This window comes from Panthera pardus, unplaced genomic scaffold, assembly GCF_024362965.1.
Source record: "Panthera pardus isolate Hobbes unplaced genomic scaffold, ASM2436296v1 HiC_scaffold_13, whole genome shotgun sequence".
Classification (NCBI taxonomy): Eukaryota; Metazoa; Chordata; class Mammalia; order Carnivora; family Felidae; genus Panthera; species Panthera pardus.
In genome coordinates this window covers 40,711,836-40,828,168 of record NW_026526688.1, presented here as the reverse complement: position 1 = coordinate 40,828,168, position 116,333 = coordinate 40,711,836, and the positions used below count along the sequence as shown (strand labels likewise).

At 42.8% G+C, this 116,333-nt stretch overlaps 1 protein-coding gene, 1 long non-coding RNA gene and 1 pseudogene across 5 annotated transcripts; 1 reads left to right on the top strand and 2 right to left on the bottom strand.

Annotated features, from left to right (window-relative positions):
* The first annotated feature begins 34,013 nt into the window (after positions 1-34,013).
* On the top strand, positions 34,014-108,671 carry IKBKB (inhibitor of nuclear factor kappa B kinase subunit beta). Of its 4 annotated transcripts, none has more exons than XM_019440680.2 (22): positions 34,014-34,170; positions 34,854-34,976; positions 54,670-54,764; positions 56,161-56,278; positions 58,865-58,934; positions 84,099-84,187; positions 85,244-85,333; positions 87,411-87,535; positions 91,605-91,712; positions 92,876-93,005; positions 93,371-93,565; positions 94,664-94,778; positions 96,130-96,253; positions 96,808-96,959; positions 97,127-97,188; positions 98,251-98,360; positions 99,784-99,833; positions 99,941-100,040; positions 100,249-100,396; positions 103,387-103,514; positions 106,152-106,242; positions 107,290-108,671. In XM_019440680.2, exons 2-22 carry the CDS (start codon positions 34,872-34,874, stop codon positions 107,353-107,355), a joined length of 2,271 nt encoding a protein of 756 aa, XP_019296225.1. In that variant the 5' UTR covers positions 34,014-34,170; positions 34,854-34,871; the 3' UTR covers positions 107,356-108,671. The 4 variants fall into 4 exon arrangements, with proteins under 4 accessions (XP_019296225.1, XP_019296224.1, XP_019296226.2 ...); XM_019440679.2 differs by having other exon boundaries at positions 98,239-98,360; XM_019440681.2 differs by lacking the exon at positions 34,014-34,170 and adding an exon at positions 53,367-53,520 and having other exon boundaries at positions 34,864-34,976; positions 98,239-98,360.
* LOC109262265 (uncharacterized) lies at positions 61,655-64,595 on the bottom strand. The gene is made up of 2 exons (XR_002077690.2): positions 64,415-64,595; positions 61,655-63,115 (listed from the first exon to the last, which is right to left on the bottom strand). It is a non-coding gene; the product is annotated as an uncharacterized LOC109262265 (long non-coding RNA).
* LOC128776695 (SIN3-HDAC complex-associated factor-like) lies at positions 71,451-78,262 on the bottom strand (annotated as a pseudogene).
* Positions 108,672-116,333: the final 7,662 nt, after the last annotated feature.

Sequence of the window (116,333 nt, the reverse complement as noted above, 5' to 3'; positions counted from 1 at the left end):
GTGTCTGAGCCCTGGTAGGGACGCAGCTCCAAAGGCTCTTCAGCTCCTGAGGTCATGAAGTGAGAGGGATTCCAGAGATTCCTGCTGAGGCATCATCTCTGGCTAGTCTCCTGCTCCTGCCGTTTACTTGGTTGCTTAGTTGCTGAACATTTTGGTTCTTTGATTCCACCCTCTGAAAGTTAGGGTAATTCAGCAGAACAGATCCCTTTTTCCCTACGATACATGCCAAGCAACAAAATAAATATTTGTATTTCATTTCTACAAATGTCTTTTATTTAATTTTTCACGCTTGCTCCACACCAAGACCTTCTGAAGCCATTTTGCAGAGGGTTGTCCTTTATGGAAGTCTGGCTTCTTGCTACCCCAAGAAGCATGGACACCAGCTGGGAGGGTCCCAGGCCCCTCCCCAGACCTACTAAATCAGAATCTTTAGTCTAATGAGATCCCCAGGTTGTTCATATGTGTAGTTGAGTTTAAGAAACAACAGTACTTGATTTTGCCACTGTACCTAAAAATGGTCTCTCACCCATACTTTGACCTCAAAAGCAATATTCTTTGTATATTCGGAATCCAGCTATGGTCTGAGTCCTCTGAGTCCAGAAGACATATTAACCCCCACAAATTTGTCCCCCTTCATGATTTTTTCCCTTGTATGTATCTGCCCCCTCCCTGCTTCTGGTGGCAGTGATAAGTGGCTAGGTAAGAAGGAAGTGAGAGTAGAAAAATTTTTAAGTGACACATTTGAGGGGCAGAGCCAAATACCACACCTCTGAAATTCCCATCTTACATAGCTACGGATATCCTGTGTTCTGTTTCTTCATTCCTTTGCCAAGCCTTTAAAGGTTTAGAGTGAAAAGTGAGGTGACTTTTCCAATGTCACACAGCTAATAAAGTGACAAAGGCTGGACAGGAGGAAGAGAATCCTCTAGTCACAGCACTGTCCCTGGAAAGACAGCAGAAATCCTATGGCCCTTGGGCCTCTACTCAGCTGGCGGGCTTCTATGCACAAAATGTGGGGTCTCTTCATGGCCATTGCCTGGGGTAGGGGAAAGAATATCAATCTCAAAGTCAACACGCTTGTTTCAAACTTAGTTTCACAATTTGCCAGTAGTGCAGCCTTTGGTGAGATACATGCTCTCTGAGCTTGTTCCTCATTTGTAAAACAGGGACGATGTTCACTTTACAGAATAGCTGTGAGGCTCAGAGAAAGAACATGCACCCGGCCTGCAGAGAGCCTGGCACATGTAGGATACCCCAAATTGTTGTTATCATTTCCTCAGACAGTAGTTCCCACTCATCTCCCAATGATGCCTTCTTCAGATTGTCACCATGCTCCAGAACATTCACTGTCTCCCTGCTACCTATGGAATAATGTGCAAACTCTTTACAACTCAAGCCCCCCACTCCCCCTGCCTGCTCCCCACCTCACCTTTCTAGCCTTCTATTCTTCTACTTCTCCTTTAAAGTTTTGTGGGTTTTTTAAATGTTTATTTATTTACTTTGAGAATGAGAGAGCATGATCAGGGGAGGGGCAGAGAGAGAGGGAGAGAGAGAATCCCAAGCAGGCTCTGTGTCCCCATGTGGGGTTCAAACCCACAAATTTGAAGATAATCACCTGAGCTGAAATCAAGAGTCAGACACTCAACCAACTGAGCCCCCCACACGTCTCTATCCCACTCCTTTAAATGAAGGTTGCTTAAAAATCCAATTTTCTTATTTTTAACTTATATAAGTATTATTTCTTCTTTAAAAAATTTTTTTAAGTTTATTTCTTTATTTTGAGAGAGACAGAGAGAACACAAGCAGGGGAGGGGCAGAGAGAAGGGGGGACAGAGAGAGGATCCCAAGAAAGCTCTGTGCTGACAGCAGAGAGCTGGATGCAGGGATCAAACCCATGAACCATGAGTTCACGGCCTGAGCTGAAGTCAAATGCTTAACTGCCTGAGCCACCCAGGCACCCCTAGTATTATTTCTTCTACAAATGTGTCCAGTAGTTTGTTAAAGAGGGCTGGTTGATTATCAGAATTAAGCCACTTCATCGATGCCTGCTATTAGCTCTACCAGGAGTTTGGGGCAGTTTTATTTATTTAAAAATAATATTTCCTATTTCAAAAGACCTATACCTTCTTTTTCTATCAATTTAGACTTGAGGTTATTATTGCTGAAAGTGCATTTAAAGTTTAACCTGAATACCATTTTGGACAGTTGACTATCTCCAGGCAGAGTTGGCCTCTCCCCCTTACTAATAACCCCTCTCACTATATTGCGACATAGATGACTTCACTGTATTAATTGTTAATGAGTTGTTCATTTAGTTACGGGATTTCAAACCGGTGAGATTTGGGGTGTATGGTTCTGGTTAATGTTTTATGCCGAAGATGTAAGTTTTAGCTTTTGCTAACTTTCACAATCCTTTTGCTTATCATTTTCTTACAGCTCTTTCTTAAAATCCTTGATTTTTTTCATTTGTATAAGCAAACATGAATGTTCGAGGAAGTGTTAAGCACACTTTAATTCGACTTAGGAGAGTACTAGGGTGAGTTCAGAGTAATTAGGGGTCCCCTAGATAAATAAGGTTTTTGGATTGAGCTCACAATTGGATTCATTTAAAGGTACTTTTCAGTCTGCTTACCATTCTCTGACTCAACTCCTCTCCAAGTCCCAATCAAATACATGATATTATAAATTATACATTTTTCATTGAGGACAGAGTGAAGTGGTGTGTGAGTGCTTTATACAGTTTTTATTAATTATTATATCCTCCTTTGGGCTGTTTAACCATGGAGACTTTCATAAGTACTGTGCTCTAGAGAATGTAGTTTATTTATTCTTTTTTTAGTTTTTAATATTGGAGAGAGAGAGAGAGAGCACCAGTGGAGGAGAGGGGCAGAGGGAAAGAGAGAGAATCTTAAGCAGGCTCCACATTCAGTGCACAGCCTGATGTGGGGCTCGATCCCATGACCCCGGAGTTAATGACCTGAGCTGAAATCAAGAGTCGATGCTTACCCAACTGATCCACTCAGGTGCCGCAGTAGCATTTGATTTTTAAAGAACACATTAATTTTATAGTTGACCTCCTTCCCAAAAAACTGAGGGGACTTAACCCAAATGCTGCACCTTTTCCTGCTGGTTTTATGACTCTGCGTAAGTACAGCCTGCTTACTCTTCTACTGAACAAAGGCTTTGCTGATATAGGGGTAAGAAAAGCTGAGGTGAAGGACACTATGAGTTACAGAACAGGCTCTCAGAGACCTATAAGAAGCACACATTATTTGAGTTTTAAACCATTACTAGCAGTTCTTTAGCAAAAAATGCTTTGTGTTAGTTTAGGATAAAGCATGGTAAAGTATCTAATTCTAATCAGGGCCTTGGCTTATGTATTCTCTAATACTAAAGTCATTTTCTTAAATCACCAATTTATACCCCCAAATGTAATAATTTATTCAGTCAATGATCATCAATAGACTCTGAAACCATTAGGTGGAAGATTATTAATGAACAGAATACTTTCATCATCCCAAAATCCCATCCCCAGAATAGTTATGAATTGCAAAGAGAAAATTTAGCTTTATTATGGAGAGATCTGGTGGTCACCACTTTGTTTTTCTTAAAAGATTTTATTTTCTTTAAGTAATCTCTACACCCAATGTGGGGTGTGAACTTACAACCCCAAGATCAAGAACCACGTGCTCTACAGACTGAGTCAGCCAGGCGCCCCTGGTGATTACCATTTTATTCTTTTTTTTTATCTTATTATTTTTTTAATGTTTATTTATTTTTGAGAAAGAGAGAGACAGAGTGAGAGTGGGGGAGGGGCGGAGAGAGAGGGAGACACGGAATCTGAAGCAGGCTCCAGGCCTGATGTGGGGCTTGAACTCAAGAACCACAAGATCATGACCTGAGCCAAAGTTGGAAACTTAACTGACCCAGGCATCCCTGGTGACCACCACTTTAATCAAGTGATCAAAATCAGCCTCACAAATTGTGTGACAACCTGGGTATGTGTCTCCTAACATAATGCAAAAAGCACACAAAATCAACACAAAGTATTGCCTAGAATATTCATGCTGAGTCTAATCAAGGCTGTGAGCCTAACTTCCAGTTCACAGGAAGTACAGGGGAGGGGGAAAGGTTAAAAAACATCCAGAAGTCAATTAGACAAATCCAGGCAAATCCTGACTATGGAACATTCCACAAGACAATTGTCCTGGACTCATCAAAAGGTCAAGGCCGCTGAGGCAAAAAAAAAAAGGGGTGGGAGAGCTGCTGGGTTGAAAGAGATCAAAGAACACGTGACAAGTAAGTACAAGGCAACAAAAGCTATAAAAATATTCTTGGGACAATTTGGAAATTTGAATATGGATTGTATAGAGATGCCATTATGGAATGATTTCTAGTTTTTCAGGTGTGATAAAAGTACTTGTAGTTATTTAGGAGATTGTCTTTATTCTTAGAAGACTCATCTTGGAATATTTAGGGTTGACCTGTCATCCTGCCATAATGTCTACGACTTTCTTTCAAATGACATAGCAAAATATAAACATACGTTATGTAACTGTACATCTATCTATCGATGTACTGATCAATCTACCTATCTGTCTTTGGATCTATCAGTTGATCTACCCCTCTATCTAGAGAGGCAGAGGCAGAGATTGAGAGAGAAACAGAGGTCACACAAATGTGGCAGGCAAAATGCTAGCAGTTGTTTGATCTGGGTGGAAGGGATGAGGATTTTCACTGCACCGCGCTTTCAACTTCTCTGAGTGTTTGAAATCCACCCCCTTCTCCCCTAAAAAAAGGGAGAAAATGAAGTATCTTCTTTTATATTTTAGCTGGAACTATCCACAGTAGTTCAATTTTAACTTCACTTTTAAATCTTAGACACGCTTTACACAAGGAAGTATCGGTTTAGTTTAATTACAGGAACCCAATTGCTAGCATAAAATCGATCATTTTTTTTTTAATGTTTATCTATTCTTGAGAGAGAGAGAGACAGAGCGTGAGCAGGGGAGGGGCAGAGAGAGAGAGGGAGACAGAATCTGAAGCAGGCTCCAGGCTCTGCGCTGTCCGCACAAAGCCGGATGTAGGGCTTGAACTCACAGACTGTGAGATCATGACCTGAGCTCAAGTTGGATGCTTAACCGACCGAACGCCCCATAAAATTGGTCATTTTAATGACAGCTTAGTCAAACTCTCATTTACTGTTTGTTTTCTTTTTAAAACTCACTGCTGGTTCCCTGGGGACATGGTCAAGCACGGTGTGGTGAGCTGCCTTATGGTGTTCTGGGCGCTACGGCCTCTCAGTGACCAGTGAACTAGATGCGCTTCGCATTGGCGTGCTGGTGTTTGCACGCGCAGTCCTAATGGTGAACAACTGACAATGAAGCCAGGCCTGCCCTCTATGTTTATGAGCCTATGAAAGCCCATCTGTGCATTTCCCTTGCCCAGCTTTAATATAAGCTAAATTAACTCAGGGGGCTTTTGCCTTCCGTGTCCACAGTGAAGCATAAAATCAAGGTGATTTACATAAATGTCAAAACAATGTTTTAATTTTCTACTTACTTCTGTTTTTTTGAGAGAGAGAGAGAGAGAGAGAGAGAGAGAGAGCATGAGAGTAGGAGAAAGGGGCAGAGGGAGAGAGAGAAACTTAAGAGGCTCCACTCTCAGCATGGAGCCCTATGCAGGGGCCAAATCCCATGACCCTGGGGACATGACCTGAGCTGAAATCAAGAGTCAGACACTCAACTGACTGAGTCATGCAGGTGCCCCATTTTTTTTAAATGCAGAATCTGAGGTTTCACCCCAATATTGAGATTCTGCATTTTTTAAATATTTATTTATTTTTGAGAGGGGCAGAGAGAAAGGGGGACAGAGGATCCCAAGCAGGCTCTGCACTGACAGCAGAGAGCCCAATGTGGGGCTTGAACTCACAAACCGTGAGCTCATGACCTGAGCTGAAGTCGGATGCTTAACTGACTGAGCCACTCAGGTGCCCCAATTTTATACTTGGGTATACCTGGGTGCCTCAATTTTATACTTACTTCTAAGTATAAACTATTTCTAGTTTATATTTAACTAACTCATATGCATTTATGCCCATGGGCATATCTTCATTACACATTAATTTTCACAAAATAAGGATTTATTTTATTTTACTTCCACAAGCATTCAGTAAATAGCATTTATAGATTACATGTTGTAAGTTCTTAGATTCTATTTAGGTTTTTATGAACATAGCTGGATTATAACATCTCCCTCATTTAATAAGATCCCACGTGATCTGAGTGATGTCAAGCTATCCTCTTATAATTTATGTGCTTTTCTATATGTGTATTAAGGTTAGCTTAAAACAAAATAAAACAAAAGATGCAAACACTGTTATGTGTGACTATGAACCAATTAGTCATGAATTCATTGTCATGATGTTTTATTTAAGAGGAATTAAGGGCAGTTTTAAGTTGTACGATCTTGAAAAAAAGCTATGCATACCTCAGCTTAGAAACTGCTTTGAAGGGCTCCCTGCTGGTTCAGTCAGTAGGTAGAGCATGTGACTCTTGATTATGGGGTTGTGAGTTCAAGCCCCATGTTGGGTAGAGAGCTAACTTTAAAAAAGGAAATTAATTGGATTTGATATAATTAAAGAAAAAAGTCTATGGTGTTGAAAGGTGCCTGGCTAGCTCAGTCGCTGGAGCATGCAACTCTTGATCTTGGGGTTACGAGTTGGAGCCCCACGTTGGGTGTAGAGATTACTAGAAGAAGAGGAAGAAGAAGAAGAAGAAGAAGAAGAAGAAGAAGAAGAAGAAGAAGAAGAAGAAGAAGAGGAAGAAGAAGGAGGAGGAGGAGGAGGAGGAGGAGGAGGAGGAGGAGGAGAAAGGGGGGAAGGGGGAGGAGGGAGAAGGAAGAAACTGCTCTGAACAATGGGCCAGGACCAAGAAGAAAGATCTTCTCCAACAGGGTTGCTGGTTTTTTTTGTTTTTTTGTTTTTGTTTTTGTTTTTTATGAGTTTACTGATTACAGAAAGAATGTAGAGATGATATGCATGGTGATAGTATGAGATAGGACACATCAAAAGAGTAATCATACTTTGCCTTTAAAAAAAAGCTAATGCAGGGGTGCCTGGGTGGCTCAGTAGGTTAAGCATCCAACTTTGGCTCAGGTCATGATCTCACAGTTCTTGAGCTATGATCTCACGGTTCGTGAGTTTGACCCCCTACATCGGGCTCTCTGCTATCAGCACAGAGCCCACTTCAGATTCTCTGTCCCCTCTCTCTCTGCCTCTACCTCTCCACCAAAATAAATAAGCATTAAAAAATATATAATTAAAAAATAATTAAAAATGCTAATGCAACAAATATGGCAAAATGTTAACATTTGTGTTTAAATTAGTAGTGGATATACAGCTGTCATATTATTTTCTCTACTTTCTGAAGGTTAATATATTTTACAATTTATCGTTTAAAAATTATACTAGAAAAAGCATTCCACTAAAGTGAGGTACTAAAGATGTGCAATAAAGAGGCAGGATGAGATCAGGCTTCCTGTCTTACAAACGTCTTGTTAATCATTAAAAGCTGTGATTAATAAAGCTCAGGTACATGAATAAAATTGCTTTAACATAAGCATTGTTTAGATGTAAAAGATTTTTAAGTACTTTGCTTAATTCCAGTTGGTATTATTATTACTTCTAGCAGGTAGAAAGTTGAAATAGGAACAATTTAAGAAAAATGTTTTAAAAATAGACTTTACTTTTAGGTTCAGAGCAAAATTTAAAGGAAGATATAGAAAGGTCCCATACCCCCCCTGCTCCCCCAGCTAGTACAGTCTCCCTCTACCATCAACATCCCCTACCAGAGTGGTACTTTTGTTACAATTGACAAAAGCACATTGACATGCCATTATTGCCCAAAGTCTATTGTTTTCATTAGGGTTCACTCTTGACGTTATACATTCTATGGATTTGGACAAATGTATCCAACATTATTCACATACAAAATAGTTTCACTTCTCTAAAAATCCTATGTGCTCCACCTTTTCATCCCTCCCTGCCCCCTAACTCCTGGCAACCACTGATCTTTTTATTGTCTCCATAGTTTTGCCTTTTCCAGAATTTCATGTAGTTGGAATCATATAGTCTATAGCATTTTCAGGTTGCCTTCTTTCATTTAGTAATATGCATTTTAATTTTCTCCATGTCTTATCATGGCTTGATAGCTCATATCTTTTTAGTGCTGATGTTAGGGAAGGTCATCAAAAAGGCATGACTGCCAGTTGACCTATGAGCTGCAGGTGGTTATCAGAGTTTCCTTACCCCCTTCCCTGTCCTAGAAATGTGAGTTCCTCTCGCCTTTATTGATCTCAGAGCCTGCTCCAAGGACAGAGCGTTGAGATAGTGATGTGGTGTTGAAAATACCCGCACAGTGTACATGGCTGAACCCAGTTATAAAAAGATATGAAGTTTTAAGATTCAGCGGGGGGGGGGGGGGGGGGGGGGGTGGGGGGGGGGTAGGGGGGAGTGGTACAGGGATCCTTCTGTCTTGCTGCCACCCAAGCCTTGTATGTAAGTTCCCTCTCTTATTAAAACTCCCACCTCCCAACCTGGAGAGGCCTGCCTCTTTCCTCATTCTCTCCCTGCTCTCTGGCTAGAGGGGCCAGTCTCAGGTTGTACCCAGAAAGCTCCCAGGAGGGCTGCAAACCAACAGCTGAATACACTTCCATTGTTTGGATGTACCACAGGTTATTTGTCCCTTCATCTACTGAAGGACATCTTGGTTGCTTCCAAGTTCTGGCAATTATAAATAAAGCTGCTATAAACATCCAGGTGTGGATTTTTGCGTAGACATATGTTTTCAGCTCATCTGGGTAAATACCAAGGAGCAGGATTGTGGGATCATATGTAGAGTATGTTTCATTTTGTAATAGATGAAATAAATAAACTGTCTTCTAAAATGGCTGTGCCTTTGCATTCCCACTAGCAGTGAATGAGAGATTTCTTGTTGCCCCACATCTTTGCCAACATTTGATATGGTCGGTATTTTGGATTTTGGCCATTCTAATAGGTGTGTAGTGGTACCACGTTGTTTTGATTTGTAATTCCTTAATGACATATGATGAAGAGCACCTTTTCATATGCTTATTTACCATCTGTATATCTTCTTTCTAAGTAGGTTTGATTAATTCCAGTTGGCATCATTGTTACTCCTAATAGGTCAAAAGTTGAAAAAGGAACTATTTTTAAAATACAGTTTTTTAATAGATTGCTGTAAGTAGTATTGTCTGGGCTCATAAACAGAGGATTATGGTTTAAGTGTTTTGTTTTGATTTGTTTCCTTTTGTTTTACTTTCCCTAGGGGATATTAGATTCAGATAGTGTAAATAAACCCTGTTCCTACTTTTTTCCGGGAATGAGGTAAGGTTAAGAGTGGAGAATTCTACAGTAGAAGGCAGTCACGACCAGAGGCCATTCTGGGGTGATTTCTTAGGTGCTTCAAGTAATCCTGAAATGGGTCCCCAAATAGTGTTGATTCTAAAAATTAGCTAGGGGCGTCTGGGTGGCTCATTCGGTCAAGGGTCCGATTTTGGCTCAGGTCATGGTCTCGAGGTCTGTGAGTGTCAGGCTGTGTGCTGGCAGTTTGGAGCTTGGAGCTCAGAGCCTAAAGCCTGCTTTGGATTCTGTCTTCTGCTCTCTCTGCCCCTCCCCCACTCATGATGTGTCTGTCTCTCTCTCAAAAAATAAACTTTAAAAAAAAATTAGCTAAAAGCTTATGAAGTAGAGTTAGTTATAAATTTTTCAAAACATTCAAAGCTGACTTCTTCAACATAGTTACAGAGAACTTCTTGGAGGAAATGCTGTGTTTGCATCTGTTTGACCATAATCATTAACCAATTAATAACATGACATAATTTCTATGCCTTCTTAGACCATAAAAAGTCTGATAATATTGTTAAGAACAATTATATATAGTGATTGTAAATAAGGGTAAATGTTTAAAGTAATTGATTAATACTTAAATAAGTATGTACTAATTTTTGAAAATTTCAGAATTGACCATGTTATTAAAGGGGAAGGAATAAAGGTTACTGAAATAGAATTAAACTTAACACTTATGATTAGCTTAAATACTTGGATTATTGATTGATACAGGTTTGAAATAGAAGTCATCTGTTCTGCATTACTAAATGTAAGACCAGGGACAAGACTGGTTATAAAGGCATGGGGGAATATATATTTAAAGGTAATGTGAATATTAATATAACTTATTCAAATGTGTGGATAATGTAGAAAAAGCAGTCATCAGGTTATTGCAATTAAAATGGTAAATATAATAATACTTTTTAATTTGGAGTAGCACCTAAAATAAAAAAATAACTACCATTATCTAAAATCTGAAGGACCCCCCCCCAACCCCGCCACGGTTATACAAGTAAAAGGAATTGGAAATTCTTAAAAATCTTTCTTAGAAGTAATAAACTTCTCTTAGTGAATCATAATCCAAGGTTTAATTTATTTAAAAAAAATTTTTTTTTAATGTTTATTTATTTTTGAGACAGAGAGAGACAGAGCATGAACGGGGGAGGGTCAGAGAGAGGGAGACACAGAACCTGAAATAGGCTCCAGGCTCTGAGCTGTCAGCACAGAGCCCGACACGGGGCTTGAACTCATGGACTGCGAGATCACGACCTGAGCCGAAGTCGGATGCTCAACCGACTGAGCCACCCAGGTGCCCCTCCAAGGTTTAATTTAAATTGTATTTGTAGTACTTGAACCCGAGAATAGTTTTAGGATTAAGTTACAGGAGTACAAGAGAGATTACATGTAAATTTATGTATGTTTATATATAAAAGATGGGTTAGTACAATTAAAATGGTATATAGATGTGCTACATTCTATTTTAATGACGATGTACAATTGTAAAGAGTTCTAATAACTAAATTTGGACCTATCAGTAAAGCAGTAATGTTTAGTTTAAAAAAAAAAAAAAAAAGAAGAAGCATTAGTTACAAATTTGCTCCAGTTAGATTAACAGGAGGAAAAAAGCTAGCTTGTTAATTCAGCTGATTGTAATGTTCATAGTCCTCAAATAAATACATAGTACTCCAATGAGTTTTCTCATGATTTCAATTACCAAATAAGTAATATAGAAGTTCAACCATGAGAGAGTATAAGAGTTTTTGAGCCTATAAACTTTCATATGCTTGAATTAGTGCTGCAGCTAGTATTACTGATGAAAAAGCCATTTGTGATTTTAAATCTTGTTATAAATACATCCCTTACAGGAAATAGTAAAAATGGGTAAGTTCTTCTGCTTCGGGGAAGATGGTGTAGATATGCTCTTCTATATTCCTCCTAAGTATTACTAGAAACCGTGGACATTACATATAAAATAAACTTAAGATGGTGCCTGGGTGGCTAACTTGGTTAAGTGGTCAACTCGGGTCGTGATCTCATGGTTCGTGAGATTGAGCCCTGTGTTGGTCTCTGTGCTGGCAGCATGAAGCCTGCTTGGGATTCTCTGTCTCCTAGCTCTCTGTTTCCCCCCCACTCACGAAGTCTCGGTCTCTCTCAAAATAAATAAACTGAAAAAAACCTTAAGACTCTGAAAGGTGGAGAGAAGACAGATTGTTAAGGGCAGTAAGACCCAAGAAACAACATGATGGTATTTTTCCTGGGCTTTCTTTGTGCCTCACATATCCCACACGTGGAGCTGAAGAAGTGAGCCACTTAGAAATGCCAGTGGGGTGCAGACACACACACAAAGTCCTTAAGAAAAGCCTGCTTTCTGTAGCCAAAGGATCAAGGAAGGGGCAGCCTAGCAGAACAGAAAACTTGTAGACGATAGCTCTACCCTCTCCAAACATTGCAGAAAAACTGGACCACACTCACCCACACCAGAGAGACTGAGCAGGGAGCCTAGACCATCACTCTCTCCCAGCTGGAATGAAGTGTTCCTGCCATCCGTCCTCCTTGGAGCCTAGTGAAGAACAAGGACTTTCTCCACCACTAGCAGTAACAAGGTTCCCCCACACACACTGGGTGTCAGTGGAGACAAGATGGGGGGCTGGAACTCCTACAGGGCTCTGCAGTAAAGAGGAGCCCCCACCCCATATCAACATTGGCTCAGTGGGAAAAAATTATAACTACGTGTGAGGATGAATGTTAACTAGATTTGACCCTTGAACAACACTAGGTTAGGGACACTGACCCCCACACAGCCAAAAATCCATGTATAACTTTTGACCCCCCCCCCAAATTTAACTACTAATAGCCTACTGTTGGACAGAAGACTTACCAATAACATAGTCACTTAACACATATTTTGTATGTCATACATATTGCATACTGTATTCTTAAGGTAAAGCTAGAAAAGCTAGTAAGCTACAAAGTAAGCTAGAAAAAAGAAAATGTGATTTAGAAAATCATAAGAAGACAACACATTTACAGTACTGGAGTGAATTTATTTTTAAAAATCCACATGTAGCCAGCATTACCTTGATTCCAAAACCAGAAAAAGACCCCACTAAAAAGGAGAACTACAGACCAATTTCCCTGATGAACATGGATGCAAAAATTCTCAACAAGATATAGCCAACCAGATCCAACAGTACATTAAAAGAATTATTTGCCATGATAAGTGGGATTTATACCTGGAATGCACAGCTGGTTCAATATCTGCAATCAATCAATGTGATACATTGTATTAACAAAAGAAAGAATAAGAACCACGTGATCCTCTCAATAGATGCAGAGAAAGAATTTGACAAAATAAAGCATCCTTTCTTCATAAAAACCCTCAATAGGGGGGCACCTGAGTGACTTAGTTGGTTGAATGTCCAACTTTGGCTCAGGTCATGATCTCGTGGTTCATGAGTTCTAGCCCCACATCAGGCTCTGCGCTGACATCGCAGAGCCTGGAGCCTGTTTCAGATTCTGTGTCTCCCTCTCTCTCTCTGTGCCCCTCCCTTGCTTGCTCTCTGTCTCTCTCTCTCTCTCAAAAATAAATAAACATTTTTTAAAAACCCTCAATAAAGTAGGGATGGAAGGATCATACCTCAAGATCATAAAAGCCATATACTAAAGACCCACTGCAAATATCATCCTCAATGGGGAAAAATTAAGAGCTTTCCCCCTAAGGTCAGGAACACAACAAGGAACACGCTTACCACTGTTATTCAACATAGTGTTAGAAGTCTTAGATTCAGCAACCAGACAACACAAAGAAATAAAAGGCATCCAAAGTAGCAAGGAGAAATTCAAACTTTCACTCTTCGCAGATGACATTATACTCTATGTGGAAAACCCAAAGATTCCACCAAAAAACTGCCAGAACTGAGCCATGAATTCAACAAAGTCACAGGATATAAAATCAATGCACAGAAATCGGTTACATTCCTATACACCAACAGTGAAGCACCAGAAAGAGAAATCAAGAAATCAATCCCTTGGGGCGCCTGGGTGGCTCAGTCGGTTAAGCATCTGACTTCCGCTCAGGTCACGATCTCGCGGTCCGTGAGTTTGAGCCCCGCGTCGGGCTCTGTGCTGACAGCTCAGAGCCTGGAGCCTGCTTCGGATTCTGTGTTTCCCTCTCTCTCTGGCCTTCCCCTGTTCATGCTCTATCTCTCTCTGTCTCAAAAATAAATAAAAACGTTAAAAAAAATAGAAAAGAAGAAGAAATCAATCCCATTTACAATTGCACCAAAAACCATAAAATATCTAGGAATGAACCTAACCAAAGAGGTGAAAAATCTATATACTGCAAAGTATAGAAAGCTTATGAAAGAAATTGAAGAAGACACACACACACAAAAAGGAAAAATATTCCACACTCATGGATTGGAAGAACAAATATTGTTAAAATGTCGATACTACCCAAAGCAATCTATATATTCAATGCAATCCCTTTCAAAATAACACCAGCATTCTTTACAGAGCTAAAACAAACAATCCTAAAATTTGTATGGAACAACAAAAGAAGTCAAATAGCCAAAGCAATCCTGAAAAAGAAAACCAAAGCTATAGGCATCACAATTCCAGACTTCATGTATTATAAAGCTGTAATCATCAAGACAGTATGGTATTGGCACAAAAACAGACACTCAGATCAATGGAACAGAATAGAGAACCCAGAAATGGGTCCACAAATGTATGGCCAACTAATCTTTGACAAAGCAGGAAAGAATATCCAATGGAATAGACAGTAAGACAGTCTTTTTGGGGGGGGGGGTGCAAAAAAGGTGGTTTTAATTAATTAATTAATTAATTTATAAATTTACATCCAAGTTAGTTAGTATATAGTGCAACAATGATTTCAGGAGTAAATTCCTTAATGCCCCTTACCCATTTAGCCCATCCCCCCACCCACAACCCCACTAGCAACCCTCTGTTTGTTCTCCATATTTAAGTCTTTTATGTTTTGTCCCCCTTTCTGTTTTTATATTATTTTTGCTTCCATTCCCTTATGTTCATCTGTTTTGTATCTTAAATTCCACATATGAGTGAAGTCACATGATATTTGTCTTTCTCCGACTAACTAATTTCACTCACCATAATACACTCTAGTTCCATCCACATAGTTGGAAATGGCAAGATTTCATTCTTTTTTGTATATATATATGTATATATATACCATGTCTTCTTTATCCATTCATTCATTGATGGACATTTGGGTTCTTTCCATACTCTGGCTATTGTCGATAGCACTGCTATAAACATTGGGGCACATGTACCCCTTCGAAATAGCATACCTGTATCCCTTGGATAAATACCTAGTAGTGCAATTGCTGGGTCATAGGGTAGTTCTATTTTTAATTTTTTGAAGAACCTCCATACTGTTTTCCAGAGTGGCTGCACCAGTTTGCATTCCCACCAGCAATGCAAAATCCTCTTTTCCACATCCTTGCCAACATCTGTTGTTGCCTGAGTTGTTAATTTTAGCCATTCTGACAGGCGTGAGGTGGTGTCTCATCGTGGTTTTGATTTGTATTTCCCTAATGATGAGTGATGATGAGCATATTTTCATGTGTCTGTTGGCCATCTGGATGTCTTCTTTAGAGAAGTGTCTATTCATGTCTTTTGCCCATGTCTTCACCGGATTATTTGTTTTTTGGGTGTTGAGTTTGATAAGTTCTTTATAGAGTTTGGATACTAACCCTTTATCTGATATGTCATTTGCAAATATCTTCTCCCTTTCTGTCGGTTGCCTTTTAGTTTTGCTGATTGTTTCCTTTGCCGTGCAGAAGTTTTTATATTGATGAGGTCCCAATAGTTCATTTTTGCTTTTGTTCTGCTTGCCTCCAGAGATGTGTTGAGTAAGAAGTTGCTGTGGCCGAAGTCAAAGAGGTTTTTGCCTGCTTTCTCCTTGAGAATTTTGATGGTTTCCTGTCTTACATTTAGAGTTTTGAGTTTATTTTTGTGTACGGTGCAAGAAAGTGGTCCAGGTTCATTCTTCTGCATGTTGTTGTCCAGTTTTCCCAGCACCACTTGCTGAAGAGACTGTCTTTATTCCATTGGATATTCTTTCCTGCTTTGTCAAAGATTAGTTGACCATTAGTTTGTGAGTCCATTTCTGGGTTCTCTATTCTGTTCTATTGATCTGAGTGTCTGTTTTTGTGCCAAAAACAGTCTTTTCAGCAAATGGTGCTGGGAAAACTGGACAGTGACATGCAAAAAAATGAACCTGAACCACTTTCTTACACCACACACAAAAATAAACTCAAAATGCATGAAAGACCTAAATGTCTTTCATGAGAGAGCGGGGAGGGGCAGAGACAGAATTCTAAGTAGGCTCCATGCCGCCAGTGTAGAGCCCAACATGGGACTTGAACTCCCAAACTGTGAGATCATGACCTCAGCCGAAGTTGGACGTTTAACTGACTGAGCCACCCAGGCATCCCAATTTTTCATTTTTTAAAAAGGTATATTTATTTTTGACAGAGTGCAGGCATGGGAGGGGCAGAGAGAAGGCGGGGACAGAGGATCTGAAGCAGGCTCTGTGCTGACAGCAGCAAACCTGATGTGGAGCTCAAACTCATGAACCACAAAATCATGTCCTGAGCCCAAGTTGGACACTCAACAGACTGAGCCATCCAGGTGACCCTCTTTTATTTTATTTTTATTTTTATTTTTTAAGATTTTATTTTTAAGGAGTGCCTGGGTGGCTCAGTAGGTTGAGCATCTGACTTCAGCTCAGGTCATATGCCACATTTTGGGAATTCAAGCCCTCTGCTGTCAGAGTCTCCTTCGGATTTTCTGTTCCCCCCTCTCTCTCTGACCTTCCCCTGCTCATGTTCTCTCTCTCCTTTCAAACTGAAAAAAAAAAAAAAAGATTTTATTTTATAATTTTAAAAGTTTTTATTTATTTGAGAGAGACAGTGTGAGTGGGGGAGGGGCAGAGAGAGAGGGAAAGAGAGAAGCCCAAGCAGGCTCCTTGCTAGCAGCAGAGCCCCATGTGGGGCTCAAACTCATGAAACCAAGAGGTCATGACCTGAGCTAAAACCAAGAGTCAGACACTTAACCGACTGAACCACCCGGGTGCCCCCCTTTTGCTTCTTTTAATCCTCTTTACTGTACTACGGTGTTGGAATAACAATTATTCAAAAAGGAATTTATAATTAAGTATATGTATTAAATTGTCACCTATGAATGGATTATCCAGCCACACAGTGCTGCTCTCTGTAACTGGGTCAGGGACTGGAAGGCAGTATCCAGACTGAGGAAGTGCAGTGAGGATTATTTCCTAAACTGTACCAGGCTGGACTGCGCACCAGGTCTATCCCTGTATTCTATTTTATACCCTGTTGAGGGAGGTCTTTTGTTGCATGATCTGACATGCAACAGAGACTGATCCGAGCATGTGTTGTTGCCAAAATGATTTATTTTCAGCGTTCCTCAATAATAATAATTTATATTTATTAACTGATTTAAAGCCGAGTTTGTGTGTGTTCTTCATTTCATCCTCATGCCAACCTAGTGGGACAGTTACTATCACCCCACCTTAGCAGGTTAAAGAGGTTGACCACAGGTCAGAACCAGGCTGGCCCCAGGTCAGCCATGCACAGGGCTCCGCTGGAAGGCAGCATCCTCAACCTCCAGGTGAAGGTGGTGAAGACAGGGAGCCCGCTGCTGACTGACCAGGCCCATGCTGCAAACACAAGATGACTTTGTGGTTCGTTTTGCTTTTATTCTTTTTAAAGATTTTTTATTTTTAAGTAATCTCTACGCCCAACACGGGGCTCAAACTCACCACCCCAAGGTCGAGAGTCGTGTGCTCCACTGACTGAGCCAGCCAGGCGTCCCTTGTGGTTCACTTTGATTTTCAAAGTCCCAGCTGTTACTCGGTCCCGTGCAGAGAAGTGTGTATAAGAAAGCTGTCTGTATAGGGGCACCTGGGTGGCTCAGTCGGTGAAGCGTCCAACTTCAGCTCAGGCCATGATCTCACCATTCGTGAGCTCAAGGCCTGTGTCCCACTCTGTACTGACAGCTCAGAGCCTGAAGCCTGCTTCAGATTCTCTGTCTCCTCTCTCTGCCCCTTCCTTGCTTGTGTTATCTTTCTCTCTCTCTCTCAAAAATAAATAAACATTTTTTAAAAAAAATTAAGGGGCGCCTGGGTGGCTCAGTCGGTTAAGCGGCCGACTTCGGCTCAGGTCATGATCTCGCGGTCCGTGAGTTCGAGCCCCACATCAGACTCTGTGCTGACAGCTCAGAGCCTGGAGCCTGCTTCAGATTCTGTGTCTCCCTCTCTCTGACTCTCCCCCGTTCATGCTCTGTCTCTGTCTCAAAAATAAATAAACGTTAAAAAAAAAAAATTAAAAAAAAAAGCAAGAAAAAAGAAAGCTGTCTGTATTCCCCAAGCTGGTCACTTGGTTGTAAGACAGTGGTTCTCCTAACAGTGGGCTAAGTAATCTTCTGAATTTGCCTCATGGCAGATTCCTGGGCCCCTCTTCCTGGAGTCTGATTCCATAGGCTGGGGGTGAGGCCCAGGAACCTGAACTCTTAAGAAACGAATGGTCTGCTGGGCACACTTTTGAGAAACAACATAGGCTCTACATTGGAGGAGAACTAGCATGGACTTTGAAAAAAATGTTTAATTGTGGTAAAATACACATAACACTAAATTTGCCATCTCAGCCGTTTTTGAAGTGTACGTTCAGTGGGATTAAATATATTCACAATGCTGGGCAACTGTCACCAACACACATCTCCAGGACTCTTTTCAACATGCAAAACAAAAACCCTGCATTCATTAAACAATAACTTCCCACTTCCCCTTTCCTTAGCCCCTTGGCAACCACCATTCTACTCTGTTTGTATGACTTTAGCTACTCTAGGTACCTCATATAAGTGGAATCATGCAGTCTTTGTCTTTTTGTGACTGGCTTATCTCACTTAGCATAATGTTCTCAAGGTTTGTCCATGTTGTAGCAAGTGTCAGACTTTCCCTCCTTTTTAAGGGTGAGTAATATTCCATTGCGTTCATGTAGCACTTTTACTCATCCGTTCATTTGTCAATGGACACTTGGGTTGCTTCGATCTTTTGCATTATTGCAAATAATGCTGCTATGAACATAGATGTACAAATACTCTTCAAGTCTCTGCTTTCAGTTACTGGGGTATGTATCCAGAAGCTGGATTGCTGGATCATATGATAATTCTATTTTTAATTTTTTGAGGAACTGCCATACTGTTTTCCACATATACTTCACTGTTTTACATTCTCACCAGTGGTGTACAAAGGTTCTGATTTCTCCACATCCTCACCAACACTTGTTATTTCCTGGTGTTTTTCTGTAGGTTTTTTTTTTTTATATATATAGTAACCATCCTAATAAATGTAAGGTGGGATCTCATTGTGGTTTTGATTTGCATTTCCCTAATGATTAGTGATGCTGAGCACCTTTTCATGTACCTATTGATCATTTGAGTGTTTTCTTTGGAAAAATCTCAGCTCAGGTCCTTTGCCCATTTTAAAATTTGATTATTTGGGATTTTTTTGCTATTGAGTTGTATATGATCCACCTTCAGTTAATTTTTATATGTGGTACAAGGTAAGGGCCCAATTTCATTCTTTTATGTGTGGGTATCCAATTTTTCCAAGACCATTTGTTGAAAAGACTGCCCATTCCCTAGTATAGGCTTTTGAATCAGTAAGACCTGGGTTCAGATACTGATTGCTCAGATACTGTCCACTCCAACAATACATAGGAAGTCCTCCAGAAAATCTCCTACAAACGAACTTGCCCTCTAAATGGAAGTCAGTCGGATACACAGGCAGGTGTCTGTCTGTTTTCCTAAACCAGCCCTACTAAGGTCTGTGAGCCTTTTCCCGGAGGGCACATCTGCAATTTAGGGGATGATTAAAGGACATCAGGAAAGCCCTGGCCTAAAGGGTCTCTTAAGCGTTTGTTTAGAAATCACACTTTTTACAATTCTCTGCACATGAGAAATAGCTCTCCATTTTCATCTCCTCCCCCCAAAGAAGTGAGAGCATTGTGATTGGATGTCACCAGAGGTCTGCAGCTTCTGATCTCAGGAGAGCAGTAAAACAGGTCAAGAAACCTCATCCCCTCAGAACCTCCAACTGACTGGGTGCACAAAGGCTCAGCAGCAGGTCGGGTCGTTGGCCACCTGTCAGCAGTGCCCAGGGGCCACCTGGCTCTGGGGCGGAGAAGCTGTTGGGTGGTTGACAATCACACAGGCAGGCAGAGAGCAGTGTGGGCTTTATCTGCACACCACTTGCTAAGAGTCTGACAGAAAATAAAGAGTGATACACTGTCTCCAGGATCCTGTAGTTTCATCTTACTGTGATCACAAGAGAATCAAAGACTCAGGCTGAAAGGGGAAAGACATCCCTTAGTTTACCAGACACAAGAGCCCTCCCACAGAAAATGCCTGAAAGCGTAAACATTTTAGAAAGCAATTTGGCAATAACTATTACAACATTTGTGTCTGCATACTTCTTGAACTCACAATTCCACTTCTAGGGATTTTATGAAACTCTTGACATGTGTGCAAAGATACACACACAGAGATGTTTACTGCAGTGTGTATAATGGCAGATATTTAGAACAGCCATTAGTGGGGAAATGGTTAAGAAGTGATACGTCCATCCTATAGGATATTAAGCTGCTATTAAAAAGGACAAGAATGGACAGAGATATATTTTCAAGACATGGTATTATGTAGAAAAAGATTGCAAGGGAGTATCTCTGTGCGTGGTCCTGTGGGCGTTTTCACTTTCTGTACTATACATTGCTGTATTGTTCTGATTTCCCCCCCTGAAATATATTGTAATACATTTAAAAATGCATTTAAATGGGGAAAATGTATGTAATGAAAAGTATGTATAAGGATCCAATTTATAAAAGTATAGATTTATATAAAGCCCCTAGCACAGATCAGCCATGGAGTGATGCTCACTAAATCCAAGCTCTGCAATATTAGTAAACATCTCTGTGCAATAGACACTTTTTTGATCTTGTTGCAGAAAACCACAGCATCTCAGTGAGGAGAGCCAGTGGAAAACAGTTTCTCCAGAAGTTTTTCTGCCCTTTGGCTGTCCCTATAACAGCAATTGCAAGTTTCCTAAGGAAGATAAACTGGTTCTTTAGACCACTGATACCATCATTTGTCCCACTGGCCATTTTTGCCAGACAAGTGTTCAGTGACTAACAGGTGCTGGTGAAATAGAGAGGATGCTCCCCAGAAACTCTGATCTATACCTTATTGCTTCTTTCACAGATGTCTTTGGTCTTACTGCACACTGGCCATAATGTGATTGGACTCTAATGGGGCAGGTATGCCTCTTTTTAAGAGACCCAGATATCCTATCCAAATATGAATCACAAAACAGATAAGTGTAGAGGCCACTTTTAGGCAACCAACTTGAACAACGGAAATCTGAGTTAAGATAGAAGGGCCCACAGTGACCTCATACCCCCTGGCTGAGTACAGTCAGGCCCATGAGGTGACCCACTTCAAAATATCCATAAGCCCTAGCTGACCCATGGGTTACTTACACCCGGACACAGGTACCAAGAAAGGAAAATGCCTTATGTTCCCATACCTCCTCACCATCCCCCTCCAACTATAGACCCCCATCACTGCCTCATGACAGACAGTCTCTCCCACACTGTCCTGCCCGCCACTTCTTGCAATGTATTCAGTAAACTTCTATCTCCTTTGTTCTGCTTTGGGTCAATCCTTTCACTGTCCATGCCACCAGCCTCCACCCAATCGGGTCACCCCACATTTGGTAACCCCTATCCGATTGGAAGACCCCTGCCCCGGCCCATGAAGGAGCAAATTTTAGAATTGCAAAAAGACTCTGCCCTAAGAGAAGATCTTTAAAGAGTTCTCTTCAACAGAGACTCTTTCTGGTTCCTATGAAAAAGGATTCACTTTATAAAAATTGGTTAACACAACCTTTCATAAACATCTGTTACATAGAGTGAGGAATATCTCCATTAACTGGGACTAAGATTAACTGCAAGACTTTTACTGTTGGGGGGGACAGTCAGGGTGCAGGGAGCAGCTCTGACAACTCCTCTGAAATCCTAGTGAGACATCAGAACCTACTAGGCCCTGCTGTTAGGCAGTGCATTCCAAACAAGTCCTGAAGAGGAAAGGAGAGGTTGGTGTGGGGAGAATGCAGGCATTCTCCTACTTCTCTGTAGTCTGGGGTGAGCTGCTTCATCCCTGTTCCATTTCCTCATTAGCAATGACGGGAGAAATATTTTCATGTATTATCTTCCACGTATTATCTTTTCCACTTATTATCTTTCATATATTATCTTTCCATGTATTAAAACATATTATGAAGCTACAATAATTGCAATAGTTTTTTTCCCCCTGGAGAATAAGAGAGAACTGAACTAAACAAAATAGTGTTCAGAAATAGACTCAAAACAAATGAAAATAATAAAGGTAGCATTTCAGGGCAGTGAGAAATAAGATGGATTTTTAAATAAATGGCTGGAACAATAAGCTAGCTCCTTGGGGGAGAAAAATAGTGCGGAAACCCTTCTTCATACCAAAAGAACTTCTAAATGGATTCTTAACCCCAAGGGCCCCTGGGTGGCTCAGTAAGTTGAGCGTCTGACTCAGGTCATGATCTCACAGCTTGTGAGTTTGAGCCCTGCGTCAGGCTCCACGCTTGACAGTGAAGAGCCTGCCTGGAAGTCTTGCTCTCTTCTTTTCTCTCCGCTCTTCCCCTTGTCTCTCTTTCAAAATAAATAAATAAACTTTAAAAAATGGATTGTTAACCCTAAAAAAGAAAGAAAGAAAGAAACTACAAAATACAAACAAAAAATTTGATTTATTTATAATTTTGTAGTAGGAAGGTGTTGTCTAATCAGAACATAAAGCCCAGAAACCACAGAACATCAGGAAATTGGCTATAGCAAATGTTTAAAAGTTTTTCACAACAAAAAATCATACTAAGTAGTTTCAGAAAAGAAGTTGAGAAAAATTTTGTCAAAAGGCTAATTTTCTCAGTTTGTAGGGAAGACATATATATCAATAAGAATAAAGAAAATATATACTTATGAGAAAAAATGTGACCAGGCGGTATGAAATACATATAACCTATAAACCAATGGAAGACATTCAACATCACTTGAAACATAAGAAACCAAAGTCAAATTGACAAAATTTAAAAATTTTGATAGTATTCACAGTTAGTAAGATTTGGATTAATGGACATTCCCATACCCCCTTGTTGGGAATATATGTGAAACAGTATAACTTTATAATATTTTTAAGTAAAAATTGGAAACATATCATATTTTTGAGTGTATAAACTTGATCCAGCACTTCACTGCTAGAAATTTGCTCTACAGGGGTGCCTGGGTGGCTCAGTCAGTTAAGCCTCTGACTTCGGGTCAGGTCATGATCTCACGGTTCATGGGTTCGAGCCCCTTGTTGGGGTCTGTGCTGACAGCTCAGAGCCTGGAACCTGCTTCAGATTCTGTGTCTCCCTCTCTTGCTGTCCCTCCCCCATTCACACTCTGTCTCTCTCTCTCTCTCTCTCTCTCTCTCTCTCAAAAATAAATAAACATTGGGGCGCCTGGGTGGCTCAGTAGGTTAAACATCCAACTTCAGCCCAGGTCATGATATCACAGTTCGTGAGTTCAAGCTGCGTGTCGGACTCTGTGCTGAAAGCTCAGAGCCTGGAGCCTGCTTTGGATTCTGTAGCTCTCTCTCTCTCTCTGCCCCTCCCCTACTGGCACTCTATCTCTCTCTCAAAAATAAACACTAAACAAATGAATAAACATTAAAAAAAAAAAAAGAAATTTGCTCTACAGACATATTCCCAAATGTAAGCCAAGATATATGTGCAAGAATATTCACAGCAGCAAACAACTGGTAGCACTCCAAACGTCCATTGAAGGTGACTAGTTATATAAATCATGTTACATACATACCATAGAATAATACCCAGCTGATAAATCAATTAGGTGAAAATGTATGAGCTGCTAGCTGCCTGCTTTTGGTTTCCAAACATCATTCTCCACTAAAAGGAGCCAGGACTCCTGGGAGAAAAGGCTGATTCCAGGGCTGTCGCATAGAAAGTGTAAGATGACCCTAAAACATCCTGTTGCACCAGAATGTAAGGAAGAGCTCAAAGAATGATGGGGACGTACCAAAAGGACCTTTAAATTTCAAGTGGCTTTCACTGACCAGCTGGGACAATGTGATTCTCAAAATAAGTAAAAATAATGGCATTGGATTATAACTCATTGAATCACATAAGAATTTATGAGTTTACACTAATATAAACAAACACATAAATAAATAAATGGCAGAGAAAGGAAACCTCTTTTTTTTTATAGTACAATGCCAGCTAAAAAAATCAGCTTCTTTACTGTAGAATTCCAACTATAAGAATGATGGTAGAAAACCATCCATGGATGCTGAATTGAATGGACGAAAGTTTGATGAAAAATTGGACATTTCCACAAATCACCTTAATTACAAAGGGAAAATAGTAACTTTACAAGGGTAAAAATCTGGCAGACCTCGCCTTAACCAAATGATCAAAGTCAAGGGCACCAGAAATGGGTGCGATGCAATGACATCGTGTGCCCCCTGAGATGCTACTCTGAGAAAGACCCAGCATCATGTCAGAGGAACCCATATTCTACAAAATAACTGTCATGTGCTCCTTAAAAAATGCTAAAATGAAGGAATACAAAGAATAAAGACAAAGAATACAAAGAATAAAGGACAGTAAAGGATAGGAAATCAAATGCAGTATTTGATCCTGGACTGGATCCTGGACTGAGGGAAAACAGTTAAAAAGACTATTACTGGAACAACTGACAGAATTTAAGTACGCACTACGAATCAGTTTTGTATCAGTGTTAAGTCTCCTAATTGTAATAATTGAACTGTGGTTATGTAAAAGAAAAATCCTGTTCTTAGCAAATACACACTGAGGAAATTATGGGGTAGGGGTACAATGTCTCCAACATACTTGAAAATGGTTCAGGAAAAATAATATGTAGATAGATAGATAGATAGATAGATAGATACAGAGAAAAAGATTCAGTAAAAGGAGTGAAGTATAAATAATTGGTGAATCTGTGTCATGAATTCTTTCTATTATTCTTGCAGGTTTTCTTTAAGTTTAAAATTATATCAAAGTTAATATATATGCTGGCATGGAAAACACTCCAAGATGAATTATATGGCGATAAAAGGAAGGTGCAAAGCCAAGTCTATATTATGTTGCTTTTTTAAAAAAAAATTTTTTTTAACACTTATTTATTTTTGAGACAGAGAGAGACAGAGCATGAACAGGGGAGGGTCAGAGAGAGGGAGACACAGAATCTGAAACAGGCTCCAGGCTCTGAGCTATCAGCACAGAGCCTGACGCGGGGCTCGAATTCACGGACCGTGAGATCATGACCTGAGCCGAAGTCGGCCGCTCAACCGACTGAGCCACCCAGGCGCCCCTATGTTATGTTGCTTTTAAACAATCTCCCCCCTTCCCCCCCTGCAAAGGACAGACAATAAATGTTTGACAACGTCAGCTCTTGGGGAACAGTCTAGGAATCAAGACTTGGAGAGAGAAGTTTTTACTTTTCATTTTGCATCTTTCTTATTGTTTGAATTTTTCCTGCTTCTGGTAAAAGATGTTCAATACATATGAATTTACTTCCTTCTTTTTCTTCTTCCAACTAAAAATCAAATGCTCCAACAAAGGGCCCCACTCATAGAAAAGGGCCTGAACTTGGAGACAGGCCCAGAGGAGAAAGGAGCTGGATGCACTGAGATAGAGCCCCCAACACCAGAGCTGGGAAGGGGTGGTGACCAGTGGCCCGAGACACAGTTTACCTATTTGGGGATTTGGCAGCCCTGAGTGGCCCGCAGCCTCCCTCAGAAAGGAGAAGTTGGGACTGGCAGGTAGGTGGGACAGAGCCCTGACAAGGGGAAGTGCTGAGGGCAGCCTGAGCGCTGGATGGATTTGGGTCTGACTGTTGAATTGCAACACAGCCCTTGGCCTGTAATTAAAGTTCCCATCTCGGCTGGCTGTGTGGCCTTCTTCCCCACCCAGACTGTGCACTGTCTTTTCCCTTTCCTCTCTGTTCCTCATTCTTGGCATAAACATGGCAGCCTCGGTGATTAGCAGTCCTTCCCGCCTAGGCTAGCTCAGCCTTGCGTTATTCTGAAACCCTTCCCTGCTGGGTCAGTTGTTTGGTCATCTTTGGCCTCTGACTCTTCGGCATAAGAAATCTAGCCCAACCCAGTAGTCTGGCCACAGCTTAGCAGTTCCCTAGAAATGGTTACTAAAAAGTTAAATTAAAATGGAACAAACTGTAAAACTACAGTGACTGTATCAGTGGTTGCCAGGGGCTGGGGGAGGGGGTTTATGGTGAGGGAGTATGGAGTGATAGATATGTTCCATAGGGTGTTTCTTATGATAGTTACTAGGCTACATACAATTGTAAAGTAACCCATTAAGTTGTACACTTAAAATTGGTAAATTTCATTATATGTAAATTACATCTTTATAAACCTGATTTTTTTAAAAGGACCAAAATGAAGTAAAGAAATTGTCCATGTATTTAAATTATATGACATCCTCTGATAATAAAATGAGTAGGAGTCTATAGTTCTTTCTCCCCAAGGAATCGTCCTTGGGAGTCATGCCATTTTTGCCCACTTTGCAACCTGCCCAGTGGACCAGTGTGAATTGATTCAGTTTGGCGTTTCTGTCTTCTAAGGGCAGGCATGATTCCTAGGAAGTCACTACAGATCCCATTTTTCTTTTTTGTTTTTAATTGTTTTTTTAAATGTTTATTTATTTTTCAGACAGAGAGAAACAGAGCATGAATGGGGGGAGGGTCAGAGAGAGGGAGACACAGAATCCAAAACAGGCTCCAGGTGGTCAGCACAGAGCCTGACGCGGGGCTCGAACTCGCGACCACAAGATCATGACCTGAGCCGAAGTCGGACGCCTAACCAACTGAGCCACCAAGGCGCCCAGATCCCTTTTTTCTTACAGAAAGTAGTGCTGGGCAGGGACACAGAAAGAAATTAGACATAGCATAGATGACCTGTTGAGCTCAGAACTTGCTCATGCCAAGGGGAGGCTTTCAAGGGGTGGCAGAGGGTCCAGAATGAGTCATGTCAGCCTAAGAAGCTGCAGCTTGTGAGCTGGTGGATGTGGCATCAGCAGGAACTCCGGGCAGGCTTTGGGCTGCAGCCAGAGGCAGTGGGAACCATAATGGAAGGCAGAGGCTGTGCTGGGCATCTCACAGCCCCTGGTTGCAAGCTTCTATTCAGGACCTCGCTGAGGTTGGGGGTTGTGGCTGAGGAGAACTGCTTGCTCTTCGTGAAAAACCAGGAGGGATCTGTTCTTTGTTCAAGAGCAGAAGGTCCGGGAAGCTGGGGGTGGGGAGAATTGGCAGGGGCTAAAATCCAGGTGGTGGAAATGGGAACTTCTAAAGAGAAATTGTCTGATGTTTAATTTCAAATTGTTGTGGCACTGTGATGTACATCTTTCCATCTTGCCAGACCTTTGGTGAAATCTGTGAAATACCAAGTCCTTCTGTGAATGATCATTGAGACGAATTTGAAGAAAAGGGTTGACTTCCATGCCTGGGCAAAGAACAGGATCCACAAGCCCAGGATGGCAAAATGATCCAGAAACTGATGACATTCTTTTTATTTTTTATTTTTTTAACGTTTATTTATTTTTGAGACAGAGAGAGACAGAGCATGAACGGGGGAGGGGCAGAGAGAGAGGGAATCGGAAGCAGGCTCTGGGCTCCGAGCTGTCAGCACAGAGGCTGACATGGGGCTCGAACTCACGGACCACGAGATCATGACCTGAGCGGAAGTTGGATGCTTAACCGACTGAGCCACCCAGGCACCCCTGATGACATTCTTCCAATACAGAAAGAATTATAGAGCACCCACCACACAGTCATAAATGTTTGCTATTAAGATGATGATGATGTTGTTGTTGTTATTGTAGCCCCTAGTAGGTGATGTGGGGGACAGAATAGGCAGGCAGGAAGCTGCCACCAGGAGGTGGGCAGTAAACAGTAAACTAATATTGTGTTAAGTATTTCTGTAGTTGTGCTAACGTGCTCAGTCCTTCCAAGGAAGGCTGAGTTGGAGTAGGCCCTTACTTCACATGGCAACTAACTAGCACCATGGCAGGCACGCGCTAGCCTGGCACTCACTGGCACCATGGCCTCAATCAGAGTTCGCCTCTGTCTACTCAGCCCTTGAAGGGGATCGGAATATGTAACCCCAAAGTATGCCACTTTGGCTTGTGGATTATTTGCAGCTGAAGGCCATCAAGACCCAGCAGACTCAAGAAAAACTTTTACCTCCTTCTTAACCACCTAAAAGAATTCAGATGGGAAGTATGGCTCAGAGAGAGTGCTAGTACCAGAGACAATTTTATCTGAATGACCTATCTGGATGGCAGGGTAAACCTCTTATTACCAAATACTTGCTCTTCTTATTGTCCTGTGACTCATCCTGGCCAATGTCAATATTGGGAACTTGAGCTGCAATGTAGCAGCCGGTGCCCTGTCCCAGCAGGAGGTCCAACCCCCTCCAAGGCTGCTGCCTCAGCACAGAAGAGACTGGATGCAAAGAAAGAAGCAAGGAAGGGTCCAATGATGACTTTGGTCTTTACAATTAGATCTCTTTTGTAACATGTTCCATCTAAAGCTGAACTCTCTAGGGGCTCCTGGGTGGCTCAGTCGGTTAAAAGTACGACTTTGGTTCAGGTCATGATCTCACAGTTAGTGGGTTCGAGTCCCGCATCGGGCTGTGTGCTGACGGCTCAGAGCCTGGAGCCTGCTTCAGATTCTGTGTCTCCCTCTCTCTCTGACCCTCCCCTGCTCATGCTCTGTCTGTTTCTCTCTCTCAAAAATAAACATTAAAAAAAAGCTGAACTCTCTAAAAAAGATTGGTAGTGCTCTGAAGGACTAGACTAGAGGTGTAGGGATGAAATAGGGAGTTACGGTAGAGAGAAGGACTTATTTTATTTTTATTTATTTATTTATTTATTAAAAATTTTTTTTTTAATGTTTATTTATTTTTGAGAGAGAGACACACAGTGCAAGTGGGAGAGGGGCAGAGAGAGAAGGAGACAGAATCTGAAGCAGGCTCCAGCCTCTGAGCTATCCGCACAAAGCCCAACACTCGGCTGGAAACCAGGAACCACAAGATCATGACCTGAACCAAAGTCGGATGCTTAACTGACTGAGCCACCCAGGTTAAAGTTTATTTATTTTGAGAGCTGGGGAAGGAGTGGAGAGAGAATCCAAAGCAAGCTCCACACTGTCCTTGCAGAGCCTAATGCGGGGCTTGAATTCACTAACCATGAGATCATGACCTGAGCCAAAGTCAGACACTTAACTGACTGAGCCACCCAGGCGTCCTGACGACCTATTTTAAAAGGGTGATTAAGAATTTTGCAAAAGTAGGAGCTCAGAATCTGAGGTTAACTAAGAAACATGCCACCCACCTCACCCACCATCACACACCACCACCTCTTATACCAAATTTATGGAGAGATGAGAAAGGTGCAAGGACTGGAAAGCTTTCACTGTAAGGGGCAGAGGGGGGTTTGAAACCCTTTCATTTTGAACCACAGAACACAGGGACCTCAGCTGACTTTGGGATTATTGCATTTAAAAATAATAGCATTAATAACTACTACTCAGAGGGCTTAATAAGCACCAAGCTCTATATTAGACACTTTGTATAATCTCATTTATACCTTAGAACCATGGGGAGTAAATTTTATCAGCCCCCATTTTACAGATGAGAAAACGGAGGTGCAGTGAGGTTTAATAAACTGCCTGAGTCTTCAAAGCCAAGAAAATGCAGAGCTACCATTAGAACCTATGTCTCTCAGGGGCACCTAGGTGGCTCAGTCGGTTAAGTGTCTTGACTTCGGCTCAGGTCACGATCTCACAGTTCATGAGTTAGAGCCTCATATCGGGCTCTCCGCTGTCATTGTGGAGCCCGCTTTGGATCCTCTGTCTTCTTCTTTCTGCCCCTCCTCCATCTCACACGTGCTCTCTCTCTCTCAAAAATAAACATTAAAAACAAAAAAAAGAACCTGTGTCTCTCAGACTCCAGATGCCATGTATAACCAAGTACTAAAGTATACAGTATCTTTACATTGGCTGATTCTTTCAGTCAGCCAGCCAGTAAATTTACATTAAATCACATCTCTACCATGTACAGGAGTTGGGAATGTAGCAGTGAACAAAATCTCTGCTTCCATGGAGTAAAAGCTCAGAACAAAAGTGAAAGAAGAAACATATCTGCCAGGAAACACATACACCCAGACCATATTCACGGTCTCCCTGCCATCATTGCCAAGGGGGTGGGCAGCTGTCCTTTAGTTACTCCTTCCTCTTTAGTTTGATTTACTGGAATAAAAATATGTGTGTAAAAATGAGGGGAACATGCAAAGTGTTTTCCTCCCTCAAGCTATCTTTCTCCAGAAAGGGTGACTCAGTGCCCTAAATCCTCAGCTTTCAGTGCTTCATGCAAGATTTGAGGCACAGTGGCCCCGCAGGGTCTGCTTCTCTAAAGTTTCACTATTGGCCCAGATCTCATTCACAGAGATGGAAGTTAGCCACGTTTTCTTTTTTCTTCTTCTGCAGCTAGCTCAGCGCTGATCCCTGAGGGGTCCTGGCTGATGCTCCTGTTCACCCTCAGTCTCCATCAGCCCATCCCCATCTCCCAACTCCCTTGGAAGAAAAGCCGTTCCTTCATGTCTTCCAACTAACGAGTTTTCCAACTTTTCTGGCAGAATTTTTGTTTGTTGAAGGAGCAAGTCCTGACTTGCAGAGTCTTCTCTCTGCAGGGCTGGGGTAAAACAAACTTGGAAAGATAATGAGAGTTGCTGAAATCACTGAACCACAGCTGACTCTCTGGGGTGCGAGGGAAATCCTTCTTATTCCGAGTGGTCTGTTTTGTTACCTTCCTATCTGTTAAGCTGGCTTCTCTTATTATGACTCAGCTTCCAGATTGTTCAGAGAACAATTCTTTCCTCATTCAAAAGAGCTCAGTACTGCTTTGCCTGGCTGCTATCAGGTGAGAGAGCAGAGTTTTCTCATCTGATGACACAAAAAGACTGCGTAAGAAGATAGTTATCTCTGACTTACCCTCGGAAGAAGAATTTATTTTAAAATAAACCCCTTAGAAAATTTATCCTTATCACTAGTACTGTGTACTGCCTCCACAGCAGAACAAATTAGCACAGATTTTTTTTATTGCCTGGTCCTAATTACTCATCACTTGATGGGTCTCCGTGGGTCTTATGTCCTTAATAAGATTCTGGGTGCCTCTGATGAGAGTTACGTTGCTTATATCCCCTGTGTTGGTGGTGCCCGGGGACTGTGTGAAGCACTCAGGCTGCTCAGTGTTTCCTGATTACCCTATAGTCACTGCTAAAAGAGCATTAAGCCCCAAAGCAGGAAGAAAAAGGAGTATTTTTTTTGCTGCATCTGAAAATATTTTTTTAAACAGTTTGCTCACGTCTCTCTAGAGCAGGATAGAGAACAGACATAGGCAGTGGACATGTCTTATCTGGAGGGAAAATGGGGCTTAAGATGATAAATATCGTGGGATATGATAAAATCTGGAGGCCCCTTTCTGGGCCATCAACAAATTTTTAAAAATCTAAATATATGTGATCTTACCAGAGAGATATATGTTCAGTTGAAAACCAAGTTATTTTGAGCTTAGCAACTGAGAACTCTTTTTTTTTTTTTTTTAAGGATTTTGTTATTATGTAATCTCTATACCCAATGTGGGGCCCAAACTCACAGCCCTGAGATCAAGAGTCACATGCTCCACTGACTGAGCCAGCCAGGGACCCCTAGAACTCTTAAATTATAATGATGCAGAATAAATTTTTGCAGATCTGTGGATCTGCAAAGTTTCTCATAGACAGTGATTTGCAGAAGTGACAGGACAGAAGAGAAATTATTTTATGATGTCATATAGGAAATAGACTTTACATAGAGCCAGCATATATAGGTGTTCAATAAATGTTTTATGTATTAAATAAAAACTTATATTGCACTTAGAATGCTTTACAGCTATTTACTTATGTCTATTTCTCTTCTTGCTTTGAAACTGAATGTGCCAATTAGCAGTGAGGATAGGGTAAATTGAGAAATACCAGGTGGCCCTGGGTACCAATGACCCATCTCATCTGTTTGGGTTGATGTATGTGCAGACACGAGTGTCCTCTGTGTCAGGCATAAATATGGCCATGAACTCCTCTGTCTACAATAACCCTGCTGATTCCTTTCTCTGACTTGTGTGCCCTCCTGTCCTCCAGTGACTCTTAGGCTGAACTGGATGAAACCACTTATGTTTGTTGCTGTTTCAACTGTTTTTGTTTTTTGTTTGGTTGTTTGTTTGAATTGTTTATGTTTATTTTTGAGAGAGAAAGACAGAACATGAGTGGGGGAGGGGCAGAGAGAGGGAGCGAGACAGAGAATCCAAAGTAGGGTCCAGGCTCGGAGCTGTCAGCACAGAGCCCAATGCAGTGCTCGAACTCACAGACTGGACTGTGAGATCACTACCTGAGCCGAAGTCAGACACTAAACCGACTGAGCCACCCAGGCGCCCCTGCTTGTTTGTTTGTTTTAAAGTTTATTTATTTTGCGGCCCCTGGGTGGCTCAGTCGGTTAAGCGTCCGACTTCAGCTCAGGTCATGATCTCGCGGCTTGTGAGTTCCGGCCCTAGGTCGGCTCTGTGCTGACAGCTCAGAGCCTAGAGCCTGCTTTGGAGTCTGTGTCTTCCTCTCTCTCTGCCCCCCCTCCCCGCCCCCACTTGTGCTCTGTCTCTCTCTCAAAAATAAATTTTAAAAAATGTATAGTTTATTTTGAGGGGGGCATGGGTGGCTCAGTCAGTTGAGTGTCCGACTTCCCCTCAGGTCATAATCTCATGGTGAGTTTGAGCCCTGCATGCTCTGTGCTGACAGCTTGGAGCCTGGAGCCTGCTTCGGATTCTGTGTCTCCCTCTCTCTGTGTCCCTCCCTTGTTTGCACTCTGTCTCTCTCTCTCTCAAAAATAAATAAACATTAAAAAATTAAAAAACATAAAGTTATTTTGAGAGAGACAAAGAGTTGGAGAGGGGCAGAGAGAAAGGGAGAGAGAGAATCCCAAGCAGCCATGGAGCCCGACACCACGCTCTAACTCACAAACCCCAAGATCAGGACCTGAGCTGAAACCAGTCAGGCGCTTAACCAACTGAGCAATCCAGGCGCCCCACAACTGTTTTTGTTTCATTAAAGAAAACGACAATTTCATGTGATTCAACCTAATGTTGTCCACGTTTTAAAGAAGAGTGGTTACCACCCCATGTTTGGCCCTAAAACCTCAAAATAATTGGCCCTAAAACCTCAAAGTAGTCAATAACAGCATATTAGGATTCAAAATCCAGTTTACCTCCTTTTGAATTTCTTAGTATGCCCCTTTTAACCAAATAGTAAAAGCTTGGGCCCAAGAACTAGCTGCTTGGGTTGGAATATCAGTTCATCCACTTACTGGCCTGTGACTTTGACATACTTTCCTCTCCCTGCATCAGTTTTCTCTTCCATGTAATGGGGTTAACAATAATGCAGTTACTGTCCAATTTGTAGGATTGCCTTGAGGACTGAACGACGAATTCTAGGTACAGTTTAGACAGTGCCTGGCCCTTGGTAAGCACTCTATAAATGTGAGCTATTATCTTCATGTTTCCTTTAATAATTTTTTTCCTGCTTGAGTAAACCAACACACACACACCTTTGTGTGATAATATAATTCCACAGAACCAAGAAACTCAATAGCAAAGACCTTATTTTATGTCAAGTAGGTAGGAGTTGAACCATAAACCTCAGCGCTGCGAGTTTCTCTCACAATTTCCCTACATCACTGCGGCTGAAACTGCAGTTTCGTGTGAACACTACTAGATTTTTTCCCCTTTTTCTTTATTTTTTTCTTAAGCGGGTGGGGGTGGGGGGGCTGTCATTTCCAGGGAGTACAGCTGCGATTTATCATTCTTGACACTGAGCCAAAAATCCTCCAGATAAGGGGGATGCAGCCTGAGGAGAGGAGGCCCGCGGCAATTCTTGTAAACACTCTCTAAATCAATCCTGGCGGGGGCGCGGGAAATTCCACCTAGTTAGAAGTCTAGGAAGCGTGTCAAGTTCACCCCAGGAGGGCTCCAGGGAGGAAATCCCCATCTCCCCAGTCCCAGAAACCGCTTCAGGTTAAAGTCACTGTCTAAAGAGGGCGCGGGCGTATTCGGGTTCATCTCAGGGCCGCTCTTTCATCTCAAGGAGCAATGCCTGTCTAAGTCCGACCGGGGCCGTCTAGAAGCCATATGCTGCCCCCCTTGAATCACCTGGGTCAGGGCCCCGTGGTCCTGCCGGGTGGCGTGGCCTAGGACCGCGGGCAAGGGGCGTGGCCTAGGCTGGCGCCCCCCGCGGCGCCTTTAAGGGCGGGCCGCGGCCCACGTGCTCTGTGACGTCAGAGCAGGAAGTGTTTGAGGAAGTCGCGCTGGGCTGGGAGGTTTAAGATTCCCGCATTTTAATGTCTTTGGGGAGGTGCCATAGCCCCCGGTTTTTTCACCTCAGCCCCGCCTCCCCCGCCCCGGGGAGCGGCTCCCCTGCCCTGCGTCCCTGACGACAGGTGAGTCCCTTGGGCGGCCGCGGGGACCCCCTGGTGCCACCTGCAGACCCTGCGTCTCCTCTGCAACGGCGAGCTGGCACCTCCCTCTTCACTTGAGGCTGCTGAAGAAACTTCTGTCGAGTTTAAAAGTCGGGGTTTTCCGGTCGTAGAAGCCTTTCTCTTGTGCGGGTTGGACTTGGGAGGTCCAGAGCAGCCCTGGGCGGGGTGGGTACAGGTGGCCGCTTCGAGGTGGGTGGCTTTGGGAGAGAGCCGTGATTCATTTGGACTGAGTGAAGACAACACGTGACCATGACCATGGGGAAACTCAGCAACAGATTCTGTCCCAGCCACCCTAAACAGAATGCGCGCGGGGCAGGGCGCCCCTTGCTGGAGTCCAGGCTGGGATGCCCTTTCGAGGTGGGGGTGGGGGTGGGGGGGCGGAGTATTCTCTCTTTCCAGTGACTTTCCTGCCTGCCTCCTTCTACAACAGCCCAGGTGGGGGGAGGGGGAAAGGTGAGAAAAACAAGTTTGCCACCAAAACCCCGAAATAAGCTAGACAACATGGTTTATTTATAAATGAAAACCAGCTCGTTTTTTTCTTCTCTCTTATTGAAGGGCAAGGGTATCTCTTACCTTCTCCCTCTCTTTGAGTTCCATTTTTTCTTAACCTTAATCTTTTATCCCCCACACCAAATTGCTTACAGAGTTAGCACGTCCTCAGTATGAGCTGGTCACCTTCGCTGCCAACCCAGACATGTGGGGCCTGGGAGATGAAAGAACGACTTGGGACAGGGGGATTTGGAAACGTCATTCGATGGCACAATCAGGTAGGGGCTCTGGAGCTGGGAAGAACCAAGGGCGACCAGGGGTAGGAGCTGGGGAAGACAGGCTCCCCTCAAATTGCCTCTCCCCAACACTGTGCTGGGTGGGAGAATGGGGCTCACCTTTGGTTATAGACTTGTTGAGTGAGAAAGGGGAACTGGGAAGGGGCTTCAGGGCTGCTGAGCTGACTCTAAGTGGTCTCCAAGCTTTACTGGTTATGCCCCCCAAATAAATAGTAAACATTTTAAGTTTTCACCTCCAATTATATATATTTTATTTATTATTGTTTTTTTTAATATTTGTTTTTGAGAGAGAGAGAGAGAGAGAGAGAGAGAGACAGCACCAGTGGGGGAGGGGCAGAGAGAGAGACACAGAATTCCAAGCAGGCTCTGGGCTCTGAGCTGTCAGCACAGAGCTGGAGGTGAGGCTGGAACCCCTGAAGTGGGATGCTTAACCAACTGAGCCACCCAGGCGCCCCTCAATTATATATATTTTAAATTAGGATCTGTGTTGCCATTATACTGTCATGTGCTGATATGTTGTATACTAATATATTACATGTTCTAAAACATACAAAAATAGAAAAAAATAGAAAAATTTAAAGGATGAGCATAGTGAAATATACTTAAGTGTTTAAAAAATTAATTAAAAAATTTTTTTTAATGTTTTTATTTTATTTTTGAGACAGAGGGAGACAGAGCATGAGTGGGGGAGGGGCAGAGAGAGAGGAAGACACAGAATCTGAAACAGGCTCCGGGCTCTGAGCTGTCAGCACAGAGCCCTACGCAGGGCTCGAACCCACAAACCGTGAGATCATGACCTGAGCCGAAGTCTGACGCTTAACTGACTGAGCCACCCAGGCGCCCCTAAAAAATTAATTTAAAAACATTTTAAATACGTATCAATTATGACATCTTCCCAGTATTTGCAGTACTGCACAGCACACAGTATACAGATCCATATGAAAGAATTACCATTAGAGATAGTGGAGGAAAATCCATAATTCAAACAATTTTTATAATTTTGAATTATTTGGACTAATTTCTTAAAAAAATTTTTTTAAATGTTGTATTTATTTTTGAGACAGAGAGAGACAGAGCATGAGCAGGGGAGGGGCAGAGAGGGAGACACAGAATCCAAAGCAGGCTCCAGGCTCTGAGCTGTCAGCACAGAGCCTGACGCGGGGCTCAAACTCATGAACTGTGAGATCATGACCTGAGTCGAAGTCGGACACCTAACCAACTGAGCCACCCAGGCGCCCCTGGACTAATTTCTTTTTAGATCTGATTCGATCCTTATTGTTTTTACTCCTTATGTGTCTGAAATTAGTTTCTCATAGAAGTGTTAGTTCTTCCATATTCCTGTTTGTTTATGCTGATGTTACATGTACTAAATAAAGTTCACTACAGGAATTTCTTTAGCCATTTGTCCATTTTATGAGAGTCATTTTATTGAAATTGGATATTATAATCCATAATCGACCTAAGCGGGGCACTTGGAACCTGCAGCATGCCTCCATAGGCCCCTGTCTGTACCATGCGTGATATGTGCGTGACCTGAAAAATTATTTGAGAGTGCTATAAAGTTAATATCAGAAAAGCTTAACAAAAGCTTAACCAAGTAGCTAAAATTAGCTTCCTGACCCCAAAATCAGACCCCTGAAGTCCTTGAAGGAGGGCACCAGCTTTTTGATCAGGGGCTGCAGAGCACTTTTTTGGACCAAAGGAATGGCAAATTGTGCACCACTTCCCAGGAGCCTGCTGTGGCAGCCAGTGCCGGGGGGTGGGGGTGGGGGTCCTCAAGGCTACTGGCCAGCCATGTCAGAGCATCATTCCAGACAGCCACCCTCCTTTATCAGTAGTTGGAAGACATTCTAAACCCTGCCTGAGTCCTATCAGCTGAGTGGATGAAATGACCCGTGGAGGAATGTGGGGGGTCGGAGCTGGAGGGCAGAGTACAGTTCTGTAGGTGGTAATTTCCACATTCAACTAGGAAACCAGAATTCCAGCAAACCCTCTGGCTGAGGGGGCCTTAGAAACACAACTGGCTTGGGGCGCCTGCATGGCTCAGTCTGGTTAAGCATCCAGCTTCAGCTCAGGTCATGATCTCATGGTTCACAAGTTTGAGCCCTGCGTTGAGCTCTGTGCTGACAGCTCAGAGCCTGGGGCCTGCTTTGGATTCTGTGTCTCCCTCTCCCTCTCTGCCCCTCCCCCGCTTGTACTCTGTCTTTCTCTCTCAAAAATAAATTTAAAAAAAGAATAAAAAAAAAAGAATCACAACTGGCTCAAATATATTCTGGTCTGAGTATAGCTACGGACTTAACATTACAACAGAAGACTCAGACTGTTCTGTGGCCCATAGATACCTGGGCTGGGCTGGGCTGCTCTAGACAGGCCAAGGCTTTTGGATTCTTGACTACAGCAAGTATCTTGCAGCAGCTGAACTAGAGATGTTTGGTTTCCCTCGAAAGGAGTTGTGTCCAGATGTGCCATGTGTCTGTCATCTCTAGCTCAAAATGGCCTCCATCTGCTCCATGAGTTTGGAAAGCTATTGTCAGTTGGAATTTGTTCCTGGCTTTATAGATATGGGCCTGAAAATGTGTAAATGTGTGTGTATGTGTATGGATTAGTCTTCTAAAATTACTACTTTCAAGTTCCTTCCCCTGTTCAAAAAATTAATTTGTTTTTCATTTTTACTTAATGTTTAATTGAAGTATAGTTGGCATACATTGTTATAATAGTTTTAGGTGTACAACATAGTGATTTGGTGATTCTGTACATTATACAGTGCTCACCATGATAGATATAGTTACCATCTGTCACCAAACAATGTTATCACAGTATTATTGACTATGTGTATATATATATACAATGCTGTACTTTTCATCCCCAAGATTTATTGTACAACTGAAAGTTTGTATCTCTTACTCCCCTTCACCTATTTCGCCCATCCCCCAACTCCTTCCCCTCTGGCAACCACCAGTTTTCTGTGTTTATGAGTCTGTTTCTCCTTTTTTTGCTTATTCGTTTTGTTTAGATTCCACATGAAGTGAAATCGTATGACCTTTCTTTCTTCTAACTTATTTCACTTAGCGTAATACCCTTTACATCCATCCACGTTGTCATGAATGGCAAGATTTCATTCTTTTTATGGCTGAATAATATTCTTTATCCATTCCTCTATTGATGGAAACTTGGGTTGCTTCACTGTGTTGGCTGTTGTAAATAATTCTGCAGTAAACACAGGGGTGCATTTTTAGTGTTTTCAAATTAGTGTTTTGTTTCCTTTGATTAAACACATAGCAGTAAAATTACCGGATCATAATAGTATTCTATTTTTAAGTTTTTGAGGAACCTTCCTACTGTTTTCCACTGTGGCTGTACCAATTTACATTCCTACCAACAGTGCATGAGGGTTCCCTTTTTCCACATCTTTGTCAGCACCTGTTATTTATTGTCTTTTTGATGGTAGCCATTCTGACAGGTGTAAGATGCTATCTCATTGTGGTTTTGATTTGCATTTCCCTGATGATGAGTGATGTTGAACATCTTCTCATGCTTCTGCGGGTCATCTGTATGTCTTCTTCGGAAAAATGTTTTCACCTGTCTTCTGCCCATTTTTTAACGGGATTATCACGCTTTTTGATGTTGAGTTGTGTAAGTTCTTTTTACATTTTGGATATTCGCCCCTTATTGAATATATCATTGGCAAATATCTTCTCCCTAGGTTGCCTTTTCATTTTGTTTATGGTTGTTCTTTTTTAATTTATTTTTATTGTTCTCTGTTTTATAAAAGCCAAAGCCAAACTCCCCAGTCTGCTGTTTGAGGCCTCTTCACAGTCTGGCCTTACCCTGTCTTTGTAGCATCACCTCCTCTTATTGGCTCCCAACAAGATGGTTGGCTGAGCCCTCTCTGGAATAGGCCTCTGTCTCCTGGACAGCTGTACATAATTCTGGCCATTCCTCCAGGATCAGCTCCAGACCACCTCCTCCATAAACTTGCCGCATATTTATTCATGCAGTGGAAATTAGTTCTTCCATTGAATGCCTTCAGCTCCACTTGGCATGCTTCATACACTGCCTCTTCATCTGTGTGTAGGAATGTGTCTTGTCAAGGCTCTAAGTTCCTGGTCAGCCAGGGCCCTGTCTGGCTGTGGCTTTCTTTCAGTTCCCCCATAGCAATTTCTTTACATTATACATGTTTGGGGTGCATAAAATAATTCACTTTCTGTAAAGATCTTTTTGGAAAAGGGAAAGAGCCATTAATCAATAATTATAAATGTAAACTCCCGACTCTCATAGGTGTGACACGGGAGAGGGGCCCAGAGCAGTGATACCTTATACCAGAGGGTGGAATCCGTCAGGAGGTTGGGGTAGGCTTCTTCAAGGAAGTGGCGTTTAAGCAGAGACCTGAGTTATTGGTAGAAGTTAGCTGGGCTGAGAAAGTGGGAGGAGGGACCCAGGCAGAGGGAGCAGCCTATTCAGAACCCCTGTGAAGGGGGCAGATCTAGGCTAGCCGGTGGGACTGAAAGACCAGCATGACCAGAAGGGAGGACAAGGGGAGCCAGGTGCAAGGGAGGCTGGGGTGTAGATGGTGACAGTGAGATGTGCTTTTGTTTTTATCTGAAGGGCACCAGGAAGCTGTTGGAGGGGGCTCCACTCTGACTGGAAGGGGCCCAGGCAGTGGTGTGCTGGGACATCGGCTCTCTGAGAACAACGTCCCAATTCGTAGTGTTTACCAGTTTCCACAGGGTAACTACCCCCGCTGTGACTTGTTTCAAGCCACTGACAACTTAATAAGCAGGTCTCACTGAATTCCTTAATATTTAACAATCCGCCCTCAGAAGAGCTGGTCCTAGGACACTACCGGCACTACCCTGTCACGTGGGGACACCAGTTAGGGGGCTTTTGGAGGAGTCCAGGTGAGAGATTGGACTGGGCTGATGATGGTGGAGATGGAGAGAAGTGGGCAGATCTGAGAGCTGTGTGATGGGTAAAGTCGGCAGGACTTATCGGTGGAATAGCAAGCGAGGGCTGAGAGGGTAGGAGGAGTCCACTCTCACAAATACGTAGTGAGCCTGGCTCCATCCTGGAAGCTCTCCATCATCCTCCTGCGTGGATCCTCGGGTGGTGAAATCCTTAAGGCTGCTGTGGGCGCTCAGGAGACTCTTTAGTTGATGACCATGAATAGTGTGTTCTCTGGTGGCTGCCCCTGTGTTCAGAGCCTCTCGAAGAAAGCCTCTGGGTAGGGTGGTTTTGATATTTAACTCCAGTCTGGTATCGTGATTACACTTTGCAGCCATGTACGTTTCTGCATACTCTGTATACTTTATCTTGTGTATAAAAGAGAGACTTTTTAGTTTATCACAAGAGAAATTGCATAAAAGAGTCTGTTGGTGTCCCTAGTCACATATGTGATGCCTAATACTCAGACCCATCATTTATCGAGAACTTACCCTGTGGCAGCATTGGGCTAGGTATTTTACATGCTTTATCTCCTGTCCACACAATAGCCCTAAAGGTAGAACTGTTGCTTTTTTTTCCTAAAGTTTATTTATTTAAGTAATCTCTACACACAACATGGGGCTTGAATTCATGACCCCGAGATCATGTTCGTGGGGCTCCTGTGACTGAGCCAGCACGTGCCCCAAGAACTGTTGTCTTTATTCCTGTTTATTACTGAGAAAATTGAAGCACAAAGAGGTTAGGTCATTCACCTACAGAGCCTAAGCTAGTAAGTGAAGGAGCTGAATCTGAACCTACATCTATTCAGTTCCCAGCCTCCTGCCTTCTCCGCTGTGGCTTGTGGCTTTGCCATGGTGGGTGATCCAAGCCTAGGGACATTGTCAGTTCTCTACAATCAGTCTAAACCATTTTGAAATACTACAGGAAAAAACCCTCCTTTGGAGGACAACATGAATAAAACTTTCTTGTTTAACAGAGAACTCTAAGATGAATTATTTCTTAGTGAGGCAGGGCAGTATATCAAATATTCCTACCCTTGTTTCCCTGAGTTTTTGGATTTTGTCACCAAGCATGGGCGTTGGCAGTCCTTGCTGTGTCTATACTCCTTGAGCCTCAGTTTGAGGGTCAGCACAAACCATTTATCAGTAGTCTAGAGAGGCTGATATTTTCAATAAGACCTTTGTTAAATACAGAGGAAGAAGAAAAAGAGATGACTGGAATGACCTGAGCCTGTAGCACTTCTGGGACTAAAGGGGAAAAGCCACATGACTCCCAGTCACACATACCTGGGTTCCAGTCCTGGCTCTGTTACTTGCTGGCTTCATGACTTTGGGCCACAACTTCCTCCCATGGATTTTTGAGGATGCTAAGATATTGAGCTCCTTGGCTCTCAGTGTGTCTGGGCATGAAATAGGGCAGCTGCTCTCTGGAAGCATCTGGGAATGTCCCAGGGTGCCTTGTAAATAAATATATTATCTGTGCACATTGCTGGGAAAGAGACTGGGAAGTGCTACCTGGGGTCCCAAAGGATGCCTGTGAAGATGACATGAGGTAATGTATGCACTGGCTGTTATAAAGATATAAAAGGTAAGGTGTTTTTACCACGTTTATGAAGTAGTACTGCCTTTTACTTGTCTCCTCACTGGACAAGATTAAACTCACTTCAGCTTATGTGTGTGTTTTTGTTTTTTTTAAGTTTATTTTTGAGAGAGAGACAGAGCGTGGTGGAGGGGCACAGAGAGAGGGGGACAGAGGATTGGAAGTGGGCTCCGCACTGACAGTAGGCAGCCCAACTCAGGGCTCAAACCCACAAACAGCGAGATCATGACCCGAGCCGAAGTTGGATGCTCAACCACCTGAGCCACCCAGGTGCCCCTATGTGTGTGTATTGAAGTCTTAAAGACTTCAGTGAGTTCACTAAGAATTTATGTAGCAGTGACCTAAGCTCCATCAGGGGAAAAAAGAAATGACCTTGTCTTCAGTGTGCTTATGCTCTTATGGAAGAGGTAAAGTGAATACTTAGCTATATACTAAGAGAGTCTAAATATAAGCACCAAGTTGTGTAGAAAAAGTGGCTGCTATTTATTGAGAGTGTCCTGTGCCAGCTGTGCTAGATGCTTTATCCATATTATCTCTTGAATGCTCAGGGAAGAGGGAAGGCTTCTTGAGGAAATGGAACTTGAGCAGAATCTTGAAGGAGATAGACTGGAATAGTCTGAAAAGAAGACAAATCAAATAGGTAGAGTAACATCTACATGGGACCAGAGAAAGGAAATCATGCTACTTAATTGACTTAAGGCTCAGTCTGTATCAGACACTCCATCTTGTTTTGACTGAGGGATAGAGTCCTCTTCTTATGGATAAAGACCTAGAAGCTTAACTAATGGACTCAATGTCACACATTTACCAGGTGAAGGATGAGGGAATTACACCTTGACTTGTCTCACCCCTCAAGCCCCTGTGGGTGAGTTTGGAGGCCACTATGTCCGTTGGGTGTTTACACCAAAGGGAATGGGTTGAACTCAGAACCTTCTCAGCATAGATGGGTCAGCATGGTTGAGTCAGGGCTGAAGCTGCAGCCAGACCTTTTAACTCTCAGGCCTGGGTTCTGTCCCTAGGATCTCTCTAGGCCTAGCTTTGTACTTTCTTTCTGAAGCATTCATCTTGGAGGGCAGGGCCTGAGAAGGAATGAGTTGGTTATTACTGATTACCCCCTTTTACCACAAAGGCCTGTTGGATGGTTGCCATGGTAACAAGAGGCACCTTTCTGAGCTAAGGGTTAGAATGTACGCTTTGGCTTCCTGTGAGTTCCCCTAGTCATGAGAAGAAGGCTAACTTTGGGAAGCTGGGCCAGCTCCTGTATAGACTGGCCTTCAGCTCACTTGTACTGTCACACCTTTTGGTAGCTCTCAGCCATCTGAGGAAGTGCTTTCCTCCCCTTCACTTCATCCTACACCCCATTCTGCCACGTTTTATGTTTCCATGTGCACAAGATTCACAGACTTGAGGGACCTTCATAATAAACTGCATTCAACATGGGTAACACTGTTGACACCTTTCTCCATTTTCTCAAAATACGAATCAATTTTAAATTTTGCCCTGAGGAATCCATTTACCAGAAGGTGGATGCTGACATGGTTTGGGCCAAGTCTAGTTTTCCACAGGACTGAGCTAAGACTCTAGAAAGCTCCAACCCAAATAAAGATAGTCATCCACTGCTCTTTGAGTTCCATTGCTAGTGAAGAACAAGCTTCCCAGGGTTTCAAAAATAGTATTTTTAGTCTGTTTCTAAACTGTTGAGTTGAATTTTGCTTTCTAGAACAGGTATGTTCTTAGCAACAGAAAGTCAGTCTGTTTTTTTGTCTCAAATGAAGTATAACACATAGAAAACTGGAATGTTTTAGAATACTGCTTAGAGAGCCACTGTGTAAGAAAGTTTAAGTGTGTCTGTGTCTGTATGGGACATTCCCAAGCCTAGGAATTTAGGATTTCCCCTGCCACCATAGGACTAAACTGAGCTGTCCACAAATAGAAACTGCATTCTGCTCTCTATGCCCAATTATTCCACAATGTGTTCAGTATTCATATTGCTAAGTTCACTGTCTAGTTTGAATTAGGATGTTGAGGCCAATGTCAAATCAAATCTTCAATCTTTAATATCAGTCTTCAATATCAAAATCTATTTCTGGACTCTGGGTCGGGCCAGGTGACAGTTGTGTGTTAGTTCCAATGTTTGTGTTTGAAGACTGCAGTTATGTACAATTATCCAATGTATAGATAGGTTACCTGAAATGTTTTCTAAATCACTTAATAAATCTGCCTTTGGGGTTTGATGTATTTATCAGTTTTATGAAGGAAGCATACTGTTTGTGGTAGGCAGAATAACTCCTCCCGAAGATGTCTGTATCCTAATCCCCTGGACCTGTGAATATGGTAAGTTACCATGGCAAAGGGGAATTAAGGTTGTTGATGGGCTGACGTGATATGGGAAAATTATCCTGGATTATCTAGGTCATCCCAGTGTAATCACAGGGGGCTTAAAAGTGGAGGAGAGAGGCAGGAGAGTCGGTGGCAAAGTGATGCAATGTGACAGAGTCAACTGGTCCTTGCTGGCTTTGAGGATGGAGGGAGGGGCCAGGAGCCAAGGAATGCAGGCAACTTCTAGAAGCTAGAAAGGTCAAGGAAATTTATTCTCCCCTAAAGCTTCCAGAAAAGAGCACAACCCTGATGACATCTTGATTTCAGCCCAGTGAGATGTGTGCCAGACTTGTGACCTCCAGAAGTGTAAGGAAATAAATCTATGTTGTTTTTTTTTTTTTTTTTTTAATTTTTTTTTTTTCAACATTTTTTATTTATTTTTGGGACAGAGAGAGACAGAGCATGAACGGGGGAGGGGCAGAGAGAGAGGGAGACACAGAATCGGAAACAGGCTCCAGGCTCCGAGCCATCAGCCCAGAGCCTGACGCGGGGCTCGAACTCACGGACCGCGAGATCGTGACCTGGCTGAAGTCGGACGCTTAACCGACTGCGCCACCCAGGCGCCCCAAAATCTATGTTGTTTTAAGCTGCTAAGTCCATGGCATTTTGTTGATAGTAGCAGTAAAAAAACTAAGTTCGTGGCAATTTGTTAATAGTAGCGCCTGGGTGGCTCAGTCAGTTAAGTGTCCAACTTCGGCTCAGGTCATGATCTCACAGTTTGTGAGTTTGAGCCCTGCATCGGGCTCTGTGTGTCGGATTCTGTGTCTCCCTCTCTCTCTGCCCCTCCCCCACTCACACTATGTCTCTTGTCTCTCAAAAATAAATAAACGTTAAATTTTTTTTTTTTTTTTAACTAACATGTTGCTCTGTATGTTGAAGTTAATATAGGTGCAGATCTTTAAATATCTTGAATTATTTATTATTTATTTTTAATATAATTTATTATCAAATTGGCTAATATACAGTATGTAAAGTGTGTTCTTAGTTTTTGGGGTAGATTGCCATGGTTCATTGCTTACATACAACACCCAGTGCTCATCCCAACAAGTGCCCTCCTCAATGCCCATCACTCATTTTCCCTCCCCACCCCCGCCATCCATTCTCAGTTTGTTCTCTGTATTTAAGAGTCTCTTATGGTTTGCCTTCCCTCTGTTTGTAACTATTTTTTCCCCTTCCCTTCCCCCATGGTCTTCTGTTAGTATCTCAAGATCCACATATGAGTGAAAACATGTGATATCTGCCCTTCTCTAACTGACTTATTTCACTCAGCATAATATCTTCCATTTCCATCCATGTTGCTGCAAATGGCATGATTTCATTCTTTCTCATTGCCACGTAGTATTCCACTGTATACATAAACCACATCTTCTTTATCCATTCATCAGTTGATGGACACTTAGGCTCTTTCCATAATTTGGCTATTGTTGAAAGCGCTGCTGTAAACATTGGGGTACATGTATCCTTATGAATCAGCACTCCTGTTTGGGTGAATTGCTAGCAGTGTTATTGCTGGGTCATAGGGTAGATATATTTTTAATTTTTTGAGGAACCTCCACACTGTCTTCCAGAGTGGTTGCACAAGTTTGCATTCCCACCAACAGTGCAAGAGGGTTCCCATTTTTCCACACCCTCACCAGCATCTGTTGTTTCCTGAGTTGTTCATTTTAGCCACTCTGACTGGTGTGAGGTGGTATCTCAGCGTGGTTTTGATTTGTATTTTCCTGATGATGAGTGACATTGAGCATCTCTTCATGTGTCTGTTGGCCATCTGGATGTCTTCTTTGGAGAAGTGTCTATTCATGTCTTCTGCCCATTTCTTCACTGGATTGTTTGTTTTTTGTGTGTTGAGTTTGATAAGTTCTTTGTAGATTTTGGGTACTAACCCTTTATCTGATATGTCATTTGCAAATAAATGTCTTTTCCCATTCCGTCGGTTGCCTTTTAGTTTTGCTGATTGTTCCCTTTGCAGTGCAGAAACTTTTTATATTGATGAGGTCCCAATAGTTCATTTTTGCTTTTAATTCTCTTGCCTTTGGAGATGTGTTGAGCAAGAAATTCCTGTGACTGAGGTCAAAGAGGTTGTTGCCTGATTTCTCCTCTAGGGTTTTGATGGTTTCCTGTCTCACATTTAGGTTTTTCACCCATTTTGAGTTTATTTTTGTGTATGGTGTAAGAAACTGGTCTAGTTTCATTCTTCTGCATGTTGCTGTCCAGTTCTCCCAGCACCATTTGCTAAAGAGACTGTCTTTTTTCCATTGGATACTCTTTCCTGCTTTGTCAAAAATTAGTTGGCGATACATTTGTAGGTTCAATTCTGGGTTCTCTATTCTATTCCATTGGTCTATGTGTCTGTTTTTGTGCCAGTACCATACTGTCTTAATGATTACAGCTTTGTTGTAGAGGCTAAAGTCTGGGATTGTGATGCCTACAGCTTTGGTTTTCTTCAATATTACTTTAGCTATTCGGGGTCTTTTGTGGTTCCATAGAAATTTTAGGTTTGTTCTAGCTTCGAGAAGAATGCTGGTGCAATTTTGATTGGGATTGCATTGAATGTGTAGATTGCTTTGAGTAGTATTGACATTTTAACAATATTTATTCTTCCAATCCATGAGCATGGAATGTTTTTCCATTTCTTTGTGTCTTCTTCAATTTCCTTCATAAATTTTCCATTGTTTTCAGCATACAGATTTTTTACATATTTGGTTAGGTTTATTCCTAGGTATTTTATGGTTCCTTGGTGCAGTTGTAAATGGGATCAGTTTATTTCTCTTTCTGTTGCTTCATTATTGGTGTATAAAAATGCAACCGACTTCTGTACATTGATTTTGTACCCTGTGACTTTGCTGAATTGGTATATCAGTTCTAGTGGTCTTTTGGTGGAGTCTTTTGGGTTTTTCATGTAGAGTATCATGTCGTCTGCGAAAAGTGAAAGTTTGATTTCTTTGCCAATTTTGATGTCGTTTATTTCATTTGTTGTCTGACTGCTGAGTCTCGGACTTCCAACACTATGTTAAACAACAGTGGTGAAACTGGACATCCCTGTCGTGTTCCTGATCTCAGGGGGAAAGCTCTCAGTTTTTCCCCATTGAGGATGATATTAGCTGTGAGCTTTTCATATATGGGTTTTATGATATTTAAGTATGTTCCTTCTATCCTGACTTTCTTGAGGGTTTTTATTAAAAAAGGATGTTGTATTTTGTCAAATGTGTTTTCTTCATCTATTGACAGGATCATATGGTTCTTATTCTTTCTTGTATTAATGTGATGTATCACATTGATTGATTTGTGAATATTGCCCTGCAGCCCAGAAATGGATCCCACTTGATCATGGTGAATAATTCTTTTTATATGCTGTTGAATTTTATTTGCTAATATCTTGTTGAGAACTTTTACATCCATATTCATCAGGGATATTGGCCTATAGTTCTCCTTTTTTGTGGGGTCTCTGGTTTGGGAATCAAGGTAATGCTGGCTTCATATAATGAGTCTGGAAGTTTTCTTTCCATTTCTACTTTTTGGAACAGCTTGAGAAAGACAGGTATTAACTCTGCTTTAAATGTCTGGTAGAATTCCCCTGGGAAGCCATCTGACCCAGAACTCTTATTTGTTGGGAGATTTTTGATAACTGATTCCATTTCTTCACTAGTTATGGGTCTGTTCAAATTTTCTATTTCTTCCTGTTTGACTTTTGGTAGTGTGTGGGTGTCTGGGAATTTGTCCATTTCTTTCAGGTTGTCCAGTTTGTTGGCATATAACTTTTCATAGTATTCTCTGATAATTGCTTGTATTTCTGAGGGATTGGTTGTAATAAATCCATTTTCATTCATGATTTTATGTGTTTGGGTCCTCTCTTCTTTTTGAGAAGTCTGGCTAGGGGTTTATCAATTTTGTTTATTTTTTCAAAAAACCAACTCTTAGTTTCATTAATCTGTTCTATTGGGTTTGGGTTTTTTGGTTTTTTTGGTTTTTTTTGTATTTTATATTGTTTATTTCTGCTCTGATCTTTATTATTTATCTTCTTCTGCTGGCTTTGGGGTTTCTTTGTTGTTCTGCTTCTTAGTTCCTTTAGGTGTGCTATTAGATTTTGTATTTGGGATTTTTTGTTTGTTTCTTGAGATAGTCCTGGATAGGCCTGGATTGCAATATATTTTCCTCTTAGGACTGCCTTTGTTGCATCCCAAAGGGTTTGGACTGTTGTATTTTCATTTTCATTTGTTTCCATATATTTTTTAATTTCTTCTTTGTCTGGTTGACCCATTTGTTCTTTAGTAAGATGTTCTTTACCCTCCATGCACTGGGAGGTTTTTCCAAACTTTTTCCTTTGGTTGATTTCAGGTTTCATAGCATTGTGATCTGAAAGTGTGCATGGTATGATCTCAATTCTTTTATATTTATTGAGGGCTGTTTTGTGACCCAGTATGTAGGTGATCTATCTTGGAGAATGTTCCATGTGCACTCGAGAAGAATGTGTATTCTGCTGCTTTGAGATGCAAAGTTCTTAATATATCTATCAAGTCCATCTGGTCCAGTGTATCATTCAGGGCCATTGTTTCTTTATTTACTTTCTGTCTAGATGATCTGTCTATTGTTGTACATGGAGTATTAAATTTTCCTGCAATTACCACATTCTTACCAATAAGATTGCTTATGTTTGTGGTTGTTTTATATATTTTGGTGCTTCCAAATATGGTGTATAAACATTTATAATTGTTAGCTTTTCTTGATGGATAGACCCTGTAATTATGATATAATGTCCTTCTTCATCTCTTGTTTAAAATCTTTAGTTTAAAATCTAGTTTGTCTGATATAAGTATGGCTATTCCACCTTTCTTTTGACTTCCAGTAGCATGATAGTTGGTTCTCCATCCCCTCACTTTCAATCTGAAGGTGTCCTCAGGTCTAAAATGGGTCTCTTGTAGACAGCAAATAGATGGGTCTTGTTTTTTGTTTTTTGGTTTTTTTAATCTATTCTGATTCCCTCTGTCTTTTGATTAGAGCATTTAGTCCATTTACATTCAGTGTTATTATTGAAAGATATGGATTAAGAGTCATTGTGTTATCTGTAGGTTTTATGCTTGTAGTGATGTCCCTGGTCCTTTGTGATCTTTGCAACGTTCCATTCATAGAGTCCCCCTTAGGATCTCTTGTAGGGCTGATTTAGTGGTGATGAATTCCTTCAATTTTTGTTTGTCTGGGAAACCTTCATCCTTCCTTCTATTCTGAATGACAGGCTTGCTGGATAAAGGATTCTTGGCTGCATGTTTTTCCTATTCAGCACATTGAAAATTTCCTGCCTCTCCTGGCCTGTCAATTTTCAGTAGATAGGTCTGCTACTCCCCTTATGTGTCTACCCTTGTAGGTTAAGGTCTGTTTATCCCTAGCTACTTTCAGAATTCTCTCTTTCTCTTTGTATTTTGTCAGTTTCACTATGATATGTCATGTAGAAGATCAATTCAGTTATGTCTGAAGAGAGTTCTCTGTGCCTCCTGGATATCAATGTCTGTTTCCTTCCCCAAATTGGGGGAGTTCTCATCTATGATTTGTTCAAGTACACCTTCGTCCCTTTTCTCTCACTTCTTCTGGCACTCCCATGATATGGATATTGTTCCATTTCATTGAATCACTCAGTTCTCTAATTCTCTCCTGTGGTCCAGAATTTTTTATCCCTCTTTTTCTCAGCTTCATCTTTTTACATAATTTTATCTTCTATTACACTTAATCTCCCCTCTGCCTCTTCAGTCCTCACTGTCACCACCTCTAGTTTATTTTGCACCTCATTTGTAGCATTTTCAAATTCATCATGACTATTTTTTAGTTCCTCGATCTCTGCAGCAATAGATTTTTGCTGTCTTCTATGCTTTTTTCAAGCCCAGCGATTAATCTTATGACTATGTTCTAAATTCTTGTTCAATTGTATTGTTTATATCTGTTTTGATCAGTTCTTTAGCTGTCATTTCTTCCTGGAATTTCTTTTGAGGAGAATTCTTCCATTTCGTCATTTTGACTAGTTTTCTGTCCCTTATAAGTTTTAAAAGCTTGTTATGTGTCCTGCACCTGTGAGCACTACTTTATTAAAGACAGGTCATACACTGTCCAGGGCCTGGCCCTTCAGGGGGTGTTTTTTGGAAAGTGTTACTTGCCCTCTGTTGTTGTGACTTTGGTTACTTTATCACCCTACTCGTAGTGATGTTTTGGACCCTCCACCAGGTGTGCTTTGATTTGTTCATTGAAGTAGCCCTGGAAAGGAAAACAAATAAACAAAAACAGAACAAAAACAAGCAAACACACAAACAAACAAAAACACAGAAACACCAGCTACAAGTAAACAGCAGGGTGGAGGTGTTGTTGATGAAAGAGGTCTTATTCTATACAAAGAGAGAAGTGACAGGGGCAGGGGAAAAATAAAATAAAATAAAAATTGACCAGACAGAAACTATACGGCTTAATCCAGAGTGAGAGAAAGGAAAATAAAGAAGGAGGTGTAGAACATGTATCAAGAGAATGGATTAAGTATGTCTGCTTAAACAAACCAACAACCAAAGTAACCAGACTAGAGGAGGGAAGACATAAGAAGGAGAAAAGGAAAGAAGAATATATCTATATAATAAGAATTGTGCAAGAATTAAACTAGGCAATGCAACAGCGCTGGCCTGGAGGAAGGGTCCATCTGGTTCCACAGCATCTATCTCCAGTAGATACGCAGTTACCCATCGTGGAGGGGTGTGGTTTGGTGTAGGCGAATCCTGCCTCCACTGCCGTCCTGCTGTCCAATCCCTGAAGCCCTGCCTTGGTGGTGGTGGAGAGAAAAATGGCGATACCCCAATGTCTCCTACCCGGACTTGGTATCCCAAAGCACTCTGTTCGAGCCGTCCTCACTGTGCCAGGGGTGCAAACGAGGCAGTTTGTCCTGCTCCACCGACCTCCATGACTCCCTGGCTCCCAGCTGGGACTTAAACCCCAATGTCTTTAAGGTTCCCATTCCGTCCACCCCAGTTTTGGGGAAGTGCTGCTCCTTTGAGCGGATATATACTTCCCACAGCACTCTAGGGAGGGGATTGCTTTCTCCCACTGCGGACTGCACTCTGAACTAGTTACCAAGCCTGGGGCTGGCTCCCCTCCTCCCCAGGCGCATGAACAGGGCAGCCCATCCCATCCAGCGAAAGCCCTGCAGTTAGGGCTCTCTCTGTCCCGGTCCATGGTTTTCTCTTGTCCAGATATAGTCCTATGCTTCCCCAGCCTCTCTTTCTTTTCCCTTTGTCTCTCTGCAGGAGGAGATCCCTCTCCTCTGTTCATTTTATCTCTCCCAGTTCACAATCACGCACGTATGGCCCGGTAGGTTGTCCCGGTGGGTCCCTGGAAGCGTCTCTGTCACTTCACCACCCGGACTCTTGAAGTTCAAAGTCCTTTGGCCTCAACACTGCTTTTTTTGACAGACAAGGGAACTCCAGATCCCCCTACTTCTCCACCATGTTGGCCCCTTCCCTTAAATATCTTGATTTAAACTCTGAGTCATTCTGTGGTAACAAACCATGAATTGCAAATCTTCTACTAAACTGTTACTTATCAGACTGTCCATCAAAACATTACATGCTAAATGGACTCCCTCAGCATTATTCCCTTGTTTTACATTTGGCCCATCATTTGTAGAACTGGGGTGCATTCCACTCTCAGTTTCCATGGGGATCCCACATCACCAGAATCAAGCATCTCTAATGGCATGTCAGCACTTCTGTTGATGAAGTTACTGTAGAACTGGGCAAAAATGTTTGAGTCTCCATGCTAAGGGGAAGTGACACTTGAAAATAAATTGAAATCAGTTTGAGAACAGACAGAGAAACCAGGAAGTTCATGATGTAGAGAGTATAACATTTTGTGAGATATAATACAGTCTGTACATTGATTGAAGAAATGGAATTTCACATGTTCCCTAATGAAAAGTATTAGATGGATTTCTACCCAAGTGCACTTGTACAACTGTACTAATTTGTTCAGTAACAATAGGATTTACGAGTTTTCAAAGAGGTGAGCTCTTCTTCAGAGTACCTCGGGATCTAGACCAAAGATCAGGGTCTAATAGCTACGTGTGAATAATGCAGCAGAATCTGGTTATCCATGTCTGCTACCATAGGCGGCACCAAGGAGTGTTTGTTGTTGCAAAGTGAAAGAAGCCATCACAAAAGACCACGTATTGTGTGATACCATTTATATGAAATGTTCAGAGCAAGCAAATCTATAGAGATAAAAGGTAGATTCGTGGTTGTACTTGCTCAAAGGGCTGGGGGAAAATGGAGAGTGACTGCTCATGGGTATAAGATTTCCTTGGGGGATGAAATTGATTGTGGTTTTAGTTGTACTACTATGACCATACCCCAAACTGTTACACTGCATACTTTAAATGGATGAATTGTGTGGTATGTCAATTATATTTCAATAGCGCTGTTAAAAAACAAACAAACAAACAAACAAAAAAAAAAACTAGGCAGGTGAGGTAACTGCACAACACACAGCTTAACCACAGCAGTAGTGGCATTTGACAGAAGCAACTTCAGAGAGTATTGTGGAGGTGTTGTAGTCAGAAGACGCTTCAACCTTATTTCTGAATCCCTTTTAGGGATTAATCTAATGATCAGTGATACAGTGGTTTGGTTAAACAATTTCTGCTCATGTTTGGAGACTTCCATTTTTCGTTTTCTTACTGGGTGGGCCTGTGTTCCCACCAGGGTCATTGCCAGTTTGGTAAATGTGTGGCCGCGATGCAGTTCTGCTGCCCTAAGGACAGCCACGTGCACACCAGGAGATCTTGCTACAGTTTTCCATGTGTCTTAAGTCCCATTCAGCGTCATATGAATCGCTGCACTTACAAGAATTATGGTTCTTTTCAATATGCATTTTCATAAAATGGCAAAACTGACAAAATGGACTGTCAGGGCCTCTAGAATATCCTTCAGTTGGGCAAATAGTAGAATTTTGCTACCGTTCTAAAATCTTTCTTGTTGAGGGATTTCCTGTAGCCATCATGCAGGCTGTGGCTCTCCCCCAGTACTTAAGGCTGTTGGGGAGGTTCTCCCTGCAGGTACACAGAACACACAGGATACTGGTGTAAGTCAGCTTGCTCACTGACATCGGGACCAGCTTTCAGGCTGGTGCCACCAAAGGCATAGCCAGAGGCACCTGCTGTCCCTCAGCTATCCTGGAGGCCTCCATATCAGCCTGAGGAGGTGACAGCAGTATAGTGGTGACCCCCCTGTGGTGGTGAGAGCACCCGAGGCCAGAGCCGCTGTCCCTGCTGCTGTCAGCCGGTTAGCCTCCCCTTTCAGGTTGTCCCCTGGGGCTCCTTGGTGCTGCCTAGAGCACCAAGGAAAAGGGATGAGTTAATCCTCAGGACTCCGGCAGTCAGTTAATTATTCAAAAACATTTTATTGATTGCCTTCTTTTCCATTCACAACCCCCCAGCTGAGGGCATTGTCCTAGTTCCCTGGAAGAGGTTAAAGTGCATGAAGATGGAGAAGCCTATAAATTAACAAAGAGAAAATAACCCTATGACTCTACAGAAAATAAGTCTTTGGTTGGTATGTGCAGTGAAGGAATTGCGTGTTTGGAGAGCCGGGTAAGAGCCCCTTGAGGTGGGCTTGTATCGTGCCTGGGCACCCACATGAGCAAGAACATAGACTAGAAAAGCACAGGATTGGATAGGTGGTCTAATCCAGCTACAGTGTCAGATGCCTCGGGTGGAGCACTCTTGGGAGAGTGGCTGGGAAGGGCAGGGTAGAGCCAAGGTTCAGAGGATTTTAAATGCCAGGAGCACTTATAAGAGACATAGGTCTGCTCCTCGTAGTGTTATTGAACACCTACTAAGGGCTGGGCACTGCTAGGTGCTCAGCTTCATGATAGCCCTGTGAAAGGTGGACGTAGGTATTGTCATTTTACAGATGAAGAAACTGAGTCGGACCAGGTACTCTGCCCAAGGTCACAGAGTTAGTAAACGCTGAATTGAATCATCCTGCGTTCCAGCTGCTATGCTAGGCTTGCCTTTTCTCTGGAGAGACAAGACTTTTTTATTTTTTAATTTTTTTTAATGTTTATTTTATTTTTGAGAGAGAGAGATAGAGACAGAGCTCAAGCAAGGGAGGGCAGAGAGAGAGGGAGACACAGAATCCAAAGCAGGCTCCAGGCTCTGAACTGTCAGCACAGAGCCCGACGTGGGGGCTTGAACTCACGAACCATGAGATCATGACCTGAGCCAAAGTTGGTGCTTAACCCGCTGAGCCACCTAGGCACCCCTGGAGACACAAAAGTCTTGCATGAAACAGGACGGCAGTGTGGCATTAACTGTTAGGTTGAATCATATGGAAATGCCATTTGTGTAGGTCAAAATGGTCAATACTAGCAATTTCATATGGTTCCATCTAGCATTTGGGGCTCAGAAGAGTGAGAAAGAAATCTCTTCAGCAGGAATGGCCAGCAGAGGTTTCATGGAGGAGTTGGGAACCAAACAAGGCCTTGGTTTAGACTCTGGATGGGTAGAAATGAGAGAGAAACATGGGAGAGGTGGAAGTATGGAGGCCAGCCTAACAGGCTGGCAAGTGACTTGGGGACATCTATCAGTGGATACTCAAAGTGGGCTTTGGTATCCCAGAGGTGATGTGATCCGTGCTTTGGGCCCTAAGGAGACAAATTTAGATTTGACTCATGGCTTTGTGGGTGAGCTTGGATGTTAGTGCTGCTAATCTTGTCCCTGTGCACATTCTCTCTGTAGGAAACAGGTGAGCAGATTGCTATCAAGCAGTGCCGGCAGGAGCTCAGCCCCCGGAATCGAGAGCGGTGGTGCCTAGAGATCCAGATCATGAGAAGGTGAGGGCCTAGTGCACCAAGCCAAGGTAGGGCCATCATTGTAGGGGGACCAAGAGACTGCAGGAGCTGAGGAGCCCTGGGACATTGAAGTGACATCTGGAGAGAGCCCTCTGGAGCAACAGCCGCACCTGCTGCCTCTGGAAAAGAGTCATAAGTCTCAGTCCCTCAGGATAACATGACTTCTAGAGGAGTGGCTGCTAAGTGCTTTTAGTCAGTTGTTTCTTCTTTATTTTTTTTTTTAATATTCAGGTTTTTTTTTTTAATTTTTTTTTTTTTTTAACGTTTATTTATTTTTGAGACAGAGAGAGACAGAGCATGAACGGGGGAGGGTCAGAGAGAGGGAGACACAGAATCTGAAACAGGCTCCAGGCTCTGAGCTGTCAGCACAGAGGCTGACGCGGGGCTCGAACTCACGGACCGCGAGATCATGACCTGAGCCGAAGTCGGCCGCCTAACCGACTGAGCCACCCAGGTGCCCCAATATTCAGTTTTGAGAGAGCCCAAGCAGGGGAGGGGCAGAGAGAGAGGGAGGGACGGAGGGAGGGAGACAGACAGAGAATGAGAAGCACACTCCAGGTTCTGAGCTGTCAGTGAAGAGCCTGATGTGGGGCTCGAACTCACAAACTGCAAGATCATGACCTGAGCTGAGTTGGACGCTTATCTGATTGAGCCACCCAGGCGCCCCTGGTCAGTTTTATTTGTTATATTAAATAATTTAAAATAGCAGTTACAGTGAATTTTCCTTTGTCAGCAAAGATGCTTTTTCCCCCTTATATTTCCAATTCCAAGATGGTGTGTGACTCTCCACCATTGTAAAACAATCACCAATACTTCTTCCTCTAGTGTGGAGACAGGGGCTGTCTGTCAGTCCCAGGATGGTTGCTGTCCTCCCAGGTAGTGAGGGGTTTAGGTAAGCGTTGACGTATACTCGCAACCCAGTCATTTTGCAAGACCTCAAATAGGTGCTCCCTCCATGAACCTCTTAAAAAGGGGAGGCATCACCTTGTTTACACACACACACACACACACACACACACGCACACCCCATCCCCACTGGAATGGCATGAGATTGGAAGTCCCTCTACCTTCTCTGCTTTTAGAAGCAGTTTTGAAGTACAGTGAGGACTTGATATGAGGCACTCTAAAGAAAATTCAGTTGCACATGTTGCACTCACAGTCCTTGCGCTCGTGGTGCTGAAAGTAGAGCTGGGTAGATGCTAACTGACCGGGCACCAAAGTAAATAGCCAGTTCCTGACCTCTGTCCTCCTGCTAATTCCTGAGGGCCCTGAGCCAGTCCAGGCCTTTGTTGTAAAGCTTTGCTGATACATGGACAGAGCAGGAAATGGGTTTGAGCCTGAAGTTTGGGTGTCTCCCTCACTGGTTTCTCCTTCCTAGGCTGAACCACCCCAATGTGGTAGCTGCCCGGGATGTCCCTGAGGGGATGCAGAACTTGGCTCCCAATGACTTGCCTCTGCTGGCCATGGAGTACTGCCAAGGAGGAGATCTCCGAAAGGTGAGACTTCAGGGTGGCGGGACACAGCCTGTCTGGGCAGGGAGTGGTGGAGAGGCCTTTCACCCCTTTTATCACCAGGAAGCTCAGGCAGCCACGGTGACTCTGGCTTGCTTTCCCTTCTCAGATCCCCCTCATCCATGCTCAGGGTGGGGTGACAAGCGTGTGATGTGAATCAAGAGACTGAATCAGAAGCTCTTACGAGAAAGGCAGGGAAGGGCTTGCTGTATGTCCTGCACAGTGATTACTAAAATGACAAGGAAAAGATCACCAGGTTTTGGGGATGGGGAAGGACTGGACAAGTTCCAAAACAAACTTTTCTTCCCTAGGCATGTCAGAGCCACTGCAGTCCTTTAGTGTCAGTGTCACCGCTGTCCTTATTAGGAGGGATTTTCTCCTACTGATGTGGTGGCACTGCACACGGGGTCACAGAGTAGAACAGGAAGGGGCTGGCTTAGTAATCAGGGGACTGGGATGAAACCCCAGAGCCACCACTGACTCATCTTCTGGGCATTTGTCCCTCTAGCACATTAACTTCTCTTTGCTAGGACGTACACTTCAGGGTGCCTGACGGCAGCCCCTTGTCTCAGGTACGGTCGTGTCTGCCCACCGCCCCAGCATTGTCTGAAACACCGCCTGCTTTTATATGTTGCCTTGTTTGATTTTCAACAACCCTGTGATGTTGGTAAAACTATGATTCCCATGTGAAGGATGGATGTCATGGCCCAGAATGTTGAGGCCGATGACCAGGCCTCACATGGCTGCAGTGGCAGAGCTGCTTTGGTCACAGTCTGTGGGAGCCCCACTGTGGGCCACCTATCCATCTGTGAAACCAAATGATGCTACATAGTGTGAGGAAAAATAAAAGCTCTGGACAACAGAGTTGTTTTTGTGCTAAAAAAGAGATCGCTCTGTTAGTGTACTTTTCCCCTAACTTTTCACTCTAGAAGAAGGGCCATTATATTGTAACAGGTTGCGGGGGAGGGGGGGTTAGGCAGGATACCCAGACATTTCTTCTATCTTGACATGGCAGTTTCCTGGACCCAGCATCATGGGCTGTTCTCATTACTTTTCTGACCCCTTCCGCCTTCTTTTTGTGAAGGAAACTTTCCATGAGTGTTGATCTGCCCAAGTGGCTTTCTCCTGCCATGGGAGGTGGGCAGATCCTGGGAGTGTGAGAGCAGGATGTGAACAGTCATTGGCATGACCTACAAGCAGGGAACTGATAACGGATGAGAAATGGGGAATTTGACAATGCTTCGATTTTCCTCTTTATTTTCGTAACCTTTGACAATCATCCGATTACTAAATGAGTTATTTAAAATAGGGATAGAGTCATGTTGTTACAGTTGAGTAGATGGTCCTTAGAAGGCAGGGGGAGGGGGGTTGGTGAGATGTGACCAGATTATGGAGGGCTCTGAAGCCCAGCAGAGAACTTGAGACTTGATCGTGTAGGCAGCAAAGAGCCAGTTAGCCATGGAAGAAGATGACGCACTTCAGTGTAAATGACCTGGCATGGGGCACGAGATGATCTGTGGGAGGCAGGAAGCCCTTGCACTCTGAGGGGCCTTTGTCCATGCTGCTCCCTCCTAGGGGGATGCGCAGGGAGGGCGCTGCTGCCCAAAGGGCCTGGGATCTCTGTTCTCTCTGTTCTCCAAATGAGGTAGCCTATCTTTCCCTCTTCTCAAGAGTTCAAAACCTACTGCCCTGGGCACAGAAAGGCAAGCTTGGCCAGCACATGAGCAAATGTGGAAGCAGGAACTGATTAGAAGACTGAAGTGTGTATGCCCAGCTCAGGCAACAGACTTTTGGATATTCTTGGATATAAATGCTAGTTAATAACTTTGATCCTCGAGTGGGAAGTTATTTTCTCTGCTGTCTTCAATCGAGGCCAGCTGCCAGCAGCATATTGAGCCAGGGCCAGGAGGGCAGAGAGGACAAGTGTTTGGGCTTGGGCCTCAGATAGACATGGCTTTATATTCTAGCACTGCCCTGGAATGGCTTTGTGAACAGACAGATCACTGAACCCCTCCAGTCTCAGGCTCCTCACCTGTGAGATACTCACCTCAGTGGCAGTGGGAGGATGAAATGAGACCATGTAGGTAAAGCTTTACTGAGCTAATCTGTGCAGAGGTTAGCCAGGTCCTGGGCATGTCATAAGTGCTCATTAAATATTCCCCACCACCACCATCATCCCGCTGGCAAGGCCACGTTGGAGGAAATGGTCAGAGGGTGGTTTTCAGTGAGTGCCTTCACCCTGTCCTCTGTGGGACTCTGGGGAGTAGTGGTCCCATTGTCACCGAGTGTGGCCTCTGGCCTGCCTCCCTCAGAACTGCAGCTCAGGTGAGAAAAATCTCTCATCTTAGAATGACTCAGACACCTCACCGATGAGTACGGGAGTACTTCTGGGAGTTGCACTGCTGCTTCCTCCTTCCTCCACCTGCTGCCCAGGCTGTCTTGACAGCCTTAGGTCCTCAAAGCCCAGGGCTGGGGTTAGCACTCGCATGACTTCAGCTGGGAAGACACACTGTGGACTTGGTGGTGGTAGGGGACTGCTTACTCTGATGCTTCTTTTCAACTTTTTGACAGTACCTGAACCAGTTTGAGAACTGCTGTGGCCTGCGGGAAGGAGCCATCCTCACCTTGCTGAGTGACATTGGTAAATCCCAGCCCTGGAAGTCAGGTCATGGTCTCCACGGAGGGTGTGTGGTGCCCCTGTGAGTTCTTGCGGAGCACAGAGGGGAGATATTTTGGTCCTCTGTTCTTTACAGAGGGTGGGGTTGTCACCAAGGGGCTAGTCAGGCAGGCGCTGAACTCAAATAGATTTCCCTTCCTTCCGGACTAAGTCATGAAGTGAATGATGATGTATATAGAATAACAGATTTCCTTTCTCATTGAAAAGCTCCACTCCCTGCTTTCCTGGAAAGGCCAGCAATAGAATAGGTTGTCATTTGAATGAATTTCATCCCTTGGCAACTAATTTTTCCACTTGCACATTGACAGCATAGGAAAAACTGCTCTTGTTCAATCCTTTGGTATTGTTAGTGTCCTCAGATGAGGGTGTCTGCTACACTCTGAGGGAGTGTAGAGTGTAGATCAGGGAGAAGAGTGACCTCAGACCACAGAGGTCAGATACTGTCTCCTGGACCCTGGTGCCCGCTCTAGGTCAGCACATGGTTCCAGCCTATGGAAACAGACATCAGGGATGCCTGGGTGGCTCAGTTGGTTAAGTGTCTGACTCTTGCTTTCGGCTCAGGTCATGATCTCGCGGTTTGTGAATTCAAGCCCCACATCAGGCTCTGCACTGATGCGTGGAGGCTGCTTGGGATTCTCTCTCCCTTTCTCTCTGCCCCTCCTCTGCTCTCTCTCTCTCTCTCTCAAAATAAACATTAAAAAAGAAAGGAAAGAAAGAAAGAGAGGGAGAGAAAGAAAGAAAGAAAGAAAGAAAGAAAGAAAGAAAGAAAGGCAGGCCAGGCCCTAAGCCTCCTTTTTTTCTTTCTTTATTTTTTTAATTTCCAAGATTGTTGGTACAGATTGATAATTTATAAAGTTTAGAGTTATCCAGAGTTTGTCACTGAGTGACTAGTTGCCCCTAGATATGGGCATTGATACCACTTTTCAACCCTCTCCATCTCAGCCTCTCTGAAGCTACATGCTTTTATCTTTTCGTTTACTCAAACTTTTTTTTTTTTTTTTTTTAGAAAAATATCAAATATATAGAAAAGTTGAAAGAGTAGTACGGTGAAACCCACATACCTTTTAGCTGGATTCACCTGTTGCTACGATTTTGCCACATCTGTAAAGCTGTGTTTTCTAACTCTTTCCCTGGAAGGGTAGGTGAGCCTCTAGTCTCTGAAACACTCTGCCTTCCTAGTGTGGGTCCACCTCTCCCTTACCCTCTGTCACTCTTCATAGAGGGTGGGCAAGAAGGGAATGAAGGCGGGGAGAGTCCAGCAATGACATAAAGTTAGGATCCAAACAGTCTGACATAGAAAATTCCATCTCCCTCTGAATCCTGTGTTTGTCCCTTGGATGGAGTTCACAGTGGGGACAAGTTGACATTGCACCAGTTTTATCTGACTTGAGTGGGCATCCACCACTAGCCAGACTGATTCCTTCATGAGTTGGCCTGTGTGAGTCTACTGGAAGGGCCCTCTCTGTCTATCTAGAGGGCCTAGTCTATCAGTTGAGAATCCCACCTGTTTTCTTGACATTTTGCTTAGACAACACTTGATTGTCTTGTTACCCCAGTGGCCAAATTACTAATTTATTCTGTTGAGTTGGGCTAAAGGCTGGTTAGTAGTTTGAGGAATATTCTTTTGCTCTTAATGGGAAACTTATTTTATTTCTCTCTGGTTAGAGCTTTAAGTCATTTTTTAGAATTAATTTATTTCTTTTAGAGGGAGAGAGAGCACATGAGCAGGGGAGAGGGACAGAGGGAGAGAGAGAGAATCTTAAGCAGGCTCCATGCTTCGTGTGGAGCTCGACACAGGGCTTGATCCCACAACCCTGGGATAGTGACCTGAGCCGAAAAAAGAGACCAGTGCTTAACCACTGAACCACCCAAGTGCCCCAAGCTTTAAGTCATTTTTTTTTAAGTGTTATCCTCTCAAATATTTTTCTTTCACTGATTATATTAGCAAATAGTTATGAAGAAAGTCTTTAATTTCTTGGCTAGAGTACACAGAACTTTCTACTTCCTCCTAAAGCTTTTACTTCCTTAAGTGATTCTGTAGTGATGTTAATAAAGCATCTACTGATTGCATATTCTTTGGTCTGGGCACATTTTGTATGCCGTTACCATTGGCTTGTGTGATAGCTTTCATATTATCTATTGAAGTTGTGGGTGTGTGTTTAAGTTATATATAAGTCAGAATAATGAAGATTGGTAAACTCCCGAGTGTGCATGCAATTCAGCCCTCCTATAGGCAGATGTATATTAAAATTCTTTAGGTCACTGGTTCCCTATCTTTCCTCTCTGTGACCCAAAATTGGAAATAATGAGGCTATGAAGTACTAATACTCTAGGATGAAATTCTTGAAAGCAGAGATTTTAGTCATTGCTGTGTCTCCAGCATCTAGAATAGTGGTATCCTATATAGTAGCCTCTCTGTAAATATTTGTCAAGTGAATGAAATAAATCGGAAAGGAAATTAAAATAACTAAGGACATATTTATTTATTTAATTTATTTTTTTATGTATAATTTTGTTTTTTTTTCAATATATGAAGTTTATTGTCAAATTGGTTACACCCAGTGCTCCTCCCAAAAGGCGCCCTCCTCAATACCCATCACCCACCCTCCCCTCCTTCCCACCCCCCATCAACCCTCAGTTCTCAGTTTTTAAGAGTAAGGACCTATTTAAAAAACAAAACAAAAGATGATGTCCACATTTTATTAACAGTCCCAGGTGAAATACCTGCCTTTACACTTATTGGCATTGTGACCTTAGTCATGTTACCTAATTTTTAAGAACATCTGTTTTATTAGCTGTAAAATGAGACTCACTCACCTCATTAGAATGGTTATGAAGACAAAATGAGATGATATACAAGAAGCTGCCAGCACAGTGTTTTCTGCTCCTCGCGTAATGTACGGTCAGCAAATATTCATTTCCTTCTCATTTCCTTCCCCCTCTGGATTTGGATTAATAGCATCCCTTTTGAAAAACCTCAGTCACCCTTATTTGGGATCCGGTGAGCCGGGCAGAGGGTTGCCTTGTGAGACTTCCCTTCCTGGACATGGTTCATCTTCAGACCTATTCCTGTGTCCGTCACCTTTTGGAGCAATCCCATCCCCTGATGTTGTGGTTGTGTTGTGGTTGTGGTTGTTGATAAGCTTGTATTTTACTTTCATTTCTGTTTCTGATTTGTGTACAAGATTCATCAAGTTTATTTCTTTTGCAAGGATCTCGTCACTGAGCCAGAGTTCAGAGGCATCTCCCGGAGCTCATATAACATAACTCTTTTGTATTCTGAAACATTTCCTGAGCATATTTTGTTCCAATTTGTTCCAAGTGCTGGCCCCGTGTTCCCTTTGTTGGAGTTGCCACTGCTGTTCTCTGCCAGGTTGACTTCAGATAAGTGGTAGAGCCACACCCTTGACCACTGGGTCCAGAATTCATGGCCTTCTTTTCTGGATTAAACCTGTTTTAACCAAACTTCTTCTGAGCCACAAACCTTACAGAGATGCCCACTCAGAGCTGTATCATGGTAATAGATAGACATAGAAAGGATTTTTCCAGTGAACTTTAAGTTGGCCCAGAAGATACTGCAGAATACATAGGAGAAAATGAGCAGTTTCCTGGTGAGCACAAAGGCCAGACAGACCTATTAGACAGTTTCTCCTATGCTGGTAAGTGATCTGGGGACAGGTGCAGAGGCAGCTGGAAATGATCTGGATTTCCGCATAATGTAACCCTAAAATAGCTCAAGGAAGTTATATCTAAGTGGAGTCTATTTAAACACTCTTGCTCATTAGCCTTTGGAAAACATTGGAGTGTATTTCCTTCTGCCAGCAGAGGCGCAAACTGCTGAGCGCTCAAGGTTGAGGGAAAGACTGACACTTTCTGGACGCCCGTGTCTCCACTGTCAGGCGGGGACCTGCCTGTGCCCTGGCCAGTTGGGTGGGCCAGTTGTGTGATCACCATGGGCTCATCAGATCTTAAGTCTGAGTAGATCTTCCTTGATTTTCCAGATGGCCAGTTTACTGTGGGGACTGACCATCTTGTCCTCTGAACCTTCAGGAACCCCACTCCCCATTTTCATCTGTGCTTCATTCTCTGAGTCACCATCTCTGTCCCTGTTTGAGCTGCTCCTTATAGGCATCAGTACCTCAACACTAAAAAGCAGAGAGGATTTCAAAGAGAATACAGGGCTTTAGGGAAGAGAACTTATCCTAGGAATCAAAATTTATTTAGTGTTTCTCTGATTGTGTGGATTTATAACACAAGGGGACTACTCGATGTCAGAAATTGAGACCATTTGTATATAAAGTATGTTGGGAAGCATAAATGAACATAATAATAATAGAAGAGAAGACAACTGGCTTTTAGTCCTGGCTTCTCCATTTTCCCAGAGCTGTTACCTCAGGCAAGTACCTTATGGTCCATTTATCTTTTCATTTCTTCTCTGTGGAAAACTGGGTAACTTTCTGGGCTTACGTTTTCTCAAACTTAAAATCAAGGGTTTGGGCTTGGTGATCTCTAAGTTCCCTTCTAACTAAATATTCTATTTTCATTATTCAGAGGGTAGGTTTTCAGAATGGGCATCCCAGAATGTCTTTGACATTCCATCCCAGCCTGACTGCATGGCCCGGTTTCTCTCACTTCTCCCCTAGTGCATTTCCTTTCCCCAGAGCTTTGTCTTGATGCTTTCTGTTCATTCCTGCTCCATCCCCTCTGTCTCTCTCTGCACCTGAACTGATTGCCTACTGCTTTTTAATATTCTGTTTGCCAGGCTGTTCTCGTGACATCTTTATCAACCATATTCTCTCCAAAGTCTGTGTATCCAACCCTGAGCCTTATCCTCAGCTCCATACCCATGTCTATGTACTTCTCCACAAATCATTACCAAATGGAAATCCTAGACTTCTTGCCTAAGCCAGATCCCTTCCTGGCATCCCTTTCCTGTGTCACCACCCATCTTCCCATCAGTAACCTAGCCATGAGTGCCAATTCTGAATCTCGTCTCTTAGAACCTGCCCTCTTCCTGTTCCATACCCTCCCATTTAAAGGCTCCAGAGCCTTTCAGCCCTCCTTCATGCCACATATCCTGTTTTCCCTCTCTGTTCCCACTGCCCACACTAATTCAGTGTTACAGCAAATCACTGCAATGATACCTCACCTGACCTCCTTAGCCCCATCTTACTCGTCCATCTTTCATGCTTTTGAAAGGACACTTTCATCATAATCCTTCAAGGCTAAACCTCTTTGCTTCACATTTCTCTCAATCCGCTGTCACCAGCTTAGCAGATATGTGGCTCTCAAAACCCCCTTTTCAACCCTCCTGCTAGCCTTTGCACGTGGCGCTGCCGAAAGGGGGGCATTCTAAAGAACGCTGCTCCTGCACCTGCCCAATGACCCGAAGCCTTCCTGTCTTTCGGGACACAGCTTTAGACCCACCCTGACCCGTCACTCACAGTGGCTCTCCTCATGGCATTCCTCTCCCCTGTTGCCTCCTGTGCTCACTTGGTACTTGGTGTCTCTGCTGTTGTTATTGGATCTCTGCCTGTGGCTGACCTTGAGGACTGACTTCTGGCTTTGGGGGCTGCTGACCAGACTCTGCAGTGAGTGAAGAAAATGCCTTGATTCGGTGTTAGATTTCCCACAATACCTAGGAAGCACAAGACACTTCATTAGCACTTGTCGAACAAATGAGAACGATTGTGCACTTTTCTCTCAGCAGTTGGTGTGACTGCCTCGCTACCTTCCTGGGGGGCTATTTTAGCTGAGAAACCTTCAGCCAGATTAAATCTTTTTCCACATGTTCACACTTGGCTTTCTAATCTGTTTTGTTTGGAAAGTCCAGTGACACCAGAGTGACTGGCACATAGTAGTGTTAATTGTTAAAAAAAGAAATCTCAACTGAGTAAATTTTAAGGATCTTACTGGCTTTATTCAACAATTCATGAATTGGGCAGCGCCCCATCTAGCAAACAGAAAGGCGCTCTGAGGAGCTGCACAAAATGAAAGACTTTGATAGGCAGAAGGGGGCAGGACAAGGAAGTCACTAGCAAAGAGTGGATTGTTTCAGGTAAGGTCACCTTTCTTTGGAGGATGGCAGGGGCCCCATCAGGCAGATTACCTCATTAGTGCAGACCAGGTAATTCCAGGCTAAGATTACATTCCTGGCAGAGGCTGAGGCTACAGTTAGGTTAGACGCCCCCCTTAAATTTCAGTTTTGTGACATGGGCTTAGCACAAGTGACTGACTCCATTTTAGGCCTGTTGTCTCTTTTTTACAGTTCCTCCCTTTTGATCAGACTTTGAGCTTAACTGAGAGATGTGATCAAAATTTAAGGCATCAGTGTCACTCCCAGCTACTGCTCTGAAGTTCTAACAGTTTTTGCTGACGCTCTGTGATTATTCATAGGTCATGACTTCTTTTTGCTGAGTCTATGTGGAATGCACAGGTCATGGCTTCAGGTTCACATTTTTTTCAGTCAGTAATTCTCCTCATTCCTTTTTTGACATTCCAGTCTTAGGGCAATCACTTGATGATTAGTGGCTGTGAACATGCATTTACAACTTTTTGAGGAAATACAGCACGCTAGGGAGATTGCTATGATTTTTACACACAGGGTAATTCCCAACGTCTGGAGTGCGCTTCAAAACCATGGCCCCCAAGACCTAACCCAATCAAAATCAAATAAAGACAGACCGTGTTGAGTCACTTTCTTAAGTCAAGTGGCTTAGTTCAGTGATTTTATGTAGCTGAGTATCAACTTCCCTGAAGTGTTAATCCAGGCACAGTAAGTAGTGTTGGCCGTAGCACAGACACCTTGCTCAGCTTAAAGGTAATCAAGGACTGTCCTATTATCAGGAACAACTTTGCGCAGAGAGTCTAAGGATTTTTGTTGGGCAGCTATTGCTTTAAGAGTTAAGGAGAGTTTCTTGATAATAGCCTCATATGTACTCCTAGCCAGGAAAGCAAGGATCTGCCAAAGGGAGCTAATACTGAATCGTGAATACTTCCTGGTAATTCCCATTTGGATCCTTGGCACAGGACTGGAATGAAGGCCAGTAAAATTTAAGGGTCTGTATACCACATAGGTGGTTTTTATTCTGGTTACCTTTGCCTTGTGTCCCTTTCTTTGTGTAGAGCCTGAATGCAAGCTTCCCTGGGTACCCTGGGATTGTTAACCAGAGAATGGGAAATGGACCCCCAGGGTTAGAGAGTCTGATGCAATAGAGATGGAGTAGAGTTTGTTCAGAGAAACTGGGACATTGGAAATCAGAAGTTTGTGACAGAGTTACAGAATCACCGGCATTGTGGTACATCCAACAGTTGTTTGGAGGTTGGATTACCCCCTTAGCAATGGCCTGGGACATACAGATGATGGTGTTATCTTTCCAGGCCAATGCCAGAGTAAAGGACAGAAAAGGAGGAAGAAAGGATTTCATGTTTAAAGTATGAAGTCTTGCTCTAGTGACTTGGGTGGGAGTAGTCTACCTTGGTATTAGCTATTTCTCTTCCTGGTCAGAGAGCCTGGCTGCCATCTGGGAGAGGAAGACCTGGTGTAGTCTCTTCCAAGGAAACTGAAGGGCAGTCTTTGTCTTTATTGATTCCAAATTAGATGGGTGGAAGAAAATTAGAAATGTTAGTTTGGAGAATCATAGCCAAATATTTGAAGAAACTAGAAGAATTTAGGATCCAATCTAGTTTATGGGTATATAACAAAACCTCAAAGAAAATTAACAGGACTAGAATCTAATATCTACAAAAGTGTGAACAATTTTTCTCTCTACAGTTATCCCCATTTTTTAAATTAAAAATGATCACAGTGAAACTAATGTGTTTGCATTAAACTTGGCCTGATTACTTATGGCAGTGTAGCAAGAATAGTGATTAGCCATATAAGCTCCTTTTAAGACTGCTTTGTGGACCTCTTCATAAAGAATGAGATTGAACTCTTCAGTCTCTGAGGCCAGGAAGCCAAGCCAAGGATTTATCATCAGATTTTACCTGCAGTACCTATAATTTAGGTGAATTTTCTCTTCTCAAGTTTCCCCTAAATATCCTGGGGTTTCTGGGCCTGCCAGTAAGTGACCTTTCTTAGTCATCTGGTAAGACTGCTAGGAACCTTTTATAAGCAAGGTACCCAGTGATTTTTCCAAGCAGTTCCTTGAAGCTGTCTGGCCATATCTGAGTCTACACACATCTCTCTTAAATGTAACATTTCAGTCAAGGCCTCGATAATATAGCCCAAGTTTTTAACTGTGTCTTGTTACAAGGAGAACAGTGTCTTATTGGACTTATCAAATACCTAGCTGTATTACCATGAAAAGAATACTCAAGAGTTTCCGGATACTGGAGGGATCAGGTAAGGAGAAAAAGTAGATGTTTCATTCATACCTTTGTTACAAAGGTATGCTTTATAAAATTGCTGTAAGTCAGGCATAGCTTAGAAGGTTTCCTTAGGGGCTCCTGGGTGGCTCAATCTGTTAAGCATCTGACTTCAGCTCAGGTCATGATCTCATGGTCCATGGGTTTGAGCCCTGCGTCGGGCTCTGTGCTGACAGCTCAGAGCCTGGAGACTGCTTCAGATTCTGCGTCTCCCCCTTTCCCTGCCCCTCCCCTGCTCACACTCTGTCTCTCTCTCTCTCTCTCTCTCTCTCTCTCAAAAATAAATAAACATTTAAAATTTTTTAAAAAAATAAAAAGAAGGTTTCCTTAAATCTGGAAAGGAAAACAAAACATCGAGGAACCAGCAGTATTTCAAACCAAAAGGCATAATCCTCCTCCTCAGGTCATTCAATCCCATTTAATTAATGTTTGTTCTGCTTGAATCCAGTTCTCCGATTAATTCGGGAAATTTTTACTGAGGACAATTTTATGATCATAAAGTTATCAGAAACCTGTACTTGCCAAAGTTCTTTCCCAAGTACAAACCTATTCTCTTTGAAGTACTTCTGCAGAAACACTTCCATAAGAGCATCAGAGTAGGAGAATAGAATAGTAACTTTCTGCAAATGATGAAGACTTAAAAATGACGAGAGTTTATTTGATAAGGGAATTGAGTAATTTCTGTGATATACAACATTTTAGTATAATAACTGGAATTATTATTGATAACATTATTATAGGAAACATAGAGATCCAGGAATTTCATACAGTTTCTGGAACACTTACATACCTACAGAAATATAATATAAAGAAAGCTTAGTATTACGCCTCATATAACAATGCTTCCCATATAATTTAACATAGCAAATAAGCCCAATTAGTTTCACATACTCTTTTGTATAAAGAGAGAGAAGAAATCTTTTGAGATCTTCCAGGAGCCCTCTGCAAAATTCTAGTTAGTTCAGGGTCAGAAAGACTTTATTTAGATCAGTAGTCCAAGAAAGCTTTGCCATTTTAAAAGAGAGAAACCAAATTCAAATTTTGTACCATCTTATTTTTGATATTGATACTCCTTTTTTATTCAAATAATTTTTTTTTTTTTTTGAGAGAGAGAGGGAGAGAGAAAACCCTAAGCAGGTTCCACACCTAGCACACACGGGGTTCAATCCCACAATGATGAGATCATGACCTGAGCCTAAAGCAAGAGAGATGGACCTCAACTGACTGAGCCACCCAGACGCCCCTCAGATAAATTAATTTTAATATTAGCCAACTTGACCACACATAAAATTCCTTTCCCAATATTCCTTTTTTACAAACATTCTAGGTCTTTTTTACATTCATATTTTGTCCTGTGTTTTTCCCACTTTCCCATTCTGAAGTAGCCTCACTTAAGGACAAAATTTCTTTTCCCTTAACAAAAATGCCTCTCTGTTCCTCATAGCTTCTCTTACCAAAAACACACAGGCTCCTTTCCTTGTGTACAGAGATGTTTCTCTTATTATTTCCAGTAGCTTTTACTGCATATTATTTAGAATTTTTAACCCTTCAAACTAATTTCTAGTGAAAACTGAGATGTAAGCTGTTGTGAACTGCATGTTAAACCAGCATTCTTCATGTTGGCAAATGTATGAATGAATATATTTCATAATTTTTAGAAGCATACACTTTTGTTTAGACTACCCACAGAGACTTTATGAGACATTAGACAAAGACAGCCATCATCCGATTATTTTTCCTATTGATGATATAATATAGATAACATATATTCATATCATATTATCATATAGATAATACGAGTTTATTTGATTAGTAAACCCATGTAGAATAAATGTTGTATGTCTGCATTATATTTAATGCTGATAATGCTGAAGACATGTCTATTTTTTTTATTTTCTAGTAAGACTAAATTTATTCAATATCCTAGTAAAACTTTTGATTGTAAATCTCCAACAGTATAAAAAGTACAAAACACATTTGTAGATTTCTAATATATTAATACAAAGTGCATGACTACATACAGTACATCCTACAGGCAAAGAGGTGGAAGAGGAAAAAGAAGGCTGTGGTTGAGGTCTAGTAATAGATCAGAAGTATAGATGATCCATATTATAATATATTCTACCACCAATACTGTAGCCAAAATGTACAAAAAAAATTTTTTTGAAACAACAGGAGGAAGATGATAGTGGCTGATACTCTTGGAATTCACCGCAGAGGCTGTGGGAGAGCCAATCCAACCTACGGTGTATTCTGTGCATATGGTGGCTTGTTTTTCCCATAAGGAAGAAATATAAAATTTTAAATTTAGATTAAGAACTATAAAACTATAGGGTACCCATAAAAAGTGGCTCACTCCTTACTGTTACTTATACTGTCTAATTTTTAAAATCCAGTTTTAAAAATAAACACAATGTCATGTTATTATAAGGTAGGCAAATGATCCTCCCTAATTATGAAAAGTCTGAACCAGTGATAGGTTATTCCTGAACGTTTAGAAAAGAGGCAATGAGTGTACTTTGGTTTGGGTTCAAGTAAAAAGCCTTCTTTTTTTTTTTTTTTTTTTTTTTTTTTTTTTAAGTAAAAAGCCTTCAAATGAAGATTTTAGAATTGAAGAGCTTCATGTTCAGGATGCATCATCTAACATTTCAATGTTAACAAAGCCTGTTAACAAAGAAGTCAAACCTAAACCAGCCCACTCAGCATTAACACACACCTCTCTTTTCTTTTAGTATAATTTTACTTCAATATAGAGTGGGGGAAAAAAAAAAACACACCCAAGCCCTAATAGGGTAAAACCAATCAAACAACCACTCTACACAGACAATACCTTTGCAAAGGTCAACTGAAGTAATCCAGAGCTAAAACTGAATTGTGCAGATTTTCAATGAAGTCACCAGTCATGTAACACAAACAAAAGTCAATTATTTACACACTAGGCAGACCGTCTAAGAAATGTGCCCAGGGGCGCCTGGGTGGCTCAGTCGGTTAAGCGGCCGACTTCGGCTCAGGTCACGATCTCGCGGTCCGTGAGTTTGAGCCCCGCGTCGGGCTCTGGGCTGATGGCTCAGAGCCTGGAGCCTGCTTCCGATTCTGTGTCTCCCTCTCTCTCTGCCCCTCCCCCGTTCATGCTCTGTCTCTCTCTGTCTCAAAAATAAATAAAACGTTAAAAAAAAAAAATTAAAAAGAAAAAAAAAAAAAAAAAGAAATGTGCCCAAAGAAACATTAACCTTTGTTTTTGTGTGTATGCCATTCTGAAGACTTGCACAATTTTTTAGGTAATTTAACATTTTTAATAGACTGTGATCTCTACCATGCGGTAATGCTTTGGTACTCTTCATTTAGGATTGCTCATCCTAAAACTTTACATTTCCCCAGAGGAGCTTTGATTCTGTTTTAGCAGTTTCAATATAGATTAAAATCTTTATCAAAAATCAGTATGGAGGGAGGTGACAGAGGATGCAACATACACACTCAAGTTACCTCTCTGTATGTTTAGAAATTACTCCTTCAAGGTATTTGCACCAGAGAACTTAGTCTGTCCTGCTTAATATTCAGTAGTACAGGTTTGAATCATCAGAACCTTGGCAAGACCTTAAATTATTAACAACTACCTCTTGGGGCAAGTCCATGTTACTGAGTTATGACAAATTTATTATCATGAAGGAAAACAAGGACAGCCAACCATCTTAAAAATGCCCCAACCACTGCTTCTTAATATAGAAAGAGTAAAAACTACATACGTTTATCATACAACAAATCCCATCTCTGTCCCCTGAAATTCCCCTAGTTTCCTTCATTAGAAGGGGATTAAAAAAAAAAGTCTTAAAGAGCACTTTACAGCAGCATCCAGCTTTCTTATGAAATACTCAACATCTTAAATATTATGTATACTTTTTTTCTTTTAGTAAGCTGGACACTGGCTTCAGACTTTGTGGAATTGGAGGAGAAATAACAACCCATTCAAAGCTATTCTAGAAAGTGTCTTTTGGCAGAATAGCAGGTATCCAAAGTTAAAAATAGGAGGGTTTTGTTGCTTTGTTTTCTTTCCAAAATTTAAATCGTTTTTTTTTTGTTGTTGTTGTTGTTCCCTTTCTACCTAAACCTCAGTCACCACTCCTGAGTGGAGATGGGCAGACGCGCTGGCCCCCGCTCCTCCGGCTTCTCAGCAGCTGCTTTCTTATTGTTGCAGCAAGGCTTAGGTGTGTGACAATGAGGACTTCTCCAAAATGGCCTTTATAGATAATCCCACAACATATTTTCTGTCTTTTCCAGTATGTAAGGTCTAAAAAGGAAAAAATGGGCGTTCTGTTGGAGCCAGGAGCCATCTCTGTATCTGAGCCATCATCTGACTGGTTACCATAACAAGGAGACTGAGCTGGGGAGGCACTTGAGGTGGTACTGTGAGCATCAGAATCGTTTAAATTCCTTCTGTAGTTTACTGATCTGGTTGCTTTTTATCCTGTTTCCAGATAGAGTTTTCACTGTCTTTGGTTTCAGTGTTGTCTTCAGACTGGGTCCTGTCCTTGCATCTGCTACATGATTCCAGTTTTTTGTTTGTTTGTTTGTTTGTTTGTTTGTTTATACTGCTGGCAGTTTCTTCCATCTTTTCACAAGCAGGACACAGGCATTCCAGATGTCTCCTCAGTGAGTCTCATGCAACCCAGGACAGCTCTGGAAGTCTTTTTGTTTTTTTTGTTTTTTTTGTTTTTAATTTTTTTTTTTTAACATTTTATTTATTTTTGAGACAGAGAGAGACAGAGCATGAACGGGGGAGGGGCAGAGAGAGAGGGAGACACAGAATCGGAAGCAGGCTCCAGGCTCTGAGCCATCAGCCCAGAGCCCGACGCGGGGCTCCAACTCATGGACCTCGAGATCGTGACCTGAGCTGAAGTCGGCCGCTTAACCGACTGAGCCACCCAGGCGCCCCTGAAAGTCTTTTTCATAGCATTTACTGTCAGTGAATCAAGAACTGGAGGACTTAGCTCTGCAAATACAGCAGCCCTCTATACTTGGTTACATCCTTGGGTTGTGAAAACCAAATATCTTTTCTTCTGGGCAACAGTCTTCCAAAATCAGCGGATCTACGCACAATAACGTTCCCGAGGTCTGGAGTGCATGCCAAGCTAGCCTCCCCCAGCTTCCAATTGCTCCCTCCTCCTCAACTGCCTTGTCTAGGACATGTCTATTTTTTTATGTTTATTTTTGAGAGAGAGAGAGAGAGACAGACAGACAGACAGACAGCATGTGAGCAGGGAAGGGACAGAGAGAGAGAGAGAGGGAGACACAGAGTCCCCGGGCTCTGAGCTGTCCGCCCAGAGCCCAACACGGGACTCGAATTCACAAACCGTGAGATCATGACCTGAGCTGAAGTCTGATGCTTAAATGACTGAGCCACCGAGGCACCCTAAAACATGTCTATTTTAATTAAACCAACAAATTTAAATTAACTTTAATACCAAATATTTTCCCAGATCATGTGAACTTGAAGACCATTTGGGTTAGTTCCTATCATATTTCTGAGTGTTAGGAATACTTAATTCATATAAATGCTTGTTTGTTTTTAAGCCAATTAAATACAAACACATTAATTTTGTCAATACCATTCAGAGGAAGAAAATACCACACATCTATAATGCATTTATGTAAAGATACATGTAAACATGCAGACATGTGCAAAGAGAGACCTTATAGCTTTCATTGAAAATTTTAGCAATAAAGGAGCACCTGGGTAGCTTAGTCAGTTAAGCTTCCAACTTCGGCTCAGGTCATGATCTCATGGTTCATGAGGTTGAGCTCCACATCGGGCTCTGCACTGACAGTGCAAAACCTGCTTGATATTCTCTCTCTCTCTCTCTCTCTCTCTCTCTCTCTCTCTTTCTCTCTTTGTCTCTCCTTCCCTCCTTCCCTCCCTCTGTCTCTGTCCCTCCCCCACTCATGCTTTTTCTCTAAATAAATAAATAAACTTAAAAAAAAAAAATTAGGGTATGATAATGCAAAACTTACTAGTTTGTAAAAGCATTTGGATCCAAATCAAGTTTCTGGTAGATGAAGTGAGGTTATCTACACAGATGTTGAAGGCTTTTTCTACTAATATTTGTGGGGAAGACACTTAAGATTTATAGTTGTCCTTAAAAGTAATCTTATAGAAGTCGTGAACCAGATTTGGGACAAGGGACCTTCTGTAGCAATTCGTATTTGTAGATAGCCTCTCCCCACTTTTTTCTTCATTCCTAGGAATTAGGGATGGTCTAGATAAGAGTTCCTGGAGACAACCAGGTAGAGCATTTACCTCTCAAAAGCACAGGGAAAGAGTGCTAGTTCCTCTAAGAAGTACTTTTGTTCCCTAAGGTCAGAATTTTTACAGTCCTTACAAACCTTTTGAGAAAAGTAAGGCAGGTTTGGGGATTGGTGAAAAGGATAGGTGGACTTTGAACTGTTTCTGGAGCTGCATTTCTGGTTTTGCAAAGATTTGTAAGATAAGGACAGTTGCTTTTAATTTCTCAAGGAATTGGGTTGTAACTTAAATGATAGCATATGTTGGTTGATCCACCCATTTAAAGCACATTAATTTGCTTTTTTTTTTATATATATCAGTAAGATTTCCAACTAAGATGAAGATCAAAGATCTCTGTGTTCTGAGTTTAGAGCTGTTTGCCTTTTCAGTGTTTTAGCAAATCCTTCCACAAAGTCTTCAGAAGTTTTTTTCTTTCTGGATACATAATTTTAGCTTAGGGGAGAAGTGCTAAAAAGAAATTCCTATCAGGCTCTGATCCAGTGTGGTCAACTTCTGACCACTGTGTTACTTTAAAAAGTCCTTTCAGGGGTACCTGACTGGCTCTGTTGGTAGAGTGTGTGACTCTTGATCTTGGGGTTGTGAGTTCAAGCCCCATGTTGAGTGTAGAGATTACTTAAAAATAAAATCTCTCTCTCTCTCTCTCTCTCTCACACACACACACACACACACACACACACACAAGTCCTTTCAAATATTTTGTCAAGTTCAAGCTGGGACAAACAGTAAATATTCCTGGCAGTATTGAACAACCCCTTGGACTCAAGAGGCATCCCCAAAGAAGATGCAAAAGATATTTTCTTTTCCTCTCTCTACTGACTACGACAGACAGATACCAGGAAGAGCTGACTCAGGTAAGAATTCTCACCTTAGCCAGCTTCTGCTAGTCTTTCAGGATCCCATCGGTTGACTCTGAGTGGGGTTTAAAGTAGAGAGTGTAGCTCCAGTGTCAGCCAGGATTTGGTAAGGGTTTTTTCATTAGTTTTAATTTCAGTTTCCCCTTGGCTGTTTAAGGGAATAATGTAGCACTTTATCAGAAAATCCTTCAGTTTCATCTGTGGGGTCCTTCCTTCAGAGGCAGATATGGAGCATTCGAGTTGGTGCTGAAGGATGTGCATGGGACGTTTGAGAAAACCATTTTTCTAGTGTCCCAGTTGATTGCAAATGAAACATTGATTTCAGGGCCAGTTTTTTGATGAGGGACCCCTGAGAGGGTGCGATGTGGGAGACCTAGGTGTTGTTTTATATACCTTTTGTTTGTTTAATTTTTCATTACCTTTTTGCAATGAAACTTTCAATGAAGCTATTTTGGTATCTTGAAGACTTTTGGAAGCTTCTATACATCAGTAAAAATAGGTATCCATCCCATTCTGTTTGTTTGATTTGGAAACCCTTGCTGTTTTTAATTTTTAGCTTTTTTTTTTTTTTTTTTTTTTTTTTTTTTAGAGAGAGAAAGAGAGTGCAAGCTGGGGAGAGGGGCAAAGGGAGAGAGAGAGAATCTTAAGCAGGCTCCACACTTAGCACAGGGCCTGACATGGAGTTTGATCCCACGACCCTGATCATGACCTGAGCTGAAATCAAGAGTTGGCCACTCAACCAACTGAGCCACCCAGGCGCTTGCTTTTAAGTGTACTTCTTAAATAAAGGATCTTGTTTAATTGGAATGTTCCCATATTTGCCATTGTAATTCTAGGTTGTCTTTAGTAAGATTTTTGGAGATATTTATAGCTTCCTAAATCATAGTTTTTAGTCAATAAATAAGCAGATGGCTGGAAGATGGCATACTCAACCGTTTGGAATTTAAGGATTTTTTTTTTTTAAGCTAAGGCTTTGATTCTCTTGGAGACAACCTAATAACCTAAGGGAAATGTGTTGCTGGTTTAATGATTATAAGGTATTTTATGGTGTACTTCATCACATGGAAATTTTCTTGAGGTTGCAGGTGACCTAGTGTCAATCTAGGCTATTCTGTGACCAATTCATTTATTCACTCATTGAGTCATTCATTCATCCATTTATTTTTAAGTAGGCTTCATGCCCAGCACAGAGTACAACACGGGGCTTGAACTCCTGACTGTGAGATCAAGACCTGAGCTGAGAGCAAGAGTTGGATGCTCAACCGACTGAGCCACCCAGGCACCCCTTTGTAAAAAATTTTTATTATTTATTTATTTTTTGGTAACCAATCTATTCTTAAGTTGGATGACCAGCTTAAGACACAGGAGTCTTAAGAGTTAGCTAGCATATATTCTAACAACTTTTAAGTGTTCATGTATGCTCAGTAGTTTTGTGGATTTTGGCTTCTGAGATTAACAATAGCCTTCATCGACACAAATCACATTGAACCTAGCCTGACCCTGGTCAGTAACCACCAACAATTACTAACATGGAACTGGGGACTGGGGAAAGAACTAATGCAGCAGATTCCAAAGAATGGGGACTGTGGGCCGGTATTCTAAACAAATGGGAAACTGTGGACTGAACCACCAGCAGTTCCCAAGGTGGAATCTGAGGACTAAACCAAGGATTGGGGATTCTAATCAAATGGGGAACTGTAGAAAGCCAGTTAGATGGGGAGCCATCTAATTGTCAATTCGTGCAAAGAGCTGAGCTCAGAACCAAGAAGAACTCACCGATGGCCCCTGGAAAACAGGAAGAAAGAGAACTGGAAGGGTTCCCGGGTAACATGCTTGTGTTTCTTGTTGTCCCTGAAGCTGTCAGAAGTTTCCTTCAGATCTCACAGCTGTCACCAAATGTGTTGAAAAACAAAATTCAACTGAGTAAATTTTAAAGATCTTGTTGGCTTTTTCAACCATTCATGAATTGGGTGGTGGTAGCATCCCATCTAGAAAATAGAAAGGAGCTCCAAAGAACTGTAATACAAAATGAAAGACTTTTTTTTTTTTAACGTTTATTTATTTTTGAGAGAGAGAGACAGAGCATGTGTGGGTTGGGGGTGGGGGGGGGCGGGCAGAGAGAGAGGGAGACACAGAATCCAAAGCAGGCTCCAGGCTGCGAGCTGTCAACACAGAGCAGGACACGGGGCTCAAACCTATGAACCGTGAGATCATGACCTGAGCCGAAGTTGCTGGCTTAACCCACTGAGCCACCCAGGCGCCCCCAAAATGAAAGACTTTTATAGGCAGAATAAGAAGGGACATGGAAGTCACTAGCAAAGAGTAGAATGTTTCAGGCAAAGTCACCTTCCTTTGGGGACTAGCAGGAGTCTGTCAGGCACATTACCCCACTAGTGCTGACCAGCTAGTTCCAGACTGACTAGTTAAGATTACATTTCTAGGAGAGGCTGAAAATGCAGTTAGGTTAGGAATTAAGTCCCTGTTGGTGATGTGGCCTTAGCACAAGTGACTCCATTTTGGACCTGTTGTCTCTTTTTTAACAGTAGGCACATAGTCAATTTTTATTGAGTGAACAGACATCCTGTTGTACTTCTTACCCATTGGTGACTTAAAGCAGTTGGTGACTGTCTTTCTTTTCTCTGTAATCTCTGTTTCAGCATTTTGGTACATTTACCTTCCCGTTTCTTTTCTATGGAATGTATCCAAAACAAGAATGTTCTTAAGGGAGTTTAGTAATCCCTTTAAATCTGGAGTGTGGTAAGTAGGGATTCATGGATACAGCTCTTACAAAACTGCTTTTCTACATGGAAATCTAGCCGGTCCTAGCTGGTCCCTAATTTGTGGTTTGTAATCTGAAGAAAATATATAGGAACTGTGACTTGAAATTCTGGTTCATCAATAAGAACTCCAGGAGCGTCACATTGTTCAGTCATATATTTGTGTCTCCTCCTGGGATAAGGGAAAGCTAGGGTAACTACCCGGATGCCATTCCTGATAGGAATAACAGAAGGAGGCTATTGTTTTCTTGTGGCAAGTCTTAATCTGGACCCTCTCAGCATCAGCTGTCCTAGGAAATGCCAGTGTGTAGCTTAAAAGTTCACATACGGTGGGTGCTTCTTACAACTCCTTTCTACAGTTGGAATGTGAGAAATTAACTTTTAGGCTTTATGCTTGTGGTATGGTTTTCAATTTTTATATACATGTATTTTCACTATCACTAAAGGTTTAGATTTTTAATAAACTTTCAGATGTAAATGTATTTTTCTTAATCTCAAATTCTCATTTTCCATCCAATTAGGTTCTGTTTGCTTGAGACAATTTTGATTCATTTCATGGCACTGCTGTTCAAGTACTGTTTTGTAAAATGTAGCACAGTCAGGCTATGCTTTTTAAAGACTGACTCTGCAAGGGGAGTTGTTTCAGAGTTGTTGCCTGTCAAAATTCTGTGTTAGTCCAGCAAACGGCATGTAATGATACCTGAAGAATTCTTTAATTCCACAGTCAATCTTAAGTGGACAAAAGTGTTTGAGAGTAAATGCCTGCCCTGAAATGAGGATTCAAGTTTGTTTCATGTACAGTTGCTTCAATGTAAATAGACCGCTATTAATAGTAATCCGTGGATTAGTTACCAGCTTGCGTGCCTCCTCACTAAAGATCAGATGACTATTCCTCATCAGCCTGGTGTAGAAGATAGTGCTTTTGGTCTGGTCCAAATGTTTTTCTCCAGCACTGGGGGGCTTCTTGGCATGTCTCTCTAGCTTGTGGCCCATGTTCTATGCATAGAGATGTCCATATCTGACTTGAGAGGGGTTGTCTCAGCCTGGGCATGTGTTCTTGCTCAAAATACAATGAATCTCAACTTTCATGTATTCTGCTTTTATATATTGTGCTCTGACACTCTTACCATGTACCAAAATGGGCCTTTTGTGAGTCCATCAGTGGACATACATGTTGAGTTACTGTACGCAGGGCTCCCTGCCAGCCACGAGTTCAGGTTCAGCTGCACCATGCCTGCACGCAACGCTGTGTTTGTGCAGTTTCTCGAATGTCTTCCTGTACTTTGCCTTGATTCTTTAACGAAAAATTAGTAAAACACAAATGAAAGTGCTGGTCAGAAGCATCAGTCTTTAAAAGTTAATGCAATTGTCTGTCTCTCTCAAAAATAAATAAACATTAAAATAATTATTTAAAAAAGGGGGCACCTAGGTGGCTTAGTCAGTGGAGTGTCTGACTTTGGCTCAGGTCATGATCTCACAGTCTGTGGGTTCGAGCCCCTCATCGGGCTCTGTGCTGACAGCTCAGAGCCTTGAGACTGCTTCAGATTCTGTGTCTCCCTCTCCCACTCGCACTCTCTCTCAAAAATTAACAAACATTTTAAAAAATTATTTAAAAGTTAATACAATTGGGAACAAGATAGAGTGGAATGTTTGGGGCACGCATTGAAAGCAGCATGTCTTTCATTTCATTGGGACAGTCATTGGACCTAAGCCAATCTACTGTATTCAATTATGAAAGAAAAGAAAAATAAGGAACAAGTATGAAACACTGGTCAAAGGCTGTTAAAAGGGTAGATGTAGTTGGAGGTTTCATAATTAACTTATATTCTGAGCTGGAACTCCCCTACTAAGATGGAAGTCAGTTGTTTATCTGGGTTTGACCTTCTGATGCATTTTTAGGAAACTTTTGGCATGAAAGTCTTTTTATACAGCGTGTCTGACTACTTGGTTTCTGTGGAAGGCCTTCTCCTCCTCCTCTGCAGAGCAGACAGGAAAGGCCGCCCACCTCCCTGGTTTGCCTGCGCTCTGTCTGGTGTGCTGAGAGGGAGAGCATGCATGTACGGGCATGGTGGGGCACAGGGAAGCCTCATTGTTGAACCTCTTAGTGTTGTCATTGCTTATTATCTTTTTAAACAAAACATACCTATCTTTGACATCCTCCTGAGTTATATTGTCTATATCGGAGTTATATTCTCTGCAAACTTAAATGATTTTAAGACAGTTGCCTGCTATAATGTGGATCTGTCATAATTTGTCCAGCCATTCCCCATTTGATGATTTGTAGTTCTTCTTTTTTCATTCTACCTTTTTTCCTTTTTTTTTTTTTTTAATTTAAATTTTAGTTAACATACAGTGCAATACTGGTTTCAGGCGTAGAATTCGGTAATTCATCCCTTACATACAACACCTGGTGCTCATCACAAGTACCCGTCACCCATCTAGCTCATCTCCCATCCACCTCTCTCCATCAACCCTTAATTTATTCTGTATTGTTAAGACACTCTTGTGGTTTATTTCCCTCTCTTTTCTTCCCTCCCCCATATGTTCATCTGTTTTGTTTCTTAAACTCCACATATGAGTGAAATCATACGGTGTTTGTCTTTCTCTGATTTATTTTGCTTAGCATAATACATTCTAGCTCCATCCACATTATTGCAAATGGCAAGATTTCATTCTTTTTGATGCCTGAATAATATTCCTCTGTGTGTGTGTGTGTGTGTGTGTGTGTGTGTGTGTATGCATACACATACCATATCTCTATCCGTTCATCTGTCGGTGGACATATGAACTCTCTCCATAGTTTGGCTATTGTTGATAATGCTGCTATAAACATTGGGGTACATGTACCCCTTTGAATCTGTATTTTTGTATCCTTTGGGTAAATACCTAATAGTGCAATTGCTGGATTGTAGGGCAGTTCTACATTTAGTTTTGTTTTTTTCCGTTTGTTTACAAACCACTGTGTCAAAGGCTGACTTTGAATAGATCGCAGTGAGGGAGCTGCTCTGCTGTGTTTGAAACCCCGACCCAGAAGCAGGTCATCTAAGAATGGTTTAGCACCAGGTTCCCCAGGAACAAGTGTTGCTTGAGGGGCGAGGGGGTGGCCACCTTTCTGGCTGCACCCCGTTTCTTGGGAGGAAGGGCTCTCTGCACTGGACCCTGGTCCCAATGCCAGGTGGTGGGATGGTGGGGGGCCCAATTATCCAAGGCCAACTGAGGCTCCACGGTGCTGCCATATTGTTCCACCTGGGCTGGATTCTGACTTAGAGGCGTTCAGTCATAATACCACAGATGGTAGCCTTGCCCCGTTGGCTCCTCAGCCAAGCACATACACCAAATATTTTTTGTTTCTTGAGGAACCTCCCTACTGTTCTCCAGAGTGGCTCCACCGGTTTGTGTTCCCACCAACAGTGCAAGAGGGTTTCCCTTTGTCCACATCCTCCACAACACCTGTTGTTTCTTGTGTTAATTTTAGTCATTCTGACAGGTGTGAGGTGGTATCTCATCACAGTTTTGATTTGTATTTCCTGATGATGAGTGATGTTGAGCATCTTTTCATGTGTCTGTTGGCCATCTGGATGTCTTCTTTGGAAAATGTCTATTCATGTCTTCTGTCCATTTCTTAACTGGATTATTTATTTTTGGGGTGTTTGAGAAGTTCTTTATGGATTTTGGATACTAACCCTTTATCAAATATGTCACATGCAATATCTTCTCCCATTCCATAGGTTGCCTTTTAGTTTTGTTGATTAGTTTCCTTTGCTGGGCAGAAGCTTTTTATCTTGGTGAGGTCCCAATAGTTCATATTTTATTCATTTCCCTTGCCTTTGGTGACATGTCTAGTTAAGAAGTTGCTCTGGCCAAGGTCAGAGGTTTCTGCCTGTGTTCTTCTCTAGGATTTTGATGGATTCCTGTATCACATTTAGGTCTTTCATCCATTTTGAATTTATTTTTGTGTGTGGTGTGAGAAGGTGGTCCAGTTTCATTCTTCGGCTTGTAGCTGCCCAGTTTTCCCAACACCATTTGTTGAAAAGACTATCTTTTTTCCATTGGATATTCTTTCCTGCTTTGTTGAAGATGAGTTGACCATATAGTTGTGGGTCCATTTCTGAGATGTCTGTGCTGTTCCATTGATCCATGTGTCTGTTTTGTGCCAGTACCATACTGTCTTGAGTACAGCTTCATAATGTAGCTTGAAATCCAGAATCATGATGCCTCCAGTTTTGATTTTTTTTCTTTTTTTTCAGGATTGCTTTGGCTATTTGAGGTCTTTTGTAGTTCCATACAAATTTTAGGATTGTTTGTTCTAGCTCTGTGAAAAATGCTGGTGGTATTTTGATAGAGATTGTATTGAATGCTTAGATTGCTTTGGGTAGTATGGACATTTTAACAATGTTTTTTCTTCTAATCGTTGAACGTGGAATGCTTTCCCATTTCTTTGTTTCCTGTCCAATTTTCTTTTATTAAGTGTTCTATAATTTTCAGAGTACAGATCTTTTACCTCTTTAGTTAGATATATTATTGTTTTTGGTGCAATTGCAAATGGTATCAATTCCTTGGTTTCTTTTTCTGCTGCTTTGTTATTGGTGTATAGAAATGCAACAGATTTCTGCACATTGATTTTATATGCGATTTGCAGTTCCTTTCTAAGTATTTCACTCCAAGCTATGCAATAAACATCCTTATTTGTATGTTATGAGGATTTTTATTTTTTTACAAGGTAGAGGTGAAAATAATGGGTCAAACAATATGTACATTGTAAGAATTAATAGATATTGCCATATTTCATTCCCAAAAAAAGGCATAGCAATTTTTACTCCTAGCAATGTAGGGAAGTGCCTTTTATTTTTCATCTAAAATCCTTGCCAGTTGAAGAGGGAGTGAAAGGCATTTCATTTTGCTTTAATTTACACTTTGTGGACTACTTAGGAGCTCAAGCAACTTTTTGCAGTGTTGTTTGCCATTTGCATTTCTTATGTAAATTACCCCCTTTTCTACTGGAGTTGCTTTCTTACTGATTTGTAAGAACTTGTTGTCCATTAGGCATATTTACTCTTTGGCATATATGTTGCAGATATTTTTTCCCTAGCCTTTTTGTCTTTTGACTTTGTGAATGGTGTCACGTTGCCATAAACTTTTAAGACCTTTTTGTGTTGTTTGTATTGCTCTTCTTCATGCCACCTACTTTTCCTTACCTTATGCTACTTTTTTCCCCCCTAAATTTATCCCATGGTATTTTAGAGTTTTTGTTTCTAACACAGATAGGATTTTTTTTTTCTTTTTCCATTTCAACTGGATGTAGCTGACATAGAGAAAAGCTATTGATTTGAATATAGTTGTGTTGTTTCCAGATTACTAAATTCTTGCCAGTTTTTAGTCTATTTAGTTTCTAAGCATAGAGTCATATCATCTCCAGATAAAGATAATTTTATCACCTTCCGGTGGTTATTCTGTTTTTCTCTTTTGTAGTACAATGAGCTAGGACTTCTGTTAAAGTTATTAAACCTCTTATGGGTGAAAATCACATCCTGCTTGGAGCCTAGGCTGCAGCTGGATCCCTGTTGCTCTGTGCCACGGCCCTCCTGTATGATGTCCTCATATTTCCTCCTCATAGCCAGTGTTGTGCAGGCTTCTTCCTTCCCAACTGGATTCTTTAAAGTTGGGCATCATAGGAGCACCTGGGTGGCTCAGTCAGTTAAGTGTCTGGCTTTGGCTCAGATCATGATCTTACAGTTTGTGAGTTCAACCCCACATTGGGCTCTCTGCTGTCAGCACAGAACCTGCTTCAGATCCTCTGTCCCCTTCTCTCTTTCTGCCCCTCCCCTATTCATTCTTTCTCTTTCTTTCTCCAAATGGACAAATAAGCTTTTTTAAAAAAAATAAAGTTGGGGGGCACCTGGGTGGCTTGGTCGGTTAAGCGTCCGACTTCAGGACTTCGGCTCAGGTCATTATCTCGCGGCCCGTGAGTTCGAGCCCCGCATCGGGCTCTGTGCTGACCACTCAGAGCCTGCAGCCTGTTTCAGATTATGTGTCTCCCTCTCTCCCTGCCCCTCCCCTGTTCATGCTCTGTCTCTCTCTGTCTCAAAAATAAATAAACGTTGGAAAAAAAAAAGTTGGACATCATATCTCTTATGTCCTTCCTAGAGCCTACCAGAGACTGAACACATAATTAACACATGTTGAACTGTCAGATGCATGAAATATGCTTCTAATCTCTTCTTTCAGGGCTCTCCACTTCTTCCTTGAAGCTGGCTCTGACATCACTGGACTTTAGATCGGATGACCAAAGTACTCTTTGCCCAGAGAGCCCTTCCCCCTTACCCACCCTGTAGAATTTAGACTTTTGAGCCTAAAGACACCAGAGACATTCCCCTTCTCAAACTTTTCTCAGCATCAGCATCACCTGGAGATCTTGTTAAAACACTGATGGGTGGCGGGGGTGGTCACCCCGAATGTTTCTGACTCAGTAGGTCTGGGGTGGGATGTAAGAATTCTGCATTTCTCAAAGCTCAGATGCTGCTGGTCTGGGCAGTGCAGTTTGAGAACCGCTCTCTAGACTAATTGGTGACCTCGTGGATGGAAAGCTAAGAGTTCTTTGCCTGCAGAAGCCAGATTCTTGTGGTAGTCCACATTCTGTTCAAGTAACCAGGTCCCCTTCACTTCACCCCACGAGCTTCTGCCCCGGGCCTTGTCCCTCCATGTGAGTCTGTGACCTGAAAGAGTGCATGTTAGGGGCACACAGTATTCATCTTTCATGGTATAGGCGATTTTGAAATGAAACACATTTTTTAGGTTTAATGAAAATTGACTCCCCTTTCCACCCTCTCAGCCTCTGCACTTAGATACCTTCATGAAAACAGAATCATCCATCGGGATCTGAAACCAGAAAACATTGTCCTGCAGCAAGGAGAACAAAGAGTGAGTGACCCTCCTGGAAAGTCCTGGGCAGTGCCTCAGGGGAGCTGCTCTGGTGGTGAAGGAACACACTTTGTATCTTTGTTTATATTTGCATTTCCTTGACTTTATATTTGTTTTGATTCTCTGGGAACACTTTGATTTGAAACAGAATTCAGCAAAAATTCCTGCTCGCAGATTGAGGCAAGTTTGAATGGATCACATTGTTAATTGCCTGAGTTGCAGGAATCTGATAAGGAAAATGTTTCTCCTCCCACTTCCACCCCAGCCTTTGGGACCAGCACCTCTGGGAAGTAGACTTTTTGTTTCCCATGTGTTTGAGAGTGCAACTTTTGATGCTAAGCTGGAAACCAGCTCTAAGAGAGCTGAGAGAAGGCAGAGAGAGCTATGGCAGAGAGGAGGCATTTGGAGCTGGTACCTGCATATAGAGCCTGGTCCAGCCTGCAGCTTTCCCAGAGCTCCTGGGGACCCTCCTCAGGGGCCCTCCCGCTTGTGTGTGGCAGTAACCTCCCCATGGGGCTTGGCGCCCGTGCCCTTTCAGGGCCTTCTTTGCTTAGCTGGGGGTGGCAAGCAAGGACTCAGCTGAGTGGAATGTAGTAACCCAACTTGTGGGCCACTCAGTCTCTTCTGATAGAGACGTCAGCATTCTGGGCTTGGCCCATAACTATCACAGTGCTCACCTTTGCTCCAGTTCACACTTATTCTTGTAAGTGGTTCTAAAATTTGAGAACTGAAGGCATTTACTGAGAAGGTCTTTCACATCATAAAGCCCAGTGTAGCAGTCTTGAGGGCTGGTGCATAGTCTGTTCATTTTGACCTCCCCCTGGTGATTAGTTACAGAGCAAGGAAAACATGTGCCTTTTTTCAGCATTTTTACAGTTATGTCTTCTCTTGCCCTACATCTACCATGTTGGAGGCAGTCTCCTGTGTAAATATTTGGTGGTTATTAGGGACTCAGAACCTAATACCACCTGGGAATGCAGAAATATCCTCTGCTCTGTCACCAGTATTCTCATAACCCTCAGATTTCTCCTTTTTCTTTCTTTTTTTTTTTTCCAGTTAATACACAAAATTATTGACCTAGGATATGCCAAGGAACTGGATCAGGGCAGTCTCTGTACTTCCTTTGTGGGGACCCTGCAATACCTGGTAAGAAATGGGATTTACATGTTTGCTTATCAGCTTTTCTCTGCTGACTGGACTTGTGCGGCTCCTCTCTGTCCTGCTTTTAAGCGTCTAAGTCTTGCCAGCTCTTCAGATGTTCTCAGATGTATAGGAATTGTTGTATGACAGAGACATAATCCGTTCAAGTCAGCACTTTTTCCCAACAGAGGCCCAGTGTAAGGATATGGGCATCTTCTCTGACATTCTCTTTGCTAGTGCGTGCCCTTGAACACATCCCATAACATCTTGGACTTCGGTATTTTATCTGAAAATAGTTTAAACTAGATGCGTGCTGGTCTGTAGAAGCCACAGTTTCCATGAGGTGTCTCAGGCCACCAAGAAGGAGCTGAGCTCTGAGCTCCCACTCTTTCTTTACATTATTTGGTCTATTTTGGGGTTCTGTTTGAGTCACTCATTCAATTCAGGAAACTGCTGATTGAGTGTAGTCTATGTTTGCGTGCCAGGCACTGTGCTAGGAGCTGGCGATGTGATGGGAAAGAAGACAAGCATTTCCCTGGTCTTTAAAAGAAGCCTAGGGTTTAGTGAGAAAGCAGGCATTACCCCCAAACTTACACAAATAACTAAGAAATTAAAATTGTCGTTAAGTGTTACAAAGAGAAAGTGTAGGGTGTTATAAGAATACATATTAGGAGGACCTTATCTTGTCTGGGACCTGAAGGATGAGTAGAAGAAAGGGGCTGGAGGTAGGGGAAAGGAGAGGAAATTGAGGCAAAGGATGTAGTCCATTGGAGGACTAAAAGACATTGAAGGGTTTTAAGTTGGAGAAGGATCAGGTTTACGCTTTGAAAAGACCACTCTTGATACAGAGTGGAGAATGAATTGCATTGAATAAGAGTAAAGAGTGGGCGAATGGTAGGTAAGGAGGCTCTGATTGGCAGCTCAGAGCTGGTGGTAGCAGGGGGGAAATAGAAAACTAGTCAAGAAATGCCTAGCAAGAGACCCAGTAAGACCTGGTAATAGATTGCTTGTGGATGGTAACAACCAATAAAATTTTGATTGAATAAAGGGTTCTGCAGTTGTAATAAACAAACAAAAGGTTGAAAGCCACCGGGCTAAATGAGCTTAAGCATTTTATCAAGTTCTTGAAAAAGAAGAAGAAATTCTTTGAAGTCTCTTTGAGTGCACTTATACTCCCTTGGGCTGCATTGATTTATAATGGGCTCCACTGACTTATGACCTGCTCTGTGGAGTAGAGTTTTCAGAGTGATGACTCATGCGGAGCTGTGATTTAGGCCCTTGTGTCCCTATCATGTAATTATGTAGGTCCTGCTGAGCGTCCTCTGGAATCCTCATGGGCTCAGCAGAGGTTAAGTCGGGGCACCCCATGCTCTGACCAGGAGGCTCAGTCAAATCCTTCACCTTCAGGAACTAAAACTTCTGTCCATAACAAGATCCAGAGCTTGATCTGATCATCCCCCCACTTTTTCCTCTTGGTTTGCACTCCTTGGCCCCTGCAGAAGTGTGACACATCTAACCAGATTGCGCACAGTCCTGTCTCCACACCTTTGCTTGTGATGGTCCTTTCTAGAACGTCTCCTCGCAGACACTCATGTGAGGAGCCTTTTTCAGAACCAAGTTCCATGCCCACCTAGTTACTCCAGCTGTCTCTGCTTGGGCAGCAGTCATGCATCTGGCTTTTTTCCTACCTGATTGTAAACATCCTGTTCCATTGTACGACCACATGTCCTAAATATATGTATTATGCATTTGGTGTATACAGCCTGGTATCATTTTCCTTGTTGTATGTAACTTCCCACCTGGACACTGCCCTCAAGAGGTACATAATGTACTCTGGTCTACCTAAAAATACCTCTAGGGACCCTGTGTCAGCATCGGGAGTGAATGAGGTAGAGAAAAATTCTAGATACCACTGGCTACACAGGTGGTCACCCCCTCACCCTTGAGTGGACATGCCGGTACCCTCTGGATGGAGTTGGGCAGGTGTGGAGACACAATTAGAAGGGCTGGTTGCCCCCTCCTGTGGTGGCTCCTCGGAAAAGGAAGCAGCTCAGGTGTTTCCCCACCTCATGTTCTTCTACAGGCCCCGGAACTCCTCGAGCAGCAGAAGTACACAGTGACTGTGGACTACTGGAGCTTCGGCACCTTGGCTTTTGAGTGCATCACAGGCTTCCGACCTTTCCTCCCTAACTGGCAGCCCGTGCAGTGGTGAGTGAGGGACCGGGGCCTGTGGGTGGGGCCAGGAGTGCCACCTGAAGGGAGGAGGGTGTCCGTCTACCTTAGACGTGTCCTTCACCTGTTTCCATCTCATGGGACACTCCAGCCTGGGCCCGAGACTTCAGTGATCTGTCTCCCAAAGAGGAAGTCCTGTGAGGGCTCAGCATGTGGGCGGTCCAGGCTCCAAAAACCTAGAGAAGTAGAACAATTGTTAAGTATGATACCGTATAAAGGATGTTTGCCCTGTGTTTAGTAGCAACATGCCAGTACATTTATAGACTGTTGCATACATGTGTGCACTTTCACTGAGGATGCTGTGGATTAGTAGACAAATAAAGGAGATGTACACATGACAAAGGAGAAGTATTTACATGGAAATGTATTGTCTGCAAATTTTATTATGCTTAAATATTTATTTATTCATTCATTCATTTATTATTTTTGAGAGAGAGAGTGACTGGGAGGGGCAGAGAGAGAGGGAGAGAGAGAATCCCAAGCAGGCTCCATGCTGTCACTGCAGAGCCCGACACGGAGCTCGAATGCACAAACAATGAGATCATGACTTGAGCTGAAACCAAGAGTCAGACACTTAACCAACTGAGCCACCCAGGCGCCCCTAAATTTTTGTTTTAAAAGCATTAGGGGCGTCTGGGTGGCTCAGTCGGTTGAGCGTCTGATTTCGGCTCAGGTCATGATCTCAAAGTCTGTGAGTTCGAGCCCCATATCGGGCTCTGTGCTGACAGCTCAGAGCCTGGAGCCTGCTTCTGATTCTGTGTCTCCCTCTCTCTCTGCCCCTTCCCTGCTCATGCTCTGTCTCTCTCTGTCTCAAAAATAAATAAAAACATTAAGAAAAAAAATTTAAAAAAAGCATAAGAAAGTGCCTTAAAATGTAAAGCAATGTGTACACAAATAAGTTACCAAAAAAAAAAAATTTATTAATAAAAAAACCAAAGGACATACTTAAGTTTTAAAAGAATTACTCTGTATCTTAACCTTTTTTATTACAAAAATAAGTGTTCATTGTATATGTGAAGGTTAATCATTATCAAAATACATAGCTTAAAAATTAACATGCCCCTAAATCAGGTTTCATTCAGAGTGTTCCTTGGGAGGCCACACCCTGATGTGAATGATGCTACTGTTGTTTCAAATTTTGTTTTTGTTTCCAGTTTTTGTGTGTCTTTTTGGAGCAGTAATAAGTTCACATGGTTCAAGCTTCCAAAGGTATAAAAAGAGTATGCACTGAAAAGTCATCTCTTACTGGCCTCCCAGCCACCTGGCTTCCTTTCTGACAGGCATCTGATACCACTGGTTGTCAGTATGCTTCCAAGGGTGTTCCATACGGGTATGAATTGGCCTGTTTATCTGTTGGCTCGTTTATGTTTCACCCCTTTCCTACATCAGTTGATGGCACAGTAGGAACTATCCTGCATGTGCTCTCAGAGCATTTTTACACCATGAAAATTAGCTTCACAAAATCCAGAAACAACCACTATGAACATTTTTGTGCATCTCCGGGTTCCTCAGTGTATGTGTTATACTTCAAAAAAAAAAAAAAAAAAAAAAAAACCACAAATAAATTATTGTACATACTCTCATATAACCTACTTTTCAGTCTTACTATTGAAAATGCTTTATTTTTTCCCGTTATTTGTAATAATTTCTGTTTGGTATTCAAATGAGTGGCTATACTGGAATTTATTTAACTTATCCACTGTTATTGGAAGCATGGGTAGTTTACAATTTTTACTTCTTAAAATAAAACCAAGAATAACGTCCTTATAAGGAAATCCTTGTATATCCATGATTATTTCCCTAGGATAATTCCTAGGAGTGGAATTTACTGATCAAAGATTATACACATTTTAGAGGTTTTTGATATGTATTGAGCATTTGCTCAACAGAAAGGTTGTATAAATAATGTTTTTACCAGGAACATACAAAGCTGCCCTTTTCACCACACTATTGTTAACACTGGCTACTATCATTTTTCTGAATGCTTTTCTAGAAGTAGTGAAAACATTAAGTTTTTAAAAGGATAGGTATTTACATCATGAATTATTTATTTCTAAGATATAGCCTTGGAAATCAATTCTAGAAGAGTGGTTTTATGTGTTGGCAATCCAGTTCAGTCAGCACGTATAAGCCAAACACTGAAAATTTCAGCAGAGGTGAAAGAGGCCAGGTCCCTGCTCTTCAAGAGTCTGGTGAAGTGGCAAAGTACGCCCTCCTGTGGTGATTTATTTTAAAACAAGCAATAATTGGGGCGCCTGGGTGGCTCAGTCAAGCGTCCAACTTCAGCTCAGGTCATGATCTCACAGTTTGTGGGTTTGAGCCCCACGTTGGGTTCTGTGCTGACAGCTCGGAGCCTGGAGCCTGCTTCAGATTCTGTATCTCCCTCTCTCTGCCCTGCCCTGCCATGCTCTGTCTGTCTCTCAAAAATAAAAATAAACATGAAAAAAAAGTTTTTTAGAAAATAAAAAAATAAGCAATACTTGACCTGCACACGTTCTGGAATATTGAGGAATTAGCTCATTAATTTATAGTCATACCATATACTGTATATCTATACATCAATAGTGTTTTTAACCAAGAAATTGTTGCATTTCTTCAGTTCCAATGTTGAGCTTTTCCATTATTTTTAATAAGATGAGTTAAAATCCATTAGAACCAGAAGAACAAGTACTATTTGAAAATGTATCCCTGATGTCTTGGCGTCTTTATTGTAAGTCTGTTGTCTGCAGAATCAGCTTCTTAGAACTCCCCTCCCCAGTGCTGGGAGACCAGCTGATGCTTTCAAGTAAGCTACTTGGATGCCCAGTCAGGAGCTGTTCAGTGGACAAGTTAGTGAAAAGTGGCTGTCTCACCTGCTTTGTAATGCCTTAGAGAATTTTTAAAAATTTCATTCTCTCCTCTCAGTTGGCAGATGGATAGTAATTTCTGGACAGATGTGATTTGAGCTTTATAATTCTATTACAATCCTACTTTGAAATACATTACAGGACCTAAGCAATAAGCATTTTATTTACTACAGCTTTTATTTTTACAATTTCCCATGGACAGACTAAGTATTCCATTAGAGGATCACCTGTGTCATTTGTATGTGACGACAGTCTTGGTACACCTGCCTTACAGTAATCACTGTTCCAGCCAGAGCTGTGAACCACCAGCCTCTGCCACATGCCAGTTCCAGCTAGGCCAACTTACCCCTTGCCAACGAAAAGTGTTCAGGACTAAGACATTTTTATCTGAATTTCCCAGGTGTTTTTGGAAAGGAAAGACTTGGACATTCATACAGTTTAGAAAGAACAGCAGACTTTGGATTTGAGTCCCTAGTTCTACCACTCTTTAGTTGTGTGGCCTTGGGCAAGTCACCTGATCTGTATTTCCTTACCACTGAATGGGGAACTAAAAACAGTGTCTACCACCTGGGGTTATCATGGCAAAGAAGTATGTGTTCAGTGTCCTGGTACTTGGTTATCTATGAAGCATTATTCAAATTTAAGTTATCTTCCTCATCACCAAAAAGATTTGAAACTAGTTGGGTTTAAATTTTTTTTTCCCTTCAAATACTATTTCAGATGCATCAATAAGTGCTCTAAATTGGGAAATGTAACAGTTCATTCACCATCAGAGATCATATCTAGCCATGTGCATTTAGAGGGAAGTACACTGTGCACGCATGTATTGTGCGTTATTTCCTGTAAATGTGATCTGCACGCAGTGATCCTGGTTTGGAAGTTCTAATTTTATCCTCTTTCAAAACATAAATGTTGGATTAGATAAGATGAAAAGTAGAGAAAATGATAAGGATAAGTGAAGGATGAGATAAGGAGTCAGTAGTACTGGCTGTGGAACTCTCGGCACAGGATGGTTGATGACTCTACTTCAGGCAGTACAGACTATTGCGCTCGGAAGGAAGCCATCCTAGCAGGAAGCAAATGCACTGTTACCCAAAGATAGAATCACAACCTGGGGGTATCCTGTACAGTTGTAAAGCGGTATGTTACCAAAGTACAATGTCTCCTGCCTGCTAAGTGACTTAAGGGCTGTATTGCAGGCATTCCAAAGTCCGGCAGAAGAGTGAGATGGACATTGTTGTCAGTGAAGACTTGAATGGAGCGGTGAAGTTTTCTAGCTCCTTACCCTATCCCAATAATCTGAACAGGTAAGGCCCAGTGGCACTTCTCCTCTATGCAGTTTTCTTCCTTTTTCAGAAATAGATGTCTGCGGTGACATCTGATAACTTTTAAATAGATTATCAAGGTATCCTGTGACTAGGAATTTGACATAATCGTCTCAGTCATCAACTTAGAATGGATTCCCACCCCTCACCCCATCTAGAAATCATCTCTTTTCTAAATTCACACAGCAATTTATCTGTACCTCTTACCACCCTTAGTAGTTTCTACCTTGTACTACATTTGGTTTTGCATAGCGTTTGTCTCCTAGTCAACTATAAGCCTTTTCAGGGTAGAGGATTTCTACTTTACTTCTCTTTGCACTCCGGTGTAGCCTCATACTGTGTCATAGTCAACAAATAAACCTTTGTAGTTTGAACAGCATTGCAGTCTTGTCTTAGAGCCAAAATAACAGCAGCAATACCAGCGTTGAGTAATAGTACAAAAGCAAGTGGCAAGGCAGTCACAAACAACTGAGTAGCATGGAAAATAATCACCATAAGTATTTAGAGGATGGGGAGAGAGGTACTGTGTGGATTAGAGCTGTATGGAATGACTTTGGATGAGCTAGAACTTTCTGGAAGGATCTGGAAAGATGTGCAGGACATGGATGGATGGATGAAGAAGAAGGAAATTCAAGGGGAAGGAGTGAGGGGAGCAAAGGCATGTTTCAGGAGGCAGTGAGTAGGGAGTTGGCCTCTGTGGAGGCTGAGAGTGCCTCCATGAGGTAGGTCTGTGCCCAGGAAGGGGCATGAACTGTGTTGTGGGAACCACGAGTGCTTTTGCAGGTAGGGGTGGATTAACAAAATAAATCTGGCAGCATGGGGTCTAGATTGTGTGGGGGCATTGCCTAGAGGTGGGACATGCCTGTAAAGTGTATTTAAAGAGCTTCACAGATCATTCTCATGCAGCCAGGTGGAAGTTCAGTCTGTTGAGAAATCCTGAATTTCAGGGGGTGTTGTAGCAGATCAGAGAGGGGATAAGCACCTGAATCATTAGTTTGGCTTTCCGTCAGATTAATTCATCTTCAGTCATCACATGTTGGTTGCCATGGGTGTGAGTATGGTGAATGTACGTGGGGTGTGCATGGTAAGGGCACCTGAGGATGGTGTTGGAGCTGTCCCCTCCTACGCTGTGCTCTTCTTCTCAGCGTCCTGGCACAGCGACTTGAGAAGTGGCTGCAGCTGATGCTGATGTGGCACCCACGACAGAGGGGCACCGATCCCGTGTATGGTCCCAATGGCTGTTTCAAGGCCCTGGATGACATCTTAAACCTAAAGGTGAGTGTGGAGCCAGGTTAGCCTCAAGGCAGTAGGTCCCCAGTGGGCTGTGGCAGGGCTGGGGAAAAAAGAAGAGCTCCTTCAAAAGCAAGTCATGGGCCATCTGAGCTGTGGAAAGGGAGGCCCCTGTGAGAGCATCTGCCCCCATGCTGGTTGACATCGGTTGTAAGGTCACACTGTGAACAAACAGCAGCATTAAAGACCAGAATGTGTGAACTCTGGGCACCGAGACTCCCTTCCTTCTGACTATCCCCTTTCTTCGTGTGGCTGGGAAATGTTGGGAGGAGCAGACGATCCAGGCAAGTAGGTGGGCCTCTCTGTAAAGATGGGTTTTTGTTTCCAATAACATCTGGGTTGTGTTGCAGCTGGTTCATATCTTGAACATGGTCACAGGCATCATTCACACGTATCCAGTGACAGAGGATGAGAGTCTGCAGAGCTTAAAGGCCAGAATCCAGAATGACACAGGGATCCCCGAGGAGGACCAGGAGCTGCTGCAAGAAGCTGGTCTGGCATTGATCCCTGACAAGCCGGCTACTCAGTGTATTTCAGAGGGCAAGGTGAAGCCCTGTTCCCTAAGGATGCCCTGCTTTTCCTGGCTTTGCTTCCAGGGGAACTAACTGCGCATTCAGATTTCAGCTCTACTTTGTCACATAATGCAGATAACTGCCTGGTTTTTTGGTTGGAATGTGAGATCCTCTGCATGGCCTAATAGGAGACATGAATCCCTGCACACTTGACTTGGTACTTTCAGACCACTCAGAGCGCCTTTCTGTGGGCTCTGTTGCCAAAGCAGTGCTTCATTCCTCTGAGTCAACCAAAACTGTTGTGTATAGAACAGTGCTGATGACCACAGCAATGCAAGACGTGGTCCCTGCCCCCAAAGAACTGATAACGTGTGAGAAACAACCATGGGATAGGGCGGAGAGACCGAACATTTAAATTGCACAGTAAAGACAATAGAGAATAAGACTGTAATAAGTTGTGATTGAGGGGCACGTTTGGATAATAAACGTAAAAGGGGGCTCCTTGGGTGGCTCAGTCAGTTAAGAGTCTGACTCTTAGTTTCAGCTCAGTTTAGGATCTCATGGTTTGTGGTTTTGAGCCCTGCTTTGGGCTCTGTGCTGACAGCATGGAGCCTGCTTGGGATTCTCTCTATGTCCCTCTATCTCTTCCCCTCCCCTCCCTCAAAAATAAATAACAAAATAAACATTAAAAAAAAAAAGTGTAAAAGGACCAGGAAAGGGAGGTGTAGGCTGAAGTCATTAAGAAAGGCTTTATGGGTGGGGCGCCTGGGTGGCTCAGTCAGTTAAGCGGCCGACTTCAGCTCAGGTCACGATTTCACGGTCTGTGAGTTCGAGCCCCGAGTCGGGCTCTGGGCTGATGGCTCAGAGCCTGGAGCCTGCTTCCAATTCTGTGTCTCCCTCTCTCTCTGCCCCTCCCCCGTTCATGCTCTGTCTCTCTCTGTCTCAAAAATAAATAAACGTTAAAAAAAAATTAAAAAAAAAAAAAAGAAAGGCTTTATGGGTGCTCAATACTTGCTGGCTGAAGATGATGCCATTGGGAAATAGTGGGGAACGCCCTGAAATCTCTGTTATTACTTGGAAAAGGAAGGGGTGGCATCCACAAGATCTCATCTTCCTCTTATCCTTTTGCAGCTGAATGAGGGCCGCACATTGGACATGGATCTCGTCTTTCTCTTTGACAACAGTAAAATCACATATGAGACTCAGATCTCGCCACGGCCCCAACCTGAAAGTGTCAGCTGTATCCGTAAGAAGATCATTGTTTTTGTTTTTGTTTTTATTTTTTAATCACTTATGGGGTGCCTGGGTGGCTCAGTCGGTTAAGTGCCAGACTTTGGCTCAGGTCATGATCTCACAGTTCATGGGTTCAAACTCCACATTGGTCTCCGTGCTGACAGCTTGGAGCCTGGAGCCTGTTTCAGATTCTGTGTCTCCCTCTCTCTCTGCTCCTCCCCCACTCGCTTTCGATCTCTCTAAAAAATAAACATTAAAAAAAATATTTTTTTAAATAATCACTTACAATGCTTGGAACAGGGTAGGAGGGACAGACATGGACTAGCGGAGGGCTCCACACCAAGGAGATGGGCTTATCCAGTCCCTGGGGCAACCTTCTTTACTTGGGACTTAGGAGTAGCCCAGCCAAAAAAGAGTAAAGGAAGTCTTCAATTTCAACCTCACAAATAGAATTCTAAACCTAGGACAGAGAATACTGCCTGTACGCCTCTGAACTTGATCGAATCAGATGGCCATTTTATTTATTTTTGAAGTTTTATTTATATTTTGTACATGATAGAAAAAAATCAAAAGGTACAAAAGAATATACAGTAACAAGCCAGCCTCTCTTCCCAATTTCCCAGTTTCTTCCAGGGAAACCACTCCTGTCAAGTTCTTGGGTATACCTTCCAGGGGTATTCTATGCATTATAAAGTGTATAGGTATTTTTCCCCCCAACATATGGTAACATACAACATGTACTGTTCTGCACCTGCCTTTTTCACTTAATAATATATTTTAGAAAATTTTTCCCCTGCTGGTGCATATGGAGCTGCCTATTTTTAATACTTGTGTAATATTCCATTGTATGGGTGGTAGATGGACATTTTAATGCATCTGCCATTCCTGCTATCACACACACACACACACACACACACACACACACACACACACACACACACTTAGAATAAGCAGATCTAGGGTCAAGAGTCTTAGCTCCAGACTTACTGCTTGTTTAATAATGTTCCAGTACTACTGGGTGAAGCTGAATCTGTAGAAAACTTCATATGACTTTAAATATTGTAAACATAAAGGTTTCTGTTGAAAGCATAAGAGCCTGTGTACATGTAATTGACTCCATGTGGTTCACAAAGTGTTTCTTCAAATAAGTAGGTATTTACTGACTGGTACATGCTTGTGCTATTAATGGGATACAAAAAATGTATGTGACAGTAACCAGGCTTAACACCCAAAAAGGTTATGTGATAGCATAGTAGTTTAGTTATATAACTGAAAAATGTAAAAGTGCCAGTGATGTCACAAGGCATGACGTGGTTAATCGCAGGGCAGTTTTTCTCTGACGGTTACATATGTCTCTGTTCCAGTTCAAGAGCCCAAGAGGAACCTCTCCTTCTTCCAGCTGAGGAAAGTGTGGGGCCAGGTTTGGCACAGCATCCAGACCCTGAAGGAGGACTGTAACCGGCTACAGCAGGGACAGCGAGCTGCCATGTATTATGCCAGGCGGTTTGGGACTTACTTTAAAATCGCGTGGTGGCTTTTTCCACAGGGAGGTGGCGGAGGCAGGGGCCCAGAAGCAACTGCTAGGACAGACAAGAGGGAGACGCTGGTTTGGACAGGCAGGAAGTGGTCAGGTGGGCAGGATTGAGGGAGGCCCTTTTAGACTTTATGAGGTGAGTGAGGTCAGCACATGGAGCTGTAAACTGAGGGGTGGGCTGGCTGAACTAGGGGCAGATTTTGGAATGTGGAAAAGCTCATTGCAGTCTGGGTCAGCAAAGCTCCCCTGATTGTCATGCTGGGGTCTGCCTGACTCTTTCCCCTGGGATATGACTAACTGGGTTATTGGCCCTTTGTGTGGTACTTTGCCTTATTCCAGTGCTGGCTGAGGGCTAGGAAATTGTATGATTATAAGTGGCTACTTTTGATACAATAATAATAATTATAGTAGGGATCTGCCTTGGCATTTGAGGTGGTTTTGCTGTTGTACAGGAAATGGTATTTGGATCCCAAAGATGCCTGAAGGCTGTTTTTTGTGGTCCCTGCAGGATGAATCTCCTCCGGAATAATAGCTGCCTCTCCAAGATGAAGAATTCTATGGCTTCCATGTCTCAGCAGCTCAAAGCCAAGTTGGATTTCTTTAAAACCAGCATCCAGATTGACCTGGAGAAGTACAGTGAGCAGACAGAGTTTGGGATCAGTGAGTGTACTCTCTGTAATGAGTTTGGAAAAACCATTGCTGTCTTTTTCCCCCCCTCTTCCTAAGGTTTCTTTTGCCTCTTATAATTTAGTTGCTTGTGTCTATTTTGGTTTTGTGGTGTTTTCATTTTGTTTTTCTTTTTTTTTTTCCTACATTTTTTTTTCCAGCATCAGATAAACTGCTGCTGGCCTGGAGGGAAATGGAACAGGCTGTGGAGCTCTGTGGGCGGGTAGGAGACTTGTTTTAGATTCCTATCCTTACCGAGGGGGGTGAGGCTTCGTACAACCTTTTCTCACTCTCTCCTCGAACACCAAATCCATCTTGTACGTCCAAAATCAGGAGGTCCTCGCCATGCTCTCTGACCCTAACTGGGACTTGATGGGAAGAGGCCAGGCTGGTAGCCAGTAAAGGGGAGGCCCATGGTGGCAGATGCAGGAGCTGTGCAGACCTGGTGTGCATTTGAACAAGGCGCAAAATGTGAAGTGTCCTTACGGGAAGCCCAGGCCTCTTCCTATCAGAAAGGGCCTCAGATGAATGATCAACACTCCATCAGGCTGGGGGGTTTGCCTAGTTTTGTTGGGACACTAAATCCATAGGAAAGAAAAAGTCTAAGCATAAAGTTTTAGGACAGCATAAATCAAACACCACTGAAAAACGTTAATTGTGAGGCAAGGGAAGGAAGTATGGCTTAGTGATCCTCACACAAATTGAAGACCAAAGCCTCCAAGACCTTTTCTGGGCTTTTTACTATATCTATATCTATATTATTATCTATACTATTATTATCTATACTATTTACTGTATCTATATTTAGATGTCTTCTCTGACCAGAGAGACAGTGAGTGCTCCAGCCCATCCTGGCACTCACATCCAGAATCTCCGATAGAGAGGAGCCCAGGCCTCCCAATGTGGGATGGCATTGGGGTAGACAAATTAAGGGAAGAGAAAGGAATATGCATTGGGCTCTTCTCTATGCCAGGTACCGTGCCAGATACTTTACATACTGTATCTTGTCTCACCCTTAAAATGGCCCCATTAGAAGCCTATTTTATAGCAGAGGAAACTGAAGCTCAGGAGTTAGGTGCTTTCCCCATGGGTCACACAGCTAGAAAGTGGTAGACCCGAGATCCAAACCCAGGCCTTCTGACTCCAGAGTCTCTGTCCCTTCTAGCCAGTCACCTGAGAGTCTTCGGTGAGTTTGGAAGGTGTTTCCCACCCCCCCCCCCCTCCAATCTTGCATCTCAGAACGCCCTTATTACATCAGTTGACATTAGCACAGCTTTTTCATCAGGAGAATGAAGTGAAGCACCTGGTGGAGCGGATGATGGCACTGCAGACTGACATTGTGGACCTGCAGAGGAGCCCCATGGGGCGGAAGCAGGGGGGAACGCTGGACGACCTGTGAGTACCAACCCGGTGTCCGGCCATACCCACAGACGCCCCAGCCAAACTTCCATACATGTGTTGAGATCGTCTAAGGGTTCAAGTGTGGTTATCACAGAAGCTCTGTGAGACCATTCTATAGAGTGTGATCCATTGGCGAAGCATCTTGGCATGTTCCCGATGAGTTGCAGAGATGAGCAAAGGGCCAGTCACCATCACTGTCAGCCTTCATTTCCATATCTAGCAAGTGTTGAGAAGAATTGTCCGACCTCACGGAGTTGTGAAGATCAACTCAGATGATTCAGATAGAGCAGGAGTTCATCATCTTTAAAGTCTGTAATGCAGGAGCTTTAACCTTGGCACCAGACGTCACTGTTCATGCAGCCCACCCTGATCCAGGTGTGGCTCAAAGAGCAGAAAGTAGAACAGAGAAGGAAACCAGCAGGTCTTAAGATTTTGAACCTGGGAACTGTTCATTTGAGTCTCTATCAGGAATCTGGCCTTGGCTCTGAGAGGTGATAAGGTGCCCAGGCAAAGCAGTCCTATCTGAAGGAAAGCCAGATGAGAGGGAGCAGGCGAGCTGCCTCAAACTCTTGGGAGCTCCCACTTGGGCTCAACACTGTCCTCCAGTGCCTTTACCAGAATTCTCAGGACCAGAATCTCGAACATCAGAAATCTGATGATTCGTTTAAAAAGAAAGAAGAAATCTGATGATTCGTATTCTGTATTTTCTCGAGTTATTTAACCCATTATTCTCCTTTAGTTTTCAAATGAGAGTCACCTCTGAAATGTCAGGTAGTTTCATTGTGTTGAGGTGGAAGAGGGATAGAAGTTTGTGTCTACCCTTGGGTTTGAGTTCTCACAGGGAGCCCGTGTTCTCCAGGCTTAGGTCCAGTGATGGCACTGGAATCACCATTGCAGAAGCCACGTGGACAGGAAATTCCAAGGGACAGAGTAGAACCTCCCTTTCTTAAGATTCTTTCTCATTAGGGATGCCTGGGTGGCTTAGTTGGTTAAGCATCTGACTCTTGGTTTCAGCTCAGGTCACCATATCGCAGTTTGTGAGTTTGAGCCCCAAGTCGGGCTCTGCACTGACAGCATGGAGCCTGCTTATGAGTCTCTCTCTCCCTGTCTCTCTACCCCTCCCTTGCTTGCTCTCTCTGTCTCTCTCTCTCAGAGTAAATACAAATAAACTTTAAAAAAAAGAGAAAAGAGATTCTCTTGGAGAGAAGGGCGAGGTTTGATAACGAGAGCCATCAGTTCCTCATCATAGGCATCACCTATAGTATCACCAGGAATAGTAATTTCCTCCAGTCAAGGCGTAGTGCTGGTCTTGCTTCTAAAAGTCAGTGATTCTACTGGCAGGAATTGACTAACCAGTGTCCCACATGTGCTTATTTGACCTCACATCTTGACAGAGTTTCTCCTTTGTATATTTCAGAGAAGAGCAAGCGAGGGAGCTTTACAGGAGACTTCGGGAAAAACCCAGAGGTAAGTGGGCCATTCTGTCTGCCACATGTGCCTGGTTCTGTCATGTGTATGGCGTTGACACTCTGCCAGCCACTGGAGGAACTGTGGGGCTCTTTGCCTCTTTCCAGACCAACGAACTGATGGTGACAGTCTTGAAATGGTCCGGCTGCTTCTTCAGGCCATCCAAGGCTTTGAGAAGAAAGTGCGAGTGATTTATACGCAGCTCAGGTATCCGCCCCAACTTCCCTTCTCCAGGGTGGAATTCAGAGAAGCAGCAAGGACCCATGTGAGGCCATTTTCTCACTGCCCTCTGACTTGCTTACCCTGAAGGAGATTTATCCGCAGCTGTTGTTGGATTCATAATTACCAGGGATTATGTTTTCCTCCTTTCTCCAACCCAAATGCCACTGGAATTTGTCACATTTATTCTTTACAGTAAAACTGTGGTTTGCAAGCAGAAGGCTCTGGAACTGTTGCCCAAGGTGGAAGAGGTGGTGAGTTTAATGAACGAAGACGAGAAGACTGTTGTCCGGCTTCAGGAGAAGCGGCAGAAGGAGCTCTGGAATCTCCTGAAGATTGCTTGTGTGAGTGAGCCCCATGGCCGGGCTTTCAGCCCCCAGCCCGCCAGCCTCTTTTCCACCTCCGTGCTGCTGTCACCACCCTCCAAGAGAGACCGCAAAGCCACTGACAGACACTACTCAACTGCCACGGCTCAGTTTTCCTTCCTCTTCTCCATGACTTAGAGGGAGCAGGGAGGGGCCGAGTCAGGGCCACACCAGGTGTGTTTCATTCTGCACGTGTGCATTTCCTGTGGCTGCTGTCACAAAGCGGCACTGCAGAGTTATTCCCTTACAGTCCTGGAGGCCGGAAGTCCGAAATCCAGGTGTCGGCAGGGCTGAGCTCCTGCTGCAAGCTCTAGGGGAGAATGCTTCTGTGCTTCTTCCAGCTTCTGGTGGCCCGGGGCAGTCCTTGGCTAGTCCTTGGCCGCATCACTCTATTGTCTGTCCCTGTCTTCACAAGGCCTTCTTCTCCGTGTCTGTCTTCTGGGTGTCTCAGATCAGTACACTTGCCATTGAATGTGGTTCCCACCTCAGTAGTCCAAGTTGATCTCCTCTCAGGATCCTTAACTTCATCTGTGCAGACCCTTTTTCCAAGAAGGTCACATTCACAGGTTGCTGGACTTAAGATATGGGCAGATCTTTTGAGGGACCTTCACGCACCACAGTGCATGTCTCCATGACCTGGTTGATCCTCATCTGAGCCTGTGCTGCTTAGTATTGTCAACCACACTTTCTGTGCCCACTGTCTTAATGTAGCTGAGATTCCACTGCATGCTGCTCAGGGAGAAAACGGGACACAAAAAAGAGCCCGGGACAGAGAAGGAGAAGAACCAGGTAAAAGCCATGGAAACCAGAGCTGATGGGAGAAAGACCCACACTATGCCAGCTGCAGCGAGGTTGACTATGATGAAAGAGTGATTTAGCCACTGGTGGTGGTTAAGAGCAAAGAGGAAAATGGGAAGATAGTTGCTTAAGGTGGAGGCAGGGTGCAAGGATGGTGTTTTTAAGATCATGGACTGGAGCGTATTTGTAGGTCAGGCAGGAGACAGTGCACTGGGAGAGTCACAGTATCAAAGAGGTGGGAGACAGTTGAGTGTCCAGGTCCTGAGAACAGCAGGGTGTCAGCTTCATAGGCATGCATGGAAGGATTGGCCTGGGGAAGGGATGAGTGACATTTCCTCCTGTAAGAAAGGAAGCAAATTTAAAAAGGAGAGATGACAAGGAGAGAAGCTTTAGGAAGGAGAGGGAAATTGAGGTATTTCCAGTGACAGCCTGATATGCCATCTGCATTCATGTGACGTTTACTGAGCGCTGACCACGTGCCCAGGAGCGAGATGAAAATTGGAGGTAAAGGGGGAAAGAAGCATGGCACCCGGCCCAGGAGCTCATAATCAGAGGGGCACACACAGGGAAGTGAATTCAAATGTGGGGCAGGAAGTGTTCAGCAGCAGCTGTGGTGCCATGAGCGTGAGCCATAGCATGAGTGTGAAGGAGCAATGTCAGCTTCAGACCTGGAGGTGAGGGAACCACAGGAAACATTCACAAGGAAGGGTTGTTTCAACTGAAGAATGAGGTGGACAGGTGGAGACGACATTCCAGAACGAAGACATTGCTCTATCAGAGGCACAGAGGCCTGAAAGAGTGTGTGTGTTCCGGGTGCTACACACAGAGTGGCATAGTGTGGGGCAAAAGGGTATCGTTTGGAATGAAACTGGAGAGGCAGGCAAGGACGAGCTCATGCAGGCCACACGTGCTTTCGCAGGCATAGCAAACACTAAGGAATTTGTTTTTCTCTCTCATGTCGAAGGAAGTATGGGAATGGTATGATCACATTTGGGTTTCAGAGAAATCCTTCATGGCAGCTGGAGAATGGATTTGAGACTTTGGCAAACGTCACCACTGAGCGGGGGGCGCTGCTCTGGGGACTGAAGTTGCACAGCCCTTAGGGTGCACAGGACAGGACAGTGGAAGGACTGCTCTCCTGCAGGCCCAGGCTAAGTGGAGGAGGTGGATGTCTGGGTCTTTCCACGGGTGACCATCTGCAGAGCAAAATTGGGTGCTTGACTGACTGGTTGAAGCCAGACCTTGACGTTCAGCTGGAAGGAAGGATGCGGAACCAGGATGGGTCCCATAGCTCATGTGGCTGAGCAGGATGAAGACCCATGGGCTGCAGCAAGGGCAGGAGCCGGGTCTGTAAAAAGACGTGAGGCCAACAGATGAGAGTTCAGCTGGAAACTTGAAGTGGGGCAAAGCATGAGGTGCTGGGAAGGTTGGCATAGGTCATCTGCGGGCTGCAGGTGTGAGGAGGTGCGAGCCCCTGAAGCAGGAGGCTTAACCTCTTGACTGAGGTGGGTAGCTGCAGCAGCCGGGGGGTCAGACATATTGGTTTTCTTGTTGGCTGTCCCACAGATGGTGCAATTCACAGAAGGGCACTTACAACCTTCTGGTATGTCTCGGGCTTCTACTTGAGACAGCAAAGATGTCTCCTTCTTAGTTTCCTTATGAGAGTTTCTGAAGCAATCAAACTAATGAACGAAGCTTACAAATGCAGGTACTCCAATCTCCCTATATTTACAATCTTCTATCAAAAAGTACACCTATAGGGATGCCTGGGTGGCTTAGTCAGTTAAGCATCCTACTTCAGCTGAGGTCATGGTCCCACGGTTCGTGAGTTCAAGCCCCTCGTCATGCTCTGTGCTGACAACTCAGAGCCTGCAGCCTGCTTCGGATTCTGTGTCTTCTTCTCTCTGCCCCTTGCGTTCTCTCTCTCTCTCTCTCAAAAGTAAATAAGCATTAAAATTTTTTTTAAAAAGCACACCTATAGATGCAGAAAGATTTTCTAAGCCTGAATGAAGACTGTGGCCATATGCAGGGATGTTGACTAAAAATTTATAGGAATAGCTAGTGTATTGTGACCTATTGTTTCGTGAGAAAATACCATGGTGTGAATGCAAAATTGGAATCATCCCTTTGCTCCAAAATTCTGTTGACTCTCTTTTGGTTTTGTCCTTTAGAGCAAAGTTCGTGGTCCTGTGAGTGGAAGCCCAGATAGCATGAATGCTGCTCGCCTCAGTCATTCTGGTCAGCTAATGTCTCAGCCTTCCACTGCCCCTAACAGCTTGCCTGAGTCTGTCAAGAAAAGGTAGGTCACTGTAAGGTGCCAGTGATGGCCCGGTGCACTGGGAAGTCATGGGAATAGACATGCATGTTTATCACTGATAGATCATTTTATGTGTCTAGCAATTTTGTGCATGTATTGAGTTTGTGTTTGTTAATATCCAAGCAAATGTGATATTTTGCTCTCTAGTGCCTTGCAACTTGCTAAGTAGTTGCCTTGTCTAAGGATTGGATTACTAATTGCTTAATGAGGAGATTGAACGTGCTAGTCAGTCACATGCTAGTCAGTCACATGCTATTATATAGTCCCATCAGCCATCATCTGTCATTTAGAACCAGCCTGCCCGCAGGGAGTGCCCTGTTGGCCACGCCTCAGTCATCCCGCCTCCTCCCTCTCACCTCCCACCGCTCTGAGTTACCATATTAGGGTTTTCCACCCACTGCCTCTCCTCGCCCCCCACTTCTGCCTGCTTTCCCCTCCTGTTGCCTGGGCCACTGCCACTAAGGTGGTGAACAGAGCATTTCAGCCTTTTCTGCGAGGCATTTGGCCTCCCTGCTTCCCATCCAGTCCTGCCTCCAAGCCCTCCCTAGTCAAATTAGTCTTCACAGAATACCACTTGATCAAGTTATTTTTTGGCCAGTAACTAGTAGTGGCTTCCCACTCCCCCGGAGGATTCAACCTGAGCCTTTTTAGACATTTACAGCCACCTCAGCCACTGTCTAGGCTGATCCCCAGTTCCCATACAGACTCCTTGCCCTGGCCCAGTGGTTCTCAAAGTCTGATCCAGACCAGCAGCATCAGCAGCATCTGGGCACTTGTTAGAAATGCAGTTGCTGAATCAGCTGCTCAGGGGCAGGGCAGAGCAGTCAGCCTTTCAGAAGCCTTGGCTGGTTTCTGATGTACTCTGAAGTTCCAGAACTTCTGTGGGCTGGTCCTGGGAGGTCCTTCCACCTACAGGACACATCTGCTTCCCTCTCCTCCAATGCCTGACCACTCACACAGCTCTCTCTTCTTGGACCGCCTTTGGGTGTTTTTGTTTCTAGTTCAGTCCCATGCAGTTTCTTCAACATCCTCTATGTGTCGGGTCTCAGGCACTGGCAATGGTTAAAATTGTCTGTGTGGGCAAATCTATAGACCAAAAAATAGATTAATGATTGCCTAGGGCAGGTGAGGGGGAGGGTGGGAAGTGACTGGTAATGGGCACAAGGTTTCTTTTTGCATGATGAAAATGTTCTAAAATTAGATTATGGTCAAGATTGTATAATTCTGTAAATACACTAAAACTATCGAATTACACACTTTAAATGGGTAAACTTTATGGTATCTAAATTATAGATAGATCAATAAAGCTATTTTAAAAATCCTGTTCTGGGGCTCCTGGGTGGCTCAGTCAGTTAAGTGTCTGACTTTTGGCTCTCACAGTTCGTGGGTTTGAGCCCAGCATCAGGTTCTCTGCTCTCAACAGATCCTCTGTCCCCATCTCTCTCTCTGTCCCTCCTCCACTCATTCTCTTTCTCTCTCGAACAAACTTTAAAAACAAAACAAAATAGGGGCGCCTGGGTGGCTCAGTCGGTTAAGCGTCCGACTTCAGCTCAGGTCACGATCTCGCGGTCTGTGAGTTCGAGCCCCGCGTCGGGCTCTGGGCTGATGGCTCAGAGCCTGGAGCCTGCTTCCGATTCTGTGTCTCCCTCTCTCTCTGCCCCTCCCCCGTTCATGCTGTGTCTCTCTCTGTCTCAAAAATAAATAAACGTTTAAAAAAAATTAAAAAAATAAAAAATAAAAAAAATAAAAATCCTGTTCCTGTGCTTGGGGAATTCATAGCCTATACGTTGTGGTACTTAATTGTACGTGACCTTAGATTGTTAATTCTTTCCCCAACCTACTGTGAGCTTGAGGATAGTAACCAGGTCCTGTGCCTCTTACATTGCCCTTTGGAGCTGGCCCTAAGCCTTCAACCTAGTTGGTAGCTACGTGGAAGAGGCTGAGCAAAAATGTGGCCTGTGTTCCTTCCATCAGAGTGTCATGCTTTGTAAGGTGAGTGGATTTCCAAGGCACTGTCTTCCTGGATTTGGCATTTTCCCTCCAATGATATCCTGGAAGCCCTGGGAAAGTCGTCCTGGGAGCACAGGCTGTCCATCCATGTCCTAGAGCTGAGGCTAAAATAGGACAGCGGCTTATTATACCTTTCCCTTTCTCCCCATGGCCGTTCACGACAGGTACATTTCTTATCCTGGAAAAAGAGAAAGCAGTTTAAATGAAATCAGTTCCCAGAACTTGCTTTTTCACAGATCTCAAGGAACTATGGAAATGGTGAAATTACGTGGTCTGTATATTTTTTTTCTATTTCAAAAACTGGAAAACAGGTGATTTGTGAGGTATCTTTAGATTTTGGCAGTTTAGAGAGAATTAAATTCAATTATCTGAAGTAAAGAGATCTGCTTGCTCTTTCACATTGTGAATGGTAACACTTATGGCTGAGCGTGGGCTTCTGAAAAGTGCTTAACTAGATGAAGGAGATTACTGGTCAGTGACACGGTGCTTTACGACACTCAGCATCAAAATAATTGTAACTTCATTTTTAAAATCTTGTCAAAATCCCTGTAACATTATCTCTGAAAATTCACATTGACCATTTTCTAATAATCTGATCATTTTCCTTAGTGAAGAACTGGTGGCTGAAGCACACACACTCTGCACCCAGCTAGAAAATGTGATGCAAGATACCATCAAAGAGCAGGACCAGAGTTTAAGGGTAATGGCCTGTGTGAATCCGACATATTCCGTGTCCTTTCTCCCCACAGCAAGCCAGAAAAAGAAAATGCAAAGGCAATCCAGCGTTTCCTCCATCTCAGTATATGCTTATGCTTTTCTAGTACAGACTTCTTCTTATTCAGAGTAATGCTAACAATTATTGAATGGGTACGAGTACACTATGTGCATTATCTCATTTAATCCTTGTAACGCTTAATTTTGATAAGGGAGGTAGCATCATTCTGAGAAGGTCTTTCTCTCCCTGTGGTTTTTGTAGCACTGCTGAGCATCTGTGTGCATGGAGGTCTGGGGCTAAAACAAGGACCTGTCACAGCCCCGCCTCTCAGGGACTCAGAGCTTAGCAGTAGGTAGTACTACTTATAGGGAAACTAACCTGATGAAAAACTGGTCAAGATACAGGTACATTTATGGCAAAGGTTCAGAGATGCTAAGCCATTCCTCAGATTTTAAAAGGCCCTTTCCTGCCAATACGGTGACCTGCTAGCCTCCCCCTAACTTTTCAGTTTCCAGAAGAATCAGAGAGGATACCACTACTAATTGTAATCACTTCTTATTTATTCAACTGTCCGTCTCTGGTTTAGGGCTTTTGCTATCTTTTATTTCTGCCCATCCTCCTTCTGACAGCGTGTATTTTGATCATTTCACTGCTTATTTGCACTCCTACCAGAGAAATAGGAAGTCTTATCAGGCCATTTCATCTGGTAGGGTTGGAAACTGGTAGCTGAGGTTAGCTCTTGGTACCACCTACCCACAGTCAGAAGTGCTATGAGCCACAGGTGGTACTAAAACTGCCTGTCTAGTTTCCATAGTCCTGGAATCTGAGGGGGTTTAAGCTAGGCCAAAGGAAAGTTCCCTTACGGTTGTGAAAATGTAGCTTTAGCTCGAGAGTACCCTGCAATAACAAGACTGTTACTAATGAGAGGATTTAAATTTCCTTCTAAATTGTGCTGGTCGCCTCCTGAGGAAGACAAACAATCCGAGGTGTATTGGTGGCCACTGTATTTTTAACATGCCTGTTGACTTTCAGTCTCTAGACTGGAGCTGGTTACAGACGGAAGAAGAAGAGCAGAATGGCCTGGAACAGGCCTCTTGACTGTGTGGGTGGCCTTGACCACCTGATGGGACTGCCTGCCCCGAGGCCCTCCCATGGTGGCCCCCGCTGTCATGATGTCCCAGCAGTCTTCGGCACCCAGGCAAAGATCTTCTCACTTCCCCAGGAGTTGTGACATTCACCGTGGGCCAGGGCTGGCGTCCTCTGCAGGCGCCGCCAGCAACTTGTCTGCACACTGGAAGTCCTGCGTCTTGGAGGCTCAGCAAACACTGATGCCAAGCATGAGCATTTAGGGAGACCAAGCCACTGCAGCTGCTTCCTCTGGTCTGGAAAAAGTTCTCAAAGTACTTTGCCCCACAGATCACTGGACAAATGTCTAACATGACTCTTTCAGGACAAACTGTGGAGGACGCTTGGTGTCAGCCTGCCCTCTCCTGACCCCTCCTGATCTCCAGAGGTCCTGATCCGCCTGTCCTCACAGCTAATGTTTCATCTGGATTTGGAACTAAACAGACTTTTAAATTGTAGACTTGGCATGGCCCCATCCTTTCTCTTCCTCTTTTCATTTCACTGCTGCTAAAATTTCCCTTTTACCCACTACTTTGGTGGTCATGCCCCCATTGGCAAGGTCGTAGGTGAATGCCAGCTCTCCCCATCTGTAGCCCTTTCAGCCACAGAGTGACCTGCCAGCACCAGGTCAGAGAGCAGCTTCCTTCCTTCGGGTCCCGGAGACTACCTGCGAATGAGCTCTTGTGCAGAAGAACGGAAGAAAAAAAGGGTTTCTGTCAACCACAAGTCTGCTGACCCCTGTGCCCACACCTGTCCCTGCTCAGACACATCTATGTGCGGTGGTGCTGGGATGGGGGAGCGCCTGTTTCTCATATCATCTAGCAGTATTATTAAATTGACTTATTTAAAAAATAGTTTCTATATTTTGCAACATGACTCAAGCATTTATACTGGGTTCCACAACCTGTTTTTGGCAATATTTATGGTCAGGACTTAGGAACTCAAAAACCAGCTTAATGGAAAATGTTATAAAATTGAATAGTGCCTGGATCTGATGTTGTCTTAGCACAGCACTGCTTCTTTGACACTTCACAAAAGTTCTTTATGTTAAAAGCAGGAAAACAAAACGAGTTTAGATGATCACAAATAGGCGAGTTTGGTCAGAAAAGAAAGTTGAAATAGGAGGATTTTACAAACTGGCTTCCATGGAAACAGTACAAAGGGTTTCAGGGCCAAGTACATTTAGGAAATGCTTCATGCTTTAATTGCCTCTTGGAGATTCCCATTGTACACTGGCATAGTAAAGTTTCTGAGAGTCCTACAATAATAAACTGGCTTAACTGTGTAAATCTACTGTTTGCCAAATGCCTTTGACAGCAGAGCCATTTTTCCCCCATGTGAGTGTAACATTTGATACAGCATGATTTTGGAAACACTGGTGAGGAACATAGTGGGAAATAAGACCAGAACAGGAGGCTGTGATGGAGCCAGACTGGGGAGGGAATGAATGCGAGACTAAGGGTTATGAGCTTCACTGAAGAATTTTAGCAAGAAAATGACATCACCAAAGCAATGGTTTAAAAAGGCTAACATAGGGGCTCCGGGGTGGCTCAGTGGGTTAAGCAACTCTTGGTTTTGGCTCAGGTCATGATCTCACGGGTTCGTGAGTTCGAGGCCCACATCAGCTCCACACTGACAGTGCAGAACCTGCTTCGGATTCTCTCTTTACCTCTCTGTCTTCCCCCACCCCAAATAAATAAATAAACTTTAAAACATTTTTTTTTTTATATTAAAGGAAAAGACTAACTGGAATATGCTAATTGATTAAAAAAAGTGAAAACTGGGAGATAGGACTTGTCCTTCCAAAATGATAAGGTAAATGTACTTTCCCCTATTCCTCCCTTTAAGTATGGCTGAAACCTGTCAACATTATCTATAAACAAATAGAGGAAGACTCTGAAAGGTAGAAGCCAGCAGACCATCTAGGGACCTTGGACCTGAGGAAGGACGTGGTGGGGAGTTCTGTGGGCTTTGCTTTTGCCTCATCTCTCCCCAATCGGGTGCTGGAGAAGCCACCCCAGAGGCACGACTGAGGAGACTGGCTCCCTCTAGCGGTATTAGATTCCCAGGGCTGCTGTAACAGATGGCCACAAACTGCAGGGCTTAAAGCACCAGAATTTTGTTCTCTCAAAGTTCTAGAGGCCAGAAGTCAGAAATTAAGATGCTGGCGTGGCTACACTCCCTTCAAGGTTTCTAGGGGAGACATGTTCCTTTCCTCTTCCAGCTTCTGCTGGCTCTAGGTGATCCTTGGCTTATCGGTACATCTGACCAGTTTCTGCATAAGTAGTTATATTGCCTCCTTTTCCATTTATCAAATCTCTCCTGTCTCTGGAGACAGGACCCATTGGATTTAGGACCCATTCCAATACTTTGGGATAGCTCCTCTTCTCAAAATCCTTAATCACATATTTTGCCATATAAGGTAATACAGGTTCTGGGAATTAGGTCATGAACCTACTTTGGTGGCAGGGGGAGGTCACTGTTCAACCCATTACACTAGTCAAAGAGCTAGGACAGGGGCAGCCTAGGAACACAGAAAATTTTTAAACAATAACCACTCAATTTCAGTTAACACTACAGAAAAAAAAAAAAAAAAAAATGTTTTACCTCTGCTAGAAAGACCAGATAGGAAGCTTAAACTTCACCAGGTGAGGAACTGGGACTTTCACTGGTGCTAAGCAGTAACAACGTCTCCCCCCCCCCCCCCATTTCCAACATCCCGCTGGGTTAAATGGAGACCGAATGGGGAACGGTAAGGAGGCACCTTGCCCCTTCCAACCAAGTTGGTATTGGTGGAGTAATGAAGAGCCCTTCCCACTCAGGTGTCAGCAGAAGCCAAGTGGGAAGCCTGGGCTTCCACTCACCCTTGGTAGAAATGAGACAGCACTCTGCTTTCCCTGCTGGAATAATGTCAGAGCAGACCTGCTAACACAGAAGAATTAAATAAAATCCGGAGTCTCATCACCTGAAATTCTGATGTCCAGATTTCAATCTAAAATCACTCATCATACCAAGAATCAGGAAACCTCAACTGAGAAAAGATAAGACACTGAGGTGGCAAAAATTTAGAATCATCTAAGAGGATTTTAAAGCAACCACCATAAAAAAATGCCTCAAACACTTACGACCTTGCTTGAAACAAATGAAAAAATACAAAGTCTCGGCAAAGAAACAGAAGATGCGAGGAAGAACAAAGTGAAAATTTTAGAACTGAAAAAGACAGTAACAAGTAAAAATGTCAATGGGTAGGGTCAACAGCAGAATGCAGAGTAATAAACCAGTGAGCCTGAAGATAGAACGAAAATTTCCCGACCAAAACAACAGAGAAAACAAATTGGGAAACATAACAACAGAGCCTCAAAGGCCTGTGGGAGTGTACTAAAAGAGCTAATATTGATGTCATTCAAATCCCACGAGGAGAGAAGAAAGAGGGTGTGGTTGAAAAGTAGTCAAAGTAGTAGCTGCAACTTCCCCAAATTTGGCAAAAAACAAAAATAAAACACCTTATATATTCAACAAGCTGAGCAAACCCCAAACAAGATGAACTGACACAAAGAAAGAAGTCCACACAAACACATATAGTCAAGCCTCTAAAAATTAAAAACAAAGGAAAAAATGTGTAAATCTCCAAGACATGTATTTTACTTTTGAGGGAATAAGGTGGTAGAAATTATTTGAATGACAGTGGATTTCTTATCAGAAATGAAGGAAGCCAGAAGAAATGACATGATATTTTTCAAGTGCTAAAAGAAAAGAACGGTCAACCCCGAATCCTTTTCCAGCTAAAATATACTAGAGGTACCCTCAAAAATGTCATCTGAATGAAGGACAAAGTCATGAAATTCTCAAATGAAAGAAAAGAGAATTTGTAGACAATAGACATGCCCTAAAAGAATGACTAACTGAAGTTTTTTAAATAGAAAGAACATGATAAAAGAAGGATTCTTGGAACTTCAGAAAAGAAGGAAGAGGGGTGCCTACGTAGCTGAGTCAGTTAAGCATCTGACTCTTGATTTCGGCTCAGATCATGATCTCATGGTTCATGAGTTTAAGCCCTGTGTCAGGCTCTAACTGACAGTGTGGAACCTGCTTGGAATTCTTTCTCCCCAGTCTTTCTGTCCCTCCCCAGCTTGTGCTCTCTCTCTCTTTCTTATAATAAATAAATATTTGGGGGGGAAAAAAAGGAAGGAAGAATTAAATAAGGAGTAAAAATATGGATAAATACAATAGACTTTACTTTTCTGGAGTTTTCTAGACTATGTTTGATGGTTGAAACAAATATTATGACATGATTTGATATGGTTCCCAATCTATGGAGAGGAAATATTTAAGATAAATTTATTATAAATAGAAAAGGGTAAAGGGATATAAAGAGAGGCAAGTTTTCTATACTTAAAATGAATTCATAAAGTGACACTTTAAACTCAAGCATCAGGTAAACTGATAAGATTACATATGTAATATGATATCTACAGCAACCACTAAAAAAAGCTACACAAAGATATACACTTGGAAACACTATAGATAAATCAAAATGAAAACATTTTAAAAGTTGATTTGTTTTGAGAAAAAGAGCATGCATGCTGGATGGGAAGGGGCAGAGAGAAGGAGAGAGAAAAATCCCAAGCAGGCCCAACACAGGACTCAAACTCACGAACCTTGAGATCATGATGTGAACCAAAATCAAGAGTCAGATGCTTAACTGATTAAGCCACCCAGGCGCCCCTCAAAGTGAAAGTTTTAAAAATGTTTACATAACGTTAAGGAAAGCAGGAAAAAGAAAACAGAAAAAGCACCAAGAATAAGCAGGAAACAAAAAATTAAATGGCATATTTAAGCCTTAACACATCAATAATTATATTAAAGGTAAATAGCACGAATGGAAGGTACTGGTGGAAATGGAAAGAGTGTGGAGAATGTGAGTGATATGAACATTTAGTAACATATTCTATGTATATAAGTGCTTAGTACAAATTGACAATACTCTATTTACTAGTCAGCGGAGTGCTGGTTTTATCTCTATCCTTTGCTTCTGGACCCATTCTGATTAATAAATATAAGGTAGCAACTCCTTTTCCCTTCATGTCATCTTGACTCCAATTTACGTGAAATTCAAAAATTTTGAAAACAAAGCTATTATGGCATACAATTTGATGTCCCCATTGATAGAATTTCCTAGAAAAGTGTTGTTCAGTAGAACGTTGTGTGATGATGAAAATGTTCTCATCTGCAACGGCCAGTAGGTAGGTAGCTACTAATGACACGTGAGTGGTGAGCACAACTAAGGAACTGAATTTTTACTTTATACTTTTTATTGGATTTCATTTTAAATATTCATGGCCACATGTGACAAGTGGCTCCTGTATCGGACAGAGCAGTTTTAGAAGAAAAACACAGTCTTTAAAAGCTGCATTTGGAACAGAACCAGCATTTATGGATTGGCTAGTATCTGCCAGGCAATGAAATAACTTTACTTGAAATATACGTTTCATCAACTCTAGAAAGCACATTTTTTTCTCAGTGGGATATGTCTTTGAATGTGTGGCATGTCACAGATTCTGCCAGGCAATGAAATAACTTTACTTGAAATATGCATTTCATCAACTCTAAAAAGCACATTTTTTTCTCAGTGGGATATGTCTTTGAATGTGTGGCATGTCACAGATAAAGGGGTCAGGTGGCAGTTGTGTCTGTTGTCATTTACTTGTGGGAACTTGGTCCTAGCTGTCTCTGCGGAGCTGTATCCCTTTGGTATCACCCATGTGGAGTTGAATTGCCTTTTAAAATCTCTTCAGAAAGATTTCCCTTTTGGTTTGATTTGAGAAATTTACCGTGTACCCAGAAAGGCATAAAAACAGCAGTGAGCATAAATCTGACATGGTCAAATGAATACTTCTTGAGGAGATATGACGATAATTCGTTTCAAAGTAACAGCCACATTCTTAGGGGTTCTAAGACAAGAATATACCTATGGGTAGGTGAGGGTGTCTATTTGTCACTGAAATACAAGCAAAAGGACTGCTTATCACATGTCCAGCAATGCCACTGAAGGCAAGAGAAATTGCCAAATCCCTCAGAATAGCTGGAAAAATTCAAAGCAACAAGAGGCTTTGTGTGTGACTAATCCATTTCTCATCCAGGATTATAGTTAAGACATTGTGCCATAGTTTAATTGATAGCATTTTTTTCTTAGCGGTACATAAAATTATGGCCTTTCTTACAATTTAGTGGGTTTAAGATTGTTAAAAAAAATATATATAGTCTTCTATAGTCCTCACAATCCTAATGAAGTAAGTGCTATCATTATCTTCATTTCGTCCATGAGGAAACAGAGGCATGGAGCGGTTTAATAAGGTTAAATTAAATCTGACCTTCTTGAGAGGGCCAAGAGGTCTCCCAAAAGCGACTCTTCATCCTGGAGGGGCTGTAGGAGTGGGCAGAAGTCTCACTGCCTCCCGGTTTGTTGGAATGATGGCCCCCATGGGGTGTTGTGCTCCTGCACAAATTCCTGTGCACTAACGTCAGGATGTTCAGAGGTTTTTAAAAACTTATTTATTATGGAGATTTGACAAATATACAAATACAGACAAAATCATGTAGTAAAGTTCTATATTCTAATCGCCCAGATTCAAATTTATCCATGCATGGTCAATCATATTATTTCCTCACCAGCTGTTTTATGAATGAAGAAAATCTCAGCCATTGTAACATTTCACCCATATGGATTTCATTATGTACCTCTAAAAGCTTAACCCTTTTCTTGTTGTGATTTCAACATAACTACAATACCACTTTCATAATTCTTTCATTCAGGATCCAGTCAAGGGAATGAAACTACACAGCAATTTCAACAAGGAAAGTTTCATTTAACAGGGAATTGGCTTCTAACGGGTAAAGATAACTAAGAATGCAGGAATAGCTAGAAAAGAATAGCCACTACCCCAATGGCTACAGAAGTCCCACCCCATCCCCGAGGCTGAAAGCCAGACATCATCAGAGAGGGTGTGGCGTGGCCTGCCACTGCATGATGGAGAAGTTTCCAGAGGCCCCGAGTTGGCAGACTTAGGAAACTGCTCTCTGGCACAGCGTAGGGTGGGGAGCAGCTGTCCATTGGGAGGAACTGCACCCCACAACTCACTGAGAAACTGCCAACGGGAGCGGCACAACACCTGTAGGGTGCCAGGGGAATCTTCCTGCTGGTTCCACACACTTTAGGAGCTGCCCATAGGATCCCACCAGTGTCCTTCCAGTGTTCCCTGTGGCAAAGTTTGAAATTGTGCCAGGTGGCAAGGGAGAGATGTTCCAGTATAAAAAAAAAAAAAAAAAAAGACAATGAAGGATGGATTTGGAATTAAGAGGCAATAGATCGGTAATCAGCACAGTCCACCCCTGTGACTACTCAGCTTCCGTATGCATCCTTCTCCATACATTTAAACTTCCATGCAGCAACTAAGCAACTCTGTTTCCACCCAACAAGATACAGCTACCCTTCATAGAAATGAAAATGTCTCCCCTTTTCTCCCCCACTCAAAAGGTGCACAAGCCCAACAGTCACTGTATCCATCACTAGCCATATGAATTACTCCCCAGATTCAGTCACACTAAGTTGTAAAGTTTATCTTCAACAACCTGCATATGAAATAACATTGGGAAGAAGGGGAGAGAAGAAAATGGATAGCATATGCAAATAAGCACATATATAATAAATGGAAAGAAAATACACAAAGTCACTGCCGTGCTTGTTTCGGTAAGTGATCTGTGTCTCCCATGCGCCTGTAACTGAGAGCTACAGGTTTATCTTCCCACTACCCATTCATATGTCCCCTGCCCTCAGCCACAGGCTCAGCTAGTCAGGATTCTTTTTCAGGTGTAGTGATACAAATTTTCATCCCTAAAGGATCCAAGTCCAAAATTGTACAGACTTTTTTTGTTTTTGCTATAGTTTTGCATTAATCTTAACGATTGCACATGAATATGCCAAGCGAAGCCCCAGAAAACCCCCTGGTTTCAGGCGTAGCCCTCATTGCCCTGATTGTGTAGCAGAAACTCAGTTTCTCCTTGGCAATCAAGGTCAATCTTTCTAATCAGTAGTAAACTCTTTTTTGGCCTTTTGGCTCAGTGGCATAGGAACCCAAAATGGCCAGGTGGCAACTTCCTGTCCCAATTCAATGGAATCATTGTGGTGCTACTGGTTGAAGTATCCACCCTCCACCCTGCATCCCTTGATCACTAAGACCTCCAGACAAGCAAAGCTCAAGATTGCCAGTGTGGGAAGCCAAAATTTTGCAAGTGGGGTTTGTATATGTAGTGAGAGAAGTCACTCCTACTGTCACCCCCTTTTTTTAATGTTTATTTTTTGAGAGAGAGCAGGAGAGGGGGGCAAGGGAGGGGCAGAGAGAGAGAGACACACACAGAATATAAAACAGGCTCCAGACTCTGAGCTGTCAGCACAGAGCCTGATGCGAGGCTCGAACCCATGAAGTCTAAGATCAAGACCTGAGCCGAAGTCAGATGCTTAACCAACTGAGCCACCCAGGCACCCCCCTACTTTTATCCTTTGAATCCCAGACCTATGTATTATCATTATGGGGAGATAGCATCATATAATGATTTCTGATTCAATGTAGAGACTGCATCCTGTAAGACAGAACCCCATCTTTTTGGGATGTTGTGTCCCAACTGATACTGTAACCATGTCTTCATTAAGCTATTCCAATTTTAGTTATCCCAGCCACTTCTGGATGATAGGGTATGTGGCTGCACTTCCTTTGCTATGAAATGAGTTCTTTGATCAGAATGCTTTAGGGATTGCAGTTCTGTGAGCCCACAGACGGTGGTGCAAGCAGAAGCAGACAGAGAAGGCAAATCCATGTCCCAAATATGTATGTATTCCAGCAGGAAATGATGAGGATAAACATCTGCTCCTTCCAATATAATCAAACTACCCTTAT

Bases quoted from the DNA above. Each gene is read 5' to 3' on its own strand.
- IKBKB (XM_019440679.2), top strand. From the start codon at position 34,872: ATGAGCTGGTCACCTTCGCTGCCAACCCAGACATGTGGGGCCTGGGAG. The intron at 58,935-84,098 runs GTAAATCCCAGC...CCACCCTCTCAG, and splicing joins CACCTTGCTGAGTGACATTG to CCTCTGCACTTAGATACCTT. The intron at 98,361-99,783 runs GTGAGTACCAAC...TGTATATTTCAG, and splicing joins GGGGGAACGCTGGACGACCT to AGAAGAGCAAGCGAGGGAGC.